This window comes from Trichoderma aggressivum (assembly GCF_033847375.1).
Source record: "Trichoderma aggressivum f. europaeum strain CBS 100526 chromosome Unknown scaffold_011, whole genome shotgun sequence".
In the NCBI taxonomy this organism is placed as follows: Eukaryota; Fungi; Ascomycota; class Sordariomycetes; order Hypocreales; family Hypocreaceae; genus Trichoderma; species Trichoderma aggressivum.
The window spans coordinates 494864-632548 of NW_026946377.1; the positions used below are offsets into that span (position 1 = coordinate 494864).

The 137685-nt window shown below is 52.1% G+C and overlaps 29 protein-coding genes across 29 annotated transcripts; 20 read left to right on the forward strand and 9 right to left on the reverse strand.

Annotated features, from left to right (window-relative positions):
* Nucleotides 1-15809: 15809 nt before the first annotated feature.
* Nucleotides 15810-18001, reverse strand: Triagg1_3784 (uncharacterized protein; the record flags this gene model as incomplete). The annotated part of the gene is made up of 5 exons (XM_062898114.1): nt 15810-15891; nt 16041-16274; nt 16428-16691; nt 17458-17752; nt 17971-18001. 5 exons carry the CDS (start codon nt 17999-18001, stop codon nt 15810-15812), a joined length of 906 nt encoding a protein of 301 aa, XP_062757287.1.
* Nucleotides 18002-18429: 428 nt separating this feature from the next.
* On the forward strand, nt 18430-18897 carry Triagg1_3785 (uncharacterized protein; the record flags this gene model as incomplete). The annotated part of the gene is made up of 1 exon (XM_062898115.1): nt 18430-18897. The coding sequence occupies one exon, from the start codon at nt 18430-18432 to the stop codon at nt 18895-18897; it is 468 nt and encodes a 155-aa protein (XP_062757288.1).
* A 107-nt stretch (nt 18898-19004) lies between these two features.
* Triagg1_3786 (uncharacterized protein) lies at nt 19005-19408 on the forward strand (the record flags this gene model as incomplete). Its single annotated transcript, XM_062898116.1, has 2 exons — nt 19005-19136; nt 19241-19408. 2 exons carry the CDS (start codon nt 19005-19007, stop codon nt 19406-19408), a joined length of 300 nt encoding a protein of 99 aa, XP_062757289.1.
* A 522-nt stretch (nt 19409-19930) lies between these two features.
* Nucleotides 19931-21755, reverse strand: Triagg1_3787 (uncharacterized protein; the record flags this gene model as incomplete). Its single annotated transcript, XM_062898117.1, has 2 exons — nt 19931-21600; nt 21740-21755. The coding sequence occupies 2 exons, from the start codon at nt 21753-21755 to the stop codon at nt 19931-19933; spliced, it is 1686 nt and encodes a 561-aa protein (XP_062757290.1).
* A 643-nt stretch (nt 21756-22398) lies between these two features.
* Nucleotides 22399-27060, forward strand: Triagg1_3788 (uncharacterized protein; the record flags this gene model as incomplete). Its single annotated transcript, XM_062898118.1, has 10 exons — nt 22399-22401; nt 22540-22866; nt 22995-23120; nt 23179-23223; nt 24319-24603; nt 24738-24953; nt 25008-25739; nt 25813-26229; nt 26355-26741; nt 26824-27060. The coding sequence occupies 10 exons, from the start codon at nt 22399-22401 to the stop codon at nt 27058-27060; spliced, it is 2775 nt and encodes a 924-aa protein (XP_062757291.1).
* Nucleotides 27061-29015: 1955 nt separating this feature from the next.
* On the forward strand, nt 29016-30352 carry Triagg1_3789 (uncharacterized protein; the record flags this gene model as incomplete). Its single annotated transcript, XM_062898120.1, has 2 exons — nt 29016-29455; nt 29530-30352. 2 exons carry the CDS (start codon nt 29016-29018, stop codon nt 30350-30352), a joined length of 1263 nt encoding a protein of 420 aa, XP_062757292.1.
* A 3864-nt stretch (nt 30353-34216) lies between these two features.
* On the forward strand, nt 34217-36628 carry Triagg1_3790 (uncharacterized protein; the record flags this gene model as incomplete). The annotated part of the gene is made up of 2 exons (XM_062898121.1): nt 34217-35782; nt 35987-36628. 2 exons carry the CDS (start codon nt 34217-34219, stop codon nt 36626-36628), a joined length of 2208 nt encoding a protein of 735 aa, XP_062757293.1.
* A 4020-nt stretch (nt 36629-40648) lies between these two features.
* Triagg1_3791 (fungal hydrophobin) lies at nt 40649-41119 on the forward strand (the record flags this gene model as incomplete). Its single annotated transcript, XM_062898122.1, has 3 exons — nt 40649-40865; nt 40936-41021; nt 41081-41119. The coding sequence occupies 3 exons, from the start codon at nt 40649-40651 to the stop codon at nt 41117-41119; spliced, it is 342 nt and encodes a 113-aa protein (XP_062757294.1).
* Nucleotides 41120-44725: 3606 nt separating this feature from the next.
* Triagg1_3792 (uncharacterized protein) lies at nt 44726-46426 on the forward strand (the record flags this gene model as incomplete). Its single annotated transcript, XM_062898123.1, has 4 exons — nt 44726-44781; nt 44901-45091; nt 45175-45615; nt 45741-46426. 4 exons carry the CDS (start codon nt 44726-44728, stop codon nt 46424-46426), a joined length of 1374 nt encoding a protein of 457 aa, XP_062757295.1.
* Nucleotides 46427-48105: 1679 nt separating this feature from the next.
* Triagg1_3793 (uncharacterized protein) lies at nt 48106-48423 on the forward strand (the record flags this gene model as incomplete). The annotated part of the gene is made up of 1 exon (XM_062898124.1): nt 48106-48423. One exon carries the CDS (start codon nt 48106-48108, stop codon nt 48421-48423), a length of 318 nt encoding a protein of 105 aa, XP_062757296.1.
* A 589-nt stretch (nt 48424-49012) lies between these two features.
* Triagg1_3794 (uncharacterized protein) lies at nt 49013-51043 on the forward strand (the record flags this gene model as incomplete). The annotated part of the gene is made up of 2 exons (XM_062898125.1): nt 49013-49227; nt 49297-51043. The coding sequence occupies 2 exons, from the start codon at nt 49013-49015 to the stop codon at nt 51041-51043; spliced, it is 1962 nt and encodes a 653-aa protein (XP_062757297.1).
* Nucleotides 51044-54977: 3934 nt separating this feature from the next.
* Nucleotides 54978-56342, forward strand: Triagg1_3795 (uncharacterized protein; the record flags this gene model as incomplete). Its single annotated transcript, XM_062898126.1, has 3 exons — nt 54978-55106; nt 55376-56078; nt 56146-56342. The coding sequence occupies 3 exons, from the start codon at nt 54978-54980 to the stop codon at nt 56340-56342; spliced, it is 1029 nt and encodes a 342-aa protein (XP_062757298.1).
* Nucleotides 56343-59779: 3437 nt separating this feature from the next.
* Triagg1_3796 (uncharacterized protein) lies at nt 59780-63764 on the forward strand (the record flags this gene model as incomplete). Its single annotated transcript, XM_062898127.1, has 8 exons — nt 59780-59869; nt 60088-60166; nt 60310-60776; nt 60884-61068; nt 61173-63034; nt 63107-63291; nt 63366-63489; nt 63586-63764. 8 exons carry the CDS (start codon nt 59780-59782, stop codon nt 63762-63764), a joined length of 3171 nt encoding a protein of 1056 aa, XP_062757299.1.
* Nucleotides 63765-64998: 1234 nt separating this feature from the next.
* Nucleotides 64999-66767, forward strand: Triagg1_3797 (uncharacterized protein; the record flags this gene model as incomplete). Its single annotated transcript, XM_062898128.1, has 5 exons — nt 64999-65023; nt 65120-65155; nt 65315-65470; nt 65545-65850; nt 65959-66767. The coding sequence occupies 5 exons, from the start codon at nt 64999-65001 to the stop codon at nt 66765-66767; spliced, it is 1332 nt and encodes a 443-aa protein (XP_062757300.1).
* A 2401-nt stretch (nt 66768-69168) lies between these two features.
* Triagg1_3798 (uncharacterized protein) lies at nt 69169-70724 on the forward strand (the record flags this gene model as incomplete). Its single annotated transcript, XM_062898129.1, has 6 exons — nt 69169-69351; nt 69404-69443; nt 69509-69732; nt 69798-70045; nt 70119-70249; nt 70339-70724. 6 exons carry the CDS (start codon nt 69169-69171, stop codon nt 70722-70724), a joined length of 1212 nt encoding a protein of 403 aa, XP_062757301.1.
* A 366-nt stretch (nt 70725-71090) lies between these two features.
* Triagg1_3799 (uncharacterized protein) lies at nt 71091-72188 on the reverse strand (the record flags this gene model as incomplete). Its single annotated transcript, XM_062898132.1, has 2 exons — nt 71091-71984; nt 72054-72188. The coding sequence occupies 2 exons, from the start codon at nt 72186-72188 to the stop codon at nt 71091-71093; spliced, it is 1029 nt and encodes a 342-aa protein (XP_062757302.1).
* Nucleotides 72189-80645: 8457 nt separating this feature from the next.
* Nucleotides 80646-83715, forward strand: Triagg1_3800 (uncharacterized protein; the record flags this gene model as incomplete). Its single annotated transcript, XM_062898133.1, has 3 exons — nt 80646-80688; nt 80767-80919; nt 81422-83715. 3 exons carry the CDS (start codon nt 80646-80648, stop codon nt 83713-83715), a joined length of 2490 nt encoding a protein of 829 aa, XP_062757303.1.
* Nucleotides 83716-88527: 4812 nt separating this feature from the next.
* On the forward strand, nt 88528-89103 carry Triagg1_3801 (uncharacterized protein; the record flags this gene model as incomplete). The annotated part of the gene is made up of 2 exons (XM_062898134.1): nt 88528-88594; nt 88676-89103. The coding sequence occupies 2 exons, from the start codon at nt 88528-88530 to the stop codon at nt 89101-89103; spliced, it is 495 nt and encodes a 164-aa protein (XP_062757304.1).
* A 5386-nt stretch (nt 89104-94489) lies between these two features.
* On the forward strand, nt 94490-95457 carry Triagg1_3802 (uncharacterized protein; the record flags this gene model as incomplete). Its single annotated transcript, XM_062898135.1, has 2 exons — nt 94490-94784; nt 94949-95457. The coding sequence occupies 2 exons, from the start codon at nt 94490-94492 to the stop codon at nt 95455-95457; spliced, it is 804 nt and encodes a 267-aa protein (XP_062757305.1).
* Nucleotides 95458-98432: 2975 nt separating this feature from the next.
* Nucleotides 98433-100735, forward strand: Triagg1_3803 (CAZyme family GH2; the record flags this gene model as incomplete). Its single annotated transcript, XM_062898136.1, has 7 exons — nt 98433-98953; nt 99058-99236; nt 99307-99701; nt 99782-99967; nt 100039-100182; nt 100257-100387; nt 100456-100735. 7 exons carry the CDS (start codon nt 98433-98435, stop codon nt 100733-100735), a joined length of 1836 nt encoding a protein of 611 aa, XP_062757306.1.
* A 1027-nt stretch (nt 100736-101762) lies between these two features.
* Nucleotides 101763-103259, forward strand: Triagg1_3804 (uncharacterized protein; the record flags this gene model as incomplete). The annotated part of the gene is made up of 1 exon (XM_062898137.1): nt 101763-103259. The coding sequence occupies one exon, from the start codon at nt 101763-101765 to the stop codon at nt 103257-103259; it is 1497 nt and encodes a 498-aa protein (XP_062757307.1).
* A 553-nt stretch (nt 103260-103812) lies between these two features.
* Nucleotides 103813-105222, reverse strand: Triagg1_3805 (CAZyme family GT2; the record flags this gene model as incomplete). Its single annotated transcript, XM_062898138.1, has 3 exons — nt 103813-104214; nt 104298-105044; nt 105103-105222. The coding sequence occupies 3 exons, from the start codon at nt 105220-105222 to the stop codon at nt 103813-103815; spliced, it is 1269 nt and encodes a 422-aa protein (XP_062757308.1).
* Nucleotides 105223-106422: 1200 nt separating this feature from the next.
* Nucleotides 106423-107797, reverse strand: Triagg1_3806 (uncharacterized protein; the record flags this gene model as incomplete). The annotated part of the gene is made up of 2 exons (XM_062898139.1): nt 106423-107204; nt 107290-107797. The coding sequence occupies 2 exons, from the start codon at nt 107795-107797 to the stop codon at nt 106423-106425; spliced, it is 1290 nt and encodes a 429-aa protein (XP_062757309.1).
* A 7951-nt stretch (nt 107798-115748) lies between these two features.
* Triagg1_3807 (uncharacterized protein) lies at nt 115749-120299 on the forward strand (the record flags this gene model as incomplete). The annotated part of the gene is made up of 8 exons (XM_062898140.1): nt 115749-115986; nt 116268-116577; nt 116631-116748; nt 116794-117081; nt 117421-117532; nt 117721-117805; nt 117959-118008; nt 118072-120299. 8 exons carry the CDS (start codon nt 115749-115751, stop codon nt 120297-120299), a joined length of 3429 nt encoding a protein of 1142 aa, XP_062757310.1.
* Nucleotides 120300-121148: 849 nt separating this feature from the next.
* On the reverse strand, nt 121149-123587 carry Triagg1_3808 (uncharacterized protein; the record flags this gene model as incomplete). The annotated part of the gene is made up of 2 exons (XM_062898141.1): nt 121149-121916; nt 122007-123587. The coding sequence occupies 2 exons, from the start codon at nt 123585-123587 to the stop codon at nt 121149-121151; spliced, it is 2349 nt and encodes a 782-aa protein (XP_062757311.1).
* Nucleotides 123588-124247: 660 nt separating this feature from the next.
* Nucleotides 124248-125823, forward strand: Triagg1_3809 (uncharacterized protein; the record flags this gene model as incomplete). Its single annotated transcript, XM_062898143.1, has 2 exons — nt 124248-124935; nt 125012-125823. 2 exons carry the CDS (start codon nt 124248-124250, stop codon nt 125821-125823), a joined length of 1500 nt encoding a protein of 499 aa, XP_062757312.1.
* A 751-nt stretch (nt 125824-126574) lies between these two features.
* Nucleotides 126575-127605, reverse strand: Triagg1_3810 (uncharacterized protein; the record flags this gene model as incomplete). The annotated part of the gene is made up of 3 exons (XM_062898144.1): nt 126575-126888; nt 127137-127404; nt 127567-127605. The coding sequence occupies 3 exons, from the start codon at nt 127603-127605 to the stop codon at nt 126575-126577; spliced, it is 621 nt and encodes a 206-aa protein (XP_062757313.1).
* Nucleotides 127606-129741: 2136 nt separating this feature from the next.
* On the reverse strand, nt 129742-132662 carry Triagg1_3811 (CAZyme family AA9; the record flags this gene model as incomplete). Its single annotated transcript, XM_062898145.1, has 8 exons — nt 129742-130667; nt 130727-130864; nt 131309-131484; nt 131722-131835; nt 132002-132022; nt 132079-132137; nt 132221-132445; nt 132660-132662. The coding sequence occupies 8 exons, from the start codon at nt 132660-132662 to the stop codon at nt 129742-129744; spliced, it is 1662 nt and encodes a 553-aa protein (XP_062757314.1).
* Nucleotides 132663-133635: 973 nt separating this feature from the next.
* On the reverse strand, nt 133636-136622 carry Triagg1_3812 (uncharacterized protein; the record flags this gene model as incomplete). Its single annotated transcript, XM_062898146.1, has 4 exons — nt 133636-134264; nt 134362-135688; nt 136052-136428; nt 136571-136622. 4 exons carry the CDS (start codon nt 136620-136622, stop codon nt 133636-133638), a joined length of 2385 nt encoding a protein of 794 aa, XP_062757315.1.
* Between the last annotated feature and the right edge of the window lie 1063 nt (nt 136623-137685).

The window sequence follows — 137685 nt, forward strand, 5'->3', positions numbered from 1 at the left end:
TTCAAACTGAGCTCGGGGGCAGAGCACCCCTTTGTTTCACTGCTTGGCAGGCTAGTATGCCGGCTCAATCTCCTCTCCCCCTTGTGTCACTGGCCCAAGTATACGAGTACTCGTACTTCACCATTGGCACATGCCTCTGCTTTACACGTATACTTGTAGACCGAGGTGGTCATTTCACCCCCCGACCGCCTCCTAGCAAGGTACCAGAGCCATGGGTGGGAAGAACAGCAGTTCAAAGCGGTCCCTGTAGATGCGACTATGCCCAGCCTGGTAGGTAGGAGCAGCACCCCGTAGTCGTGGACCGGAAGCAGCTCCGTGTGCGTTTGAACAATCTTGAATCTCCTCTGATCAAGGCACGCGAAGCAGCGGCTTCTGCGTTCTCTCCGGAGCCAATGCCCCACCGATTGCTTCCACAATCGAACAAGGGATTGAAAACCACTAGTCATAGTAGCCAGAGACTTTCAGCCGGTGCTTGTACGACGGGGGGTCCCTGGGGCCTTGGACTTTGTTCAGGTCAGAAATTGAGATATTTGCATCAATTGGTCGCCATCGCCCTCGAGGCACAGCCATCGTCTATTTTTCAGAGCAAATGACGTCGATGTTGCGCCCTCTCGTCCTTGTTGGCCGTGGCAATGGACTTTGCCCGTACCTCATCTCGATCCGGCCCGAACAAGCCGGCGCTGGATCTCGTTTCGGTCCGCCCTGCTTTCGCCCTGAGGGAAATCCTGACTTCGCCTGTTGACAAAGAGCATCCAACTCTCTAGCTTCCCTCTCCCTCGAGCCGCCCTGTCCATCAGTCGGCCGACGTGGAAGGCTCCACATCCAGCCCCAAGGCGAGCCACCTGATCCCTTTTATTCAGCCTTGTCCTCGGCTGTGGTGGTACAAGTAGGTACCCATACGAAAGCACAGCTCAGACCTGTTTCTGTTGGCCCAGGTGTCCGGGCTGGTCCCACTCCAGAGGCTTGATCCGCGTACCCAGCGGCACATCCAGACGAGCTACGTCAAGAATAAGATGAGTCAAACGCTGAACTAGAGTCTCTGGTGTTGTCTGAATGCCGAAAACACCATACCTCGCAGAGGGCTCAATAGTCAACCCCCATACTGTATACACCAGCTCGTGTACTGTATGTAGATATGGCGCGTGCTCTGTGAGAGCTTGCAAAGATGATCGGTGATTGAGCCTCGATTCAATCTAATTAAACAATTCCCCTAAATCGGCGGTTCGCTCCGCTTTGGCACTAGCCAGGAGGTTGGACTCTTCAGTCTTGCCCCCGGCTCGTGCCCGTTTCCATGATAGGCAGCACCTCGGCTCTCTGTCAATGCAGGGGCAGTACAGTAGTATTTGGTGTTGGCATTAGCATTCGCGACAGTGGGCTGACAAGACGAAGCGACGAGGACAGTTCGTACACATAATATTATGCGCGAAGCAAGCATCACCTTCGAGCAGCGTCGAGTAGAGACCGATCCATGACTTTAGCCACCAGAGTACCAAAGTGCTTCGTACGCATAAACCAACGCACCCCTTGTACTCTATTTGCAAAAGAGCTTGCGGCGAATACCCGTTCGTTGCACGGCTAGTTTCCGGTAGCTATACTGCCGCGTTTGCAACCTGTTTTAGTTTAATTAGATAAGTCTCTGGGCAATGAATACTATAAGAAAGGGAACGAAATACCTAAACAATGAAATAAGTGAAATAATGAAATATGAAGAGTGAACAATGATAGACTCACGCCCTTGTGCCAAGTCTATCAACGGGTGTGCAATCCAGCCGTAGCATCTGCTTAACAGACATAATCGAGGGCATGAGGGGGACAACGAGGGAAGGAGAGACATGCATTGTTCGATTGGCTCATATAGCATTGAACATTGGAGACGTCAACGCAAGGGAGAAATGTTCCACTTCAGCTGCTACGTACTGTGCTCTGTAAGTACGAGCAGAGGTTAGCAAGACGAGAACGAAGCACCGCGTAGTATCTGGTATTCCTCACAACCAGTGTACTAATATGTGCTACTTCTATTGCATTAGCAAAAGATCTTGTCGTTCTATGCCAAGAAGGCATGGCACATTGGTAAGAGTCTCAGCCGCGGCAGAGCACTTTCACGCGCAACAAAGCTAATAAGCGTGATCCTTGGGCGCGGGAGCGCCCTCTCTCCCGGCGGCCAGGCTTTCGGCATCGCTAAGGGTGACTGTGGTCTGAGCATAGAGATCTGCCTGGAATCTGGTAGATAAGCCGGGGGCGACTTGTCAGAAGCTCTTAGTCCAAGTTCGCTGGGCCGAGTACCGTATCATCGTGGCGTGAGCCCCTGCCTCTCTCCATAGAGCCTCATCTTCTCGCTCCGTCCATCTCTCCTTGTCACGATCCATAACTGGTAGTAGTAATGGTACTTCCGTGGATGCTATGCCCCATTTGTTCAGTAGCCTGTCATGCCGTGAACAAGCCACCAAATGCATCCCGGGATTTAGAGGGAGGCCAGCAAGCCACTTGACCCGTCCATGTAAGTCTCCAGACAGGCCCAGGCCGCTAACAAGAAAACGCCGTCGCATGGTTAGCCGACAACACGGCAGATATCCATTGCTAGGCGCCCCTCCCATTTCTCCCTCCAAGTCCTGGGAGTACTGTTCGTCTCAATTGTCATTGATCCCGGCCCGCAAATTGAGCTTGAGCGCCGAGTCCCTGCAAGAGACAGTCTCGAGACGCCTGCAAGGGTAACCCAATGTGGATAAGTTGCACCATCTGTAAATCGCCATAGGTCCTCCCGTGCATATGGGGTCGCAGTAGCACTCCGTCCAAGTACATCTTAGCCAGCCTGCATTGATGTGGTTTTGCTTTTTTTTTTCGCCTGGGCCGTTCTGGTTGCTATCCACAAGACTCCAACGATTGGTGCAAGTGTGTACTCGTACATATGGAGTCCGGGCGGATGGCCCACCTCCCCTCATTGTGGTTGCTCCATCGTGTGTGGCATGCTGGACCCTCCCTTTGGGTGGTATCCAAAAGACTGATGTCGAGGAGAACAGACAAAGACATGCCGCGTGCGACCCATACGCGGACCAGCCCAGAGGGTGTGGGAGCTGCTGCGAATCCGCCGATTCTCCCATCCTTCAGCCTTCATATCAGGCAGAAAGTTACACACGATGGTTTCTCTTCCACCAAAAGGGGAAATGAGGGGCTCTCTTTTGGACACCAAGTCCCGTATCCTTGCAGCCCCTTCATCCTGCTTGAGTAGTGTGCCTTCGGATGTCGCAGAACGCTGCCGTGATACTGTTTGCTTACCTCGCCTTACTACGCACAGCCTAAGGAACCCAAATCCGGCCGGAGATGCGTCTGCCTGCAGCCTCTTTGTCTGTGTAAACAGGTACATCGCAGCCAACTCCTTACAAGTACCCAGTAATAGCTGCAACACGTCGTCCGTACAGGTACATGCGTCCAATACCACCACACTTGTAGGTAGCCATGCATGCTAATAAGGCACTTGTCCGTGCGCCGGATGGCTATTCGCACATGCGAGCCGTCATGCACACCATAAGGAGCGGAAACGGTACCAAGGCTATTGTCGGTCTGCACTTGCTGGGATGGCGAACATGCGCTGGAAGGGGAAAGAAGCTCAAAGACACGGCGATGATCCCCTCAGTCCTCCTGTTTCCACAGGGGCCAATGAAGTATATCCGCCTTCTCTTTGCTTTCATGCGGCCACCATCATTGGCCTCGGTAAGAGTAGAATGTGCCATCAAAGAGGCGTGTCCAGCCTAACTCTGGGACAGGTCTGATGGCCCATCATTCTCATACACCCAATGACGACAGCTGGTTGTCACTTGAATCATGGCAGAAATGATGAAGAGCGGGCGTAGTGCGAGATCTGACATGTCAGCCAGTCTTGTGAGCAAAACCAACGGTGAGACTTGACAACTAGAGTTCGTAGGTAAAGTTCGATATGGCGCTGGCTACCCTGCAGTACGAGGCCGCCCTAGTAGACTTTTTTTTTTTTAGTCTTCGCCTCCTTTTGTTCCAGGATAGGAACAAACGAAGTGCTCTGTACTTTATGATATGGCATATTTTGCGTTGGTGGTATGGGTAAGCCCAGCAAGGGAGTGCGATGCTGCTAAAATGTAGCGCCTAGTAGTAGTCTGGAACGATCGCGATCCATTCCATGTCGTCCCGCACCACCCATCCATGGACCTGTCCAAAGTGACACAAGTCCAGCTGCCAACTAGTTAGACGCAAGTCCGCTGTTCAAACCAAATGACCGAATGCTTTCTCCCCAATGAAGCGGGTAGATATACTCCGCATTGGTCGTACATAATCTCATGTCACTGCGCAACACTTGGCAGTTTTGAGCGACACGCACGAGCTCAGACGACGAAGCGTACTCGTACTGCTATGCTCGTGCCACGCCATCATCCGAAAGAGAGCCTCATCAAAGAGAGCTCTTGGTAAATCTTGGTACTAACCAAGAGTAGCATTGGTCCGTATTATGCAGGAGAGGGCGGCACAAGACGAATCGTACGGGGGGCCGATGGGAATCTCAATGCTGCTGATGGACAACCTTGTCACAATGCAACCAGTCGATTCCCGTCTCAATTTAACGTTGCACAACTTCCCAGCAAGGCATCACCACACCCGTTTGCTGATGAACCTGGCAAATAAACAGTGTTCCAGGAGGTTTCTTTCTTGGAGAATTGGCCGCTTCTTCTCTTTCCCCCTTTGCCAGTGCTGTCGTGCAACCTCGGTGCCCGTCGCCACTCACCGCATGTGATGTGTTGTCGCTCAATGTCGCTGCACTCTTCCTTTGCTAGTGCACCCCCCTCCTCCGCCTCATCGCACCCACTCAACCTTGTCCAAACACATTTGATTGACTGCCTGCATTGTGACAGTGACAAGTCTGACCTGCAACCCGTGCTGTTGTACAAATCAAGGGAACACGGCCTTCCGCATGCCCCATACAATCAGCCCATCGGTAAAACATGTACCGTCTTAGAGTGCCTAATTTGGGGCCGGCAAATCGTGCATCAGTCAATGCTCACTTCACCACATGGCCGCGAAGCTCCACCGGCAGGTGTTCAACTCTGTATAAACTCAACCGACGGGGCCCGGCCATCCAGAAACTGAAGACACTGTTAAGGCGATGCCCTGCTATCCCATGATATAACTTCAGGCATTGTGTTCGCACGCGCAGGTTCGAATCCTGCAGGTGTCGATGTCCCCTTTTTGCTTCGTGTTCTCTCATGCATTGCTTCCTCTTTCCACTTATTCTGTCCTTTGTGTACAGGTTCTCCATAAATGCACGTACGACGAAAGTGATTCTGACTGCATCTCCGTCGTTCACATGCATTGAGTGAGCCTGAAACATCCGATCGTTAAATGTTGAGCGGGCCTTGGCACTGCGACTTTGCAAAAGCCCTGATGCTCCGGTTATTCTCAAGACCTTGATGACGTCCACTGAACAATGCATAAGAGGATCTCGCTGTCCATTGCGCAGAAAGTTGCAGAACTAGTGCCATGTATGTGGTGTTGTGGCAATGGCCAACCGTTCGACACATTGTCCGCTTGCCTCTTATCTTGGGTCTCGAACGAGCTTTGCAGATCCCTAGAGCCATTACCCCTCTTTCATTCATCCTTCGTTGCTGTGCCTTGGGTATGTATCAATCACCCTTCTTTCCACCTTGGGAGGAAAAAAGTCGGGCTAGACAACTTGGCCGACGAGCATGCTGCATCCATCATATATCCAGTCTGAACCCTGCTTGCTTCCGCACGCCGTCCTCGTGATAGCGATGTTTGGCTCAAACGTTGCACCATTCCATCGACCATCAGCGTCTGCGGCTAGGTTTAACCTGGTTCATCGAGGCCGAAATCCCTGGGGTCTTAACGCCTTCCAGCTGGTAGAAGCACCGCCAGTGTGGCCGGCCTAGCCATGTCTGGTCCTAACTACCACGTTCCCCCACCACACGCCGATGCAGGTGTCGTGGCATCGTCAACCATGCATAGCGGTTCAACCCGCAGCTCCCCCAGAGCGCTCCGTAGATAGCGTCAGCTTTCTGGAGGGCGCCACCCTTGGCCGTTGCCCCACCATGCCGCAAGCCTGCTCAAACAGACTTGGCTGAGGTTACGAGCCGCGCTGACTTTTTGTCTTGATAGGCCTGAGGAATTCCTTCATGCCGAATACCTGAGAAGTTCGCGGGCATTCGCTATGGTACTTGAGAGAAGCAGATGATATGTTTCAAGCACTTGCAGATAGAACATCAAATCACGTTTGGTGTACACGTCTTAGTTGGGTTTGCGGTGACTTTCCCGCAACGTCGAGGGCATTATCTGGCTGCAGTCGGTCCAGGCCCAATGACACAGATGTTGTGATAATCAATTAGTCACTCGGTCTCTGATGGCAGAACGTTAAAACGGTTGAGGAGATGAGCCGACATCCAGCGCTGGATGTTTATCCCAGTCAAGGCTGACTGCAAGTCATGGCCCCGAAGCGTTAAGATCTGCATCTTTACGATCATAACCGTGTTGGAGCTTCCGTGTGGTGGACATTTTGGGAGGCTTTCATGGCTTGTGTTGTGGTGCAAGTTGCAGGAGTCCGATGCATCGACATCTCCGCGGTTGCTGCTGGAATCTCCTATTGGACATCCAGCCATTAGAGCCCATTTCCAAGATACTATTTCCAAGATACAAGTGGCCGTTTCGTTCATCTTCGTCTAAAATGAGTGAGACGCCAGGTACAGTTCTTGCTCCGCGCTTTGCATCCTGGCAGTAGCCGGCCAAAGCAATACCCGATTTGGGTGTGCATGAGATTTCGGTAATTGCGAATGATCAACACCCTTCATATCCATTTATGTGATACTTGTTTGTCCTGGATAATCTTTTTTCCCCAGTGATGATTATACTCTTAAATTCGAGCACAGTGCTGAGATGACAAAGGAAGTAGCGAATCCCATTCGTAGCATGGCCGTCGTCGACATATTCGTACTTGCACGAGTAGAGCAGACTTGACCACAATAGTGGAGTAGGTCTCACGGTGGTGGCTCCCGAGTATCTGGAAACGCACCGAAGCTTGGCCGCTACAAGCGGCAAGCTATCTGCCTAATGAAATTGCGTTGTCCAATCAGTGGTTGACTTGGGCATAGGTTCGCTCGAGGTACCAAGAATGGAGTACGAGTTCCCATCCTAGTCGTCACTGAGGTGCAGGGGAGGGGTGCAAGTAGGGCGTACCAGCCACTCAATTACACCAGTGCTGGTATGAGTAGTACGAGTACATGTACTCGTAAGTGCGCATATGGAGTACCTGGACGTGCTCGTAGCTGCCAGTCGTATTGCAGGGACTTGTATGCATGACAACTCCTTGAGCGCGTACCAATGGTTTCTGTGCGGTATCCATCTGCAGTGGTCTCGGCATGGCAACGAGGATGAGTTAGATGAGCAAATAGAGATGCGGGCGGCCGGTTGACTGGACACCGCTGCCGTCTCGGAGACGACCGCTTTGGAAAGATATGTATTGAGTTGGCGGCCAAGTACCAGTAGTAGTACAACTGGGTAGCACAAGCAGATGGTACTCCGTGAAATGTTTGTTCGAGAAGAATCGAGCAACGCCGGCGACTAGCATCTGCTGAAGCAAGCCTTGTGTTCCTGTAATTGGGCAAAGGTAGCTTGGGATACGGAGTAATACTACCTCCCGTACTTCGTAGGGCTCGCAGCAGGAGGACGGATATGGCTCATGGCCTGGGCCGCCCGCCACAAGGCTCCTCCCGTCCTCGCCGGGTCTTTCGTAGTTGAGCTGCATGATTATATCCGCCCCCTAACCTGTGTACCCCCTTTCGGCCCGCAGAAATCCATGAATTGGCACACAATTCAGAGGCGAGTTGATGCGAGGTGATTGACACGCCGCCACGAATAGGCCGCCACGTAGTAGGAGCATGCAGCCATATGTATATTGATCCATATGGGTAGGTATTCAAGCAGCCGTTCGTTGGCCAATACCTCGAGCAAGTATGAGAGCACCTTTGCGTCCACGGGTGGATTTCCAGCTAACACCAGGTGGGATTAGGCCGGGACGAGACTGATGAACGGTCTTGGGCAGCGAGTAAATTCCACTGTTCGTTGATGACCATCGCTACAACCCAAGCTGTCGTTTACCCGCCCAACATTTTCTATGCATCTCGCTGTTTCAGTCCGCTCAAAAGGTCCATGGGATGCGGCTAGTATTCGGCTACTGTGAGTGTGTGAGGTCGCGCTTGCGTAGCACTGTTGAGGGATGGCGCCTGTTTGCCTGTACAGGGATCCTGGACGCGAGCATGTATACAAGAGCCCCACAGAAGCGCGGCGCCGTTGGAGTTACTTCGTACGTGCCAAGTGCGTACCAAGCATGAGTAGGGAAAAGGAGTGCAATCTCAATGAGAGGTCCAGAGAAGCTGAGCTATAGCGAAGCCTGCATTGGAATGCTGGTAGACGGTGAAAACCCTTGCTGAGGACTGCATCATGGCTCGGTTATCAAGACAAAAGTGTACTCGTATAGCCACCCCTAGCATTGGGTAGCAGCACGGCAAGCCGCTTTCAACGTGACGAGTCTAGATTCTTGTGGGAATTGGCTGTACCTTGCCTGTTCTTCTCTTTTTCTCGATTCGATGTTAGTATGTGCTAGCATTGCGTAGGTTGTTGGTTCCATCCCGTGCTTAGAACACCTGCCAAATTACAGATGCCTTACGGTCTCAGTGTTGCTTTTGTTGGGCTTGTTGTATATGAGGCTTTAGCCCGGGGTACTCAATTTTGAAACGTTGGTTTATCAGTCAATGTGTGAATTGATGCCCGGAATCTTTCAAATAGACGGAAGAAAAGGCGGGTGGGGAAGGATGCTGTCCAAAGCAGAGGTCGGAGGAGATGCAAATCTCAACTGCGTTCGGGACTCAAAAGTGAAAGACAAACACCAAGTACTACACTTGGTCGTCATGGGCACTTGGCGGGAGTTGCTTCCCTAGTATGACGATTGGATGAGTTAGTTGCTAGCCTGAGTGTGAATAGTTGTTGACAACAGAGGGGAGGGTATCAACCAAAGGGAAGGCTAACAAACCTGGCTCAATGCCTCAGCCACGATCTAAGGGTCGCCCCCTCTGCTCCGTAGGTGATCGAGTTTTGACGGGGTAAACTGGTACTTGGGACAAGCCGTTCAGCTTAGCGAGATGATACGTCGTGCTCTGTCTACCTGGGGCTTTGGGCAAAGCCCATGGGCACTTGGAGAGGCCGTAACTGTACAGGTACTCGTACCGGTCCCCTGGACTGGCTGACGCCCCTGGAGTTAGGTACCTGCTGTACGTACTCGGCCACTCACCGCGTTGCCCTTAATGCCGATCATCTCATGAGGCTGTCTGAGCTGCCTGGAGCGTAGTCGGTGATTACGGAAAGCTATACGAGGTTGCGGCCGAACGAATTCACTGCACCCTCGTTAGCTGCGATCGAATACACTGCTGTGTAGCTGGAATCAGGCCATCTCAATCCTGGAGGCCATGCAAGGGAGTGGGACAACTACTAAAACACCTACCGTAGTTAGGCGGTAGTAGCTCAACGGCGCCTCTGAGCGAATCGCCATGGTGCCTTCAACGCCCCCAGAAGAGCCGGTGGCGCCTCAGGGTTCAAGTCACGCTCGCCGCATCAATCATCGGTGGGCATCAAAATGGCGAGGCTGGCCATGCCGTGCACAATTGGCATCTGGGGATCATGATTGTAGGGTGGAAAGTCTGCCTGACGTTGATTTGGCGTTTGGGCTAGCTGCAGCCTTTGCGCGCCGCTCTTTCCTCAAGACTCAATTCACTCTAGGTACCAAAGTCACGAGTTTTAGCGACCGCCTTCCTCGCCACACAAAGCCTTCCTTTCCATCAATATTATGGAATGCAACATTCCCACGACTGTTTATCATCTCACCGTCTTTTGCACCAGCTCAACTACCTTAGTACCTGGTAGTAGAGACCGCTACGTATTTCGTATCCTCGCCTCTCTCGAACAAGGCCAGCTCCCCGCTCAAGAATTGCGATGTGAACTAGCGCTTCCTTCAGCTTCCTTTAGGTCGCTATCTAACCAATTCAACTCTTGGCTGGGCGTAGTATACCTTCGGTCTGCCTCTATCTACGACCTACAGGTACGGTGGTATGGCAGACGGTAAGGCAAATGTGATTTGTCGTTTGAAATCTGGACTGAAACTAGCTCCCCCCTCTAGGCCAGCCTATGGCTAACCTCACACAGGCGATTCCCTACAGAGGCAAGGAAACAACAGCGCCTGCAGATCTGACCGTCAGACATCCGGCGCCCTCCTACCTCCGCCGGCCCGGCCGGAAGACATCCGATAAGCGGCGACGCCAGTGGGCTCAGACCGGAATACTCGATTTCACTGGTCACCGGCGTACATGGCCTCCCATGGTCTCTGCTCGTTAGCTCTAGCAGGGCGTTTGGGTGTTGGGTTGTTGCGAGGATTCGTACACAACGTATGCCAATTACGAGCACGAAGAGTGTGCACTGCCACTAGGGTGAGAGAAGTGACGGTCAACTGCGCCGGAAAAAAAAACGATATCGACGTGTCACTACTCCGTGCATTCAAAAGTTGAATGGCCACCCAGAGGCAAATTTGGACGCGGTAAGTTTCGCACCATGAGATCCCGCCGACCTCAACTCGACTGAGCTAAGATAATGGTCCAGAATCAGCTCACCACACTCAGATTTTCTTCTTTGGCACATGACCTGTTTACAATGGCCGCATCAGCACACTGGATGGTTGCTGGATTCGTGTGGCATAAGAGGAGACGAGACACCTCTTTTTCGACCATCATGACTCTGTTCCGAGTGGTGGGAGGGGTGCACGGATTGGGTTTGTGTCAGCGGACCCGTGGCTAGCCGGAGGAATTTGGACGACTATGACAGCATTCTCCGTGCCATTAACCATACACCATCAATCAAGCACACAAACGTGATGCTAAAGATGGTGTGCAAAGCCGACTCAGCTGGGAGCTCCCTGATTGGTGTGTATCGAGCCACCCCAAGACATGGCCCGGTCCGCCCAATGGCACACGTCGCCCGGCCGTCACGTGAACAGGATCTCATGCATGCAACTCGGGTATGCTGCAGCTCTCCCGACGGAAGCCCCAGTTTTCGGCTACCAATTTACACCAGGCGGGCTGGAGACTTGGCCGTCCACAAGGGCCGACTCCGGGACGGACAGAGTCTCAAACAGCCTGGGGACTGGACACTGCAGACGCTGGGCACGTTTTTCTGTGTTGCCCATGTCTCACCGGGTACCAGGGACATGCCGCTTGCCATCCATTCTGCTGGTAGCATTGCACTCGATGATGGCTGCTCTCCATCGCAGACGTTAGCACCCGATCCAGTTGAACACTCGCTCAAGAAGAAGAAAAGGGGGCGCCGATGAACAGAATGGAGGCGCGAAAGGGGGAAAGCCGGCGAAGGCTTTGCTGCTGGGCGCTAGGTGCCGTCCTGTTGCTGTGGACTAGACAGCAGCTAGTCAAGGGACGAACGTGTGCCACGTCGCAATTTCATCACTGCGACATAGCGCCCTCTTGAGGGGCTGGCTGCATGTCAGGTTCTGCTCGAGGCCGCTAGCAAACAAGCTGTCGCCGAGTGACTTTGTCCCACAGTGCGAATAGCTGCCGAATCCTTCCCCTTCCATTCCTTCTGTCACTAGCTTGTCCACACGCCCCCCCCCCTGGCAAACCTACAGGCACTGGACGCAGATACAGGTAACTCTGAGAACAAAAGCCACAGATGGAGCCGCCCATAATTACGAGAGCGGGCGCAACGCACACCAAACACAAGGGGGGATTTCCAATGCCGATGAATGTTTGATTCTTGACCTGACCAGGGGGTGCTGAAAGTGAACTAAAGACAGAGATGGAGCCCCATGTTGGCGAAAGCCCGGCCACTTGCTCATGCTGCTGAATCCTTCGAGACGGAAGAGTGTCGCGTTTTCTGTTCCCACCTGATGTACGGAGTACAGGTACGCAGAACTTGTTCCTATATCTGCGAGTATCTCAGGATGTCTAAATATCCCGCTCTTCCCTGAAGACGATTCTTTGTCGTCTGCTGTGATGGCTGTCGCAGCCGCTGGCTTTCTCTTCTGGCCGGAGGTCTCGGTATTGATATGACCTCGGAGCCATCGCTGCCGCAACGAAATGGAGTACTCGTACATGTGTGCGCAGCCTCTTGTCCATGCGAGCGGCCATTTCGTCGACCTCTCAATGGTCACCGCGAGACCTATCATTTGAGATGCTGTCTCTCTTGCTGCATGTTGGCTGTACGAGACGAACGATATGACGGCTCCCTGTCTTTGATTTCTATGCAGCAGTATCCAAAAGAGAAAAGGTGTAATATGCAGCAAGTCCGCTATGTTGCCACCCCACGGGACCTCGACTGCATGCACGTCCAGCGATACGGCTCCACGAGGCCGCGCATGACCGCTGTGTCGAGTGGATGGGCTGCGGATACTTGTCTGCTTGCAACGGTTCAGCAAATTTGCCTGGGCCACCGTCTACGCAATTGGCACTCTCAATGCTCCTTTCCGCAGCCGCCTTGCCTTCAACACGCGTCCATAGGCGTTTGTACATGCATGGTCCTTGTCAGACCGTTGCGGTTGCCCGCGTACCACCGCCCACCAGCTGTGAGTGGAGAAGAAGCGTTCTCTTCTTGTCATTTTTCTTGTGCCTTTGGGGGTCCCACAGTCTGCCGCCAACCCTGTTCGCGTCTGTTGCGGTTTGTTTTGCGCCACTCCGTGAGACGTAACGAATCAGAGGCCTGTCCTCACCAAGTGCATGAGAAGAACCTGGCAAGGTCTCAGTCCTGTGGAACGTGAGCGGCACGGCGATAGCATTTGGCGCCCCTTGTCGCGCTACCGGCGTCAGAATGGGGAGACGCTGCACGAAGCGCATGGAGGTTTGTGGAGATGAAGCATCCGATAGTGACGGGGGGACGGAGTACTCCGGATGCACAAGAGCTCGCTCACTACGCGAGGCCTAGACGGTTCTCCACAGCATCCCGACTCTGCAGAGAACCAGCGGTGAACAGATGATCGAACGATCTATTCTTGGGGGGCACTGACTATGATACCCAGCAAGCTACGCCAAGGCGCGGAGTAGCAGCAAATGAGTCTTCGATGCACCTCGAATTTCGTCGTCAATGGCAAGGAAGGCGGAAACGCGGAGGAGCGCCTTCATGGGCCCAGAAGGGATCTCGCCGTTGTTGCCATTGTCTCATCAGATTCTTATTCCCTGGATTTACGCACTAGCTCAACCACATGCGGTTGCTGTGTGGCTGGACCTTTGGCAGGCTGAATTCCCTGTCCCAAGGACGAAGGAAAAGCCAACAAAGTAACTACTCCGTATCTCCTTGTGCATCATGTACGAGTACCTAGCGCCCAGCTACCTACCTATCAAGGCTTCCCCTGCAGTTGGCTCCTCTTATTCTGTGCCAGTCAAAAATAGTACTCAGCTTGAATCGAAGACTCGATGAGGAGCTTCTGATGCAAACCCCCTTCCCCCCCTTCAGCAATACATGTATCAGAAAGCCACACGCAACCAGCCATTGTCGGGCATTCGAAAACAAGCCCCTGCCGTGCTGTGCTCGCTTCCTCCACTTGGCATGCGATCAGCATCAGCGGATTGGGCAAGGTGCATATCACATCGACGTGCCATCCTTTCAGAAGATTTTTTTTTTCTTCCTGTGTTGTACAAGGGCAGAGCGAGCCAATGACGATGCAAAGTGCGGCGCTCGAACTTGCCATCCACAACCCACACATCGGCTTGTGTCGCCACTAAAGCCATTAGAAAGTGTCGCCCGCGGAACGGTGCGCTCTTGCAGGTGCATAGTCACCCGTGATCCGCTGACACCTCGGGGCCCCCCTGGACTAGGCTGCGGTGTCTCAGTATGACTGGTGAGTTCTCAATGAATTCCACGACGCAGCAAGCGGTACCAACAACGCACCTCGGCGGTGACAAGCAGCTTGACATGCGTATAGAATCTGGCCACGTTTCTCCACAGACGCCCACTGCTGCAGGCTTGCTGCGCCTCCATATTGCCAACCCTCCTTTGCCCACAGCTGTCACCAGCCCGAGCCGAGAGAAGAGGGGAAGGAGGAGGAGGGAAATTCGCCATGCTCGTTGCTAAGACTGAGGGGTCAATTCGAGCGTGACGCAAAGGGAGAATGACCAACGCAGCCCATTACGTCTGACAGGGAGGCGATTGCTTCGAAATTGAGCAACGGGAGATGATGATGAACAAGCTCATCAGCTCAGCACCTGGTCTTTCAAAGATGAGCTGGAAACACGGTTATGCCTAGCGCGGATTGTCCACGCAACCCTCCCAGATCAATCTCCAGCGGGCAAGCCACCGAACAGTTACCGACACAAAAAAGACACGGTTAGGTAGATGCTCCCGGCCGAAACCCACCAACTCCATAAATTCTTTCTCGAGGATCCAGAAAATGGCACGCCATTGCCATCTGCAGCAAAGCTGGTGGGTAAAAGCCAGCTGCTTGCAGGCAGCTGTACTCAGCGGCAAAGGCAGGGTCATCATGTATTTGCCTCACCGCCACGACATCTGACCCGACAACCGTTAACTCAAATCTTCGTACCTCGAGGTGAATTATGACAGCATGATTAATCCCGCTACCGTTGCGGTTCCACCCGTGCTCTCTGGGCACCGGGCTGCATGATCCTTGGGAGCGCGAGCGGGCTGCGGTGGAGGACGCTGACCCCCAGCCTCTCGGATCTGCGGGCTTATGAACCGGCCCGCCCATCCGGAAAGCTTTAGGCGGACGACCGATAGAGGTGCCCGGCTAACGCGGAGGTGCCGTGTCAGAATCACCTCCGATTTTGGAGACCAAGTTTCAAACAACCCCAAAATTTTGGTCTAAGGAGGCTGGAGCAAGGGAGTTGTCTTATATCTGGGGGGAGCGAGCTTGTGATGGCTTGTGATAGCTTTTGGCCTTTCTGTGTCTGTGGTTACAATTGACCGACTGACTATCTGTCTGCGGATCTGTTGGTAAGACCAAAGTCTGACTCGGAGCAACGGAGTAAACGGCGTGTCGTAGGAGAAGGGGTGATTGCTATGAACAGTGCCACTATCTCGCCAGCATTTCGAAGTGACGTAGTCATGAAGGCATGTTGATCTCGCAACTGGGATGTCGAGCTCAGCTCTCCCCTTGAAGGAAGACAAGACATTGATTCCTAGCTTCAACGGCTGAAATGATGAGCTGGTGTCTGACTGATACGTGGCATTTTGTCGGCGATGACGGATGGCTCGACTGTGGAATTCTATGAAAAATCTCGATCTTGATGTAACAACTCATCGGAGACGACACTTTACGTTCCCCGTGCCCATCTTTGTGGCCTTTGGGCGGCCGGAGTTGAATCAATAGACCTGAATCCGTCTATCCTGGTCCTTAGGTAAAAACACGGCTTCCACTCCTTTCTGAGGGACAAGGATGAAGAAAGAAGAACCAAAGGAACTATTGGCAAGCCGCCCAAGTAGGCTAGGCTTGTGAACAGAATGAAAGGGGATGGGGAACACTAAACGTAACATCATGCCGATGGAACATACTCGCGAAATTAAGAAGGTAGAGAGATAGGTAAAAGACCTTATGCGATGGGATAAGTACGATGAGAGGTGTACATCTCTATCCAATGAATGCATAAGGTAGGCAGGCAGCCTGGTGAACTCGTCTTGTGTTGCTTCAAGTGTGCAAACGCAAGCTGTGAAGATGATGGATAATTCTATGTGATGCAGAGCATCTCTCACGAAGAAGATGCTTGCGAAATTCAAACTCAAGATTACTGTCCTTTCTCTTCGAGATCAACAACAAAGGCTCCGCCCAGGAGAATTGCGGGTTCATCAATATTGTGATGCTCGTAGCTAGAATCAACATAAGCGTCATTAGTGAGCTTTGACATGGTAAATATATCAATCCATCTGGTCTGGGGGGAGGCAGATGACAAAGATGGAGGTGGGCGAGCGGCGCGATACGGGGAGAAGAAGGAAAAAGGAAAATCTTCATTGCTCACCTCAAAGTTCCCACTCCGCCGGCCTCGAGTAAGAATGCTGGACCATCCTGAAGAGTCTTGCCGGACCACCGCATAGCAAAGGCTCTCAGGATGTGTCCATGCGCAACAATGAGGATATCGCCCGACACCTTGTGTGGCTGTTTACCCCCAGGCGGATTTAGGACGGGCTCATGAAATCTTTTGCGAATGTCGGCGATGAGACGGTCAAGGCGGTCGGTGATATCTTGCGGGCTCCTATAACATGTCAGATATAAACTTGAAAGCGTATCGTGTATCGTATGATTCTGAGACAAGAGCCGCCCTAAGGTAGCATCGAAGGGGCTGTATGTCCCGGGGCGTGTGCGTTATTCTCATTGATATACGAGCCAAGGGAAGGGCGTGACTTACTCTCCTCCTGGACAGCCATCTTTCCAAATGTCCCAAGTTCCTTCGAGACCCTGCTCGGCTCTCATTCTGCGGATCTCTGGGCTTGTGACGCCCTCGTAGTCCCCATAGTCCCACTCCCGAATGTCTTCGGTAATCTCGACCTTGGCATTGCATTGAAGACTGCCTCCAAGGGAATTGCCATGCGGTTGCCATGGCAGCGGGCCGGATATGCCAAGATTGAGCAGTTCAAAGGTGCGCTGTGCTCGTTTTCGCGGGGAGACGTAACTGAGTAGGGGTAATTGCACCAACTGATTAGCTTCTGTCTGCAGCATATACCTTTTTTTCCCTGCATTCACGATTTGCTTGGGTACAGAAATGAAATCAGAGGCCAACGCGTGCCATACTTGTAGGAAATGGAACTAACAGCGGGAATTGGAACTGCTACATTGTACGAACAACAGAGGACGCCTAGCCTCTGGTGGGAGATTATGTGTGCAGCACGGAGAAGGTATAAGAAGCGTGAGGTGTCTGGTGAAGCAAGGCTATTCTGCACCTGTCACGTAGTTGGACTGGGCTGACAAGTGCAATGGATGTGGGAAACGACATTTCTAACCTCTCCCGGAAGAAAACTCCAAGAGGCAGCAGAGGGTAAGGAACTGATTTAATCAACAAGGGAGAGGAGGCAGGGAGAGGCATCTCATTTCTTAGCGGAGACTTCCAGAGTGACGTACAGACGCTTAGTAGTATCCTCAGCAAATCAATTGAAAGTGAGAGTTGACGTTTTACCATATTTGAAACATGGTACACGAATAAATGAAAGGGTAAGAGTTGGCAAAGAAATACCAAAAGAAAAAATTGCCCATCTTCTGCTCCTTCCTTGACTGAAAGGTGGCAGTGTATGAACAACACTGAATCAATGTGGCTGGGAGGCGGAACGAGTAGGATTTGACTTCAAAATCAACCTCTCAATGTGATGGCAGCATACAAACTTGACACTGCAAAACGAGGCCGGGTGCTCAAACGAATACCAGAGTAAAAGTGAGGGACTTACATATGGCACAGCTGGTGGGGAACAATCAACCGGTCATCGCCCACGAGGGCCCTGCCTGTTGCAATGACTCTCTTCTGGCCATTGGCCGTCAGGGGGATGTCGGTGCTGCCCGTGTGTCGGCCGTTGAGTGACCACTCGGTCTCGCCGTGGCGGACGATGAAGACGCGGGGTGCAGCCATGAGGCCGATACGAGTAACAGAGTTGGAGCTGTTTCGGGAGACGGGCGGGTTCTCGGTGTTGACGGAGAGAAAGAGGAAGAAAATGACGAGATTGTAGAAGGGCGACGCTGGCAAAGCTGGAGAGGCGATCAAACGTGATGAGAGTGCTCAATTCGACCTTATATAGACCATCTATTCGCCCGGGAATCAAGGAACGGATGTCGAATTCCCAAAGACGATGGCAGATTAGCGGGTTGCCGGAGGGGTCAGTTTAGCGGCTGCTGGTGATGTCAGGCGGCTCACATTGCCCCGGGCAGCGCTGCTTTATCCGGTTATTTGAGCCCCCCAAGCCCACCAAGCTTGGCGAAAAAGCCGGACTGTTGCATCTGAAGGACGGGGAAGAATTGGAGAGGAGCGTGTGCGTGCGTATGTGTGCGTGAAAAAGAAGAGCAAAAAAATAAGACGAACCTTGTTGATGCCATTGGAATTTTCAAACAGCAGAAAGGTGGAAGGAGCCTTCTGCTTTGTTAGCATCGCTGTGGCTGGTGATGGGATTAGTACGTTAGTACCTTATACTCGTAGATAACAAGGCGGTACTTTGGCGCACAGCCACTGGCCCAAGTTGGCGAGTGATGTCTTTTGTCTCGCATTTTCAGTAAAGCTTCCCAAAACTCTATAATCTCCCTGCTTAATCCCCCAAAATATCCCACAATCTTGACACATCACCGTCTCTCTCTCTCTCTCTCTCTCTCTCTCTCTCTCTGCCCAACCCCCCGCCAGTTGCAACGCCGAGAAATCCTCCAGACATGGCATCATGGTCCAATCCTCAGCCTCGTCAGCATCGGCCCTGCCCCGCTTCTTACTAAGTCTCTCAGCCTCCTCCACCTCATCACAGCAGCTTCACGGCCCCGCCAATGAAGCCGCCGCATGCTCACGCATTGCTCCCGCATCGCCGCCCGATTCTGCCTGCCGGAGCACTAGCCAAGACATTGAGCTGGTGACCCTCCATCCCTGGAACAGTCCCTCGGCCGCTGCGGCTCCTCGTATCGTCAAGCACAAGCGGGCGTCCCTGTCGCTGCCCGCCGTGTCGCCGCCGTCCGCCCTGCCGGAGAGAAAATCTGCATCTGCTTCGCCGGGCAAGGATCTTGTTCAACTTGTGAGCCGCCGCAGCTCGGCTAGCTTGGAGCTTTCGACCGCTTCGACTGCTGATTCGCCGAAGAGGGGCATGACCCCAATTGAGCGCCAGAACAAGGCCAATCAGATCTGGAAAGGCTGCTGGTGACATCGTGGCATCCTAGGCGACACACGGCACCATCACGTTTTCCCTGGGTAGCCCGGAAACAAGGAAACAAACAGACTAGGCAAAGGAAGGATAAACAAGACCCAAAGATGGCTTCACCAACTACCCTGACCAAGCAGCAAAAATTCAGAGGCGGCGTCTGGGCCGTGGCCTTTGCCGCCATCATCATGGTTGGCACCCTAACCGGCGCACAGCTCAAGTCGGACAAGCAAAAAGAGCAGGTCAGCGAATTCCCCAGCTCTTGCCAGTGCCCTTTTCCATCTTTGGAGATTTCATACGTGGAGTTGTTTCTTTTGTAGATGCTCTTCTAACATATCCTTTATAGTCCATCAAGGAGTTTCGCCAGATTACTCCCAGCGAACAAATCGCCATGCTCGAGAAGCAGCGAAGCACTCTTGTCGAGCAAAGGTCAGTTTTGCAGAAGAAGCTGGACGTCTTCAGGGAGCGTGTCCAAGAGAGGCAGCAAGAACAGGAGAATTCCAAGAAACGATAGGGCAATTTGTGGGCTCCTTTTATCACAAAAAAAGGGGGGAATCTGAGCCGTTTGACAATGAGCTACTGAAATCATGCAGCATTGCGTGCCCTCCAGTCTTGACAGCAGGGCCATTTGAACTCCTCTATTTCTGCTATGCTACATAGAGCAGCGGAACTTTTAACTTTTATTGTTATAATTCACTGGCGCAAGCAAAGGTTGAAGGAAAATCACGGAAGATGACTGGTCTTGGAAAAAGAGAAACACCACGATACCCATATAGACTTGTACAAAAACGTTTAATCCGATTGTGTTCAAATTGTCTTTTCTGGTCCATGGAGCATTCTGTTCTATACATTATGGCATGTGTCTTTGACCAGAAACTTGACCAGCTCTAGACAGAATCCGACCTTGGTTCGCCCCATCCCCGCCAAGTGGTAATAACTCATCCATGGTAACGCCCAATGCAAATCCCTTTTCTTCCTGCCCGTCTGTGACAAAACTAGAACGGGGGAAGAACGATGTACGGGAGGTTCAGCCGACCTACTCCTCTAGACCCTCGGAACTAGGCAGAGGGATCGCCTTGTAGAGGAGGATCAAGGCTGAGTGGGACTCGCCGCCGCCAGCCAAGGCTTCAACCTTGTCAACCGTCACCTCGGATACCTTGTCGTCATTGAACCACCACCAATTGCCGTCTTCCTTTTCCTTCTTGCCCGTCTTGGGGTCCACGGTTCCCGTCTTCTTGACGTATGCCGTGTAGTGGCCGCTGTCGGCACTGGCACCCTGATGGGTGACGACGCCACGGAGCTCGTAGAGACCTGACTGGTTGGCACCGTCGTCATCGCGCAGAGCGGGATTTATCAGGGCATTGAGCTCCTTCTTGGCGGAGAGAAGAGCAGCTTCGCTCTCCGCCTCGACTTGGGCGTCCGTCTTGAAAGTCTCACCCATGACAGTGTCGGCATCATCCGCCTGCTGCGGCTGACCTGGTTTGCTTGCCTCCTTCTCCTTCTGCTGCTTCAGTTCCCTCTCCGAGGGTAGACCCGAGCCGCCAGGGACGTCGCTCATGTCCTTGTCGTGGGTCTTCTTCCGGCGCTTGCGGGCACGTTCAATGTCTTCTTCATCTTTCCGAACCTCGCGGACCTTGTCTCGGACGGGTATCAGGGCCTCCTTGAGCTCGTCTGAGCAGAACTCGACAATGTCTAGTTCTTGAGGGAATGTGACCTTGCGCATGATTTTGGCCTTCTTCTTTGTTTCCTTTTTCCAGAAGAAGCGCACAAAGTGGACAGTGAGGTACTTGGGAGCTCGGGATATCTTGGACTTTTTGGTGTAAGTGGCGTCTCGGCCGAGTACCTCTGATCTCTTCTCCAGCTGCTCACTCAGTGCGGCCAAGATGCCATCCCTCAAGTGGTTTGTCTGACTATCGATGTGGCAGTCGAGCTTGTAAAAGGCATCTCTAGAGGCTATTGCTTGCTCGCCACCGTTTCGGGCCTCCTCCTCATCGCACTCAAGGACTGAGGAGAACTCTCCCGCCATGTACTTTTCGACGAAAGAAATGCTGGGTGTATCGGGGGTAGTCTTGATTGTGACTTTTTGGCCCAGTTGCTGAACGATCTGAGACCAGGCCTCTTCAGCATCTTGCTGGGCATATCCAGGGCCGCTCTTGGACTTTTCGGCAAACTGGGGGAACACGAGCCTCAATGCCGATAGGAAGCTCAAAGGCTGGATAGAGTCTTGCGTGTTACCCATGTCCTTGTATAGATTGGAGAGCTGGGCAGCCAAGTCGGCCCGCGCGGTGCCCCCCAGTGGGCTGTACGTTGTCAGGGCCGTCTGAAGTTCGGGAATCAAACGCAACGTTTGCAGAGTCGAGTTTAGATAGCATGTGTTTCCGAGATTGATAAGGCCGGCTGGGGTGGCGCCAGCTTGCTGGGCTTGCTCGGCCTCGGTCATGTCCTCGACAAACTTGATCTGCTCTGCCGGGCGGACCAGGTCTCCAGCGCCACCTCCTGGCGTGCCCATCATCATGATGCTTTGGCCAGCCTTGAGGTTCAACTTGCTCATATCAGCTTCATCTTTGAGCTGGACACCCTTGATGAGGATCTTCTGGCGTTCGGGTTCGACGTTGGTAAGGCTGAAGAGCTGGAGCTTGAAGTCCAAGCCTGTCGATTCGGGATCGACATCTACTTCATATTTCTTGCCCTGATGCTTCACGACAACTAAAACGGTTCAAATCTCGTGTCAGTTACCGTAAGTATTCATCGTGGGCCAGGCAGAAAGAGCGGAAAAGAAATGACTTCTGCCACGAGAGACTGGAGGCAGCAGAAGGCGATATGATGATGGTGGGGGATCACGGACCAGGGATGGAAGCCATTGTTGCAAAGGTGGCGGTCGATTCAGCAGTAGCTGAAGCTCGAGTCGACGACTTCTTTCTTCAGGGAACAGCCGAAAAAAAAAAGATGGCAGGCAAAGATGAATTCCCTGAGTAATACTCGTCCAACAAAGCAAGAATCAAGTGTCCAAAGTCAAACGGAAGACACTGAGAGATGTCGAGAGAAGGGAAGAGAAGCGCTGCGGAGCCCTCGCTGCGTCACGACAGTGGTACCTGATGGCGGGAGGTGTGGCGCATGCGGTGTGGCAGGTTCCGTCCGACGAAAGCTTGGGCCGCTGGGGGAGTTGATAAGCAGACACGTGACGCTTTGTTTGGAGAGGAGCTGTGGCTGGTGGCGCAAGCTTGGAGCCAGCTACGAGCGCCTAAGCCTCACAAGCTTACTCGCACTACAGGGAGAATCAACCGCCTGTAGCTGGGCCCCACCTTGCGCCTACAGACGTCAACCTCCTGCTAGTGACATGCGGAATCGAACCCCGCGGATTCCCCTACCACTGCGGTTACCAGTCCACGTAACAGTGAAAGTACTCCGTCGCCAGGAGCTTCCGGACCACAACCAACACCCGCGAATAGCTTCCTGCGCAACATTGGCCCAACCCAGGGCACGCAGCAGCAGCCTTTAGCAGTCATGGTATGCCCTGCACGTGCTCCTTTTTGCCTCTCGCTCAACCCCCTGGACTCGACTGGACTTGTTCCGGAAGACCGCCGTGGTGCGAGTTGTGAGAGGCCCGGGGAAAACTGACCGCTGACCTTGCCTTGCCCATGCCAGTCTCAATCACTGCGGCCGTACCTCCAATGCGTGCGAAGCAGCTTGACTGCCGCGCTGACCCTGTCCAACTTTGCCTCCCAGACCACCGAGCGCCACAACGTCCCCGAGATCGAGGCCCAGACCTCCCCCGAGGTCGTCCTGACGCCCCTCGTGATTGCGCGTAACGAGAACGAGCGGGTGCTGATCGAGCCGAGCATCAACTCGGTCCGCATCAGCATCAAGATCAAGCAGGCCGACGAGATCGAATCCATCCTCGTCCACAAGTTTGCCCGTTTCCTGACCCAGAGAGCCGAGGCCTTCTTCATTCTGCGAAGAAAACCGATTCCCGTAGGTGGCACACTGAGACGAGGGGGGATCCTTTGATCCTCGCGATGCCCCATCCATCCGAGCCCGAAGCTGTGTACTCGAACCCTTGGACGTGGAGCATTGTTCTAACGCGTTATTATCCGAAATAGGGCTATGATATTTCCTTTTTGATAACAAACTTCCACACGGAGGAGATGTTGAAGCACAAGCTGGTCGATTTCATCATTGAGTTCCAAGAGGAGGTCGATAAGGAGATCTCCGAGATGAAGCTCTTTGTATGTGCTCCCCGCCCGGCGGATACGATGGACTTGAACTGACGTGTAAATTTTACAGCTCAACGCCAGAGCACGATTCGTCGCCGAGTCATTCCTGACACCTGTGAGTGCACCACGCCACTACCCCCCTCCCCCCCTTTGTTTGCCCAAGAATTATACAGCTCATCATCTACATGTTAGTTTGATTAAACTGCGTTAGACATTATGTATCCATGAAATAGGACTCTCTCAACGACGTGGCCAAAGCGAAACTTTTGTACTCTAATCCCAGTTCAGTCAGACATCTGTCAAATACATTAGGCTCGAGTGGGATTCTCATGCTTCCGTAACAATGCTGGCTTCTTCGTCTCTCGTGACTGATGATGGCGGTGCAGGAATCTGGTAGTCTAAATAAAAAAAATCTTCTATTTTACTTAGCAGCGGCGTGTTATGTATGGGAACACTTTGGTCAAGGCTTCATGTTCACCCCCTCTTTGTTTGGCAGGCAAGTTGACATGTCTCCAATAGCCTCGTCTTCTCACAAAGGGCCCAGATCTGCGATATCCCCGTCCATTAGTATTTGCCTCTTAAAGTGACATCCATCTGTCCCCTTTACTCTTCTACAAATTTCTCATCATTCACAGGCTCTCAACCGCTGCCAGCAATGTGTCTTCGCTGCCGAGCAGCTGGGAGATCTGGCAGGCCACCTTGTCGGTCCGGCAGCAACGCTTTGCCTGCCAGCCTCAGCTTCAACAGCTGGCAAGGCGCGCCAAAGCAGCAGCCTTCGATTTTGTTCTTACTGTTGCCCCGCTAGCTCATTGTTTGGAGGGCCTCCTGTGACTCTTTCATCTCCCTCCCCCTCTCTCCCCCCCTCTTCTTCTGTTTCCTTCATCATCACCACCTCCTGATTTCTGAAGACCTTCGCGCAGCCTCTTTAACCAGCAACGTTGCAAGGAAGAAAAGGTGTGTTGCACCCCCAGCTGTTTTGTGCGTTGCAAGTTGGTAATCTGCCAATTTTTCTTCTTCTTCCGAGTAGCATATTGCTGCTGTTGTGCTCCTTTGTTGGTTTTGCGAATCTTCTGTACCGCCTTTGCAAAGTTCCCAATCACCGTCTTTTTGTTCTCGCCATTACCCTCGCACATGTGTCTTCTTTGAGCCTCACTCCCTACGTTGTTCATTTGCAACCCAACTCTTGGGTCTTTTGCTAATTTTTGAACAGACCGACGCTGTCAGGATGGCTTCGAGAGGCTCGAGAGCTGTTCAGGGTATACGCTTTAGCGAAGCGCCCTTCATTGAACCTGCGTCGGCGACGACTCATCCGTCGCCTTCTGCAGATGGAGAGAATGGTCAACTTGCCCCCAACACCTCTGACTGCAGTCCGTCTAACCGCAATGCTCAAAATGCAGCCAGTGGCAGCAACCTGGAGCCACGCCGTCAGGATGGTGTTCAGCGCAGCTCGTTCAATCCATCCGCCAGCATCTGGGTTCCATCTGCGTCGACACAGGTAAGTAAATCCCGCTCCCTCTGTTGCCTTTTGATTTCTCTTTCTTCTTTCTTCTTTTCTTCTTCTGTTGCCCTTCGTTTGCCTTTCGTTTGTTCCCTTGATTTTGATGTAGCCGTACTCACATATGTCACTAGCAGGCTAGACAGAGAGACGACACCCGTCCTCTTGTAGTTGGATACCCTCCTGGTTACCGCGTTCCCAACTTTCACCAGAATCGAAGCCAGGCTCAAGTCCAAAGTCAGGCTCAAAGCCAGGTTCAGCATCAGACTCCGCCGGGCCAGGCTCACAATCAGTTTGATATGGTTTCGTTTGCTTTGGCTCACACTCAGGCCCACGATGAGGATCCAAATGTGGGCATGCCTTAGGAAGGCGTCCCAGATAATGGAGATTTCGATGAAGCCCAGCAGTCGGTGCAATACCACGGCGGGTTCGAGTCTGTCTCGGTAGAGAACCCAGATATTCAATATCCAAACTTTCTCCAAGTTCAGACTCCACCCCATGCCTCGACTGCTGGCTTCTATCAAGAGGCGAGCAGTGACCATCGCACAAGCCTTCAGAGAATGGCTGAAACTGGGTTTGAGCAACACGGTCGCCCATCCTTCATTCCGCACAGCCAGTCTCTCAACTCTCTTCAGCCAGGCGACGTGTTTTCTAGCCCCTCGTCCGACATGACTCCGCCTCAGCGTCGCTCCGGTGCTCCTGTCCGAGGCTATTTCAGCCCGGGCATGTCGACGGTCGCCAGCGAGCCACGCAACTACGCTCCCCGGACAGCAGGATTGCCTGCTGCCATCAACCCCATCATGATGCAGCCTCCCCCGAGATTTGATCTTGGGCTTGCTGTTGCTGAAGCAGCTCCCGAGCATGATAGCGATCGCGAAGCCCGAATCGTCCGCCAGATTGTCAGACCTTTTGGCGTGCGTCTCAGTGAGACAACTGAGTTGTCCGAGATCCCGCCTGATTGCTCGACTCATGCCCCAATGATGCAGGCGCCGCCCTCGAACAAGCTTCTGCAGCTGACCAATACCACCACGGGGCTTCCAACTCTGGCCGATGCCATGGACCCGTCCAACTTCCCCTTTATCGAGTCGGCCAGATTGGCAAAGCCGATGAATTGGGGCATTATCAAGCTGAGAAACGTGAGTGACTACTCCCTCTTCCGCTGTTTGCAAACTCGTTGACAAAGGCTCTTTGCTAATCTTGCCGGCGTAGATTCCGTTTTCCTCTACTCGTGCCGAAGTGATTGCTTTCCTCGGTCGCAACTCCAAGGTTTTGAACGACACAGACGAAGGTGTGCACATAATCATGGACAAGGTGACGAGCAAGACCATGGACGCCTATGTCGAGTTTGTGTCTCTTGAGGATGCAATGAGAGCGGTCGAGAGACACCGAGCCAATGTCGTCGCCGGCCGATTCAGTCGCCTGGGCGATCGTCCCATCGAAGTGGAGGTGACTTCTCAGGCCAACCTCATGAGGGATCTCTTCCCCATCGCTCGCGGTGTCTTTTGGAACGGTGTCACCCCCGATATTATGCCTTTTAATCCCAGCCAGCCTTGGGACAACTTCAAGGGTTTCATCTCCGAGGAGGAGATGATTATGCTGGTCAAACACGTCGAGGTGCCTCATCGAGTACGTGGCCATAGTCTTGTACTGCCTCCTTTGCTTCTTCACCAGTTTCTTTCCTTGTTCCGTCCTGGACGGCCCTTTCCCCGCGTTTGAGAAAAGTCTGCTGACATATTTGAATGAACAAACAGTCTCCCTTTTCTAGGGATTGCCCGCAGCGCCCTTATGAGTGCTTGATCAGCACCATCAAGAAGTTTCCGTGGTTCATCACCGATTGCGTAACGATCAAAGAACGGGAGGCCATCTACCAGGCTACCCTTTCGCTTGTTCGCCAGCTTACTCGAAGCATTCTTTTCCAGGAAGATGCTGCGCACTTGACTCCCTTTTTGCTCCGGCGTCTTGTTCAAGCCGCCATGCTTTGCCCCGGCTTCACGCCATGCATGAAGGACGGCATCGCTTGGATCACCAACATGCAGGCGCTCGATCAAGAATACTACCAGCTGCCGCGTTTCGCGGACCGCTGGCGCCATCAGTACGCCATTGGCCCAAAGCCTGGCTTCCCTCTGGATATTGTTGAGGTACGTTTGCCATGTCCCGGCATGCTTTGAGCCTTGGATTTCATCGTGCAGACTAATGACGTGTTTGCGTCTTTCTTGACAGTGGTATGTCGCAATCATTCGTGAGCAAACTTACAAGGACATCCTCACCCTGCCTCTCCGAGATCGTACTGGACTTCAAGAGCGTGCCGAACAGACAGACATGTACTGGGGCTATTTCTGGGCCGAAGTAGGATACATTCTCGGGCCCCAGTTCGATAACATGACGCTCGCGCAGGCGGCTCACATGGAGTTTTCGGCTGTGGAGCGTATCCTCACCCGTGCCTTTACCCAAGTCTAACGCAGCACGGTTGCTGTGAAGAAGGAACGATGACCTTTCTCGAACGGGACCACATTTCGGCGTTTGATTGTCTTAAGGAGGATGAAGTAGGGCGGCAAGAAGACACCCTTGCTGAAGGCTATTGGCATTTCTTTCTTTTCTTTTCTTTTCTTTCTTAGCACTGGGTGCTTTTGCCTTTTGTCTTCACTGGGCACCGAGTTGGCCAATGGACGCTCTCCCGCGGTAGAAACTCGGTGGATAGCAGGAGACACAAGACGGTCGTGGGCAAAGCTGTGTTTTCCCAAAAGGGATGGCTGATGGCCGGAGAATCGATTCATTGGCGGCTTACACGGCTCGAATTATTGCGTTTGCTATGGGTTGAGGAAGCTAGTTGTCGGTTGGTAAACACGGTGGTGAATGATGTCGGTGGTACGCAGGCGAGATGATTTGCATTCATCTCGAGTCAACCCCGCGAAGCTGGGCCGTCGTCAGGCGAAATGGGAACACAGAAATCAGACAGTCCATAAATAGGAATCTGAACGGTATTTGACAAATCGCGCGTAATAAGGAGAATTATGCGGCGGGGAACGCCCGATGCTTGTAAGCGAAAAGACGGCGATGGTGAAGTGAAGAAGACAAGATTGTCGTCCAAGCCCAGAGTTGGTTACAGGTAGTACTAAGGTACCTGGTAGTCAGAGCTCTCTTGCCTTATACAGGTACCTGCGGTAATACCTGATACTGGGTGCTAGGTACTTTAGTACCTCTTCTATCTGTGTCAAGGTACAGTTACCTACCTCAGACAGACTTCCAGGGCTTGGGTGGTAGGTTAGTAATACTTGTTCCCTGTTATTGTTCGGGATACTTGGGTGCTGGCCTGTGCCGATATTAGTAGACTGCTCAACTTGCGCGTGGCATGATGTCGCCCAGACCTGGTCATGCAACCGAATGGGCACACCTTCCTCGTGCTTGAGCACTTAGAGGCGAGTACTGAGGAATGTACCTGGCTATACCTGAGACGGCTTCGGCAGTGGTTTATCCGCCTCCCAAGTGTCCGGTAGCTGTCCAATGCATGATGGTTATTTGGCGCCTGAAGACGAAATTAAACAACATCGATCTTAGTAGGTAGGTAGACGACCAACAGGGGGGCTTGCCTGTCAGGTACCCGGACTTTTTAGTGGGCTTTGACTGGCTCTGTGATCAGTGGTACAGAGTACCGGGCTGACCACCTCGCAATTTTATCAGTACTACCGCCGCGGTACCTTGCCGGGCAGGTATCTTGTCGTGTTAGTGAAATCAACGGAGGCATGTACCTCGTAGTCCGAGGTATGTACGAGGAAAATACCAGCTGATACTTGACATGAGGTACAGTAGCCGACGCCTTACAACCTACAAAGTACAAGGTACGCCGTGGTTTCGTCTAAATGACCGGGCAGCTCATGTTCACCTCTAAATATAGAGAGGGCCTGTTGACACATGCTGATCCGTTCTTTGCCGACCTCGAAAAGAGCAACACATACGTGAAGCGACTCCTTTTTTTAACCCCTCTCTGTACTTCATACATACAATGTCATCGTAACCAGTATATTTATTTACACTTGTTCCCTTGATTTCCGGTTCTCTTCCCATTTTATTTTCGTTGCTGTTGTGCAGTACCAACCGCTGCCTTATCATCTTGTAATACTTTGGTACACGCTTTGTACTGTACCACTCCGTTGCTCCCGTCGTCACTGCCCAGGCTGCTAATTGATAGCAAGCAATAGCCGAACCCCCAGCGGGCTTCTGAGTATCTTTTTTTTTTCTTTTTTTTTTCTTTTTTTTTTGGCTGCTGCCGTGCCCGTAGTGCCCTGGCCTGTGCTAAACAACAACACCCAACGTCAACTTTTTCCTCTCCCCTTGAGAATTTTTGACCTCTATTTTTCTTTGGCACTGCCAACCATCCATCCAACCCGTCATTCGTCGTCGATCCAGCCACCATCATGTCTACGGAAAACGTGTCCGCCGCCACCCCTGAAAAGGCTGAACAGGCCGAGGCGCCAGCCTTGACGCCGGAGACTCCCCTCGCCAAATTCACGGCGCGTCTGGCCGACATCACCAAGGAGTCGGCTCACAGCGAGATGTGGGGTGTCGAGCTTTCGAGCAATGCCAGCCATGCCCCGACTCAGGTCATTCTCCAGAAGTTCCTGCGCGCCAACAATGGCGATTTGGCCAGTGCTGAGAAGCAGCTTGCCGCCGCTCTGGCTTGGCGAGAGAAGTGGCAGCCGGCAAAGCTCGTGAGCGAGGCCTTCAACAAGGACAAGTTTGGCGGCCTCGGCTTCGTGACGAACCACAAGGATGAGGCCGGCAACAACACCGTCATTACTTGGAACATTTACGGCTCCGTCAAGGACAACAAGGCCACCTTTGGAGACGTCACCGAGTAAGTGCCTTGTCTGAGAGCAAGTAAAACACAGCAGTAGAGAAATTCTTTCTAATTCATATCGACGCTTGTAGGTTCATCAAGTGGCGCGCCGCTCTCATGGAATTGGGCGTGCAGCAGCTCCATCTCAACGACATCACGGAGCCCCTCCCAGAGGATGGCACCGACAAGCATCAGATGCTTCAGGTGCACGACTACAAATCAGTCAGCTTCTTCCGCATGGACCCCGCCGTCAAGGCCGCCAGCAAGGAGACTATCTCTGTCTTCTCCATGGCCTACCCAGAGCTGCTAGCGCACAAGTACTTTGTCAATGTGCCTGCCATTATGGGTTGGATGTTTGGAGCCATGAAGCTTTTCCTCGCGCCAGCCACTTTGAAGAAGTTCCACCCGATGACATCTGGCACTACTCTATCTACGGAGCTCAAGAGCATTGCCCCCTCATTGCCCAAGGAGTACGGAGGCAGCGGCTCTCCCGTTCAGGAAGGAATCACGGTGACGCTCGCCGAGTCTACCGAGGCAGCAAAGGCGGAGGCCGCTGTAGAGCCCAAGTCCGATGCCGTTGTCGCTCCTGTTGAGGCTCCCGTTGAGGCCACCGCACAAGCAAACGAGACTGCAGTCGCGGAACCTCAAACAGTGGATATTCCTATTAGGCCCAAGGAAGAGGAAGCTTCTGTGGAGGCCAAGAAAGAGGAAGCCCCTGCCCCTGCCCCTGTTGAGCCGGAGGCCAAGGCTGAGGAGGCCAAGTCTCCTGTCGAGGAGGAGACCAAGCAAGAGACCGAGGGAAAGAAGGAGACTGAGCAAGTACCCGTCGCTGCTGATGGTGCCCCAAAGGAGGCTGAGGCTGCGCCCAAGGAAATTGAGGCCGTTGAGGCCGCGCAGCCGGAGAAGTCGGCTTAAGGAAGCATTCAGGCCCATGTCTCGTTGAGTCGCGACGGTGACCCGCTATGAAATTGGGGGGAACCGGAAGTTTTTCTTATCTCTTTTTTTTTTTTTTGATGTTGTTGTCATTATGAGCGCGGGCCTCCGGTATGCCTTGCCGTTGCCACGCCTCATTCATACCCATAATACCCTATATCATGTGCAAAGAGTGCTGTGCATTAGATTCCCCCTAGATGTTTGCCCTTTTTGCAATTAATAGATGAAACGTCTACTAATCTACGACGGACGTTTTCTAAAACATATACAAGACTGTGTTTGATGTTTTGACACCTTTTTGTCGACTCTTGCTTGGATTATCCGGTACATTATCCCTTTACTGATGCCAACATAAGACCATGTGTTTATTAATCCTAGGTTTACTTTGGAAGTATTTCACCGATTGCTTGCCACGTTCATGTAGTCCATTTTGACAAGTGCTGGTTATCGTGTTCTCTCTTATTCGTGAATAGCCGGCCAGTGAGTCAACGTCCCGGATAGGTCAGGCTCATCATCCCCCGTCAATAGAGCTGGCGTTACCGGAGTAGGACATCAATGGATGCGTCTCTTGCTGAATCACATGGCGATATCCAAAAGGCGATTGTGATGGCAGCAAGTCCACTTTGCCACTGTACCCTAGTAGCCATGCTTATATCTTGGCTAAGTACTATACCCAGGACAGAGTCATTGTGCCTTTCCCACGGGAACTGAATCGGACCTGGCTGTCTGGTGAATGTGGTTTCCTTAATCACAGCATGGCGTTGCCCTTTTCCCTTGAACTTTCTGTTTCCCCTCCTTTACGACTTGAAGATGCAAACAAGAGGCATTTTGACCCGAACCCAAGTTGCAATCCTGGAGGCTAGTTCCACCGCCATGGTCATCCAGCTCGGCTCCATCTGCCAACTTGTTGGTGCATAACTCACACCCCCAGACATTATCAGGGTCCAAATGACGGACAGGTTGATAAACGACGTGCAACACAGACCGATGGGACGGGTGAAAGCCTGGTGAAGTTTTTTTCTTATCTAATTAACATGGGCTGATACCAGTGAGTTACTGCTTTTTCAACCCGATAATATATGTATGCCGCAGCGTATGTCTCACCGCAACACCGTTATGTATCTCACCACAACTGGGTCTGTAAGGAAGAAGGCACACGGGTAAATTTCACAAAAGGTCATGGGCATCGTCGAGGCCAATCTTTCATCATCTAGTTGGGCGAGTTTAGGCCTCTGATTTGGCACTTTCTCGTCCGAGCCAGCCGATGGTGGTGATTGCGCTAAAACACCATTGCGGTGATGGCAGTGGTACAAGCCATTTTAGAACCTAGGAGATTGGCATGAGAGACATTGACTCAGGCTGAGGCTGAGAACCCTGCACTTCCGAACCGGTGAGGCGCCGTATGAATACGCAGGGAAACACGTACGATTGGGAAAAAAGATGCGGTGCTTTGTGTTTTGTTGTTGTTGGCGAGAACATCTGACTGATGCTCCGAATGTGATGGAGGAGTGGCATGTTGCTCCCACGTAGCGGCGGAGGAGAAGAGCATCAAGATGAAATTCAACAACCACGAAACGAGCTGATCATGGATGATGGTGCAAGATGAATGGCGGCATGGGAAGAAGCTGATGGACAAGCACACCGTCAGGTATCAGCCAGTTATCTCAGACATTGGGGAGAATGGCGCCTACGGCGGTAGCATATCACAAATCATCAAACGATGCTCGCCGGCTGGTTTTGCTTTTTATAAGGTACTCGCTTGACCTTGCCAGGGTTTGCCAACTCTCACGCGCAATAGATACGTAATGTATGATACGGTGACCGTCGCATCGGCCTGCGTTGAGGCCCCTCGGGCGACTGGCATCAAGCAGGGAGAGACACAATATCACGGGCAACATCACCAGGTGCGGAGTAAGACAGACAGGGCCGGGCCAGGCCAGGCCAGGCCAGGACAGGGCCAAGACTTTGTCCAAAGAAGCAAAAGGGAGGATTCGGCAAGATTGGGCCCAAGCCCGTCTTCTTGGTGTTTCGGATAACGCACGCAATGCCTGCGCAATGAATTTTATTTAGCTCGGGCGCCTCACGCTCACTTCAGCCGCTGGTCAAGTTGCCAATTTATTTATTTTTTCACTTGCGCCTCTCTTTTTTTTTTGCTTTTTTTTTTTTAACTCGATTCTTCCATTCCCCCCCCAGGCTACCTGTTCCTTTTTTTTTTTTCTACTTTCCCCTCTCTTCCTCCTGTGGTAGTGTATGTATGTATCCTGAAATTTCTCAACGGCTTATCCCAACAACCCTTTCAGACATCCTGGGCGGCAAGGCAAGTAAAAGGAGAGCCGCAACCGGAGGGCAAAACCACAAAGGACGAAGCCTCTTTGGTTGGAAGCAAATTCGACTCGTCTGAAGAGACTGCGAGCGCGCGCCGGAACCAGCGAGAGCACAAGAGAGACGAAGGACGGACAAGGCGCAACATCACCAGGATCGGACATGGCCAGGGACATCCTCACATCCTCTTCACTTGTTTAGCCTCAATCCACTTTGTCAGTGACACCCTCATCTCAGTCAGCTCCGATCCTCCACTCTCCACCTTGTCGCCTCTCACCTCGTACCTCGTGCCTCTGACCTCTTACCTCTTACTTGTCGTCTCTTGCCACTCACTCACCCACCACTCACCACTCACTCACCCACTCACCCACTCACCATTCACCACTCAAACAACACTCTACTCTCGGCTGGGATCGTCTTGTCTCATTGCCTCTTTTTTTTTTCTCTTCTTCTTTTCTTTTTCCGCCCTCAGTTGTGGCTCCTCGTTTCCCAAACCGCCCCCTGATCTAAAAGCCCGGCGAAAAGGCCTCGGCTTGGCTACGGTATCTGACTGAGGAGAAAAAAAAGGCGGGTTGTCAATAAGTGGCTTCGCTGCTCACTTCACCTATCAGATCAAGTCGACGCCATCCCCGGTCTGGTCCTTGTCCAAGGGCGAGAGTTCTGGTGCCCATTTACGGAGCAAAAGGCACAAAAGCACGCACAATCGCATACTCCCTCCGTCCTCACAGTCACAATCACAATCACTGCCATTCTCCGGGATATACCGAGTACCAACCAATACATGCACAGACGCCATATAAGATAGCACCTCAACGCGCGCAACTTGTGGGCATCCAACACTCACTCGCATTCACGCTCGGCCAGCTCTCACACAACATACTAACCCCAACGTACCTATAGTACATAACCCTCAAGGTACCGTCTGTGTATATCTCAAGTTGTTATATACCTAACTCGTACAATACAACACAGCTCCAGCTCCATACCAGCGAGTGCGGACTGACCCGGCCTGACCAAAGCTTGTCTCTTAGCCGGGCGAGGCTCCTCTATTTACCTTATTTATACCGTGGCCGCCCTTGCTCGCCTCTTCCTCCTCTCACCCGCCTATCCGCCTTGCCTGCTTATCTGCGTCCAGTCCTGCTTAGTTGTTAGCTCACGCGTGCACCCGCGTTTTTGTCAACTTTGCCGACTCACGACGACTTGGCAGCAAACCTGCGACTTTTCCACCTTTTTCCCTTTTCCCTCTTGCTCTTTTGAACCTTTTCTCCCAGCCGGGCCGTGCAGGCTGGAATCTCGTTGTTATTACCATTTGAGCAGTGGACTTTTCCTGGCATCTTTCTTCCTTCTCTCTCTTCGGCTGTCTGTTTTGGCCCTTTATTATTCCCAGGGCTTCTTATTGTCTCTTCATAGGCTGTGCGTGTTTGTTTGTTTGTTTGTTTGTTTGCTTTGTCCTCTTTTCTTTTCTTCTTCTTTGGCTGCTTCATGACCGCACCCCCGTTGCCGCTATAAACGCAATTCGCAGCCATGCTGTCCCTGTTTGCTGCCACCGAAAGCGGCGACTCCATCTCCGCCTCGACCGACGACTCGTCCAACCTCGCGTCGTCGAGCTCGACTCCCCCCACGACCGTCACCGACAGCGACAGTCTACACTCGGACGCCTCGAAACACGATGTCATCACCGTGATTGACGACTCGACCGTCGTCGCGGTCGCTCCCGCCCTGCCCGCGTCCGACGTGCCATCGCCGCGCCGGCCTCAGAGGGCACGAGCAAGCCTGCCCGTCTACAACCTGGCCAAGCTCAGCGGCACCAGCGCGCATGGCAAACGCCGGGCCAAAGGCGACATCGTGGCCACTCGCAGGCGCCGGACCATTGCAGGCACCACTGTGACGCCTGGCGACGCCCATGTCGGTGCGCTGGGCCCGGCGTCGACCAACATTGACGCGTTGAATCTCGAGGCTTCTCCCAGCAAACGCAGCACGCCGCGCCCGCAACGCCTGGCGCGACCATCGCCACGCTCGCTGCGGTCCGTGGCGCGTCTCGCCGGCCCAAGCGGCGGCGCGAGTGCCGGTGCGACGCCGGTATCGTCCATCACGGCCAAGCTCTCTGCTGCCAAGCGCGGGCGCAATAACAAGGTTGTTGGTAAGCCGGTCAAACTGTCCCGCGAGCTGCGGCGCCTGCAGGACACAAAGGAGTTTAACCACATTGACGAAAAACCCGTCATCCACAGCGTCTGGTCCAATGGCAAATATGTCGACCCCAGCCAGGCCGTAGAGCGCCAGCCGCGCAAGAGGGCAAAGGTCGAGGTGGCGGCCGAGATCAAGGTCAAGGAGGAGTCGGAGGAGCCCGTCGCCCAGTCCAAGAAGCGGAGGGTCAAGAAATACCTCTCCAAGGGTCTCTATTCAGGACAAGAAGTGACACAGGACATCACTCGAGGACTGACAGCGAACGAGAAGAAGCAGCTGGCGCAACTGCCCGAGCTCATGCCCCGCAAGGAGAACAAGGTCATGCCCGCGCCCATCTTTACGGGCTTTCGAGTCTTGTTGACTGGCCGCGATTTCAAGCTGCCGTTTCACGTCTGCAACCCGCTGCCGCCCGGACAGCCCAAGCCAGATGAGTGGAAGAAGATGACCAAGAGTATGTGCTACATCTACAAACAAATCACGCCCACACGAGCCGCCCCTTTTGCTAACTGCCATGCGCCTCTAGACCGATTCATTGGCGAATCCAAAGAAGTCTGGAAAAAGATGCCACACATTCTCGATTATCAGTCCAAGTGTGTGTGCAAGCCAGAGGATGGCTGTGCCGAGACGTGCCAGAACCGAATCATGCTCTACGAATGCGACGACACAAACTGCAACATTGGCAAGGCCAAATGCACCAACCGTGCCTTTGCCGACTTGACAGCCCGGCGAGCCAAGGGCGGGAAATATCGCGTCGGCGTCGAGGTAATCAAGACGTCGGACCGCGGCTATGGCGTCCGCAGCAATCGCTGCTTCGAGCCTCACCAAATCATCATGGAGTACGCAGGCGAGATCATCACCGAAGAGGAATGCGAACGACGAATGAATGAAATTTATAAGAATAACGAGGTAAGCAGACACCGGAACCAAGCAACACTTGCTTCTCTGGGGCGTTTTGTATCACGGGGCTAACATACCTTCTTCTTTTTTTTCCCCCCTTGTCAGTGCTATTACTTAATGAGCTTTGATCAAAACATGATTATCGATGCCACCACGGGCAGTATTGCTCGATTTGTAAACCATAGCTGCAACCCCAACTGCCGAATGATCAAGTGGATTGTCTCAGGGCAGCCCAGAATGGCTCTCTTTGCTGGTGACAGGCCCATCATGACGGGCGAGGAGCTCACATATGACTACAACTTTGACCCTTTTTCGGCCAAAAACGTCCAAAAGTGTCTCTGTGGACAGCCCAACTGCCGAGGCGTGCTGGGACCCAAGCCCAAGGGAATCAAGCCCATCAAGGACAATATCAAGGTCGCCACCAAGGGCAGGGGCAGGGGCAAGGGCAAGGGAGGAAAGAGAAAGCTCAACGAGCTGGCTGGGAACGAGGAGAACGTGGAGCCCGGTTCCAAGAAGCGCAAGATGCAGCAGCCAAAGCCAAAGCCCATCCGAACTCTCAAGGCCGTCAAGGCATTGCACCCTATCAAGGCGCTCAAGCCCACCAAAACCTTGAAGCCCGTCAAGGGGCTGAAGCTCGCCAAAACTCTCAAACCCATCAAAGTGGCCAAGACCAAGACTGCCAAGGGTCCAAAGCCCAAAAAGGCTGTCCACTCAACAAAGACTGCCAAGAGGGCCTATTCAAAAGTCAGCATCAAGATCAAGAGCCCGGTCAAGGCCAAGCGTCAACAGAAGAAACAAGAAATCAGCGCATCAATCACCGTCAGCGCAGCCACCGAAATCACTGCCGTTGTCTGATCATGAACCAAGCCCCGCGTATGCACATCCCGTTGTCCCTGGGACGAACGACGCAATTCAACATGGCTTTCCGGGACCCCCTCTTGCGTACGTTGTAGACACTGCCTGCGGCTTTTCTTACTCGCCACAACTCTTCGCTCCGGACTCTTTTTTTTTTTTTTTTCCATATGACGGGACGTCCGATTGTCATCTCTCGGCAGGCAAACGACTTCAGTGCTTTGGGTCGACACTTTTGTTATCATTACTTTTGGAGGATAAGGCTATTTTGATAGATTTTACCTTGTTTTTCATATGCTTTCTCTGTACTTTTTTTTTTTACCGGTGAAGGATTTATTTTGTGGGCGAAGGCAGGGGGGGAATGAGTTGCAAAAACGGTTTGCTTACAAGTCTTTGATTTTGCTTTTGTTTTTTTGTAGTAAAGTTTTGGAGTTGGGGACGGCAAACATGTGGTTTAGGCGATAATGAGAGTTGATGATTCGGTTATTATCCTTGACATTCGTGAGCAAAACGTGACCGGTCAAGTTCTCGATGCTTGGATGACTGAGAAGATGAGTCTCATGTGCAGTCAAGCAGTGAGCTTGGCATGTTCAAGGAGTAGTATCCCTGCCTATATGGTAACCAGATCGTCATCATTCGCATTGGCCAGCATGGAACATACGTAAGAGTCCAGAGCCATGAGGCGGCCGAAGCAGGATACTGATCGTATTTGAGGTTCAGTTGGACGAGAGAGGTATTGAAATGGAGGGGAACTTGATTGGAATTTGCTTGTTTGCTGGTCGCGGGTAGTGTTGCGGCTGCCCAAACGCAGGTTCCAGATGATGGATGAGCCCATAGCTTCGCCCCTGTGAAAACGATTGACATGATAGCAGGCCTAAATCAGTTTCCGGGGATGACCGGGTGCCTTTCGGGTTACAGAGGACCGAGCGAGACAGATTTAGCCCCAGGCGTTGGACGTCCTTTCACTCGCTGTTGTTGAATCGTTGCGTGACTCGGCACTCATGATGACGGCACTTTAATCAAGGGAAAAGGCTATTGAGCATCGAAGTCCACACCAGATCGAAATATCAAGACGTCTCGTTCACATGTATACTACGCCAAGTTTGATATTGGAGTCAGTCTTTTTTCCTGACCGTTCAGTAGTCATGTCATCATACCTTGTGAAACGGTCGAGAATTCTCTGTGACATTGCTGTAACACATTCAAGCATTGACCGTAAATTCTAGGTAGACAGGCGGTACACATTCGGATATCACCACACCGGGGCACATTCTCCCACTTCTACGCATGTCTTTCAAGTAAATCCAGGTTTGCTCTACGTCACTGATTGGCCCGCCGGACGGCTGTGCCATTCGGAACTTTCATTCCGATACTATACGCGGTTCTCACAGTTGGATAGCACGGTAGGGCCGGCCCTGTTCGTAAAGTAATCATCATTCACAACGGCTCATTCGAAAACACAGTTCAAGTCTTTTGGTCTCAAGACGTCTGAAAACGCTGCCCACCTTTCGCAGCACCCACTTTGTGTATAGAGTCTATCGAGACGCTGGCGTTGAGTCGATAGTACAGATAGAGACGTGGGGCGCGGATCGGAGACAAATGGTGTCTCTCGGATTCTTGTCCTGCATGTAGTCGCTACTGTTAGTACCGACTGGGAGTGCTCGCAAGGATAGGGCTCCCTCCTCAATCATGTCTTTCAGCTCACATGTGCCGTCCTGCATAAGCAATCATAAATCCAGATGGAAAAGAAGAACAAGCCTCGCCAAGGAGAAACTCGCAGCCGTCACCGAGAGGAAAACACCATTCACTCGTGACAATCAATGGCAGTCAGAGACGGCAAATGGAATTCGGCGAAGAAGCAGACAAATTGCAAAGTCTGCCAAAGCCTCAACAGAAGAGGAAGAGGAAGAAGAAGGAATTCTGGTAGAAATCATGACAGTCTGCGATGAGAGAGGGAGAGTTGAAGTTACGAGCTGCAGTCTGGAGGAAGGAAGTTGCTGTGGGCACTCTAGAGCTCAGCTGCGGTCCAATTCCGCACCACCTTCCGCTCGACGCAACGTTCCTTTTTTTTTTCCCCGGTCAGCCGCTGCCTATGAGTTCGGTGACGCTCATCTTCGGTGTGCAATGGGAATCCATTCGGCCACCATTATCAAAAGAATTGGCGATGTACTAGGTAGGTACTAATGGTATATCCTGTATCTCAAGTAGGTACATGTTGTTGCAGCTTACTCCGTACACTGGTGGTTGGTTTTTGGTGAGGCTGTGGTTCCGCACTATTAGTAAGCGCATGCAAAAAGCAACATCCCATCTACAGGAATCAAGCCCACGACGATGTGCATTTTTTTTCGCTCAAAATAGGCCAGAATAATGAAAACAGGCGTCTGCTATGGTTTCAATTTGTTGAATTGCTTGAGAGGTTTCAGTTACAAGAAAAAAAATGGGCGCAAGAAAAGGTGAAAATGCAAAAAATGAAACTTCGTATGCCGTAACGAGGAATCGAACCTCGGTTTTCAGTGTTTCGCTAGGTCCACAAACTGATGTACTGTCCACTATACTATTACGGCTTGATGATTGGATGATCAGTGCGTTAGTATTACATTCTATACAGCTTTTGCCAAGAAACCGGCTCTCTTCATTCTCTTACCCGAGTTTCATGATTGACTCGTTTTGGTAGAAGCCCAGTGCTTAAAGTTGTGTATGGTTATGCCTGTGGGCAACCACTGAATCTCAATCGCAGCAGACAGTGAGAAAGAAAAGTAAGAAGATACATTACAGGAAAGAATTCATCCAAGAGAGTCGTATTTTCAACGTGCAATTCATCAGAGCCTGCGGATATTGCATTCTCCAGCCAATCTCACATCCTTGCAGGGTAGGTAAGTTGTGCTCATCGACAAATTGCCCTGCTCCGGCCACAATAGTGAGTGAGTGTGCGGTGACAACCATTGAAATAAATAAGTCTCAGTGATGCGACTGCCCGAGTTTCTTTTTTATTTTTTGTCCCGATCCATACGAAAGTGGCGCTGAATCTAGCCCTCTTGTCCCGATCATGTGGCTGTAAGAAACTCAGGCACAAGGCCCAACATTTGCAAGACCGTTTTACATATGCGCTCAACGTAACCCTGTGGATATAAATATACATCGTATTTTCTACATCTGAGGACGTAGAGCTAGTGGTTTACTGGAAGATACTCCAAGAAGAGGGGAATAAATTTCTCATTGGTATCATCTTGTAACTCTACTTAGCACTCGTATACAAAGTTCACATATACTAAGTTTATTGAGGAGGAGATAAGCATCTACCAAAAGTATCTGTGACGCCAAAATATACTATAAATACAACACACTTAAGTGGCATTAGGTATAGCATATAGTAAGTAGGTACCTCTTACCCCGGCGCCAAGAATGAAGATGTGGGGTATAGGTAGTCGTAGCACATGTATACATATCTGCTGGTGTTGACACTACACGATAGATGCTTACTCTATATATAAAGGCATCAAAGCCAAGCAGATAGCTAAGCTAATCTTTGCCAAGATCACGGCAGACGAGAGTTTGGAGCCGATCCTATGAGTCGGGATTTGATCACGCTCTTTTGTTTCTTATTCCAGATACGAAGAAAAGGAAGAAGCGATAAAACCTGGACGAAACAACATAGAGCATCATATTTATTCTTGCATAGTAGCTCAGACTGACGTTGGATATCCACAATACTGTTGAAAGTACGGCACTCAACCAACTCGATAGATGAAACACGACGTATCCGGGCCGTTGAGATGGGAGCGGGAGGGGTATACCCACTCTGCTTGTATTGCCGACTTCATCTGGCTGAATGGGAGGGAAGCACTGCATAAGAGTAGTAGAAAGATGAGACCTGTTGGCCAGTGGTTTTGAAGTCTTTGAAGTATAAGTAGACCATTCAGTTCTCTCACAAATTCCGTCGTCACTTTGGCTGGCTTTCTACCTCAATAATAAGACTCCTAGTATTTTACATTCTTACGTTGGAATCATTCGTTGAAACAATCCATGAAATCTGTGGAAATGAAGTCCTTCACCATCGTCACCTTCTTTGCCGCTTTTGCTGTTGCCGTTCCTCTCGAGGATGCCCTCAACGGCGGCAGCGGATGGTGGGGCGATCACCACAACGATCATCCCTCCCATATCTGCCCCCAAGGCCTCTACAACAGTCCCCAGTGCTGTAACTCTCACCTCCTCGGCATCTTCGGCCTCGACTGTCATACTCGTAAGTGAGACACTCAGCGAAAGGAGAAACAGCCTCGAGCGTTCATGTCTTGTCAACTAATTTTCTATAGCATGGGAAAAGTTTTACGACTCTGAGGATTTGCGCCAGGAATGCTCCAAGGCCAGTGAAACGGCTCTCTGCTGTGTTTCTCCTGTTGTAAGTAACCGCTACTTCAGGTGTTTACTCGTTGATTTCCATTCTGACGTTTTCTCTAGCGCGACCAGGCTATTCTGTGCCAACCTCCTCTAGCATAGGAAGCTACTTTCGATGAATGGTCCCCTGACCAAACTCGAATCGTCCCTACGAATGCCTATTATAGTATAGGGAGACTTACCAGAGATATTGGAAGAAGTGGGTGGGCATGAGAGGGTCATACGGATATTCTATTCGTACGCCATATTGTTGATAATATGACGAGTGCGTCAAAATAATGTCATGTGCATGCCATGGAGCTGTGGTGATATGGTGAAAAACAAATGATGTTGTCTGTCGTAACTGCTTCCCAGCCAAACCACCCCCCTTCCAACCCTAGAATGCAAGTTTCCACTCGTCGCCGCCAACAGTGACGGAGCCTTGAGAATAACGCATCACCATTTCGGTTATAAGAGTCGAATGAATGAGCCTCTTTCGCCTATTTTTTGCAATTTCCTGATATTTCTCATGGCTTCCATCCAATTGGAGTTCAGTACGGCGTAGCGTCGGACGGCAGAGTCCCTCCCCCCCCCTTGGCCGCAACGCTCTTATCAAGGGGTAATCTAGACCATCGGGCGCCATCGCGAGGATTTTACACTTTGTTGGGTTTCGAATTTATAGACTTTCTCTTCTTGGCAAGGTAAATGGCCGTTTGCCTACCGGGCCCGCCGTTGCTGCATATGACTTGGGTTATGACTCCATCTCAGCCACGCTTTCACAAGGCTAAGTTGGAGCGCCACGCCGGCTGAAACCCCAAAGTGTAAGAAGGCAGCCAAAACCAATGTTTCGTTTTGCCCACTTGCGCAAGGAGAAAAGTGAGAAAGATTCATCATTTTCATCCACTTTGCGACTAAATGGCCGATAGTGCCCGCTCGGTCATGTCCCACTTGCCATGAGTGAGGCGATCCAGCACTGCCCCCTGCAGGTACAGTTTAGTGAGCCTCATCTGTTGAGCCTCAACATGTGGAGGCTGGAGACCTCCTTTCGTGCAGGAGAATCAGGGCTTGCTTACGGAGCTTTGCAAGTGAGAACTCGATTATGGCTGTGGAAAGATGATTGCGTTGGTGAGATGGCATGTCGAGTCACGTCGCTCTGGGAGAGCTGCATTCACCAAGGCTCGCGGCAAAGGACGCCATATGTTGATATGAGCGAGCAAAAAAAGCTGCTCAACGTGGAGTTAAAATTTCCAAGGGCTAACTAAACGAAATCATCCAACCAAAAGTCCAGTCCAAATAACAAAAAACCCCCATCCTGTCCATCGAACATAGGAGAAGCCGGCATCCTCTCGCAATCGTGTGTGTGGCCCTCTCCAACCAGGCATAACAAGCTCCAAGCCTCGCTCCAAAATATTTTGTGGCCTTGCAGAAATCCCTGTCGTGGGAGTTTTGGGATGCTACTGCAGAGCTGTATGTAGACGGAGACCGATGCGAGGTATCGAGCTTGCAATTAATGTTGGCGGCTCCTCCCCCCTCTCCCCCAATAGCAAAAAGCAAAAAGCAAAGAAAAAAAATAGCATTAAAAAAGGGAGCCGGTGTGGACTTTTTTCAACATGAACGCCATGGCAATTTTCAGTTGTGGCCTCCAGGAGTCAAAGAATGAACGTTGAAGCAGGATCATTTTAAAGGCCTAGCAGGGCCGACCGAGTCTGTGTAGACAACGCAATCTTTGCAGCGGGCATGTTGACAGTTATGCTCGGTACACTGAGGGGTTGTTTCCTTGAGCATTCCACCCATTCCGCATTGGCAGCACTGCCAGGTATAGACAACAAGACCCATGGTTCCTGTCTTTGATGGCTAACTAAAAGCTTGGCTCGTTTCAACTGCGGTCCAAGAGGTGACTCGAGACCAGGGGGGTGAAATAAAAGATGATGCAAGAAAACTGGCCGTTGGATGAAGTGAAGATATTAGAAGTGAAAAGATGGCTTTTTTTTTTAGGTGTTCGATGTCCCGGACGTTGTGAGCTGATGAGCAGAGCATGGACAGGAGAGCTTCCCCCCTTCTTATACCTGAAAGCTTGCCTTAAACTTTCATTTTGACGCAAGAGCGCAAAGGCGCAAGAGCGCAGCGGCGTGATAAGGCAAGAAGGCAGGCGAAAGCTCGGAAACATGATGGCTGGCGTTGATAGCTTCGGTCTGCAAGCCCTCCAGTTGGTGAGCATCCGGTAGCTGGCCGGTGGGAAATGTATTAACGCTACCATCTTGACTGGCGAGGAACGTTCAGGATGGGGAATTCTGCGACCGAATCCTAAGAGGACGAAGAGCGAAATATGTAGCGGAGACGTAGTAGTCTTGTTTGGAGCCACTAAAACACTGAAACTCTCGAAAAGGCGGATGGCGCAGCTGCTCGCCTTGCCCTATATCCCAGGAAGCCTTGCAGGGAGGTAGCGTCAGGTGAAGAGACGATTATGCATTCCACTCCAATGATGCTTCTATTGGCTTGAGGAAAAGCAGGAAAGTCTTGTGTGTGGACTGGTTACTCTCGGCGAGACATTTGGTGCGCCCATTCGACTTCCAAGTTGTGACCGATGCTATCCCGAGCGAACACGGCTGCGTGAGCTCGGATCACTTGGAGTTTACCCCAGCAAGGCAGCTGAGTTGCTGCTCTTTGCCTTGTGAGGGATCGGAGTCTGTCTTTCTGCCCCTATGCTTTCTGTTTCTCTCTCTCTCTTCTTTTATTCCTTCATCTGCGTGATGTGTTTACACTTGAAAACGCTCTCTTTGTAGGAAGACAGCCATCTTGTCACCCCTGTATTGCGGCTCGTGAAGGAGAGATACCATCAACGTTTGAGAGAATTCGACAAGGAGGAGTTTTCTCTTTTGAGTCTCTGGAGGAGTATGAGCGATGCGTCTTATATGGGACTTGGTATCATACTCATCTACTGAAGACTTGCGCAAGCGTGACAACTCCAAGCTGACCCGTGTACTCACACAGAAGCAGGAGCTGCAGTCGCGAGAGAATACAAAATCAAAAATAAAAAATAGAAAATGAGCGACTCTATGCAGACGTAGGTGGGTATTTATATAGCAAGCAGATTGCGAGCAGCTCTTCAGCTACAACTGTCACGAGAGGTGGGAGAGCCTCATGATGCAACCTCAGCAGGAAGCCTCAGTTTTGAAGCCTGCCTGCGTGGCAACATGGGCTGGATTGAATGGATTGTTGCATTCTTAGGCGGGATGAAAAAAAAAAAAGAAGAAGAAAAGAAATTAACTCCCAAATAGTACGTGGCTGCATCCGGCTGAGTGAAGGAGGAATTCGAGGGTGTTGGCATGCTGTCTGGTTGGGGCATTTCCCGGCCGAAAACAGCCTTGAAGCCTTGTGCAGAGCCGCATTTTCCATCGAATGGGCTGCAGAGTGTGTGGGGGTGGGGATGGAATAAATTGATAGGACAAGCAAGGCTGCAAGGGCAAAGAGGTGGGATGATGTAGAGAAAAAAAAGAAAGAGGTATCGCGACATTGCAATTCTTGTAGCACGAGTATCGCGATATCGTTTGATGAAGTTGAGGACAGAGCATGTACAAGTATCGTATAAGACGGGAGCTAGCTTAGTTAGCTGGAGTGTTGGTAAGAGGCAGAATCTTGGTGGTTTGTGCCAGGATTTCCCACTGCAGGCCTTTCTTTTAGCGCTGCAAGTTTAAATGAGCTGCCCCGAGCTTAGCGAGGAAGGCAGGCATGGGTGACGACATGACGTCAACCGCTAGCACTGTGCACCGCCACCCACCAACCACGTAAGTGTACAGTGCGATTAGCCATCGATTGGCCATCTCCCGTTACCAGGATCATGGCCAAGTAAGATTGCAAACAATCATCCCATCTTTCTTTGCCAGTTTCATACCCGAAACACCAGCCAAAGCAGAGCCAAAGCAGAGCAGAAGCAGTGCAGAGAAGGGCAGAAGAAGGGCTGCGGTCACGATGCCGCCATGTCGCGTTCGCATCACAGCAGTCGCTCGGAAACGCGATGGGCAGTGCGCATCATTCCCTTGTTCATCGTCGGCATTCTAGCCGTTGCGACTTACGCCGTCGTCGCTCGCCTCTGCAGTAAACTCGGCCCTCTCCCTCTCCCTCTCCTAAACGATGTCTGCATCATTCCTCGTCTAACCTGAAATTCTCGTTCCATCTAGTCAGCTTCCTCTACAAAAAGAAACACCAAGATGGCGTTGTCACGACGTTCCTCGTCCTCTACTTCCTCTTCTTCATGTTGATGGCCGTCGCCTATCTACGAACCTTCTTTACAGTCCAACTAAACCCGGGCGTCGTCCCTCTGGCCCCCGAGGACCAGGGCGAGCGCGAAGCGGCCGAAAAAGTACGAAAGCGACACAAACGCAACCGAGACGTCGAGGAGAGGGCATACGTACCTCCGGACCCAAACCCGGACAGTCCCGGGCTCGAGGCCTTCTACAGCAAGGATGTCTTCATATGCGAGGTCGACGGCCGGCCTAAGTGGTGCTCAGAGTGTCAGCAGTGGAAGCCAGATCGTTCGCATCACTCGAGCGACCTAGGCCGCTGCGTCAGGAAGATGGACCATTTCTGCCCCTGGGTTGGTGGCATGGTCTCTGAGACTTGTAAGTGATATATATATATATATATATACATTTCCCCTTGGACAGCAACAAGTTCTTGTTCTGTGTGCATGGTTATGACAAGATTCAGAGAGTTGACAGCGTTCCGTCCTTTGTGGGAAATGTAGCCTTCAACTTCTTTACGCAGTTTTGCTTCTACTGCGGCCTGTTTTGCGCCGTGGGCCTCGCCGTCGGAGCATATTCCTTCCAGCAACACCACAAAGACGGAGACCCCCTTGATGGATGGGCCCTCGCAACAATCGTTTTGGCCTGCGTCTTCGGCACCTTTACCTTTGGCATGGCGCTCACTTCGTTTCGCTACATTTTCGCAAACACCACCAACATCGATATGCTTAAGAGGTCGCATACGCTCACCCTGGCTGTCCGCATCCCCCAGTCCACCCCGCCCTCGGACAAGTATCCCGTCATTGTATACCCTCTTCGTGGACCACCGCGGCGGCCGGGATCCGAAGGCCAGCAGCCGCATAATAGCCATGGGCCCATCTCGGCTAGAGATCAGCTGGCGGAGCGCAAGTTTGCCATCCTCCGCACGAAGCCGCACGAAAACCCCTGGGATCTGGGAGCCATGGAAAACTGGAAGTCCGTCATGGGAGACAACTTTGTCGAGTGGATGCTTCCTATCCGACACTCGCCATGCTGTACTCATGAAAGCATGGAGAGCGACTACAGGTTCGGCCCTCTCATCTCAAAACTAAGAAAGCGCTACGGAATTCCCGAGCTCGAAGCCTCCTCTTCCCGCGGCGGGCATGGCATCGAATTACAGGAGAGAGGCGGTCGACGGGCCAGTGATTGATTCATTGATTGATTGATCCACTGGTTGATAAGCCGAGTAATAACTCTTCACCATTCATTCTCATACTACTCTACACCACCATTCATCCCCCCCGGGCTACTGTTTCTATTTTGTCTTGTATCTATTCCTTGGGCGCTGTTTAAATTCTCTTTTTGGCACGCGCATTTTGCCCCTCCTCCTTCTCCCTCTCTCCTTATCCTTTTTTTTTTTTTTTTTTTGTTTTCTTGTTTTCACATATTGGTGTTGTTACTATGACGGGCATAGACATGGGGCCCTTTTGTGCAAACCGGCCCTCTTTCGTACAAATACATGTACATAATTTATGAAGACATTCGGGCAAGGGCATCGCGGGGATTCTTTACTTACTAGAACATATCTAATTGGCTGGGCTGGATGGGAAAACGCATGTAAATGTTTGTATGCGGAGCAGGAAACACACTGTAAACGGGTGACGCGATGCAGCCAACAGCGATGTGTGCTCAACAGCGATGTATGCTCAATAGCAGAATAATTCCTTGGTACAATATCGCTTTACGAGCGGTCAATCTCTTACGCTGGTCATGCTTCCTCCAAAGAGAAGCAGACACATCTTTGGCGTGCATGCTGCTGCTGCTACTGCTGCTACTACCGCCCTGCATAGGTACAATCACATGCGTGTTGGGGTCTGGTAATTGTGACGTTCCGTTCTGTTGTAAGAAAGAAGAAGAAGAAGAAGTGCGATTTGCACCTGGGCAGTTCAGCCCATTCATGATGCCCAAACCGCCGAGCAGTTTTAAATTGCAGCCTTCAACGTTTCTCCCTCCTGGGCCGCTGTGACTCTCCCACGTCAATCCAGGGAGGAATAGACTAACCGTCGCCCTTGAACAAGCATCGTCTGCAGAGGCCAATGACGGTTCAGCCTAGACAAGGCCCTTTCATGATATCGCCTCATAGCTGCGCCGGGCTTGCTAATATGTCTCTCATGCATTGCTGTAAACGACCCTTCTCTGATTCGTCCTCTCCCCCCAGCATCCCTGTCCATCGTGCATGCACGCCGTGGCAAGGGAGGGGTTTGGCGTTTTTCACTGAAAGATGCGATGGTAGGCAAAGTACTGGCAGTTATCATTGCAGCTGAGAGAATATGGCGGACGCCTCTTCATTGCGTTACGCCCTTAACAGCGAATACCTCCTTGGCCTTTCTTTTCTTTTCTTTTTTTTTTTTCGCGTCGCCACCAGCCAATTAAGCATTAGGATGGCGAGGGCGCAGCTGGCGAGGCGTGAGACGTGTCAGTCGGATAGTGATTCTCAGATCAACGCTTCGGCAAGGGGGTAGAAAGCGAGCACTCCTCTCTTCCCATCCGCCATATAAGAAAAAAAAAACCACACCCAAAACGCAGTCACCTTCCTTTCTGGATTGGGTTCCCGCAAAGACGATCCTTGTGTACCCCAACAGCTTGGGGGCGGAAGCAGACCGTTGTTTGAAAGAGCACTGGTGTTTTTGGCAGCCTGTTCTTTGGCCCGAGCTTGCTCTAGATTGGCACAAGATCTTGTGAGTTGTTGATTGACTCAGAATGTGTTCAACGGCTATGGCTAACCTGGCGGTCTGAGCAAAGCAAAGCCGAATCTGAGATAGAAGCATCTTGTCTAATAGCGTCTGCCGTTCGAAAAAGAAAAAAAAAAAAAGAGTCATGTACGAGCACATGATGCACCTCCGTGTCGGTTCCAGAGAAAAGCTGGTAAGAGCCATCGAGCGGACCGAGGAACAGCTTCAGATCATACACGAGCAGATCGACACACTAAGGAACCAGCGGTTGGAAATCGACAGGCAAATCATCACATATGAGAAGAGGCTGCGCCTAAGAGCAGAGCTGCAAGATCACGTTGCTGCCAAGGAGAACGAGGCCGAAGAGTTGAGGGAGCAGCTCGCCACTGCGGTGCATCAGCTTGAGGACTATGACGAGACGATGCAGATAAAGGGCAAGGATTCGTCATCCGCCGCCTCTGATGAGGATTATTAACGGTTGAAAACAGTTTCGGAATACAACTCGGCTTCCCGTAGCCAATTTATGCCTGGTTATGCAGCATCGTGAGAGAGAGATGGAGAAGCCAAGGACGGGAAGGATGTGAATTGGTGTGGCTTTTGTGTAGCTTTAATTGTTGACAGGATTCGTGGATGGAATCTCAAAGATCCAGTGCCCAACTAGTTGATCCAACAGAGTATTAGTATTGCGCATTTGATGATTGATTCCAGCAGAGTATTCGAGTAGTACGTGTATCCGGCTCTGCTGTCTGCTCTGTTCCAGTGTACCCCGTAAGTGGTGCCGAGCTTAGGCAGATGAGATGTCTTGCATAACAGTCTTTATTGTGGGCCGCTCCGCAATCCCGATTCAAGGGGACTGGAAACTCCGACTTTGACATCGCGTATGAGCATCGGCTTGGGTAGATGAAACCACCACCATCCACGTGTTGATGCATCTCGGCCCCAATTCCACACTTCAATGAATCCATCCCATCAATCTTCTTCTTCTTCTTCTTCTTCTTCTTCTTCTTCTTCTTCTTCTTCTTCTTCTTCTTCTTCAGCATCGCCGCTCTCTTGGTCGCTGCCCCATGCCATCGTCATCGCCCGGCAGCGGCGCATCTTCGCCGTTGCGTCATGCCCGCCGTTCACGCTTCACATATCGGCAGCTTGCCCAGATGGCGACTTATAGCACATCCACTCCTCTGCGTGTTGTTGCCCACATAGACCTCGACGCGTTCTATGCACAGTGCGAGATGATTCGACTCGGTGTCCCGGAGGACAAGCCCCTCGCCGTGCAGCAGTGGTAAACATGTCCTCCAACTCACTCACTGGACACGTCAAGTATCTGACAAGTGTATGAATCTCCACCTAGGCAAGGTCTCATTGCCGTCAACTATCCCGCAAGGAAGTGGGAGATTGGACGCCACTGCAACATCGCCGAGGCCAAGAAACTGTGCCCGGAATTGATTGCCCAGCACGTCGCCACCTGGAGAGAAGGCGATGACAAGTGGGCGTATCGAGACGATGCAGCTGCAAATATTGCTACCGACAAGGTGTCTCTCGACCCCTATCGCTTGCAATCCAGGAAAATTCTCGCCCTCATCAAGGACTCCCTGCCAACAGACCTTCAAAGAGTTGAAAAGGCAAGCATCGACGAAGTTTTCCTGGACCTCTCGGCTCACATCCACTCGGAACTGCTGCGCCGCTTTCCAGAGCTTTCAAATCCGCCTCCATCCGGCGATGCGGCTGAAAGTCTCCCTTTTCCGTCTGCTGCTGCGCTCGACTGGCGGGACGACAACCTCGTTACTCTTGAGGAGGACCAAGAAGCCCTCGATCCAGACTGGGATGACGTAGTCGTACTGATGGGCTCTGAGATTATTCGCCATGTTCGCGCACAAATACGTGGAAAGCTGGGATATACCTGTTCTGCAGGCATAGCGAATAACAAGCTGATCAGCAAGCTAGGCTCGGCCTTCAAGAAGCCCAACGCTCAAACAGTTGTACGCAGCCGAGCGGTGCTGCCATTCCTGACGGCCATCAAAGTCACCAAGATGCGGAACCTCGGCGGCAAGCTAGGGGATCAAGTTGTTTCTACGTTTGGCACGGAAAGCGTCAAGGAGCTGCGCGATATCCCGTTGGGCCAGTTCAAGGCGAGACTCGGCGAAGAAACCGCCGTTTGGCTCTACAACACCATCAGGGGAACCGACCACAGCGAGGTGAACTCGCGGACTCAAATCAAATCTATGCTCTCGGCCAAGTCATTCCGGCCCTCCATCAAGGCTCCCGAACAGGCAACCAAGTGGCTCAGGATTTTTGCGGGCGACATCTATTCCCGCCTGGTTGAAGAAGGCATACTGGAGCACAAGCGGTGGCCGCGCACAATCAATCTTCACCATCGCCACGCCGGCCAGACGCGAAGCAAGTCAAGCTCCATCTCATCAGGCAAGGCTCTGGATGAGCAAGCCCTCTTCGCCCTTGCCGAGGAGCTGCTACACCAGATCATCGCCGAAGGAGACGTCTGGCCCTGTTCCAACTTGAGCCTGAGTGTTGGCGGATTCGAGGAAGGCGTCAAAAACAACATGGGCATTGGTGCCTTTTTCAAGAAGAGGGATGAAACGCCTCCGCTGCGTTCTTTTGATACCGTGCCTGAAAGTTCGTCTACGGAACAACAGAGCAAGAAGCCCCGGCTTGATAAACCTAGCATCCAGCGATTTTTCCATAAGCGACCTGCTGGTGACCGAGATTCGTTCCATGTCAAGGAGAGCCTCGACGCCAACCGGCCACAGCCCAACGGCGCCAGCTTTCCCCAGCTCGATCAAGAAACGAATGGCTCGGAGATATTCAGTCACGAGACACCAGGGTCAGGGGATTCAGTCCATTTCACAGGCCTAACCTGCCCTAGATGCAGAGCTAGCTTTGGCGACGACATGTCATTCCAAAGCCACCAAGACTGGCATTTCGCCAAAGACATCCAGGACGGTGAACGTCTCAAGCCCACATTTGCTGGGCAGCCAGCCGCTTCCCGAGGCCATACACCAAAGAGCTCTGGCCCTGCTTCTAAACGCGGGCGGGGAGGCTCAAAGCTTGAGCAAGGGCAAAGTAGGCTCACGTTTGGGTGAAAAACCACATGGGTAGCAGACGGAGCCCAGAGGCTTCATCCGCGGCACGATGGTTTTCTTAGGCAGAGCTTTCGGGGAGCAAGGGGCCGGCTCGACACCGATCAAACTATACCGGTTTTCTCGCATGATCAACAAGTCACGACGCCAAACGAAAAAAGAAAGGGAAAGAAAAACCACTCCACTGCAGCCCTGGCTTTCTTCCTTCATCCGCTGGGCTTGGATAGTCGGGCACCGCTCCGCTCGTCTTGAGCTCCGCACCATCTTTACCAAGGCTTGACAACACTCAGGTTCAATGTCTATTGATCGCACATTGGTGCGTATCGCGGCGAGTCATCATATTAGTCCGGCTGGATTAGGCTGGATGCCTCAAGCGGGAGTGAGCAAACGGAGGTACATAGGCGTTGGATGCTGATGAAGCAATCTTTCAGCCTCATTTCTTTTTCCCTCCCCTGATGGGGGTTTCCCGTGTGTGGTCGCCTGTTCCCCTACTCTTTTGGGCAGACACGATCCCAAGTGAGCTCCTTTGAGCGAGCTCAGTCATCACTGTTTTACCTCATACTGTAGCCCAACATACTCGTCATAATACAAGTACAAGCGGCACAGTGCACAAGATGATGACAGCAGCATACTCGTAGGCAAAGGTGGGGAGAGCGACGGGTGCCGGGCCGGTAGAGTCGGCTGCATCACGCAGTCACAATATTGAAAAGCACATTCCAATATCGCATAACATTGTCCCAATAGCATCAGTGGCAATGATGTGTGATGATGCCAACGATTGGCTCGAGTGGACTGGTGACGCTAGTTGCATTAACCTGTTGTCGACAGTTGGGCTCCAATTAACCATAAGCATTGATACCCGACTAGGCAGACCTTTGCGCCCCTCATCTCGCTGAGGTAATAATCAATACCGGTATGTACGAGTACAGTCGAGTTTTTCGTGAATCGCCGGTGCGTGCGTGTATTTACGAGTACGATGTACCGCGGTTGGAGCCGACACAGGTGTTGCCTCATAAACTGGCTCATCCAAACCTCAAAGATGGATGAAGGCAACCACCACGCCTTGATGGATCCGAGGGAGAGCTTCGGCCTGCATTCGGAACTACCTGCGTAAGAGTGAGTATGTGCAACGGACAACGCTAAATTTCTAAGCGAAGTTGGTTGGCTGGCAAAGTCAAGACCGACATTGAATGAATGCTCTTCACGTAGGTAATCCAATGGAAGGCGTTCTTAAGCCAAAAGGCTGCGCGTGGTGCATCTCATTCCTAATCGGGATGAGAGAAATGTCGGGTGTCTGCTCTTCCTCCTTTGTCTCTCCGCGCACTGTCCGGCTCTTAAACCTGCTTTTGTTCGATCCACGGATATCTGCCTGATCGTAAGATCACTCATCATGAGGTCGCCGCCGTGACCCAAAGCTAAGAGTGGCAAGAAGACATGCACTGATGTGTTTTCCGTTCCCTTAGAGCATCGGCTCTGGTTGTCAGGGATCGACCGAATCCATACGTTGGACAGCTTGATCGCCACAGCTCCAACTCGGGCTCCGACGCGGGAAAAAAAAGATAACCGCATAGTGTCATCACCAATGGCATCTATGGGGTCAATATCCCCGCTCGATCTTGTCCTGCAGCGCCCCATGATTGTCTGAGAGAGAAAGAAAAGGAAAAAAAAGCTCCGTCTGCTGTAGGAACAAGTCGCTCTGCCAATCCGTGTCGAGCTGCAATCTGACCCTCTCCAACGTGGTCTAGTTATATACGCATCTTCATACGGCATGCGCCGTACTTACATGCACATTCGGACGCAGGCTTGCAGACACGCAGGCACGCACGCAATATCGCAGAGCGCTTCGATAGGAACTGCTCTCACGCACTGCAACATGACTATACGCAGATGGCGAATCAACAAGCACGAAGCCGAATCGCGAGAGAATAAGGTCCGAGACCAGACCGTACTGTACTCGTAGACCTCTCAAAACAAGCACGAGCAGAGATAACGCAGTTCATGCCCATGCATCAGGAACCATCGGCTAGGGTCGACGTTGGCGCGAGAAAAGAAAGGCGAGCCTTGCCGTCGGTTCGGTTGTTAGTCATTTCTGCTAGTCGGTATCGGGAAATCACCGAAAAGGGAAAGGAGCAAGAAGAGAAGAGAGTCTGGAAGGGAAGACGCGAGACAAAAAAAAAAACGTCCCGACAAAAAGTGAGACATTGTGGGTACGGAGGGGAGGCAGAGGCGGCAGATGAGAAAAGAAAAGAAAAAAAAAAGGCAAAAATGAAGAAGATAAAATAAAAAAGGAAAAAGAAAAAGAGATGCGCGACTGTGCATATCTCACGGCGGATAGCATGTGCTAAAGTACGGAGTACCTGAACCGGTACGACGGCGTACATAGCATCATCAGCACTTCGGTGTCAGAAACCGCTTCGCCCAAACACAAGCTCCAATGGGCGGCCCATTCCCAGGCCCGTCAGGCCATTCGGCGGCGTTTGACGCGCCCCCCTCCATGCCCGTTGCAGCGACGTGCAGCGAAGCCCAACGTCGACGTCCCGGCGAGGCGAAGCGAGGCGAAGTTTGGGCTCGGGACTGGCTCATCCTCGTCTCCATCAAATCACCTTGACAAGCCGCCAATAAGTCCCCAAGCTTGCATGCTTGTGTGGACTCGGATAGGCACCACTTAAGCAAGGTCCCTTTCCACTCCGTAGGTGCCCTTTTAGCTGTGCCGCTACTGCTAGTACATACGAGTAGTAGTTTGTACTCGTACTCGTGGCAGCAAGAGGTAATACTCGTAGGTAGTCATAGCAATAACAAGGTATGTAGAGTGGCCGGCTTATTCTTGGGGAGTGAGGCGAGCCCAACTAACACTGGCGGCTGGTATCCTGGAAGCGTGTGAGACAGGTCGAAGCAGTATGTACTGATACTCGTACTCCGTAGCTGGTGCCGAGGAAGCAGAGCAGAGCGTCGTGAGGAGGGCGTTGCGTTGCGTCCTGTCCTGTCCTGTCCTGTCCTGTCCTGTCCTGTACTCCGTGCATTTGCCTTGCCGTGACTCTCTCTCTCTCCAGTCAGCAGGATGCTCCATCTCCATTCCACCTCATATCCTGTCCTATCCTATTCTCTGGTCTGTCAACCCATCCAATCCATCCAATTGCCCCCTCCATCTCACGGAGGTGGCCACAGGTCAGGTCAGGCCAGCCTAGGCCATCCCATCCCATCCCATCCCATCCCATCCAGGCAGCCCATCACAATCCGCCATCCACCATCCACTGCTCGTCCGTCAAATCAATCAGCACTGCACCTGCGCTGCTGCACTGCTGCGGTGGTCGCATTCGCTGTCGCCACAGCCACTGAAACCGTCTGACTGACTGAACAGGGTGCCGGAGTGCAGACAAGCAGGAGTGCAGCAAGCAGGGAAGCAGGGGTGTAGAAAAAGAGAGAGAGAGAGAAAAAAAGGGCCAGCGGATCTGGAGCCAAGCTCTGCAGCCAACGAAGACCTTGCAACAGTCGGCAGCATTCTGGGAGGTCACCAGTGTCTCGATGCTCCTCATTGCCCCACCCCACCATTCACACCAGATCATCCGCCTTTTTTCTCTTCAAGTCCAGTCGAGCTGGTGCTGTCGCTTTTTTTCCATTTCTCTCCTCTTCCCTCACGGCAATACGACTCTTTTCTGCTTGGCTGCAGCCTGCCCCTTGCCCACACTTTCTCTGCGGCTTCCATTCCTCCATCTGTCGTCCTTGGATTTGCTGTTTTCCCGCCTCTTCATTTAGCAGCCAGTTCTGCCTTGGGGGTTCCCTCTTTTCTCTTTCCCTCTTCCTCCCTCCCTCTCTCGCTCCTCTCCTCTCCTCTCCTCTCTCCGTCTCTCCGTCTCTCCGTCTCTCCCTGGCGTCTCTCGTTGCATTGCATCTGTATTCCGTTGCTTCCCCAAGTCAATTCCGTTCGCTGTTGCCCATCATGTCGCGACCCACGACTCGCATGAATGAGTATTTCGTGCCCCGTGATGGCATCGATCGTGAAGTCATCTCTGCTGATATCTGCCGCTACCTGGGCAATGATGCTTTGGTGCGACCTGGCCATTATGAGGTATGCCATTTTCAGCAACGCCGACTCTGACAAACAGTCAACTCGAGCAAATGCATCTCGACTTGACTGGTCGCTAACGATTGTTCCCCCCTTTCAGAACCCACAGACTGGTCAACCCGTCCAAGGTTATTATATTACGGCTTATCGTAACCTGACGACCGTGAGTTTTGCATCTTTCTTTTGCCGCTCCCCTCTCGGCCATATCGACGACTTTTTATTGTCTGTGTTTCCGGGCCCCGTTACTAAACTTGATACCCCCTAATTCGCAGGCCATGATCGAGGATCTCAAGGCCGACTCGGCTCGATGGGATAGGGAACGCCGCGCGCAGACCGCGCGCAACAGCAGCGGAGGTATCATCGCCTCGAGAGATGCCACTTACGGTGCCCCTAGACCGAGATCTAACTCGCCTACAGTCCAATATCGCTACTCTGAGACGCACCAGTCTCGGCAGCACCATGGCCCAACTGAACCACCTTTCCGAGATGATTCCTATCCTCGTGATGGTCTTTATGACGCCCCAAGGTATCCAGGAACTGGTGCCCAAGGATATAATGGTGCCTCCGGCCCGTATCAGCCTCAACAGCAGCAGCAGGGCTACGCTCCTCCCAGTGGCGGTGCGTACGGCGGCAACGGCAACGCCGGCTTTCAGCAGCCTCAGCAATCCCCTGGACCCTCTGACACCAGATACGTCGGAAATCCTCAAGGCGGCCCCATGATGAACCAGGGATACCAGAATCCGGATGGCCCGTATGTTTCAACCGGAGCCAACATGCCTCCCAGGAACTATCCCAATGATCCTTATGCCGGTGGCCACCCTGGACCGTCTGTCCCAGCACCTCAACAGCCCGTATATGCCTCAAACCAGCCTGTCCAGCCAGGATATCCCGCCCCAAGCTACCCATATCCCAACCAGGCTCCTTCGGGCGCTCCAGTCTATGCTGCGCAACCCCAGGACCCCTTCTTCGGCCGAGGTGCGTCTCCCAACAAAAACCACCCCAAGCCTACATCCAATATGAATGCGCTCGTCTGATTTTGTAGCTTCCCCAGCAGGCCAAACCTCTCAGCAGCCGCAAGCGTATGCCGCACAGGGACATGCATATGATGAAACCCCCCCTCCAACTCGCACCTCCGTTCCCCCCGCAGAAACACAGACACCACCTCGGGAATCAAGTACTCGTCTGAGTGACCGGGAAGGCGGCGACAGGAACCACCGACCACCACCACCTCGCCGATAAGGGAGAGGGAAATGCTTGTGACACGCCACTGCGAGGCGTGGGCTGACTCTTCTGATATAATTCCATCGTCAGAGCTCAACCCGGCCCCCCATGGATTTGAATGTCCTTGCTCTCCCCTTTCTATCATTTAGATGAAAACTCCCAGGCAGGCACCGGTAGGGCTCTCATGGACTTTGCACAGAAGAAGATCGAAGACCACAGGACAAAATTCTAGACTGGATGGCCCTTCTTTTCTTTTCTCTCTCTCTCTCTCTCAGCCTTTCCGGACCTTGGACCGATAATTACCAGGAGATGCGCCAAGTTTGATGTTTTTTATGCGCGCCATCTTCACGTCTTCTTCTCTTTTCTTTTATTCGGAACCCCTGAATTTGCACTTCACAAGTCATGCCTTTTTTTTTTTCCGAAGCTTTTGACAAAATGCATTTGTTTCTGTGTGGGACGGGTCAAATAACTGAGCTTGTTGCCGGCTACAATGATAGCCTTGGATGAATAACGCCTGCATATGTTTGATAGCACTCGCTCCTGGCGCAAGGTGGGAAAAGAGAAGCGGAACTACGAATGCTTCTTGGGTGGTGGACTGTCTTGAAATCTTGCTGCCCCGGACTGGCCATGGGCGGAGTTATTTGTGTTTGTCTGGACTCGGTTTTCATTGGCGATCGCTGAGCATTCTTAGCCAAAGCTGGTTGTCTCGATCATGCCATTTAATAGAGTAGCAAAGCCGGACTCCAGGGCAGCAAGGTGAGCCTCATGGTTTGTATATATTAGCCATAACCTGTTGAAAGGATCATCATTGCCACTCTTCTCGTTTTTTTGTTTTGTCGCGTTGCTTCATTTTTGACTGCTGCTTGTTTCACTTCGAGACATGAAAATGACCACATGGAGCCGTCTGGGACTTTATCACCTCAGGGACTGACGGAGCCGGGAACGCCTTGCATGCAAAGTGCAAGAAAACGCACTTGTCAATCTCTGACCGAGACCAATGAACGCCGGAGCGTATTTGCCTTTTCTTTCGTTCCATGTCCGGACTCCCATGGTGCCTCACAAAGCAAATAGCCCAATCCTTTGAGCCTCATATAAGCGTAAATTGGTCAAGTAGTGCACCCTGAGGCGATCGTCGCGAGTATATTGTTTGCCGGTTTCCTACATTCACCGTTAGCCATGTCCATTTGGTGCTCCAAACACTTGATGGCCTTTGCAGATTCTTTGTTTGCTTTGCCATCGCCTGTGGACTTGTCGTTTTTGTGATTCACCATCATCACGGGATGACGAAACTTGTTGGAGGAGATGCTGCAAGTTGAACACTTTTCAGATGCTGTCTGATCTCGCCGATACCTTCTTATCTCACTCCCGAGAGCAACATTTTACACGAGCTGTCAAGGTGTATACCAGTGACATACCATCACATTTGCCGACATGCTGAGTACCAGTGGTTAGACATCTGTCCCTTGACCAGAATGTAGGGTCGGTAATGGGATCCTAATGACAGCCGCGCGGAATTATCTATTCCTGCTAGTTAGCAAGAGTTTACGTTTCGCATCATCTACTGCGAGCAATGGAGAGAGCATTCCACTTTTAACCTAGAGCAAATTTGCTGGTGCCAGCAGGCAGCTGTGGCATGACAGACTGTTGCGAGAATCACACAGTGGACCCCGTAAGGCGTACTGGCCGTGAAGAGTGGATGGATAGTCGCGTTAACTGCAGGTTGGGAAATCACAGAGTTGAGTGAAGCTTGTCGAGTTCAGCCCACAGTTGTCTCGCGACAGCGCTTCTCAACGGCAACGAAGGCATCGTGACGGACATGGCATTTGGAGATTTGGAGCTTTGTTTGCTTGGAACACGATCAGAGATGCGCGTTTGGATATTCATGCACGTTGCCGCGGCATCGGCACGTCGAGATTATGTTCCACTGCAGAAGCGCACAGGGAAAAGGGCCCATGGTAGCGAATAACGAGGCTAGAGGACATCTTGAAGCAATGCTAGAAAGGCGACGAATGCACAAAAAGGGCTCATAGGAAGAGAAAGATGTGAGAGCCTCGTTTGAAAAAGCTACGTGATAAATTCCCAGCAGGCACCTGCTCATAGAATGGCAGGTTGAAGCGGTGACCTCCTAACCGACACCGCGATCATCCGGCTGTTCCTGCCTCATTCAGCTTCAAACGAGGTTCTCGCCAAAGTGCGCCAATAAGCTACAAACACTGCGGCCGGGAATTTCACCGGCATTTTGCCAGCTCGTCTCATTGGGCCAAAAATATCCCCTGTCATCGCTCATTGGGGACTAGACCTTGCTGATAAACCTTGTTAGGCTCTTGGTAGTGATAACGAATGGGCGATATCTTGCTTTTATAGTCGTTTGGATGTACATGCGCAGCCCTACGTCACTAGTAGCTGGTACACTGCATATCGTAATGACCGCCAGCGTTTAGCCAGGTACGGGGTACGGAGTGTCAGCGTGGGATGCCAGTACCTGAGCACCCGAAATGCAGGGCAAGGGAGCAAGAGATTTGATGGAATACAAAACGCTTTTTTGCACTGCATTTGCCGTGAGAAAGATCCACAAACATGTAAGGCCAGTAAAACAGGCGCCAGATGAGAGTCATAGGTACCTAGTAGGTACTGCAAATTTGGAGAGACGGGTCGTTGTATCTGTACAGTAACAAATACCGTACTGTGCTTACATGCTGTACCAACCTTGATACCTACAGTAGGTAGCTAATGGAAGTATCTGTATCTGATAGGCAGGAAGAGGTACTGAGGTGTGAATTCCCATAAGCAAGGGGAAAGCTCTGGCTGGCGGCAAGAGAGGAAAAAGCCATCGTCTCCAACTGAACTCATCTACATCAATCCCTCCCACTCCTCGCACTTGGTAGCAACGTCCTCCTCGGTCTATCCTGGAACTGGCGACCCTGAACTTCAATTTTTTTTTAGCGCCTGCTAGCCCCCTAACCGGCTGCATCTAGCACGCCCAATCGCCTCAAAGGCCTCTGAAAAAAAAAAACGTTCCGGCCGCCTGCTGCTGCTTCGTACCTAATACCTGTGGCACGGTGCTAAATTCCCGTCATTGTGAAAAGGCTCAAACAAACAATCTTTCATCACCGCTTTGTGCCGCCACTTTCTGCCTGGCCAAATTCTTTCTCCCGTCTCGTTGCGCCAGCCTCCGACGGCCTGTGTGTGCTTGAACCCGAAATTCCAGATCGTTGCTCGTCATCGTCGCTGCGGATCGCCACGACGGTTATTTCTGATCTAATTTTTTTTTTTTTTGCATTTTCATTTTTACTATTGGGTGGGCAGCTGGTGCTGGATAGATGCCCCGCCATCGGGTCCTCCCAACCTAACACCAAAAGTTGTTCTGCTGAGCCCGCCTTTCTTCTACTCTCCTCCGCGCCAACGACAACAACACCCCTCTGTGTTGTCGTCCGCTCCTCCTGATACCCTCGAATATGGAATTTGCAACTGTCAGGGCCTTGCTGGCGGCCAGCTTGGACACAAACGCCGATAGTAGGCGACGTGCTGAGCTGCAGCTGAAGCAGGTGAGTTTTCCAGAACCATCTTTTGTGTCCCTCCACAGCCACCGCCCGCCATCCGGAGCGTGAATACAGCGGCGGAAAAAAAAAAGAAGGCAGCGAGGGGCGAAGGCTTCCCTCGTTCAAGTACTGGCTGGATAGACACAAGGTTTTTTTTTTGGGTCGCTTTTACGCTCTAGTTGAGTCTCTGATGCTAATGCGCTTTTCTGTTTCGTTGCCTTTAGGTCGAGGATCATGCGGGTTTCCTCATCTGCCTGCTCGATGTCTTGGAAGCAGAGCAGGACGCCAGTGTCCGCCTTGCCAGTACGTCGTCGCTGCCCCTCCTTTGTGCCCTTTCCGAAGACAAGACATCACGGCGAATCGAAGAGAAGAAGAGAAGAAACAGGGGAACAGGGGAAACATGGGGAGACGAAAGTAAAACTGAGGACTAACAATTGTCTCTTCAGCCGTCATCTACATCAAGAACCGAGTAAACCGCTCTTGGTACCAAGCCGAAGGCATTCCCTCCGAAAGCTCAATAGCCGAAGATGAGAAAGTCCGGATCCGAGACCGTCTGGTGCCCATCCTGGCTTCCTCCGAGGGGCTCGTACGCCAGCAGCTTATTCCCGTTCTGCAGCGCATTCTGCAGTGTGATTTCCCCAGCCGGTGGCCGCGATTCCTGGAATTCACCTTGGAGCTGTTAAACACCAATAATGCAAACTCTGCGCTGGCTGGTCTGCAGTGTCTCCTCGCCATCTGCCGTGCTTTCCGATATAAGTCCAACGAAAGCCAGGACCGACAGCACTTTGACAACATTGTTGAAGCCAGTTTTCCGCGACTCTTGGCCATCTGCAATGAGCTGGTGAACCAAGAAAGCGACGAGGCTAGCGAGATGCTGCACCTGGCTCTCAAAGCGTACAAACATGCCACCTGGGTATGAATCCCCCCCGTCTGCTATCTCTCTCTTCCCTCCCCATTCCTAGAGAGCGGACCCATGTTCAAACCCAAGTTCCGGAGCTGACAATATACTTGCACGTCTAGCTCGAGCTCTCTCCGTACTTGCGACAGGACCAGGTCAACATCGCTTGGTGCACCGTCTTCCTCCAAACCGTTTCAAAGGCTCTTCCTGCCGCCGTTGTGATGAGCGATGTCAACGACCGAGAAAAACACCACTGGTGGAAGGCCAAGAAGTGGGCTTATTTCAACCTGAACCGTCTTTTCATTAGGTATTTGACGCTCACAAAACCCTTCCCCTTTGATCTCTCCAGTTGGTAGTGGAGGGACGAAGCAAATATATGAACAACAATCAGGCTGACAGCTACCATTCTAGACATGGAAACCCCACGAGCCCGGGTAAACAAGATGGAGCTGTTCAGTTCGCGAAAAACTTCACCAACACCATTGCCCCTGAAATCTTGAAGCATTATCTACAGGAGATCGAGAAATGGGTGGCCAAGACCTCTTGGCTTAGCCGACCTTGTCTGTCCTACATCCTAGTGTTCCTTGATGAGACGGTACGGCCCAAGGAGATGTGGGTGCACTTGAAGCCGCACCTGACTAACCTCGTTACGCACTTCGTATTCCCGGTTCTCTGCCTGTCGCCGGAAGACGTCGAACAGTTCGAAGAGGAGCCAGAGGAGTACCTTCACCGAAAACTGAACTACTTTGAGGAGGCGTCCGCTCCTGATGTTGCAGCGACAAATTTCCTGGTCAACCTTACAAAGAACCGCCGAAAGGAGGTTTTCGAGATTCTCAAATTCGTCAACGCTGTCGTCAACGAGTATGAGCAATCTGCCGATGACAAGAAGAACCACATTGCAAAGGAGGGTGCTCTTCGGATGATTGGAACCCTGGCTCCCGTCATTCTGGGGAAGAAGAGCCCCATTGCCGACCAGGTCGAGTACTTCCTCGTCCGATACGTCTTCCCAGACTTCACCAGTCCCTTGGGCTACCTCCGAGCCCGAGCTTGCGATACCATCGAGAAGTTTGAACAGCTCAACTTCCAGGACCAGAATAACCTGCTCACCATCTATCGCAACATTCTGGACTGCATGGCAGACCCGGCACTCCCCGTTCGTGTCACTGCCGCCCTGGCGCTGCAGCCATTGATCCGACACGAAATTATCCGAACAAGCATGCAGCAGAGCATTCCCACGATCATGCAACAGCTGCTGAAGCTGGCCAACGAAGCCGATATCGATGCCTTGGCCAACGTGATGGAAGATTTCGTCGAGGTATTCGCTACCGAGCTCACTCCCTTCGCCGTCGCCTTGTGCGAGCAACTTCGCGATACCTATCTTCGCATTGTGCGCGAGCTGCTTGAGAAGGAGAGCAAGGCCGGGGACGATGGTGAACTGTACAATGATTATGACGATAAGAGCATAACTGCTCTCGGTGTGCTGCAGACCATTGGAACTTTGATCCTCACGCTGGAGAGCACCCCAGATGTCCTCCTTCACATTGAAGCGGTCCTCATGCCTGTGATTCAAATTACACTAGAGAACAAGCTGTACGACCTCTACAACGAAGCATTTGAAATCATTGACAGCTGCACCTTTGCCGCCAAGGGCATCTCTCCCAACATGTGGAAGGCATTTGAGCTCATCCATACCACCTTCAAGGCTGGAGCCGAATACTATCTCGAGGATATGCTCCCAGCGCTGGACAACTTCGTCCAGTACGGCGCGCCTGCCTTGGTCCAGAACCCGGAATACGTCCAGGCGCTCTACTCCATGGTGGCCGATATGTTCAGCGACACTGTAGAAGGAGGTGTTGAGCGAATTTGCGCCTGCAAGTTGGCTGAGGCCATGATGCTGAGCCTTCGGGGCAGCATAGACAGCTGTGTCGAGGGCTTCATCAACATGGCCATGAACATTCTGGCTGGCCAAGAGGTCAAGGTGAAGAGCTACAAAATTCATCTGATGGAAATGGTCATCAACGCTGTGCACTACAACCCCATGCTCACCCTGCAGGTTCTGGAGACCAACGGCTGGACGAATAGGTTTTTCAGCCTCTGGTTTGGCAGCATGTCGTCCTTCAGCAGGGTTCATGACAAGAAGCTCTGCATTGTGGCCATCTCCGCCCTTCTCGGCCTCAACCATGATCAAGTCCCCGCCAGCATCTCTGTCGGATGGCCACGGCTGCTCCAGGGCATCACGGAACTCTTCCGAACATTGCCTAGCGCCATGAGAAGTATGTCCTCCTGCTCCCCCCCCTTTTTTTTGCTCCAATCCGTACGTTCTAACGCTAACCATTGGAAACTAGACCGTGAGGATGCCCTGCGCGATGATTTCACTCTAGACGCCGGGTATGACTACGTCGACGAAGATGAGTGGGACGAGAGAGATGTGGCTTGGAATGGAGACGAGGAAGTTGGCTCTGCTGGTGACGACGAGTCTCCAGAGACCAAGGACGAGAGTGCTGCCTATCTTGAGTTCCTCAATGAGGAGGTTAGTTTCCAACCCCCACTTGAGCAGAACCGCTCCCCGAGTACTGCACCAGCTAACGCTAAGCTTTCGTCCAGGCACAAAAGTTCAGCCGCGTGATTGACGACGACGAGGAAGAGGAGCTCGGAGAAGACAGCGTTCTTCTCGAGTCGCCGCTGGACAAGATTGAGCCATACCAGCTCTTCAGGGCAACACTGCTGAGTGAGTAGACTGTCACGACCTGCCACCCCTGTGGTTATGATGCATTAGCGCATGCACTCCTTTTCCTGTTGCTAACCAATGATGCCCAATTCATAGAGATGCAACAAGACCAACCCCAATTTTACGCGAACCTCGCCAGCCACCTCTCTGGTGAGGAGCAAGGCCTCATCCAGGACATTATTGTCAAGGCAGAAGAGGTGGCCCAGGCGCAACTCCAAGCACAGCAGGCTGAGATGATTGCTCCGCATGCCGCTGCTAATGGCGGCGTCAACTGAAAGCGGGCGATTTGTGATTGATAGGACGGGAAACATTGGATGAAGGAACATCTTGTATGGATGCTGCTTTGTGGGGACTCATGCAATTACAACACAGTGTCTCGGGCAAGCAAGCGTTGCTGTTTATGAGGAGATGAACTTGATGATATTCCCCTGGCATGAACTGATACGAGAGTGGAAGAAGGTGGGAAATGAAAAAAAAAGAAGAAAGAAAAAAAAAGAAAAGAAAACACAAGAAAACTGGCAGCAGAGGCAAACGAGGAAAAAAAAGAACCCTAGACAATGCAAAAGCGGCTGATGAAAGGGGAGGACTATCGAAGATGGAGGAATGAAAGGATGACAGCCGAAACCCCCCAGGCGTAATGAAAGGTAAGTCTTGCAGAAGGAAGGCAACATGGCTGCTGTGATTTGCACGGTAGCGCAAGAGGAAAGATTATTTGGATGGGGAATTTATTTTTTACTTTTATCATTATTCCGTGACTCAGGCGCAGGCTGGTGATTTGCGGCCGTTTCGAAAGAGCACATAAGGCATTGGCAGACGGGTGTTGATGTGCTGCTGATTGATTATACAGAGAGGAGGGCACAATCAAGTATGTAGTAGGTAGCTCGCTCGGTATTCCGTTCTGGTACTGGGTACTATTAGGTTAGTGCAAACACATAGGTACACAGATGTATGCCTCGCGCGCATCGCATGTGCAAATTAGTATTTATATTCATATTCATGCTCAGATTCACATTCACATTCACATCCATCAAGAGGACTGGACTGGGTGTTGAAGTTGGTTATTTGAGGTCGAGTCTGTTATCGGCACCCGACTGATAAGCCATCCACAGCAGCTGCTTCGGCGGGCTCCGACCGCAAGAGCCACTGTTCACCGGGCTCATCCCCCGCCGTAGGCCACTAGAAGCGCGGATAAGCTCCAGGGCGGCTTCTAATTGGTACGATAGCGCATCCACGCCCCTCTCAGCGGCCGGTTTAGGCTTAGGATGCTATCCATTCCATTACCTAAAGCACAGAGCATCGTAGGTACCCAACTGTTCCATCTGTACGACTCACCACATGTCATGTGCCGTCGAGCTCCCTTCAGTCACTCAACTCACCTTTGCATCTCTTCTTCTGCTTCATCTTCTGATATTGCTCCATTCTCCCCGATTCCCTCTCATTCTGCTGAACCGAGCCCGACTGTCCGCCCCCTAAATAGAGCCCAATTGGCAACATCGAACCGAGTAAACGATGACGACCCGGTACCGTGTTGAGTGTAAGTCTGCCCAATTCACCCCCTCAATGCCCTCTGTTACACCAAGCTGGAGAGGGGAAGGGAGGATATAGAGAGACTGACTGACAAAAACTTTAGACGCCCTCAAGACCCATAGACGGGATCAGTTCATTGGTATGTTGCTTATCGAATGACAATGGCTGTGGTTACCGGTCTTTTGGTACTGAGGCTTTGACATGCGAGATCGTGTCATAGCAAACATTCCAGGGGCCCATTCTGGAGGGTTTTGGGTCAATTCAATAAACTAATACATTGCTTCCGGTGCTGTGCTAGAATGGATAAAGGGCCTCTTGGCTGTGCCATTTGTGCTGTACTCCCAGCCGACGGGAGTGTTTGGCGATGATACCAACGTGGCCAAGATGGCCGAGGAGGCCCACAGACGCTACGCAGAGATTATGAGAGATGTCGAGCTGATGATTGATGACCACAGTTAGTATTACAGACCCCCATCCTTTTTCTTTTCCTCTCTGGATCTTCCATGCTGATTCAATAACATGAAATAGTCGCCCGCCAAAACCAGGACCGCGTGCTCCCTTCCAAACTTGGAATGCTGGTGCCAACTGCAGGTCCCTTCTTCACACGGCTACCCCTAGAGGCGGCGTTCAAATACCAGGACCGGAAGCGATACATGTCGTCAAGACGATATGTAGCCCCTTCTTTCAACGATGTGCGCCTGGTCCTCAACTCTGCCCAGATAATGGCCGTGACGAATGGCGCTCTTCAGCTAGCCACTTTTGATGGTGATGTCACGCTGTATGACGATGGACAGAGCTTGGAGCCATCAAGTCCCATCATTCCACGCCTGTTGGGTATGGCATTCTCTTCTTCCAACGTACCAATCGTTGCTTTTGCCACTTCATCCCGTTTATGGATATGTAAAGAATAATGATGAGCGAGATTGCTTACGTGTTTTATAGACCTCTTGCGCAAAAACATCAAAATCGGCATTGTGACAGCCGCCGGCTATACCACCGCAGACCGGTACTACGGTCGCCTCCATGGCTTACTTGATGCCATTGCCACCTCCGCAGACCTTGACCCTATACAGAAGCAGAACATTGTCATCATGGGTGGCGAGGCCAACTATCTCTTCGAATACGAGCCATCTTCACCATACCGGCTGGCGCCCGTTCCGCGGCCAGAGTGGTTGACCCCGGACATGGCGGCCTGGTCCGAGGCGGAAATCACGGCCCTTCTAGATGTTGCCGAGTCAGCGCTTCGGGACTGTGTCCGCACGATGAACCTACCAGCCATCATAGTTCGAAAGGATCGCGCCGTGGGAATCGTTCCCAACCCTCCCGAGGTGCGCATTGCACGAGAGAGCCTGGAAGAGACGGTGTTGGTGGTACAGCGTATCCTGGAACTGACCGCCCTTGGTGCTCCTTCGCAACAAGCCGGCCAGGGCCCTCAGGGCCGCCGCGGAGTTCCCTTTTGCGCCTTCAACGGTGGCCGTGATGTCTTTGTTGACATTGGTGACAAGAGCTGGGGCGTGACTGTCTGCCAGCAGTGGTTCGGAAGACGCAATGGGGCAACCACCGGAGCCGATGCAGCTCTGACGGCCATCAAGGGCGAAAACACACTACACGTGGGAGATCAGTTTCTGAGTGCCGGATCAAACGACTTCAAGGCGCGGAGCGTGGGAACCACAGCATGGATCGCAAGCCCGGCAGAGACTGTGGAGTTACTGGATGAGCTGGCGGATCTGATGCAGAAGAAGCTGTCATGAGGTTGCGATATTTCTCAGACGATCATGGAATGGCCCTATTCCTGTATGGAAAACGGCGTAATGCATTTTTTTCCCAAGGGACCATCTATTTAGCCATGTTCTGGATACTACCATTTTGATGGAGCATTGACAGAGGCGCCTTGGATATCAAGTTTTGATGAGTTAAGGGGTTTATTATAGCCATATCTGCTTGGACTATGCATGGCATGAGCTTTGAAATTTCGATATAAATTTGTAATTGCGCATTCTAATGGTCATAACCATGCTGTCATCTATTCGTACTGGTGATGAGCAGTCTGTCCAAGTCAAGAGAGTCTCCGGGGAGTCCGGTTTGATGGCGTCTCTGGTATGGTATACAGCCATCCGGGCTCTCCATGTAGACGAGTTCTTGCATCAATCCTCAGATAGCTACAAAAGCCGGGTTAATCGACATCAATAACGGCCATATTGTTGTGTCGTCACATCGATTTCCCATTGATACGGCATGACCGCAGATCTCACTTGACAAATAGCGTCCTTCTCCATGTCGAATCCCACCCATCCGGGGAATTTCATCTGATCGGCAGTAGGGCTCTGAGCTGCCAGCATGCGCATATCGGCCGATTGATGAAGGTCCACCGGGGCATGATTTCACCAAAACCCTTGTCCGGTCAATGAAGGCCGTAAATGTGAGCCCATGTGGCAGCATCGGGAAAGTCATTGCCGGGTTCATCGCTGATTTAATGTACTGCCGTTGTTGCGGAGCGATCCAAAAGCCCGAATGGATCAGATCGACAAATCTGATTGCCAACAATGGAGGTGATGGCCGGCACTGTTGCTAGCCCAACGGTTGAGCTTGGCCATCACCGCTCCAAATATCTGTCTCTCATTACTCGCGGGCGATGATGCACCAAGCATTCATTCGCCCACCTGATATGAACCACCGCAAGCTCATCTTGTCGGATATTGACTAGACTCTCGTCCGCATCGTCGGCCGCACGAATCGGTCATTGCACGCGGCTCTTTTTGTCCCCACGGAACCAGAGTCATTCTGCCTTGTGGAGTAGTTCCTCGGTACGGCAGTGAAGACGCACAAAAAAAACAGGGAGCTGTTGATCAGCAGTGGACACGAGGACGGAGCACATGAGTCGGGTCCGCATGCTAACCTTGCGGCAAAGTTGATTTTTTTTCGGATTACCATCACAGTTTTCAGTGGCGTTGGCTATTGTTTGACTATTCTGCTTGCTCACCTCCAAGTGGCTCGACATGGAGACGTATTTGCTAATACCAAGAAGTAGCAATCCCCGAAAGAGCCCGCCTCGGTGATATGCCAAGAACACCGTCGTCTTGGTAGGCAGTCAAATAAATGTAGTCGGTGGTCAGCTTATATCAACATGTACGATATACCTGTATCGAAGTTGTTGTATAGGTACATTGTAGATTTCCATGTTGTCCATGAAGAATCACGTGAAGCTTTGTTGACAAGGAGGAGGAAGGACGTGCTCGTAGATTCCAACCATCGCCAACATTTCTCCAACAAGCACCAACAAAACTACAATGAGCCCGTTCATTTCATCAAAACTCCCAATCATCGTACGCATCCGCATTCCCACATCTTCGCCCCCTAGACAGCTGAACTGACAGGCCAAGCATCTTCCCTGCTAGCCATGCCAATAGCCCCAGTGGCCCTCTGCCGATGTCAATTCCACCTAGGCCCGACCTAATCCTTAGTGCATGGCTGTCAGGCATCTCGAGCAGCTAGATCGTCTCCCACATGTGCTTCACCTTACTCGAGATCGGCAAACTAGCCACTGGCTTCACCTGCCGCCCTGGACTCGCTCAGGGCCATGTTGATCAGCCCAAAGACAGTCACTGCAGGATTTGACATATGGCACTTGTGAGTGGGGAGATGTGATGAATTCGGGCATGGCGCAGGCCGGCGTCAGCAATGGCGAGACCGACGACGGCTCTAATCCTCTTAACTACCGAACTATACTCATGGTGGGCTTTTTCTCTCTCTTCATGGTGGCGGCGAGCTTTTAGGGTCTCGGACCCGCGGAGAGGAATCGTTATAGGCTGGACGGGAGACGGCCCATCGTGAGGTGTCCATTTGCGCCTCGTTTTATGCCCTTTCGTTTCGTGGGCTCGGCTCTGACCTAGTCAAAACGTTCAACATTGGGCTCTAGGGGTTTGAGCACATCACGAGGACTATTTCGATCGAAGACAGCCCAGTCAAAATCAGTTCTTTCAAGGCCATCCGTTTCACTGTATCAAAGGGTATGGAAGAAGGGCGCTCGTCTTTGAACCGATTATCCTTTCTTTCTCTCCCAGTCACGGCCCCCGAGCCGTCACCCTTATAGTCTCTCCTTTCTCGATCAAGCACGAAAACCAACAGAGACTACGCCGCTGCATTCCACCGACCATGGCCACAGTTCCTCCGCCTCCCGCTGGGATCAATCTCGACGAGAGCAGGAGGGCTTCCATCATGGTGACCTCGATAGTCACTTGGATTCTAGCAGTAATCGTCGTTGGGTTACGCATTCTAGCCCGTCGCATGAAGAACATTAGCCTATGGATAGACGACTGGCTCATTATTGCGGCCTTGGTACATATATCTGATCTCCGATTAGCTGGAGGTGATGCTGATGGTTACTTAGGTTCCCTCCTGCGCTCATGTCTTTGGGATGGGTGTATACGGTCGGTACATTCCAGGAGTCAATACTTCTCCCTGTCTCTTGTTCACAGCACTAATGATTCCCTAGCTGTCAGTCGTGGCCTCGGTAAACATGTCTGGGCAGACCCCCCAGATGCGCAATACGCGTGGGCAATTGGACTGTTCATCGCTGAACTGGGATATTTCGTGACCATTGCGTGCGTTAAATGGTCCATCCTTGCCTTCTATTGGCGTTCATTCAAGATCAGAAGCTCCGTCAAGATCCCCATCTACATCCTAGCCGTCATAGTCCTGTTGTGGGCTACTGCTGTCGTGAGTCTTTGAGCCCGGAATGCAAGTAGAAGCCACCAAGAAATTTTGCTAACCAACATCCATAGATTCTTGTGACTATTTTTCAATGCCAACCTACCAGTGCTTGGTGGAACCGCTTCAATCCGACGCATCCTTTACGGCCAGACCAATACGGATGTACCGTGGATTCGGTCAAATTCTTCTACGGAAATGCAATCCCAACCATAGTCACCGACGTTTTGATGCTCGCCTTGCCTCTTCCCTATATCACGAAACTGCAGCTTCCCAGGGGGCAAAAATGGGCTCTTGCCGGGATATTCCTCGTGGGACTCTTGTAAGTGGCCAAAATCCCTCTCCCTACCTTGATCTTCGCTCCCTGATCGCCAGATGATCTAACCAATGAACAGTGTCACGATCGTCTCCATTGTGCGTCTTCACTACCTCCTCCAAGGCAACTTGACCAGTCCAGACATCACCTGGAACTTTGTCGATATTGCTCTCTGGTCTGTTCTTGAAGGAAACGTGGCCATTTTCTGCGGTAAGCAGGCACTAATACATGCAACATCACTATCGATATCATCGAAAATCACTATTCAGCTATTTGGCTAATCCTTCGTCCTCTTATAGCTTGTCTTCCCTTCTTGCGGCCAGTACTAAGCAGATTCACTTTTGGCATCTTCAGCCTCTCGTCGCTCCCTTCAAAGAAGCAGCAGCCGTCGAGCGGTACATTAAGGATGAGCCTCCACCATAGGGATGCTCCCCGAACTTGGCAAAGGGATAGCCGATTCGTAACCGCAACTTCTCATTCCCGAGCGTACAGCACCACCAACGAGACGGACGAGCACCCATTTGCGCATCTCACAGACGATGGCTCAGAGCATAGCGTGCCTGTCAAGGAGAGGTCAGATTGCCCACGCATTGAGCTCGCAAATGTCTCTGTAGGAGGAGACGTTGTTCAGCCCAGCGGCATAGTCATTACGCGCGAGTTCCATCTACAGCACCAAGACGTATAAACGAATTTCCATGGCCCATTATATCATTCACATGCACATATTGCATACGGGGTACTTACGGCAGTAGGTACTCTACGATTACATCTATTGATGCTCTTTGTATATAGTTTTCTTGTGACCTTCTGTGGGGACATCTACTGTTAGCATATGCTGGCGACCCCTTTTCTCAAGGCTTTCCAAATTGTCACGACATGGAATGCCAACGTGTCCAAGTACTCAGTTAGGACCTTGGATACTCGAACATCTAATATTAATACCACTCAACATCAATTTCTGAGGCTTCCTCTCTACTGAAGACAATCATGAATCAATCACTCCGTCATTTTGCTGAGATACATGTTGCTTTTGTCTTGTTACGCCTTGCAATCAACCAAATACCTTGCGGGTGTTCTTCAAGTTGTCGACTGCCTCTTCCTCCTTGACCAGCTCCCAAAGCTCGTCGATGCGCTGGACAATCCATGGCTCCAAGGGACCGCCCTCGAGCTCTTTCATTGTGTCGGCCAGTTGGTCCGAGGTTGACGCACCAATAATCATCTCATCGCCCGAGTCGCTCTTGAGACCAGAGTGATGTCTCACCCATCTATATGCCAGGCCAGCCCGGCTAATGCCCGATTTCTCAGACAATGTCCCAAACTCCCCAAGCATCTTCATGTACGACGGCTTATAGAAGAGGCCACGTGAAAATTGGCCGGTCCGCGTGTCGGGATTCCAGCTCCCCAGGCCCTGTTCGATGTACTCTGGAGTCTTGGCCAGGAATCCACCTGCCATGGGGGAATATGCCTGGATGGAAAACCCGAGCTTCCGAAGCATTGGAAACAGCTCAGTTTCATGGTGGCGGGCAGCAAGGCTATAACTGGTTTGGAAGACACTCGGCAACACATAGCCCTTTGACTTGGCAATGTTGTAGATGCTGAGGATCTGCTCGCGACTAAAGTTGGAGATGCCGAACCTCTCAAAGCTCCCCTTTTCATAGAGCTTCTGAATGGCTTCCATTTGCTTCTCAAACGAGACAGTTTCATCAGCTCCGTGAAGGAGGTACGTTCGCACCTGGGAAGAGATGTCAGAAACCCAGAAGCCAGAAGCAAGTACCGGAGAGGTTGGCCATACTCTTTGAGTCTGCAGTGCCGCCAAACTCTGTTCAGCCGACTCTTCAATCTTGTCCGCAAAGCCACTTGCAAAGCCTGTTGGCGCCTTGGTATCGACAGAAAACTCGGGACCCAAGTGTAAGCTCCCAATAGCCAACTCTGATGCTCCACCTCCCTGTCCAGATGTATTAGTGCTTCATCCTAACAAATCGACAAGTAGATGAGCCCCAAGATTGGTTCTTACATATAATCTAGCCGTGTCTAGAATTGAAATGCTGTGAGTACGCATAATGGAAATGATGCTCTGTAACTTGGTTTCATCGCTTGGGAACCAGGTGTGAGTCCCCACAGACAAGGTGATGGGTGATTCTCCAGACATGTTGAATCAACAGCAGGTGGTTTGTAGAAAGGGAGGGCGCTATATATTCGATCCTTGAGACAAGATGGTGAACGGTGGTGGTAACAATTGCAACGCAGGCGCTATTGGCAATATAAATAGTGAATCAGGATAAGAGAGCGACATTTTGGTTGGAAATCAAGAATCAAATCGTCACGGTTTGCGAGCAGCGTCAGGACGAGGCTAACCATCACAAATCCTTTCCTTCTGAGAGCTGCGGGAGTTTTCCCACCAGCCGTGGCTTAGACACGAAAGGCACTCAAGGCGGGAAAAGTACCGTCGGCGGCCCCACGCCGCCGCTCTCCACCGTACGGCGGGCTTATAAATGCAGTCCGCAATCAAGGCAAAGGCGCAGCTCCGTGTTACCAGAATGGAGTGGAGAGCAAGGCCGGGGAAGAGTGCCGATATACATAAATGGCAATATTACCAAGCAGATTTCCCGAAAGGTGTCACTATCGTTTCCATCTCATGCTTCGTAGTTGACGAGATCCATCGTTTGCATCTTCTTTTTGCCATGTAGAGACGCTCGTGGTCGAGGATTCACCGTTCGCTGACTCAACTTCACACTTCATCTGGTGGCAGGCGGATGCGTACGATAGCTCGCATTGTTTGTCTTGTTTCATTTAGGGAAACAGGTGGACGATTTGATATCGAGTGTTCGGAACCACTCGTAGCACAAGTCTCTTTCCTTGCGTCTGTTTGCACCCAAATGTGGTTGATTGCCTCACACGGCATGATGATTACGGGTAACATCAGCTGCTGCTACAAGGGAACGAGTCTGCTCCAAGCGAGCCAGCAATCGAGGCCCGGTAATTCTTGAATCTCCCGCGCGCAGACGATTTGCGTGAAACACTATGACAAGGAGCTCAGGTGAGAAGTCGACGGGGGCGGGTTTGTCGGAAAAGAAGAGTGATAATTGGACGCATCATTGTCTTCGCTTGCTAGCGCCAAGTTCTTGGATCAGGATGCCAAGATCTGTACCCTGCGCAACTCACAGGCTGGCATTCGAGTTACTCGAGCCGTGTTTGAAAGTGCTGGGCCAAATGCTTATTGCGAGGGTGCGAGCCCAATAATCAGACGTCCAATAATGAACAGCCTGATGGGGATATGATATATCGCTTATCATTAAAAGCCCAGCGACAAGATGTACATCCGGATATTGCGATGCCAATCGACGGTGGAGAGCCGTCATGCTATACATCGTCTTGGTTGCGGAATGTTTGTCTAGACATAGCACCACTATCAGATGGCCTCGGTACGACATGCCAAGGTGCTCCATGACACTTGGCGAAACAAGCAATCCGACGCGGGAGCAAATCGAATGGAGGTCCGTTTTCATGTCGCAGTCCTCAAGTCAGACTTGAATAGCTCGGCAGACGCCAATCTCCGTTAATCGATCGAAGGAGCGCCGTTGGATCACCTAAGTCGCCAACTAACATCTTTGTGCCACGTATGGTGTACAAATGCGCAACTTGAAGTTTTTTGGAAAAAAGAGAGAATAGAGGGAGAAGGGTTCTCCGATGTGAGGGTGTGCCGGTGAACACCAAGGGCACGTTGCTAACCTCTCAGAGAAACTAGAATGCGCTTTCGTAGACGCGTCAGGCGATGGGTTTCTATCCGACCACGAGAGTCTCCAGGCGAGACAGACTTGGCTGAAAGACTGCCCCCTTACTCCGTACAATGTGTGCTTATCTGCCGTTCCATCATGTTGCATCACGGGAATGGCGTGGCTTGGCGTGCCTCTTCCCTCTCGCAGGATGGGAGACACATCCGCGGCGCTGCAGTCTCGCCAATTTTATCACGAATCAAATACCGATACACTCGAACCAATGAACCAAGCCGGCCTCTTGGGTAGCAAGGCGGAGAATCCATCAGATGACAAAATGGACATCTGGTGTATCCACCGAACTGTTAGTTTCTTGAGCACGGCGCATCTCAAAACTGTGATACCTGTCTTTAGATGATGGTGTGGATCGAATCTATGTCGATCAAGCAGGTTCCAGAATGCCAGCCGTATGCAAAAAGGGCACAGGTACTGAGGTGCTATCTTCAACCGGAGGATGTTCATCTCATAGCCCATCCCTAGTGTGCTTGGCGGTCGTCTTGGCGATGCTACTTGCCGACTGGATGTCTTACATTCGTAAGTCTGCCAAGAAAGAAGTCGAGTCGCCCTTTTCAGGAGTCGTAGGATGAAGGATTGTACGGAGTACTCGTACAAGAAATCCATGATTCAATCCTCTGAGACAAGAGTCAATGCCCACAGGATGTCTTGGAGCTAAGCCGGCCATTTAAGCATACTTTTGAATGCCGCGAATGGGAACCTACACAAACAGTACCACGCGTATTAGTGGGAACACTACAACTGGATGGAGGCAACGGCAGCAGTTATTAGTTAGATGGCTGTGGCAATCCTTCATGATGCTCCATGCAGGGACAAAACTGGTCGAGCCTCATCCTTGTCCCCTTCAACGTAAGTCGGCAGCAGATGAGATAATCTCGCCCTCAAACGATGAGTGGAGAGTGATAATCCCCGGTCCAAAGAGGAACCAAGTGCCCAGTTTACTGGCCATTCCTGAGCGCCGATATCGCGATGTCGGGTCGCTTTTGATGAGATGTGAAAGGGGAAAACGGCTACGGAAGATTTGCGTCTCCACCAAGCAAACGGTACCTGAAATGGGAGCCCCCCCTGGGCGCACATCGTTATAGAAGCAGGCATGCTTCCGAATTGATGTGGAGTCCTCAGCATCTTCTCCATCTCCTCCGTATTGCGCACTTGAAATTAATTGCGCAAACATTGGAGCTCTCCGGTCTTGTTCGCAATTCGAAATGTATCGCATATCAATAAGAAGAGAAAAGCATCAGGAAATGCTGTACTCAACAGTCGCCGCTTGAAGCCGTGCTTAGCATCCAATAAGAAGAAAGGAGAAAGGAAAACGTCAAAATACAAGACCCGTCGTCTGGCGAGATGCTCCCGTGTCCCAGAATGATACCTGTTTCTCTGTACAATGTACAGAGTCTTGGGTACATGTTGGTCTCAGCCACGATGCGCGATAAGCAGAGTACATACATACTCGTACTGGTGGACGCCGAATCTTGGATAGACGCCAGGGTAGCCTAACGTCTGTCTAAGACTTGTCGTCCTTAATCCAAACAACTCTAAATCCGGTGGCACCCAAAAGCCAATTGGGGGTGGAACAGGAGGATCAAGAGGCCCCTCTCCGCTGCATTCCAAGGAATCATTGCCTTGCACTTCTGACGGAGCATCTGGAGCTGTTTCAGACAGAGAAGAGCTTCATGGTTGCGCACGCCCTGCCCATGGTCAGGTAGATAATGCCAGTCCTTCAACTTGGCTTGGTCGATGATCGTAGGGATATGCCAACGTAATTGACTTTTCCTCTTATTCGTACTGCTCTGCTTCATCCCGTCGTGGCTTGCACTATCGCCGATCCGTTCAACGGATGAATCTGGGAGAGCATGAACCATGACGCCGCTGCCCGTGCGGCCGAACGTAGCGCCTGCATTTCGTAACAACGCATCATGAAAACCCAAGGCAGCCTGGCTCGTCCCTTGGCCTATGAGTACTCGTATACCTGATTCTCTCTTCGTACTCCGTATTGATGCAGATATCAGTATTGGCACGTCAACAAGAGCCTGGCCGAATGCTGAAGACTGCGCGAAAAATGAAATAAATCCAGAGAGGCGCGAAAAGCGCGGGCTTGGCCCATTCGCTTCCCAACCGAATGAACGCCTGGCATAATCAAGGCTAGCTTGGGGATGCTTCCTTGCCTACTTCGCTGGAGGCGCTTTTTGATGCCGATTGAGCCGGCCAGATCCAATAGAGAGATGTACAGAGCTTGGGCTTCACGTCGACGGCCCGAACTTGGACAAGCACATGCGTCAATGGTCGGCAAGTGAAAGAGCTTAAGGAATAGCGTTGGCTGCCGTTGGTGGAGGCAAAGGTACCGCTTTATTGCAGACGATGAAATGATATGAAGCAGGTTGAAGGAAACCGGGCGGCCTAAACTTGGCGAGCTGGCCGGCTAGCTGCTGGCCTGCTGCACTTTGATCCATTCTCGGTGATCCGCCTGTGATCCATTGCCGCTCCCACGGGGGCGTCAATTGAAGCGGAGCATCATCGCTGCTCCTGGGACCCTGTACATTGTCTGGACGGGCGTGTTCCGTTGCCGGTAGTTTTGCTCCGTACTCGGTACACGCATCGAGCAAGCGGAAGTACAGCAATCAATGCATAGACCCAAGTATGCTGTACGAGTACCTTGCAGTGCTAAGAAACCGATGGCGAGCGTCATTTTCGCTTCTTGCCGACGAGTCCCCCCCATTACGGGACATGGATATCTACAGGTCAAATATGATGATGCTCGTGACTCGTTGCTGCTTGAACCAAGATGCTATAATTAAATCCTCTCATCCTTGGCCGTTCTGAGACCCTGCGTTGGGTACGATGCCCATTCGTCGAGCGTCTTATTACTGGATCCCTTGTCAATCCTGCTTGGCCTGGGGTTGCAATTTTGCTGCTTCGGCTTTTGCTCCCCTACGATGGTTTCCAGCGACCAGATAGGCTCTGCGGCCGACTGGATCGGAGAAGGGGAAAGGGGGTCCGACCAGGGGTGATGAGCAGGTCGTGGTTAGCTGCTGGCATTACCTGCAGCCGTACTGGACTGTACTGTACTTTGTACAAGCAAATGCTGCTGCCATAGAAGCGCCCCATGCGCCTCTTTTTTTTCTTCTTTCTCATTCTACTTGGCATGCGGTGGCATGTGAGGCGCACCGTGCTCCTGCAGCAGTCAAAGCATGAAACGGCGGTTGGCCGGCTTCAAGATGATCACAGAGAAACAGGAGCTTGATTTGGTTCCAGCGCCGAATACCTTGCCTTGTGGTGAATTGGCCGAGAAAAATGACTGTTTCGAGGTGCACATGTGTGATGAGAGACGCGAATTCTCTTGCGGCAGGGGAAGCCCAGTGGCTTCAAGCAGCGTCAGCTTGTTATACGAGCACCAAGGGATTGATTGAACGTCAGCTCAGTAGCAAGGTAACGGTGATGCTACCGTGTGTTCCTCGTTGCTTTAGTAATACATATAATGGCCATATCCAGCCTGGTGGCTTGCCGTTGGTACCCATCTTCGGAAGGGTGCAAGATGATTGATGAATCACCTGGACGGCATCCGGAGGAGCATAAAAAGCGAGGCCGATGGCGGGCGAGCTGACACTGGACACGGGGACGGTGTGCCGGCACCGAAAGGGGGTCCAGCGCATGTTAAGCATGATGTGCCTGCACTTCTTACCTGCACAGTACAACCAAGCTAGAGTGGCTGCAAATCAAAGGTACCGATGGCGCTTGCAAAGACACGTACAGAATGTACGAGTAGGTAGGTACTTCGTACTTATGTTCGTATGCTGTCTGATACTACTCGTAGCTTGAAATCGAGCTATGAGCCCTGGCTCGCCTGGGCTGGCACTGGGGAGAATCGAAGCGTTATATGTCGATCCCTTGGCTGATGCCGTCAGAAGGGGCAATGGACGGCGATCGGTGAAATTCCACCCGATTGCCAGTGCTGAAGAATCAATCATAAGAGCGGCTCATTCCACGATTGTGCCGGTTTGATGTGCCAAGGAGGGCATCACTACAAACCATGGTGAGCAAATGTTCCTGTAGGCCATACGGAGTCCTGGATTCTATGCGTACATTTGCCGGAGCCGTGATGTTGGGGACACACAAGGATATTCAACGTACCGTGCCGTACGGAGTACAGGTACCAGCAACACCTGCATCAGACAGATCAGCACCAACAAACAATCAATACGGAGTACAGTGCGCTACTTCGTATCCAGAACTCCATTCATAACGCCAAGCGGCGATCAAATATGCCTTCTTTGGGCCGGGCTCGAAGAACCTGTTGCTGGGGGTTCACTGGGAGTAGTAGCAGGTGTTAGTACGGAATAGCCAGCACTTGGAAATATGTGCCAAGGCTTGATAACCCAAGCGAAAGATGGTGGTTGGGGAAAAGGACATTGGAGCGAGACAGAGCAGAGAATTAGAAGCCCTACCGTACTTTGGATAGCGCAGCGATATGCGCGCCCTCCCAGCAGGGGAATACGTGTAGAGAGAGAGCATCGCCGTCATAGGCTAGGCGGGCGAATAGAGATGCGGATATGAGGTCAGGTCGGTCGCCCAGTTTGGATCCGTGGTCGCATTGGTGTGCAGATGATGAAGTCTGGAAGAGGAGAAAAGTCTGGAGAGCGCATCTGTTTGGTTACCTACGGGCATGTACCTTTGTATTCTGCAGCTGCAGCTTCCATGATTCTTCAGCTTCTTGAAACAGAGCAGGTGCATTTGCGAGCACCTGCACATGTCTTCTAAGCACTTGGCCGCATACAGGTGGGTTAGTACCTACCTAGGTACCTAGTACCTTCAGTGAATCGAATTGATTGATCAGATACCTTGGTAGGTACCCATCGCAAGATACCTAGGTACATCTACCTGTACGTGATAGAATATCCTCATGTAGCTGGGTTTGCACATACCCTGAGTGAGTTTTTTTCTCTCTTTCTATTGAACTTTGATCGTGAGGGTTTAGTTCTAAAATAAACCAAGACATGGCCGCACAGTGGCGTGGCTGCATTAAACTACCTACTGCGGCTAGAATTGCATTTTTTGTTGATATTTGGAGGTGCGCAGGTCTTACCTCTGTCCTCAGGGAGCAAAGAGCGAAGCGAAGCGAAACTTGGCGCCGATGACGGTACTGTACGTACCGAGTACACATAGTGCAGGGCTCCGCGTCTCCCACGTTATGCCAGGGCATGCTGCATGATCAAGCTTCACAACTTCATGTTGTTGGGCTCGTTGGAGCTTGCAGTTCTCGGCGTTGTCCAAAGCCACGTACATTTACCCGGCCTCTTCAACTGGAACCTTAAGGTAGTACCTACTCCGTACACTCCATACCTATCTACCCAAGGTCGTACGTACCTCTAGTAGAGGTAGGGACTGATAAGATGGGACGAACCCCAATCGTCCACGCTGCTCTGTAACTATAGTACTTGTACAGCACACTGAATCAGGTGCCTTGCCTGGCCCTTGTGGCACAACGCTGGGCTCTGTGCACGCAAATGATTGCCCTCACCTCGGTGCCAACTTGAGGAACTTGTATGGAGGTCATTCAAGCGTACATGTAGCGCCTACCAAGGCCAGCCAGATTGCCATGGTGCTAATGGCCTTGGCATCGAACACAAGGGACGACGAGCTGGGAGGTACTTAGGTACCTTGTGCCCGTTGTACCCCGTACTGGGGGTGAGTCCTCTAGATTGTACCTCATGTACCGTGTACCTCGACACACTCTCTCTGCACACTCCGCGGATGCTCCCCTTCACCCCCTCTAGATTTGCTTCTAGAGTCGCCTCGATTTGGACATGTCCATTGTTTTTTATTAAATGCCTCCACCTCCCACGCTTTTGACCACTTCTCTCTCTTCTTGTCTTGGCTAAAGAAGAGAGACGAAGAGTGAGGGAAAGCTCTCCACATTTTAGTTTCCTCTACATCTTGTTTCTCTGCTCAAGCTTTCTTCCTTTTTTTTTTTTTTAATTCTCCTTATCTTTCTTGATTCACCAGTTTTACTACACGCCTACATATATCTTACTCACTTATACTTTCATGACCGACATATAACGCCTTTGCCTGTCCGCTCCTTTTCTGTCGACGCCGAGAACCTGACTTGGCATCTCATCACCTTCACCGACTTGATTCACGCAACATCTAGCTCTCTAAGCATCGGCTTACAGCCCACCTCGAAGTGATTTAAAAGCCTCGGTGGGGACACTTTGCCGCTGCGAGAAAAAAAAAAAGCCCGCTATTCGACCGCCGCATCAACGCGACAAGGCCAAAGAGGAAACGAGCACATTCAATTAGCAATTAACGAAACAAACAGGAGAGAGAAGAAGAAGAAGAAGAGAGGGAGAAAAAGAGTGAATTGGAATGGGAATGGGAAAAGGAACAGGGCCTGAGATTCGACGCTCCGATACCATCAAACTCCACACATCACCGCCACCGGCGTGAAACGAAACCTTGACGTCGCCATCTCCAACCTAGTAGTAGGTTTTGCTCTCTTCAGAGGCATATCTACCACGGCCAACCCCCTCGTCCAACTCAACCTCTTTCCCCCCCTTTGGTGCTCAAAACCAACAAAACATTGCCCCGTGGGAAATCAAAGCACCGTTTCGGCAACACCGCGGACTTGAAATCTTTTCGTCATCACACCCCGAGCCTGTTTGCTGCTGAGTGGTCAACTCGGCAGCCCAATTACGTCGCAGGGCCCGCCCCAGAGATCCCTCCCAGCAGGATCGGCCCCGAATCGAACGCTTCTAGAGAAGCACCAGCAGCATCCTGATTCGACTCCCAAGACAGCGCCTAGACGCTAGCCAAGCCCAAGCATGCCAGACGCAGAGGCACAAGCGGCGCCTTACGTACATACGAGTACGTGTACTTGTACAGTAGGTACTCGTACAGCCCACACAACAGACAGGCGCTGTACCACCGCTCGCTCGCTTCCAGAACAGTGGAGCTCCAAGGCATCCTGGGCCCCTCCAGCCGCCAAACCAACCGCCAGAGCTATGGCGCTTTCAGCAGGTCCGGGGATGCTGGTTCCTACAGCTTCAGCGCCAGTAGCGCCGCCAGCAGCACCCCAGCCAGTTCCGGCTGCAGACAGTGAGTGACTTTTTATTATGTCCCGTCGCCTTTTGTTACTAAGATAAGCCCGGCCTGGATCAATGCATTGCTTGATTGATCCATCCATTTCAATGGCGATTTCTGCTATTTCCGCTCCAGTGCTTTTTTTTTTTTTGTTTCCCCCCTCCTCCCCCCCCATTCAAAAAGAGGCTTCTGCACTGCTTCTTTGGCAACCCGCATACGCCTCTTTTCTGCGCTGCAGGTTTTTTTGCTTGGCGCGCATCGTCTCTTCAACACCACCATTTGCGCCTCCTGCTGAATAATTCGCTCTACATTCCGCAATACCTTTGTTTTGTTTACCTCTTGATACACTCTTATACCTACTGTACCTATCGATCTTATACTCTTGCCTTGCCTATTCCATGCTTCCCATGAGCAAGCCGGCTTGATTTTTACTCTTTTTTTTTAATCTTTTTTTTTATCTTTTTTATCTCTTCTTCTTCTTGTTTCTTGCTAACCCCAAATCTCCAACTGCTCCCAGACGGCAAATGCGCGCAATCCCTTCAATACTCGTCTGATACCACCAGCTACTCCAACGCCGGCTCGCCTCCCCGCCAAGCGCCAATCGATCTCCCAGATCCAATCCTCGAGGGTGACGAGACGGAAAGCGAGGGTCCCATTGAGCCAGTTACACCCACCAGCGGCCGCCAATCGCAAGATTTTACCTCGCTGAGGAATGCGCATGACCAGGATCAGGACGACCGCAGCAGTTTCAACACGCAGTCAGACCAAGGTGCAAATCTGCATCAGCAGCACCCTGCCGCCGCCGTCACATCTGCAACCAAGGCCGCCATCCTCTCTTCGTCTTCGCGCAAAACAGCCTCAGTCGCAGCCCTGAACCCGATTTCAACCCTGAGACCAACCTCGAGACCAACCTCGAGACCAACCTCCAGCAGTCTCCTCTCCCCTACAACCGTACCACCCGTCTCAGTCTCAAAGCCAGGCACGGCTTCTTCTTCTTCTGAGCTTGCACGAAGCATCAGCAACAGCAACAAATCTATAGATCTGACCCCCACGTCGAGCCGACCTTCTTTCCAAGAACTCCCCCCACCAGCGCAACGCTCGGGTCGACTTTCGACTGCCAGTATCAAGAGCACAATGACCAACTTCTTTCGCCGCCCCGGCGCCCAAGACGCCCCGGTCTTTGAATCCGGATCGCCTACGCCCTCGGAGTCTTCCTATCTGCAACGACCCCCTACGGGCGGCGCCCGCCCAACTACCCGCTCAAGTCGCTTCTCTTTTACAAGACCGTCCAACATGACTATCCGGTCTAGTTCACCTCCGTCTCCAGGGGCTCCGCCTCTCGAAATGGTGCAGGCAGACAAGGTGTCTCTTGATGAGGCCGATCTCAAGAAGAAGAATCGTGCATCAACCGGATTCAGCCTGCGGGGGCGAGCCGTCAACTTTGTCGGCACAACCGTCGGCCGCACTACCGAGCGCCCCCCTAACAAGGCGTCGCGCCGTGCCAACAGCTTTGACGCTGGAAACCGCGGGCCGGTTCCTCATCAGCACGCCAAGATGAATGCCGGTGACCAGACGTACCCCCCCGAGCGACAGCCCTGGGCGATGCCCCCCGATGCCGGAACCGGCGCCAAGGCACGTCGCATGAGCTTGAGCCTGCCGGACGACTTCAACGTGGATGTCGCGGTGCTGCAGGATGAGTTTGAGTACCAGAGCAAGCTTCTGGGCCGGCATGGGAAGCATCTTGGAAAGGGCGCCGCTTCCAAAGTCTCTCTCATGGTGCGCAAGGGCTTCCCCACCGAAATGTACGCCGTCAAGGAGTTCCGAGGCAAGTCGGGCCGGGAGAGCAAGGAGGACTACGACAAGAAGATCAAGTCGGAATTCAGCATCGGAAAGAGCCTGCACCATCCCAACATTGTCGAGACCGTCCGGCTCTGCTCAGATCACGGACGCTGGAACCACGTCATGGAATACTGCTCCGAGGGTGACCTGTTTAGCCTTGTGCAAAAGGGCCATCTGAAGGGTGAGGCCAAGCTTAAGGACCGCCTATGCCTCTTCAAGCAGCTCATCCAGGGCGTCAACTACCTGCACGCCAACGGCATCGCCCATCGTGACATCAAGCTCGAGAATCTGCTCATCACAAAGGACAGCAAGTTGAAAATCACCGACTTTGGCGTTTCCGAAGTCTTTTGCGGCACCCACCCCGGCCTTCGCGAATCCGGCGGCCAATGTGGTAAGAACATGGGCGAGATCCGGCTCTGCCGCCCGGGCATCTGTGGCAGCGAGCCCTATATTGCGCCCGAAGTGCTGTTGAAGAACGCAGACTACGACCCGCGAGCCTTGGACGTGTGGAGCGCAGCCATTGTCATGATTTACATGACCTTTGGCGGTGCCATTTGGTCCAGGGCCGAGGCCGGCAACCTGCACTACGACAAGCTAGTCACGGGCTGGATCAAGTGGAACAAGAAGCACGAGCAAGAAGAGGACGCTGGCATTACGGATACCGACTATCCCAACTGTTACGCTCTCGATGTCGGTGTGAATCCTCCGGCCCTGCGACGCATTCTGCTACAGATGCTCAACCCTAACCCCAACAGCCGGATCAGCGTCTACGAAGTCATCACCAATCGTTGGGTCAAGAATATCGAGTGTTGCCAACTCGAGTCGTACGATGATCCCAAGGTTGTGATCGATGTGACCAAGAAGGATTACGGCGGCAAGGGCGGAAGCAAGATCTTCTGCCATAACCATCTTCCACCAAAGTCCCATGGCTCTCACTCGCTGGGTAAGATGCCTGGTCAACCTGGCTACTAAGCCCCCCTTCGTTGGTGTTTGCCAGCAATCCACCATATATCAATCATCATCTTATTCCCGAACCTCCTCTGTTTTCTTCAAATTTTTAATTCATAGATTCAGTCATCGACAAGGAGTGGGGCGAAGTGGTCTCCTTTTCTTTTCCTCCTCGTCATCTTCGCGTCTATTTGAACTCAAAATAGACACACTCTGTTGTCTTTTCACACATCGCGGTCTACTCTTGATTCTTTTTTTCTTCTTTCTTTTTCTTTTCGGGGTTGTTTTCTATGGGTCGGTGCACTGTCCAGGTGGAGATATAAGAGTTGTCACCACACGCATTGGAGTTGGAGCAAAGAGTCGGATGACCCAAGAGGAAGAGTCAGCCCGGCAGGCGTTCTATTGGAGGTTGAATATCGTCCTTTTTTCTTTCCCTCAGTATTTTACGAGGCTCACCGCGAGGCCTTGGGTGGCTGGTTGGTGTTGTTCGCAAATACGGCATTTCATTACAGAGCATATATGGGATATGACATCGTCAGTCGATCCAGCCCTTTTCTTCTTCCCTTTGTTCTGGGTTTGTTGCATACATCAAGACGGGGAGATGAGACCACGCGAGTGTCATGATATCCTTCGCCCAGTATTAGAGTGGGCAGCCAATAGTGTTTCATGCATGCATGGAGGATTCCATGCCATTTTCTTATTTTTATTTCTTTCCCTTTGTGCGTGCTTCTACAGGGGAGGCGTGTAAATTCGTTGAAAAAAAAAAGAAAGGTTGGCAAGTTTGTCTTTTGAGAGCTTTCCTCCTCTTCATGGGAATGAGATGGGTAAAGGCTACGATATCTGAAAGGGTCGATAATGAGCGCCCTGTCAAGCAGCGCGCCTTGGGAGGAATCACACATTCCCTTTTCTAATAGAACTACTGAAGATGTACCTTAATCTTGCCAATAAATTCAAAAGAGTAAAATCTGGCATTGCTAAAAAAGACTGCCCGCTCCCTTTGTGACGTCGTGTACCATGGAAGGGGCCCAAATTTTTTACAGCATCATGATCCATTATTAACATGGCAAGAAGGAGGGGAGTGTGGCTGTGGTGAGACATGCAGAGCTTCACGTGGGAGGCTTGATTGAACGACACGAATTCGGAGAAGGCCGCGGGACTTGGCTGGCCTTGTCAAAAAGGAACAAGAACTAGGCTAGTGACAACCAGCGTGGTGAGAATGTGGCAATGGAGAGGGACCTTGTGACAATCAGGAGCTGCCAAGGGCGGCCGTCAGAATGTTACAGCTGATATTTTGTAAATTCTCCGAGCCAGAAGAAGGGCTGTACGGAGTTGTTAGGCGAGCCCGGTCAGAGCTGAAACCTGCTTACTTGCAAGCCAGTGAATGGCATCACAAGGCAGATGGATACCTTAGTAGTTAGTCGGAAACAGTGTAAGGCACCGTTAGCACCGCTAATGCCTCACGGTTTTGGCTGCATGACGATGGGGTGGGGGGGTGAGCCATGCAAGCATCTGCAAAGAAGGATTCTGGAGAAGCTATTCGTCGACGACAAGAGCTGTGTATCCCTCGTAAAATTTGGCATGTGAAGCCATTTAGCCAGGGAGTAGATTCTCACAAGTTCAAGTAAAGACAGGTTTTTTTTCTCGCTCTCTTTGAAATTCGAGGCACGAGGGCTCGGACGTTGGCCAATGTTGAAGCACTGACGAGGTCCACGTCGCCTTGACTCCTTTCCTACTCGTATGCGTGAAGCACGGGCTTTGGCTTCGAGCAGCCCCTCTCTGTTGAGACCGGCGCACAGATGGTGAGAAAGAGAATTTTGCCGGTGCCTGGCTACGGAGGCGTCGCCGTTGATGCCATCTATTTCCATCATCAACCAGCTGCATCGCATGGGTTGGACTGATCCCCGATATGCGTCCGTTGCCGTTGTCGGGCGATGGCTGCCGGCTTGGCTGCAGATCAGCCGCAGGGTGTGCATGGCCAAGGGTATTCAACGCACAGCCGTCTGTTTTTTTGACAGGAGATGCGACTGCCATGCTTGGATCAGCAGCTTCAATCGGTGCGTCTTGCGATATCGGCTGCATGCAACGGGAGATTTCCATCCGGTCGGATTTCGACGTACGGGTGGCCATGATTAATTGTACAAGCACCGAGGCCGATGGTCACTTGTTTTCTCATCCCATCACCGACTGACTTGGGTGCCCAGCACTGTAGGTCGAATGACAGCTTGGTCAGTTGTTAGATAGCCGCTTTACGCGGTTCAGAGGCCATGCTGGTACGCGAAAGCACGAGGTGTCGGACTGTACTATAGTACAGTTCGACACCTCGGTAGGTACCTAGCCAGGGTGAGTGTTAGTAAACCTCTAGACTTGGCTGGATCTCCCTCGCATATCGAATCCCTCAGCCATGGCCCCCAAGTCGTTGCCGGTGTGCCGTAGATGGTGTGAAGATTGCATGTGAGGCTGTTCCTTGGGGCGTTGTTGCAGGGCCCTCGGCAGATGTAGAGAGTACTTGACGGGGTCTCGAGGGTATTTTATGAAAGTATCGTGTACTTGCACAGCTTCTTGGATCTCCAACTCTGACCGCTCCCGTCTTGAAAGGGGGCGTGTGCAGATCTGCACAGGCAGACCGCTGATTTGGCACCTTGAGGATCGACCTGCTAGTACCATGCCGGTTTCAGAGGTTTGGGGGCCAACAATGCCGTGAGCTCAGATGTAGACGGGATATGCCTATGCGCACCTAACACCGGCAATGAGAGCCAAACAGTGCCTCGAGTGCGGAGTATGAGCAAAGATGCATTTCCTCGGAGATGGCGGCTGGATGACGTTCGACAAGGACGAGTTGGGGTCTGCCACGACAGCTTACACGTAAACCGATATGTAAGGAGAATTCCCAAGAGCGCCTCTGAAGGTTCGATCACGGGGCCTTAAGCTTGTCCAGCTTCTTTTGCCTTGGGGTGATATCGTCATGGCAAGTGGCTTCGTCTGACAACCGATTCTCGTCTTTGATAAAGCTCTGTCAAGATGGGTCATAGTGTAGCGCAGATACAACAATCTCGTAAAAGTAGATTGGGTTTAGGCATGGACTTAACTCGAGATCGCCAACCGCACATCAGGCGTTAAAGGCAAGTCCAAATAATGTACGTAGAGGTATGACCAATAGTGTTTGTCGTCAAGTTCAGCCAATATCATTTTCCTGGAGGCAGGTTTCTATATGCTGGCAGTAGCAGCGATATTCATCACATTCTAGTTTTGTGAAAGAGAAAAATAGAGGCGTAATGCTAGAATTGGACGGAAGAATCTTGAGAATGTGATCGAGAGACATGATGTCACATGATTTCAAGTTGTTTCCTCTATCAAAGCCGCAGAGTGGCAGAAAAAAAAAGAAGGAAAGAGGCAGAAAGAAATTCCCTCCACCGCCTTCGATCTTTCTCATACTACCTCCTTGGTACCCAGTACCGCATCTGCTGTCCTACATTTTTGTGATGTCTCTATTCATTCCTATTCCCATTTTATTTTTTGCCATGCTTGGAATATTACGGCACATGCTTTTCCGGTGAATTCGAGTTTCGTATCATATTTCACCTTGGCAAAGGAGAGGAACCATGGAAGTCAGAGGTTGAAAGATGTTTGATACTAATTAACCAGAGAAATGGGCGCTGTCAAACATGGTGGGTTGCCATTATGATGTCTTTCCGTTTGTTGTTTCGCCTCCTAGAATGTGACTTGACAAGGCTGAACAGCATTTCTAGATGAGAAACCTTGACAAGCCAACGGCGATAGTATACGACTCTTCAATTTCTTGCACCAGTCTGGATGTACCAGCACGTTTCAATAATTACGGACCCTCGAACAGCGCAAAGTAGACGTGAGCCTGTCTTGAACGGGGAGAGACACATAGTTGTATTGGCTCTTGCCCATATTCTGCATGCAACGAATATGGGCCAGCGCCTTCGTACGAGCCATACTCTTTTCACTATTCATTGGAGCCTTTGACACAAAGATTCGCTCCGTAGTGCAAGTGCTGGTATCGACGCCAACTGAGATTGCCATAGAGCACCTTCTGTATGATGGAATGGTGGGAACTTGGCTGTGTCGGTGCGGCGAAACTCCAAAGCTCTGTATAATCCAGACCAACATCAGAGCGTATAGTATGTCCACCAAAGTCGACCCTTTGCGTTATAACATGTTGTTGTGCCTTCTAATAAACGAGCAGGACACACGAAGAAAAGACCCGCGGCGCCGAGGCAGATTCTTGACCGGACGCAGCTATGGTCAGGGTTCATCACAACGGGTTACCCATTTGCTTCCAAGTTCTACCTATATCTTGGGCATTTTAACTGCAACGACCTGCTATATCAACCCCGACCATTACCTACCAATCTGATAACGGCCAAACATCTTGCAGTTGATTTTTCCGGGGCAACACTTGAACCAGGCATAAAGAAGCCTACTTGGTAGTCTCTTCGATTACCCCCGTCATTGACCCTCCACCAAGTCGTCTCACAGAATCGCTTCCGTCTCCAGCATTGAACGCAGCGTTCAACACCCACGGACCACTCCAAACCCGTGGTCGTCCTGGTTAGCATCATAGGTCGATTTTCGTTATCGCCCCTGGCATTGGGACGCCGGCTTGGAGGTTGGAGGCTACGTCATGCAGGATTCAGAAACATGCCACCACTCCACTAAAATCTCGTAGCCTTCGGCAGCCTGGCTTTTGCAAAAGAATTCTCAAACTCTCATCATCCCCCGCTTTCTCTTTACAAGGCATCGCCAACTTTATCGAATAAAAACCATTCTCGATTCTGCCATATAGCGCATTGCTCAAATATCATTGCAGAAATGCCTCTCTCCGGGCCACCCCTCATCTTGGTCGCCACGGGCATCGTTGGCTCATCATGGCTCTCGGGTAAACCCCAAAACCCAAAACCCAAATCTTTACATCAAGCTTCTCATGACAGAAATTCATTCTCATTCATCTCTTGAATAGGAGCTATCATGTCTTTTTCAATTGGTGGAGCGCCGGCTGCTGCCGCGGTGAAGCAATCGTCCGCCAAAATCTGGGCCGAGTTGTATAAGCGAGGAGCAGCTTCGATGCCAAAGGTAGCCATCGGCACGTCTCTAGCTTACCTAGTCGCAGCATACGACTCTTACCACAACGAAGGACCATGGGGGAGCTACTTGGGAGCCGTTGGCTGCGTTCTGTCCATTATACCCTTCACATTGACAATTATGAAGGACGTCAATGGGCAATTACATGAAGAGGCCCGTAGTGATATCGGCGAGGTGACACACGCGAACACACTGCGAGTCGATGACCTCTTGGACCGATGGACTACGCTGAATTTTATTAGAAGCCTCTTGCCGCTGGCAGGAACCGCCTTGGGCTGTCTTGCATTCTACCGTGGTGGACTCTAATGTACTCATACAGTTTTTATGAGAAGCATTCTTAATCAATCAACATGTGAGGATATCCAAGACATTGCTTTGCCACATAGTCCATCCAAATCAGCATGTCCGTGTGGTTCAGTCCATGCATGAATTATGAATGGCATGGCCATGAGTGTGATGGCACATTTTTATTGTTTACCTGCTGCGTTTCATTATCATAATCCATCGGTAATTATACGTGGTGCACCGGTTACACTGCTCATGCGTCAGGTAATTTACTTCAGTCACACGGCCAGAATGACAGATTGATCACCCAACAAGAAAACCTCCAAACTAGAGGAGATGAGACACTTGGTATCACAAGATGCCCATTCATTTACTACGAACGGCCAATGGGGGAAAAGCAAGAGACATGGCGGCCGCCAAGTATGTCCATGTTCCCGAAGTAGGCAACCGAAACATATGCCCAAAAGGCATGATAACTGTCAATCTTACCTATCACGCCGGATATTGCTGCAAAAATAGCTAGCTGCTCGTCGAGGTCTTACCTGCGCCTACCTACCAAGCCCTCCCATATCACACGAGCGGCACCCTGAGCACACCCGGCAGGTTACTAACCAAACGTCTTGGCCTCACTCAGCAGTCTGCCCTATGAGGCTTCATGAAAAAAGAGCGAGAGCCACAATCTACCTGCTATTCTGCTCTGATCTGCCCTTTCTTTGTTGGTCAGGCGATACATTGCGGTGTGAGATTGTTTGTCTAATGTGAAACAACAAAAGCAATAACTTCCAGGGATTTTCATCCTTCTCGGGAAGCTGAGCAGGGCGGTGCCATTGTACGGCCGACATCCAAGCGGATAAGCAAGGCATTCCGCGGCAAAGACGGACTATCGTCGCTGGAAAACCTGGAAGAGAGCTTTGATAACTAATGACGTGCAAGTTTGTGTTTGCTGATAAAGTAAGGCTCTCAACGGAGCGGGACGATGCCGAAATTAATCGGAGCTTGACACCCATTGATCACCATTAACAGGGGTAGGAATAGCATGTGCTAACACCTGAATTAGGTTGTTCCGATCTGGATCGGGGCTTGGCTTTGCGGCCATCGAGCGCTCCCCCAAGCCCCGAGTTCTAGACCAGCCAAGAGCTGTTTGCCGCGGAGTCGCCTGGCTTGTTATCACCAGAAAGAGGCGGTAGGCAATAAAGGCGCAGAAACAATAGATGGGTCCGCAGGTGACGGGTGGACATGCTTATCCCAGCCCAAAGACATGATCAGATTGTGAGCACAAAGTCGTCATTTGCAAGAGAATAACATGGTGAGCGGGCAGCCCACTGGGCCTCCAATCAACGAGGGATAATGGCATATTCCAAGTGCATCATCGAAGCAAATGAGAAGTTTTGCCTTGAGTGGAGAGACAGACGGTAGGGTCCCTGAAATAAGCCTAATCCATGCTGATGAAAAGGATTGTATCCCGGATTGCAATAAGAGGTGTCGTATGCTTTCGAAATAATTGGCCAGCGTATCTCGACATGTTGGCCAAGTATTGATTCTGGCACAACTTTGCATATTTTACATGCCGGCATGAATTCTACGTTCAAGGGACGTTTTAGGCACTGATGAAAGAGCCCAATCAAACGGAGTATGTCCATATGAGTGGCTGATCCAAAGCGTGATGGCAACCCCCGACTCCCTTGGGGAGATTGAGAATGAAGCATGTGAAACCTCTCGATACACTAATGAATGTCTACCCATGTAAGTCTGGTTGCCTTTTCTGACTCTGCTCTCTTGATTCAGTGATGAGAGCCTCCTAACTTGGCGGAAACAGGATATCCCCCTTCCACTTGAAAGACGGAACTGGGAAGCGGCCAAGCAATAATGGTCATCACAACGACGGCCAGGTTTTATGAAAGTCGCATTTGTACATGTATCTCTAGGTGAGGAGGTTTTCTTCCGGAGTGTTGCAGTAGCTTTTATCGAGCATGAAGCTATCGCGGCCTAGCCTTCACGGGGGTTCAGCAGGTAGGGTGCGGACAGTGGGAGACAGATATGGTCAAGAGTGATTCAATGACCCTTTCTTATCATCGCCATTAATAAGACCCGTACTAACCAAGAGCTTATTGTCCCTAGCTTGAGGCAGCAGCCCAATCACGTCCTTGGGCATAATATCCTGGCGGTCAGATGTGATGGATGAAAGGCTCGATTCCTATACGACGCCACAAGCGCGAAGAGCGAGGCAGACCCATGTATGCCTGCACGCCTATATGCTGTGTGAGCTAGGTGATGAGGGTACGCCGACAAGGTAGGAGCAGTAAGTAGCCGGGCTCGCTCGAATAACCATGTTTCTCTGATTTGGTACGTCCGAGTAGATCGTGAGCATTTCCGACAAGAGTTCTTGGCACAAACCACAGGTGACTGGCTATGTGAAAGCATGTCTCAGCTGAGGTCTCACACTCGATCCAGATTCGGCTCTCCGGAGGTAGATCCCATGCTCTCAGGTACGAGTAGTAGTACCTAGTATACCACCGCACATATGGAGGATACGAGTACACTGGTAAGATGAGAGAGTCCAGGAGCGATCAATATGCAGTGCTCGAAGCTGGCCTGCAGCCCTGGTGATATTGGGTCCGTGAATGCGTGGTGGAAGCATACGAGTACGGAATACTGGCAGTGGCATCCAGCTGAACCAAGGACAGCCCCTTTGGGTCTCTTCCTTGCCTTGTCTCGCGCCATCTTGCGGTGTTTATCTCGCTCTGCCGTCTTCGTAGCGTCTCTTTGCTTTTGTCCATCCTCCCGCCTTGCCTGATTCTCCCGTCTCTGTCAGTCTCTCTCTTCTCCCCTGCTAGATTCCCCTTTAGCCTCTTGGCGAAGTATCCAGCTCACCGGATTCTGGGTTACGAGCTGCAGTCGTCCCCGGTTTCCAGTGCACCCACTTCGACCATCATTTCCGAAGACGTCAGATCGGAGGGTCAAGGCTGCGGGGAGGGCGGCACAGACAGTGGCATGATTTTCTTGCAAAGCCCGATTTCATTTGATCTCTCTTTGTTTTTTTGTTTTCCCTATTTTCCCTCTTTTTTTGAGATGATTGTAATTTTCATTGCTTTTTCCCCCCCTTTCCCTTACAGGCAAGTGTTTCTAAAAGGAGGCTCGTGATTTGAGTGATGTGCGCAATCCTGCCCAAGCAAGAGCCCGAGGCTTTCGTACTCGCACCAATCCGAGGGTCTTGAAGCCGCCTTCCCCCCCAGTGCACCTTCCTCTTCATCCAGCGTATGATGCAATGAAAATTGAATGGGAAACCGCGTGAGCCACACCGTATTCATCACGTGATGATTTAATTTAGTAGGTAGTACTTTGTACCGACTTGCAAGCTTCATGCTCAACAACAGAACATTGGAAATGCAATGCCAACTCGCCTTTGCGATGCCCTCACCCCCTTTCATGGCCATCCGCACTCTCCCTCGCTACGAGATCAAAAGCGCTCTGTAATGTACTGTACTGTACCTACTGTACGAGTACAGGCATGGCCATCTCAGTGCTTAACCGATCAAGCCCAGGCCCGCAGAGGGCGAATCAGGCCGCAGTGTGTGTAACAGACGCTCGAGACAGCAAGGATTACAGCCTCCCTTCTGACTCAAATGTTTGCTTCTCTGCATGATTTTGGCGCCGCCATCCAGCCTCAGGCTGCGTTTTACTTGGTCGCTATTGGCATGCCCGGATGCTAATGCATGCAGCTCACGCCAGAATATTGATTGAATCGCAAGTCCTACTCTACCTTCTCTCTCTCACCTCTCACCTCTTGTACCTTCGCCTCCATCTCCCCCCTTTAACGCCTGTTCCTTTCGAAATGTTTTCCAGCTCTTTTGGCAGAAGAAGCGCGTACGCGGACTCACAAATACTCGGATCAGGAAACTCTCCCCAGTCGAGCCCAGGCACCACGCTTTGGCATGAGGGAACTAAAATAATGACGGGAACTAGCCCCGGGAGCCCGGAGTCTTGCACCCATCACAGGCGGGACACAAGCCACGAAATTGCCAAGTCGAGCCGGTGAAGCCACTAGCGTCCGCGAAGGGGGTGTTTGCATTTAGCCCATACAGCTGAAGCGCTCCCAGACATGGCTTCCGTGGCGTGGGGGAGTGATGTGATGCCGCAGTAAACGCCGATGAGCCTGAGAGCACGGGTGTGTTCCTCGTCGTCAATCATCTCTGCATTTTCTGTCGCACAAGAGATAGGTCCATGATCCCATTCGCCGCCGGACCGCCACAGGAGGGGCTCTCTTACTACAAGATCTGTGCTCTGCTGATGCCAATATTGATACACGCTGTATCCTTGAGCAAGACGACGAATGAAATCGTAGCAGGCGCAAAAGCAAAGCAAGAGCAAGCATCATGCATAAGGATGGAGCATCTCGGGGGCCAGGCCACCGTGACGTGGTTTCCGGGTTCATTGACAGCCCAGCCCAGGGCAATCTAATTTCGATGCATCTGCTTGCCATCTAGCCCCAGGGCATGCAGGTGCTCATCTGCGTACTCGTGCCTGGGTATCTCGCCCGGTATCCGATGCTGCTGAGTGAGACACGGCACCCGCATTATCAATAAGGCCGCCTTGCGGGCTTATTACTATTACTTATTGTTGTCGCAGAGAGATCTCTCATAATCACAGTTGATGTGAGTTGTGGCTGAGACAACGTCTTGCTGGCTTGCCGTGCTCAGCTCCTCGTTGTACATTGCTGTACACGTGTGTATATCGCACTCTCGCGCAAGTTAGCCACCTGAGTCAAACACTACCTATCATTCAGGCAGCAGGTATATAAACGGGATCATCTCTTCATCATTTGCCGAGCAGCAACCATCTTCAGGTCAGATATTCATGACGGACTCGCGGTCATACTCTTTGTTTATACCCAAATTCCTCACAAATTTCGCAACGTCACCATCCACTCCTGCGTTTTGAACTAGAATCGGCAATGCCAATTACCACAATCCTCCAGCACCAGAGAGATAGAGAGAAGCTAAATCAGCCCGACTTAGGCACTCATATCGCGGAAGACGACCACAATATCAGAAATAAGGACACCATCAAAGAGGTAAGAGTTTCTTAGGCCCTCGCTGTGGAATGATACATTGGAATATCTCTACTAACCAAAGAGGAACAGGCAGTGGCAGTATCTGGGCAATGTGTTGCCCCTGATTCGACTCATCAATCAAAAGTGCTCAATCGTTCAAAGCCTAGCTGCCTGAAGGTCGCCACATCGTCTACAAGGAAAAATTCCCCTAGGAGTCGCAAGACAAAGCAGACAAACTCAAGTCATCTCATTACAAGTGGAAAGACAACCGCTCAGCCACGGGCGACGCCCTTCGATACGCACAGTCCCACGCAGGTGCCTACTGTAAATTGTGACTCTGGGCGAGCATCTTGTACCATGCCACAAAACACACAGCCGTCTTGTACAAGTAATGAGCCTCGACAGAATTCTCTCTCGGAGCACCATGGGGGCCCGCTGTCCCCCACCGACTCGGTGTACGAGGTCGCACGGCGTGCCGTCGACTTTCTTGATGTTCACAAGACTCAGGATACAGCGCCTGGTATCAACGGTCCTCAACTGGTGGCTGCTACTACTCATCTCGGGGAGCTGAGGGCTCGGGAAAGATGTAACATTATGCGGACACCTCCTGCAAGCCATAGCAGTGCACAAACATCTCCTTCAAGCAACGGCAGTGAGAAGGCGCCTCAAATTCGTTGGAGCACTATACAGACATATCCCAGTTGTCGAGATGCTATTGTAAGCGGTTTAGAACCATCGCCTGTCTGCGGTCACCACTAATCTGAGTTACAGGTGTTTAGTGATAAGAAACGAGAACGTGAGATGGCTTCTGGACAGCAGCGCACGAGCTCGCAACGACCACGCCCGAGCTCGCAACCCTTCAATGGGCCACGCCCAAAGTCAAAGTCAGCGGCAGCTCGACGACGGGCGATGCTCAAGCATTCAGTGACATATACGCTGCCGGCTGCGAATCCACAAACCCCCGCCGCTCCAGAGCAACCGGCGGTTTACAATCCAGTAACGACTCCAAATCAAGTACACCCTCCACGCCCAGAAGTGGTTTCCCAATCGGCCAGGACTTTACGACAAGAGACACCTCTACACTCCGTGATGGCTCTACGTCCGGGGCCTCCTTCACGGTCATCCATGGCACCACAGAGCATGGCAAATGCACGGCCGCCAGCGAGATGGCAGCCTATATATCCGAAACCCACCCATCCACAATCTACGTCACAGCCGCCAGCGACTTCACAGCAGGCGATCCCAGAGACAAACAGAGAGCGTGGTCGCCGTCTCAGAAGAGAAGCGCAGCTCAGAAAAGAAGCTTCCCTTCGGCGCCGACATAGTCCTCCGTTGGATGACCCCCAAGAGCCCGCTATAGTAGAGTTTGCGCCGAGCGTTGGAAACAGAGTGGTCCAACATCTCATAAAGCATAAACCTGACGCTGTTGCAGCTTCCAAGCTATCCCATACAATTCCCAAGGAGACTGCTGTGCATTATAACAGTGTGTTAACTTGGCAGGCTGAAAACGCTCAAGTCACTGGAGGTCCTTCACCTCACGGGCACCCATCGCATTCCAACGACGTCGAATCAAGGCCCGCACCGTCTGACGTAGTACCAGCCTCTCAAGAAGCACAGGGTCTGGCACCAATCGTTGTGCCCATTAGAAGCATGCCAGTCTCTCAACAACTTGTGGGCACTGAAAATCATCCTCGCCCTGGCCATCCGAATACCTTGGCCCCGCAACGTGGTGTTCCATCACATCCATATTCCAGAGTCCCTTCCGGGGAGTCGGAAAATGCTCCGAATGGATATGGTATCTATCCCCCAGCACCAACACAGCAGAGCATATATGAACAGAGAGAGAGGAGAGTAATGGGCGATTGCGACAATGACGTCCAAGAAATTTCTCGACAGGATTGGCAGGCAGCTAACAAACACAGCCCAAGATATCGGGCTGGGCAAAGAGCCCAATCTGTTGTGGCCTCGGCTCCATATGAAAGAGCTATGGCACCCCCGGCCACTGCTTCTTCAGTAAACCCACAGAGCATCCCTGAGCCATTTTTTGACGAGGATGAGGGTATGGTGTTACCAATGAGCCCCGAGCTCCCCATCCATCAAAACCCAGTGTCCATTTCAGCTCAGGCTCAAGCTCAGACAGTCAAGAGGCCATCTAGCCAAGCGAATCCCATGTATGGTGGCATTCACAAACGAAAATTCAGCCGAGCCGGTCGAACTTCGCCGCCGCAAGCTACGGCGTCTCGAATCGCCATATCTCAGCTTGTGCATTCTCCAGCTAAGGTACCGAAAACAAGGGTGCCTCAGACTGCGGTGCGTCGAATTGCCGTATCTCAACTTGTGCTGCCTTCAACGGTGCCTCGAATTGCCATATCTCAACTTGTGCATTCTTCGACGGTGCCCCGAATCGCTATATCTCAACTTGTACATTCTTCAACTGAAGTACCAAAAACAGTGGTGCCTCGAGTTGCTATATCTCAACTCGTACATTCTTCAACCGAGGTACCAAAAACAGTGGCGCCTCGAGTCGCTATTTCTCAACTTGTGCATTCTTCAACTGAGGTACCGAGAACAGAGGCGCCGCCTCAAACTGCAGTGCCTCAGGCCACGATGCCTCGGGCTTCACGTCGAACTCCTTTGCCATCTGCCAGACCAGACAAGCAGCGGCGTGTTCGCCTTTCGCGTGCAGGAATGTGGCTATCTCAGGACGACCTCGACCGTTGGCAGGAAGAAAGAAGAGATCCCTATCGCCTCCCGTCATTCGATGACTCATTCAGCAATGTAACTATGACTGATGTTCAAACCAGTCATGAGAAACAGGCTTCCTCTGAACCGGCAGGAGGGGTGTTCAGTCTCGATGCTTATCGTATAAACCCTGCAACTTCTTGCGCACGCAATTGGCTTGGAATGGTAAATAACTAGGAATTTTCAGATAGTAACAGATGAGCTGAGACTCGATTGATAACATATCATGAAGGATGGCCTTTCAAATTGCCGCTCAACCGCCTTATCGAGCTCAGTGGTGATGGTGACGGGAATATCGGTACAGTGAGCATGGGTGTTAGCTTATATGAAATTGAAGTATTTTGTTTTTGGAATTGACCTTTCTTGCATCCCCGAACACCAGTAGACACACCGATTGTAGATAACGATTCATGGAGACCAGAAGAAGAGAAGATGGAAATATTCTTCTTCGTGAGCATGAGGCGAATGGTTGAAGTCAAAGTTTAGAATCGGCATGGTAACCGCCCAGCAACATTTACAATGTCCGCAGAATCGATCCTAGAAACAATCGCAACCAGTCCGGGCAAACACTTCCATAAACAAGCGATCCGACCTAGGGATAAAGCCTGAACCGAGAAATCCGTCGATGATGCTCCTAGTCTGTTGATCTACGGCTCACATGGCCCCGGCACTTTTATGCGACCCAATGGGGACCATCGGCTAAAATGCGACGCTGGACCAACATCTTGTTCCATGGATTGTGTTCGCATCTCGGATTCCCCCTCACGGCATTTGTACAATGGCGTCAGATGATCAACAGTTGCACGATGTAACCTGAAGACAAAGCTCTGCCGTAGCATGGAACCTCTAGCCTCTCCATTGCGGTGTACAGCCGCAATTTCCAGTACCAATGTAATGTCGTGGCATAGTCCCGCTGAGGAGAAAAGCGTATTCAAGAGGCGTACAAGACGTAGCAAGCAATTAAGCTTAATGAAATTATATGGAGCCCCGTGGATTGGCCGAAGAATCCGTGAGAGTCAGGGGAACATGGATTGTTGTCTTTCTCCGCATTGATCGGCCTCGGTTCCGCTCCTTCCACACCAACGTACTCTTTCAAGACCGATCCAACGGGTTGGGAAGATGAAAGACGCCTATCCAGTAAGCCGACGGTACATACCATGGGATGGATCCATTCTGTCCACCGCTCGTTGTGCGTATACTTGTTGAACCTTGTCGTATCTGCATCTCCACATCACCCCTCATTATGAGGTATAGAAAAAGTATCCATGCGTAGGACAACAGGCCATTGCTCGCATGCAGCGTATCATTGGGTTAGGCAGAAGGCAAGAAAAGAGGGGAAGTGAGCTCGATGCAAGGGATCCTCCTTGAGAATGTAGCAGTATTTATAGATACAGTTCTCCTCTGGTTCTGGAGAGAGGTAAGACCTCAGATAAAAAGGGTTGCCCCCTCCCTTGAATTGAGCTTCTCCTTTCTGTAAACAAAACAATTGGGTATCCTCCATGCGGTAGGTCCATGCTGTAGGACCATCCGAATAAGAAGAGCTCTGAATACGCCGAATATGATTTCGGCACGTCTGCTTGTGCTTGCCTGTTCTCTGGCGGCTGCCGTCGCGCAGAGCAGCAGTCCGACACCCTACAAGGTTCAGACACCGCCCTTGGACACTGATTGGACGTACAGTGTTGGTACCAATCCATGGCCAGAGCATCCCCGGCCACAGCTTCATCGCGACGCCTGGAAGAGCCTCAATGGCATTTGGACGTTTCAGCCTGCTGGTCCTGGGGATGGCGACTCCGATAGCCCTCCGGATGGCCCACTTCAGAGCGAGGTTCTGGTGCCGTCCTGTATCGAGAGTGGGCTCTCGGGACTTCAGCTTATGAACATCACAGACATGTGGTTCGCGACCAGCTTCAAGATACCGCATGCCTGGCATGGGCAAAATGTGATCTTGAACTTTGAGGCAGTTGACTACCAGGCGGTGGTGTTTGTGAACGGAGCCAGGGCCGGGACCCACACCGGAGGATATTTTCGGTTCGGGGTGGATATAACCCAGTTTGTCAAGTTTGGCGATGACAACAGCGTGTAAGTCATGTTCCCCCCCTTGGTGGCCGCGACAATGTGATCATTCGCTGTGGCAGGAGTGAGCGTGTGAATGGTGATGATGCTGCATACTGATCTCGGAACAGAACCGTGTTTGTTCACGATCCAACAGACTTGGATGTCATTCCAGTTGGAAAACAGACCCGAAATCCTAGCCACATATTCTATCGATCGTGCTCCGGAATATGGCAATCTGTGTGGCTGGAAAGTGTGCCCTCAAACCATATAACCCAGCTGGACGTTGCTGCGGGAATGGACGGCACAGGTACGAAACTACCAGAATCCCCCCTCTGCAGTGGCCTGCGATCCAAACTCACGTCTAACGCCATTTATAGTCTCTGTGACGGTCCACAGCTCGAACAAGCAAGGCACCTCCGCCAAAGTGTCCGTCGTCGGACTCGACGGTCGCGTCATTGCTTCGCAGAAGGGCCCTTCCGATGAGGAGTTCAAGTTCCAGGTCAAGCAGCCAAAGCTGTGGTCTCCAAACTCTCCAACTTTGTATAACTTGACGGTGACTCTTGGTGAGGATGAAGTATCCAGCTACACTGGATTTCGCACCATTTCCAGTGGGAAAGTCAAGGGGGTCCAAAGACCACTCCTAAACGGACAATTCACATTCATCTTCGGCACGCTCGATCAGGGATTTTGGCCTGATGGGCTGTATGTGCCGCCAAACAGAGAAGCCATGATATATGATCTGAAGATGCTTAAAGGGTTGGGCTTCAACACGGTCAGAAAACATGCAAGTAACCCGTTTATCCGTCACCAGCTTCTTGTCGATTGGGTACTAAATCAAGTCGTATGCCGCAGATCAAAGTTGAGCCAGATTTGTTTTACCGAGCTTGCGATGAAATTGGTCTGATGGTCATCCAAGACATGCCTAGCCTGACTAACGACGGGAGTCGGCCTCCGAATCCTGACCAACAGGCAGAGTTTCAACGTCAGCTCGAAATCTTGGTCAATGAGCATAAGAGCTATCCATCGATTATTACTTGGGTTTGTTCTCCCATGGCTGCCCATAATTGATCTCCACAATGATTCAAGCTGACTCCAAATCCACGATGCAGGTCATTTATAACGAAGGATGGGGGCAGCTCAGGGGTCCACCCTATCCTGAACTGCAACTCGTGGAAGTTGTTCGTGAAATCGACTCAACAAGGCTAATTGATGCAACAACCGGGTGGAATGATCATGGCGCCGGAGATTATTCGGTGAGTCGACTGTCATGTTCCATACATGATTTGCTCGAGAAGAGAACGCGGGCTGATGAATGCGTCATGATAAGGACAACCATCACTACGCCAATCCGCAATGCGGAACACCGTTTTATTCCACTCCTTCTTCTCCGTATGACCCCAACCGTATCGGGTTCCAGGGCGAATTTGGCGGCATCGGCCACAATGTATCAATCGAACAGTTGGTCTCCCTTCTCTACTCTGCATCTCTCAACTGTTGGGAGAGTTCAGTAGCTGACAAACTGTTAGTCTTTGGAACGTTCAAGAGGCCATCAACACCATCAACCAAACTTACGAAGTCAATGACGACCTGGTTTCATACAACTATCGCGCGAGTCTCTTGTTCCGCGAATTTTATGACCAGGTTGAGCGCTATGCTTGCAGCGGCGGCATCTGGACGCAGACGACCGATGTCGAGGGTGAAGTTAATGGTCTATACACGTATGACCGCCGTCTTTTGAGGCCAGATCCGAGGCAGTGGAAGAGCGCTATCAACAAGTTATACGCGGCTGCGGCAGGGAGGCGATGATTGTGTAGGCCATATATGCGAGCCAGTATAGTGCAGGGTAGTGGTAGATGATGGCAGCTACTCCATGATATCTGAACCCTGATTGAGGTTTGATGCATGTAATGAAATTGCTTCTTTGAATTCGTTGTAGAAGCATCATCTTGTCCTACCGGTTAATCGACTCCATTGAAACAGCCTTCGTATTGTTGTTGCTGCTGTTGTTGTTATTGTTGCTGGCGAAATAGTGCAAGATTTCCACCATTGAGGTGCTCTGTCCAATCCGCAACCCGAAGAATCCATTGCATGATAAAGCTCTGGGGGAGCTAGGCTGATGTCCTGGTGTCAAGAACTGGAGGAATGTTTGTTGAAAAGTGTCTGATTCTGCCAAGGTACTCGTACTCCAATGCCCTGTTGATGTTGGAGTGCTGCCTCAGACATCAATTCTCGTTGATGCCTTCCGCAACTTGCAACTGCCTCTTCGCAAAACCTCACCCCCCACCTGCCACATGCAAACCGCCACCAAACAAAGCTACATTGAGTACTCCGTATGTACCGCCCGTTCCCCAAAAGGGCTAGATCAGGTCCAGAACATCTCCCTCGTTTCCCCACCATCCCGCAATCGTATTCGGACCTTTGACCGCTAGGCAGTTTCCGAGAAAGTTTGCAGCCAAAAGACTCAAAAGCCACTTCATCGTCCCACAATCATGTGATAGAGCTCCTTTTCAGCATATTCGTCATGTCATGAACAGGGACCCAATGCGATTATCAAGTTGATTCGACTCTCGCGGATTGGTCAATTGCGCAGCGTTTGCTTTGGCTTGTGACAGTCTGTTGGACCGCCCAAGAACAAGGACAATAAATACCTAGACGACGATACCGTTTCCCCGGCCGCCCTCACTGCAAGTTGCAACAACATTGGCTCTCCCCGAGGGCCTTGCTATCCCTTCAATTACATCGATAGATTTTGATTCTCGACTCGACCGTCCCGAACGAGCATTTACAAGATCATTCTTCTCTTTCCACCGGGTACATCTACAATTGCAGTTCAATGTCGGAAACAATGATTTCGGAGGTCCATACACGTGAGCGGCGTGACGTCTACCATGAGGCCGATGTCGTCGTTGTCGGTGCCGGTGTCTTTGGCTGCGCGGCTGCCTTCGCTCTGGCAAACCAGGGACGCTCGGTGCTTCTTCTCGAGAGATGGATGCATGAGCCCGACCGGATTGTGGGCGAGCTGCTGCAGCCAGGAGGTTTGACGGCCCTGAGGAAGCTGGGCCTGGGCCACTGCATCGAGGCCATCGACGCAATCCCTTGCTACGGCTACAACGTCATCTACCACGGAGAGCCATGCGCTATTCCCTACCCCGGACTCAACGAAAAGGGCGAAGTGACCCATGCGTGGGGAGGAAGAGGGACGGGCGGAACGAAGCAAGAGGGGTGCGGATTCCATCACGGCAAATTCATCTCGCAGTTGCGCAAGGCGTGCCTGGGCCACAAGAACATCACAGTCGTCGAGACAGAGGTTGTCAAGACGATTCGAGGAGAGCACACAGACCAGGTCCTGGGCGTGGAGTCACGGACCACAGTCAACAAGGAGACGGGAGAGAAGAAGAGCGACTACTTCTTTGGCCAGCTCACCATTGTTGCCGACGGATACGACTCCAAGTTCCGAAAGCAAGTCCTAGAGACCAAGCCCGTCGTCAAAAGCAAGTTTTATGCCCTGGAGCTGGTCGACACGAAGCTACCGCTGCCCTTCCACGGCCACGTCATCATCGGCAACGCCTTCCCCATCCTCCTCTACCAGATCGGCACCCACGAGACCAGAGCGCTCTTCGACGTGCCCGCAAACATCCCCCAGGCCTCTCCCGAAGCCGGCGGCGTCCGCGGCTACATCAAGAACTGCGCCATCCCCGTGCTCCCCGAGGCCATCCGCCCGGCTGCCGAAAAGGCCCTCGCCGACGGCAAGATCCCCCGCAGCATGCCCAACAGCTGGCTCCCCGCCGTTCCCCAGACCCCGAGCGGCCTCGTCGTCCTCGGCGACGCCCTGAACATGCGGCACCCCCTTACCGGCGGCGGCATGACCGTCGCCTTCAACGACGCGCTGCTGCTCTCCGAGCTGCTGCATCCCGACCTCGTCCCCAACCTCGAAGACAAGGCGGCCATTCGCGACGCCATGAACAAGCTCTACTGGCGCCGCAAGAACTTCACCAGCATCATCAACACCCTCGCCCAGGCCCTCTACTCCCTATTCGCCGCCAACGACCGCCAGCTGCGCGCCCTCCAGCTGGGCTGCTTCGAGTACTTTCGCCGCGGCTGGACCGACGGGCCGGCCGGCCTGCTCGGCGGCATCATCCAGCGACCCCTCGTGCTTGCGTACCATTTCTTCTACGTCGCCTTTGTGGCCATCTGGATGAACGGGGCCAACGTCATTGGCGGGCCGCTGGGCTTCTGGAAACTGCCCCTCGCGCTGCTCGATGCCGTTCTCATCCTGTGGAAGGCCTGCGTGGTCTTTTTGCCAGTTATCTGGAGAGAAGGCTTCCAATGAAGAAAAATATGAGCAAAGCAAAATCCAACACAATTTCTTTTTAATACCTTGTTTCTTATATATATACATGCTTCTTCTCTTGTATGAAAATATCAACGTTGGATTTTCTTTTGGCATTTACCACAGGCGAGGCGCGGAGTTATACGAGGCTAATATACCTTGGAGAGAAAGAAGAAGAAGAAGAAGAAGAAGAAAATGGCAAGGCTAGGCTCTGGATGAGAAAAATGTAGTTACGCAATTATGGCTAGAAAAGATGCTAGAGACGTTAAATAATCGTAATACTAACCTCATTTCATATGACTCTTTTTATTTTTCTTATTTTCCATGCTGTAGCTATCTGGCCCTTCGATGCCATGTAGGTGTGAGTGCGGATTCTATGCCGCTTGCCTGCTAGATGTGTTAAAACGAGTACAAGTTGCTGGCCAATGCTTAAATCGAGGCCCTGCTGCGCTGACTAGATTAGTCCTACTCTGCTTGATATCATCCATGATAAACATGTGCCAGTTTTCCCAAATTTCATTCTTCTCTCCATCATTTTGCATGTAGTCAAGTCTCAGGTGAGGCGTCTCCTATATACGCCCATCATCCAACTCGCCCTCAAGACGGCCAGTCCAATGGCCATTTTGATACTGTCCTGGATAACATTCAGCTTACTTCCACCGACCTCGTGCCACTCAATCGGCACCTCGGCGACCTTGATACCGGGGCTAGTGCCGATAACACTGCCATCGCTGCCCAAGACGGGAGTGGCCGGGGCGGACTCGGCGAGCATCAGCATCTCAATGTCGAAGATCCAGCCTTCGGCATGCATGTAGGGGACGATGTGTGGCAGAGAGGCGCGGGTGAAGAGCTTGAAGCCGCATTGGGTGTCGCGGATGCGAGATGTGGCGGGAGGCGTGAGGATGGTGAGGACCAGGTGGAATGACCGCATGAGAAAGTTTCGAAGAGCAGAGCGCTGAGAGAGTGAGAGAGAGAGAAGAGGTTAACAGAAATACAGAGGTGTGATATGTCGTTCATATGAGACGGATTTTGACATACCTTGACAACGGCCTCGCTGCCAACGAGATGGGCACGGCTGCCAATGGCAACACCACGGCGTGAGCCATCCACAACGTCTTCAACGCCTTCAATCAATCTCGCCACGTCGCTAAACCGCGATGCGCCATCTGCATCAGCAAACAAGGCATACTCGCCGCGCACATGACGAAGGCCATGAGTGACGCCGCCGCCCTTGCCCCGGTTCTTAGCCAGAGACACCACCCTCAGGACGTCGTGCAGGCCATTCTTTTGCGCAAACTCCAGAACCACATCGACCGTCTTGTCGCGGCTCCCGTCATTGACAATGATGATTTCATAGCCGCTGAGGCCCAGCTCCTTGGGATCGGCAGCACCAGGCGCATGCCGCTTCTTTGCCGGCGTAGTAGGGTTCTTGGCGCCGGCGCCGCGTCCAAAGTGCGTGTCCAGATACTCCACGGCCTCCTCCAGCGTGGGGATGACACGGTCTTGCTCGTTGTACGCGGGGAAGACGACGCTGAGGAGAAGCTCGGCGGGCTCGATGGAGCCGACGTCAGGAGTCGGGTATGCCTCGTCCGGGCGAACTCGCCGCTCGCTGAGGCGGCGTTCTGCGAGCCACCGATCGTACCAACAGGGAAGAGGGCGCGGCGTCGTCTTGCCAGAGGGGCTGCTGGTGATGTATGTCTTTTCAGAAGACAGGGCGGGGCGAGGCTTCGGGGCGACGAGGTGGAGGAGGATGAAGAGCTGCGCATCACCGGTTAGCTTCGCGGGCTTGAAAGGGGGGAGGGAGCAATTGAAAGAAATTAAGAGGCGGGAGATGGCCGCATACGCTGACAAGGCCAAGCAGGACCAGCACCAAGAAGAGGGCGAGGAGGATATAGACTGGAGTTGCTTTGGCCCAGGCCCAGAGCGGCGCGGGAAGCTCCAACAAGGCTGTCGCAAAGTCCATTTTTGGGTGTTGGCGCTGGCCTGAAGCCAAAGACGGGGGAGAAGAATGGATCAGTCAGATGCTGTGCATGTGTAGGAATGGAAAGACGAAAAGAGAGTGGGGGGAAAGAAGAGGCAAAAGAAGAAGAAAAAGACGATGAATAAATGTTAAGCGAAACCAAACAATTGAGGAAAAAAAAAAGGACAAATGAAAAGGAATGCGAGATGTCGAAATGCCAGATGCCGCAAGTTTCACTGACACCTGGCGGATAAGCTGTCCATCGTACAGTACCTAGTATGACGCGCCTGCCCGAATCTGCGGTTGCCAGCAGTGAGGCCACAGTTTCGGGGTGCGGGGGGCAGATGGTCTCCACACGGCAAGGCTAGCCAATCACGGGCAGCGGGTTTCGGGTCCGTAGCGGTGCCCGCTTATAGTGGCGGCGCTGCTTGAGGTGGCGGTACAAGTGCAGTAGTGAAGAGCGCTGTGGCTTATTACTACTAGGTACTACTAGGTAGGTACCTATCTCGTATCAACTGTATCAGTATCACTGCCATTGATCTCAATTTCACAACGGGCACACGGTATTATCGACGACGAGATTTTCACGCAGAAAAGGCCAAGTGCACTCAAGTAATGTCATTTCTAATTGAAGTTGAAAAGAAAAAAGAAAAGGATAGAAAAGAAAAAGAAAGGAAAAATAATGGCAGAGACAAATATGGAAACAACACACAACTCGCCCGTTGTAATCCCAGTGTATCAATCAAAGCGCCCATTAAATAAATCAATATCCAAAAAGTAAAAGAAAGAAAAAAGCCCCCTGTTTATAATGAGAGCGCGCGTATGTGCGTGTGTGTGCCAACTCTTTCTATTCCATCAAACAAATTTTCATTCCGTCATAAATGAATGGCCTGCTCTCTTTATGCCGCCAAAGATTCTCATCGGTGCTGGTAAGCTTGCAAAGCATGCTCCACGCCCGGAGTATGCCATAGTATAGTCGCTGTGCGCAGAACATGTCAAAGCATCAAAACAAAGGAGAAAAACCAAGTAAACTCCGGATTCCATATATTCTTTCCCTTTCACCCAAAGTAAATGGCCCATCAGTGGGCAAGAATAGCAAGCAGTCATGGTATGGTGCCATATCCAAAATGCAAGCAATGCAATAGACTGAAACAACAACAAAAAAAGGGAAGTACAAGGGCTGATATCAATTAGATTGCCCAGCTAAACAGTGACAGCAGGCGCTTTTGAGCTAGCCCAACGGGATTTCTTGGCAAGCTTGCTGCTGCTCTTGGAAAATCTCTTTGACTTTTTGGTGGCCTCGGGCTCTGGCACCGAATCTTCTTCTGGGAAGACGTTGATGATGATGGACTGCTTGACAACGGGAGTAAGGACTGGGTCGGGCGTTGGGACAGCTTTGGGGGTAGGAGTAACAGCAACAGGAGCAGGAGCAGTGACAGGTTGACGTTCGCTCTCAGACTTTGCAGCCGCCAACGCTTCAGCACCAGACTCGATCCGTTCCAGCTCTGTGAATCGAGTCACCTTGGCAGCTTTGCGCTCCTTGGAAGCCCTGCTGTTATGTTCCGGAGAGGGGTTGCGGTCCGTCGATGCAAGAGCGGAAGTAGAAACAAGAGTGGTAGCCGAGGTGTTGAGGCTGGCATTGAGGGAGCTGGCAAGAGACGTTTCGGGCAAATCAACCTGCGGAAGGGTGTAATTGCGCAGGATTGGGGTGGGTGCGTTGACAATGGGCGCAATGGACGCAATGGAGCCGAAGCCTCTCATGGACGTGGGAGGGCGGGAATCTCGGGCGGCTCCCTTTGCCGAGTTTGCCATGGCAATTCGCTCAATGGATGAGTCGGACGTGCGGCGATGGCCCGGCCGCGGTCGACGACTGGCCCTCTCGGCCGCCGTGGGAGGCGGGGGAGGCCGCACCACGGGAGGGCGGGCAAGTCTCATCTCGAGGTCATCTTGAGAACTCGTAGAGCCGCTGGAGCTCTCTGATTCTTCTGGGTGTCGGGAGCGGCTGGTTAGCATCTTGCGGGTCAAGGTGGCGCACAGAAGCAGCAGCAGACGACAGCGACGACGACGAACCTTGAGAGGAAGTTGGGCTGGTCCTCGATGTGTTGTAGCCAGACACGGACACTCTGACGACCTCTTTGCCCTTGGCCGAGGCGGCGTAGGCCGTAAACTGCGAACCAACATCGGGCATTGAGTGGGCAATGTCCCGGCTGTAGCCTGCCGAGTAGGGTGAGACACCCGTGTAGCTGTACGCTCGGGGCAGGCGGACCATGGGGGTGACGCTCTTGTCCGTGGGGTACGAGACATGGGACAGGCTGCTGCCAACGCGAGGGGCGCCGGGCATGTTCATGTGGTGGCCGGACGCAGCCATGGCACTCCTCCGGCGGTTCTGCTCCTGTATCTTCTGTCGGTCGTCCTCTCGCCAGCTGGGCGGCGCGCTGGCGATGGCATCCGTGGCGGCGTGTGTGGGGACGTGCCTGTAGGGAGTCTTTTCAATTTCCTTCTTCTCTTGCTCAGCGAGCTTCGCATTGTGCTCCTTGGCCTGCTGGCGGCTCTTTCTCATGCGCGAGAAGATGGACATTTTGACCCTTTGTTTTCCCTGCGCGGCAGTTCCTTGTTTTGTCACCGGCCAGGCTGTGGTGTTGCAACCGAGGCGAACCCAGGTCCAGCTTCACTTCAAGGTTCAGAAGCCCCAGATATATATATGCGTGCCAAGCAGACGGATGGGTGGTGTAATGGGAACCGGGGTATAGTAGAATAAGCTAACGGGGTAATGCAAGCACAGAGCGGCTCCGCTCCGTAAGCTTCGGAAGGGCAAAGAGGAATGATGCGGCAGCGATGTGCCGAAGATTGTTGCAGATCTGATGGATTGGCGTTTCAGGGGAGCGATGACGGGGATGTTGTTGGTACTGCTGTTGCGCCGTCGACAGTGAGCGAGAGAAAAGTGTGAAGAGCGGGACTTGGACTCGGCGTGACGGAGAAAGTATAAGCAGTAGTGGTATAGTATCTGTACTCAGGCCGAGTTGGTGGTTTGGCAAGTTGAGGTGCACTCGTAGCTTGCTCTTGGCGAAGGACCACTCTCTTATACTAGTAGTATCTAGAAAGTTTGTTGAGTGTTTGATATGGATGGAGAGGTGGATGGGCCGCTTATAAGTGAGTGGGTGGATCGGATCAGATGCGAGGGATGAGATGGACTGGGTCTCTGCTGCTGGGCGGGTTCAAGGCAAGACAGCAGGGCCTTGCTCACCTTGGAGCCAAGCGCCGGAGCCGGGTTTAGATGACGATCTAGCCCGTGGCGGTTGGTTGGCTCAGCTTCACCAAGCCCTGGTCATGGGAGTTGGGGAACCAGAGGTGACAGCTAACGATAATAGGGGGTGCTGAAGAAGAGGAGGGAGAGGAAGAGGCCGTAATCAAGCGAGGGGAAGGGAGAAGAGACGAGCAAAAGTTGGGCTCCAGCCCTATGTCAGAGAAGGCCTGGGGAGCTGAATAATGACTCTATGCTGCGGATCACCGGGAATGGCGGACCAGGAGAACGAGCGAGGAGAAAACAGAGGGCAAGAGAGAGAGAGAGAGCAGGAGATGGAGAACAAGGAAAAGAGGGAGGGTACAACTACCTGGTTGCGGTTAAGGCACGCAAAGGCAAGGAACAGAAGAGAAGAGCAATGGAGATTTTGGAGAATCGGGGGGTTTGCCGATGCAGATGGGAGAATAGTGTGCTTTTTTGCGCCTAGGCGTCGAGCGCTGGGCACAGCTGAAGGTGATGGACAAGCCGCTGAGGTACTCGTACATTCACCTGTGCTGGCACGTACCCTGTCGGCTACTACCTCTGCTAGGTAGACAAGAGGCAGATGAGATGGCTTGCAACGGGGGCGCAAATGGTTGGCTCGGGACATGGAGGTTTTTGCAATGGGACGATGCAAAAGCGGCTGACTCGAGGGATTGGCGTCGTAAGACGTGTGCAGGACGGTGGCACACGTGGTTGCAGGAGGCTGTACCAAGTACTTGGCCTGGGCCGGGTACCGGTACATGCAGCGTATCGGGCTTTGGGAATCGTGATGTGGGCTTATCAGGGATGCTCATGCTCATGCTCATGCTCAGGGCATGTCTGTCTCCATGGATGTTGTTCAGATTGTACTCGTCCTGTACTCGTATGTACCCGTCCCTCGTACTGCACTCGAATGGATGACTTCATGTTTTCAATGGATGCTCGTTGAGTGATCCAATGCCATTGGCGCCACTGCTGCTCCTCTTCCTCCCAGCACTACTAAAGTAGCCCAGTTTATTTTCGATTGATCAGTCATGTCTCACCCAACAATGGGATCATTGTCCGGGCACTGGTGAAACCTTGTGTCAGAAGACGAACGAGCAGCAGCTCAAATCGATGCATCTTATCAGCAAAAAAAAAAAAAGAATAAAAACAAAATAAAAATAAAAAGCCAATGGCACGGCCTTAGCAGCTGAGGCGAGAACGGGCCCTAGCACGCTTGGACACGGCCTGAAGCCCCTCCGGCGGCCCATCAAGGATCCATGCCCTAATGCCGTTACTGCCACCGTTCGGGGCGGCGGCAGCCCGCTGGGCTAGGCACTAAACAACAAGTAGTGCGCTAAATACTTTCCGCGCAAAGCGTAAAAACTGGCGATGCGATCCCACTAGCAGTTGATGGCAACCAGGTACCTGATAGATAGCGGTGGGACCCCCCAAGCCGCAATTTGATGCTTGCATCCATCTGATCCATGCAATCAACTCCATCCATTGATTTGATTTGATTTGATCCAAGACGTTGCCTGGAATTGAAGTCGAGGTCAAGCAACGGAAGGGGCAGATAACGCACTCGCCCGTGTAGAAATGAATCCCGTCCCGTACAGGTACTTCTCACCACGTTACAGCGCAAATTGATGGGTTGTCGAAATGACCGAGGCACGGGACTCTTTCTTGTCAAACACCACCAGAACAAATCAATATTTCCATGCACAAAAGCATCGCCACCACCACTGCTACCACCTCTCTGTACAGTGCACACACAATGCTACCTCCGCAGTTCGCCTGACCACGTTGCAGTGAGGCGAGTTAGATCCCGCCGTAGGTATCTTCTCCGTCTTGGAGTTGTTGTGAGCTCGACTTCACCCACCATCTCCTCCTCCTTACACGAAACATGGCGATCAAGGAACCGGAAACTCTGTTTGGACCGTCGACGCCATTGAGCATAAGCTCCGTACATGCCTCTCCCCCCTCACTTTGGCAACCACCATCTGGCATTGCCCGCCAGCCACCTCTGTTCGTCGAGTTCCACCGCTCTCAGCAAATCAACGCCTGCAGCAGATATGGTGACGCCGAAAAGCTGCTCCCTCTGGCTCCAAAAGCAAGGTAGGCCCCAGAACCGCCTGCAGCAAACCCTCCTCGCCATCTCGTATTCTGCTCACGGACCCCATCCAAAGGGCTACCAAGTACGGAGTACGAGGACTTGCGCGCTGGCCACCAACCAATTCTCCTGCGGCCTGGTGCCTGGGGGAAAAAAAAAAAAAAAAAGAATGGCCGTCATGCTGGCGGCTTGCTAGTGCTGCTCCGGTGCTACTCACCATGGAGCCCAGGAGCATTAGGCGCTTACTGGGAGCTCCATGGAGGCTTGCTTGGCTGAGATCCCACTGCAACTGCAGAGCGGCTCGGTGGAGAAGAGAGGCATCAAACTTTGGAGTGCCTGAACTCAAGACGGCCAGCGAACGTGCTTGATCCCTGTCAACGTTGGGTGGGCGGGTATGGCGCCGCCAAAGTCCAGCCGCACGCACGCTAAAATAGAACGCATATCGTACAGAGTGTCCGGACAAGTCAGAAAGCAGAGAGAGCTTGCCGCGACCTCCGTGGCTCAAGCCATCTCGTACGGTTTGCATGCAGAATACGGTGTACGGGGAGGGAGCGTGTATTATCCTGAAGCTCTACTCCGCAGGGCGGCTCTGGTTTCGACCAAGACAGCATGAAAGCCTCTGATCTCGGTCAATGTTGGACAATCCAGAACGCTGATACGTAGCCGCTCTCTCGGCTACTACACATGAGTAGTAGTTCGCCGGCCTTTACTTGCCCTTCCTATCGGAAGCCGCTGCTCAATGCGTGCGCAGTGGACTCGGCCAGCAAAAACCGGGTCTTTCAATGCCAGGAGCAAACGGGCTGAGAAGCCAAGGGGGGCCAGGAAAGGGAAGGGAAGTGCCCGCCATGCCGCTTCGTTTGTGATAAGGCAGAGCATCATGGTGAGATCATTGGACGTCGAGATTAGGAGACTCCCGGCAGCAGCCTCTACCATAACGCCACCAGGAACGTGGCAATTCCTCTGGTCGAAAGCCGAAATGATTGACCTGTCAATGCTGTCAACCACCACCATGGCTATCTGCCTAGCCGGAAGCCATTGCCGAAGCGAGACATTCGTCAGACCGAAGTGAGCCTCTCCGCCTCTCGCCGGGCTTTGAGGTACAAGTATATCATGTACGAGTACGGAGTGTGTAGTTATACTACTCCCATGTACTTTCGCATCCCACATGTTGCAGACCGACTTTGCTCCGTAGCAGGTTACGGGACGGTAGCTACCGTACCGCTGGGAGCCAAGCCATCATGGTGGATAGTATTAATAGCAAGTCGTCGCTAGCCAAGACAATTGTCGAGGCTAGCACGAGAATGCTCGAGCAGCGGCCATCTTGAAAGATTGGCTGCCGCACAAATGCAATTTGACTCCCGCAGGAAGCCGAGTAGTAGTCGGAAATTTTCTCAGTCTTTTGTGCGTTCCCAATTCGACAGGAGCCATTAGTTTCCAATCAACTCGATGCGGATGCCAAGTCGATAATCATACAATGGCCGAATCCCGAATGCTACCAAGTAAGCAGGGCACTCGATAGCTGTTGGTACTATTCGTACTCGTACCAATAGGGCAGCTTCTCATCCCGTCTTGCCTGCTGGGCGTTCCGGTACACATAGAGCTTGGGAAACGACGTGGGGGTAAGTGTCCGGATTTTCAACACTGCCAATGTTTCCGTCATGCATGTATTATGCATATGCCGGTGTTGAGCGGCTATCCGGGTCAAGCTGTTGCACAAGCTCGAGGATGTTATCTTGGGAAACCTGTACGTGCAAGGAATGAGAGATAAGACCGGCAAGATAGCGTGAACCTACACGCATTGACCTGATATCAGCAACACAGCATACATCTTGCACGGCAAGGCTCTTACAAGATAAGCCAGGACCCGTAGGACCCATGAAATTTCCTGTCGTCCCTCGTTTCCAGCCCCGAGTCTGTGATGCTACAGTAGAGACGTACTGTAGTGCCAGCGGTAGTACTACTCGTATTAGCTGGATGCAGTCCAATGCCGGAACCATTCCCCCTTCCCTCAAGGGTTTGCATGTACCGGGAAGATGCTATGCCTCCTTTGGTGGCACACAGCTCTCCATCTGGTACTCAGGGTCCGCATCGACCACGATTGCGGGCCAGGGTCTCGGTCCAGCGCACAAGGCGAACGCCTCCAAATTACCGCTTTGGTTTCAACAACACTCAACTGCATAGACTAACGACTCAGTACGGACTCGAAGCGATGCATGTATGGTACTTCGACCCACGGCTATGCGCGTTGAGCATGACCCCCTTGGGCATGCCGTCACCGGTCATAGTCGAGAACCTGAAGACGTGGCCACGCTAAGGTGCTGGCCCTATGTAAACGATGCCGGGGTCTTTCACACCGGTTGATGCTACCGCATAGCTCTCTACGCTGATCAGGGATCAGTCAAGAGCATGACGAGAAGCCCCTCGGCCCCCTCCTATCCCGCTAATGGAGCATACGTCTATGCCTTGAGCGTAGTATGAGCATGGCTGCATGGTGGCTCAAGTCTATTTGCGTCGAGTGGTGAAGGGTCCTCCCATTCCTCGCGGAAGACACGCTTGGAGTAACCCGACCAACTGCTTGACTGGCGGGCACCACCGAGAGGCAAAAGGCGTGTCGACTGGTCGACAAGATATGGCGACATGACAGTCAGGCGGTCCAAATGGCAGTGCTCCATACTTGGGCAGGCCTAACCTTCTCTCCCAGCCTAATGGCTTATGCTATCAGAGACATGCATGATGGCGCACTCTGCTAAAATTGTTGTTCCATACTTGTGGTCTGCCGCAACACAGCTAGATAAGACCAAAACGGTGAGAATGAGCGCCCTCGCCTTATTGGTTGGCCAGCACAAATCAAGGCAAGGCAGCCAGGCTAAGGGGTCGGAGCTGAATAAGGCAGATTGATAAGGCCTCACGGATACACTCTAGCTATTCCTTTGGCGTCTAGCCCATCCTGGTTTCGGAGTTGTTCGAGCAGGCAGACTCATGAGCAACACTGGTATATAGGATGAAATAAGAGATATCGGGTGGTCTACTCGAATTTGGCAAAGAGAGTAAATCGAGGCCACCACTCGGTGTTATTCTCCTTGCTCAGGCACTTCTCCGTGGTATATCACAAGCTGTACTTTGTCTTGCATTCATCTACCCTGTATTGTTCGGGTTGGATCGAGAGTTGTAGTTATCCCTGGGTTACCAGAAGGGATGACACACAAAGGTCCCTTCGTGGTTGATTTGGGTTGGCTATTGCACTACCGTAATGTAGTCCGAGTCTCGCCATAAAATGTTCACAGGATGGGACGGGAGGCGACGGTGTGGTAGCGACTGCAGGGCAGGGCAGGGCAGGGCTGTACCATTGCCTAGACACAGGAAGAAGCGAGAAAAGAAGTTTGATCACTTTGCCGATATCAACCTAGAACTGAGACATGCGAGTACTGCCTGACAATCCACCATCTCTTGAAAAGGCGGTCATGAGCGTAGCGCGCTTGACTCGAGGCTGAAGGCTGCAAGGGAGGCTCAAATTAGCACAAAGGAAACAGCGCCAATGACATGCCGTCATGTAAGGAGTCATTGGGCAGGACGTTTGGGGAGCGTGGAAGCTGCCAGTTGACGGAATAACCGGCTGGATAATGACCTGTCCTGCGCAGTGCCCAGGCTCTTTGCGTAGTTGACCTTGGTAAAGGGATGACAGACAGTGGCATCTCATCAAAGCAGCGTAACTTTTAGGCGATTTGGCCGAGCTGAGTTGATTAAACAGTCCGCTCTAACGCGTTAGTGTACCGGAGCCCTGGAAAAAAGAACGAACGGAAGAGGCGTTCCAAAGAAAGGGACCAGGGGGGCCCGTGATTCAAAAAGTGGCGGCTGAGGTGCCATCGGCTGTGGCGAATCAGGCCCCCGTTGCTGCTAACGCTTCGCCCCAACGTCAAGACCGGCGACTGGGCTTCGAGAATGCCAATGCTCTAAGCATATTTTTTAATTTAACTGGCGACGAATTAGTGGCTGCGGTACAAGCAAGGTTGGTCAAAGATGGATTGATGGCACCCTGGTTGCCTGGGCAAGACTTTCGATGTGACGCTTCGAGAGAGCAATTATACATGGGCATGCATGGTGAACATGCACCCAGGGCGCCATTTCATGCATTATTGAATCATGACAGCCGGAGATTAATATATAAAAGAGAGAGAAAAGTGACTGATCAGCGGGAAAAGAATCGATAGACTTACATGAATACAGTAGTTTGCGGGATGCGAGATGATGGGTGGCGGGATGGATGAAAAGAAGAAAAAGAATCAGACTGGACCGGGTGCAGCATCTTGCTAGCCTTCCCCGATCGGCTCTTGTACTTTCTCATTTTGTAGCCATCGGTAACTGCGAGTCGCGATGCGAAAATCGAATCGGCACGTCCCATCAGCGTTGATCGTGCAACACGAGGCGCGCAGCCGAGGATCGGGCGATGCGATGTGGGAATATGTGGGAATGGGGAATTATAGATTTGGTGTTGGGGAAGCCGGCGGTTTGGTCTGTGCGCTGTGTGGGCGGCCTGACGAAATGTCACGTGCCGCAGTGGCGTGCTTGGGCTTCGAAAAATGTTAGCACGTAATGCTACGGCGATACTATTGAGGCCTTAGGCTTCCAGGAGGCGAAAAGGTGAGGGAAAAAAAGGGGGACAGATAGGTAGAGAGGCAAGAGGGAAGCGAAAAGGGAATTCCGGATCGAATGAATTGATGCGTCCGTCATACACGGCTTGTGAACTGACATGGGAGGGTAGATACCTTAGGTATTTATGTAAAGTAGGATGAAAATGAGAGGAGGTACGATAACGAGCTTAGACACAGAGAGAAGGAGAGCCCAGACGAAAATAAGGTACGAGAGTACAAGCACATACATGCATGACCCTGGTCGATGCGTTAGCAGCAGGTCTTAGCCGTCTGTTTTACCTTGGGTAGCATCCAATGCCGCAAAGTAAAACGGCTTTCTAGTGCTCTTCTTTTTACTTTCCGTCACTTGGATATCTCAACGGCCCAAGAGGCTGCAGCAGCGAGATGCACGACGGGCTCATCATGCTAGTACGCTGCATGCGCTGTCGAGGAGCTGCTCCATCAGCACGACTGCTAGGGTACATGGCTGTTCTGTTGGCGGTACATGCGGGCACATACAATGCCGATGCCCAAAACAAGGTACATGTGCTCCACGCATCATGTACCCGTACCCGTACCCGTAGTCCCATTGGAGCGAGGCCAAACCGCTGGGTCAACACCTCAGTCCAATTTGATCAATGTTAATGTTGTCTCAACCCAACAACTGAACCCCCCGGCAGAGGCACACAGGAAAATTCCGCTCGGCAAGGCGCTAAAGCCAGCGGGCGGCAAAGGCCCACGAGTACGAGTACAGTTGCAGCATAGCACAGGCACAGGCGTCCGTCAGTCGCCCAGGCGGCAGCTCTAGGCAGTGGCACAGCAGGGCCTCTCCCCAAAGCAGAAGCTGGGACGGCCGCCATGCGCTAAAAGCAGCAGAGACCCCCCGATTGATCCATCCATTCAATCGCCAGTTGAGACCAGAGGCAGCACTAGAGGCTCAGTGCCTTTTTCTTGCTCCACCGCCGCCAACAAAGACGCCGCCCGTGGTCACGCGCTTTTCCCGCTTCCAACTATCCCCGAATTTCTCACGACTCCAGATGTCGGCGAGCATCCAGCCTTCAAGTCACCGTCTCCGACCATCAGAATAAAGGCTCCCGTCCGCTGCGCCGCGCGCGCACTTTCGCTTCCCTCCAGACTCGCTGCGTCTCTGGTCGCGCGTGCCCGCCTCCCGAGATATTCCGTCACCGAGGCCTTGGTCTGACGCTTCTTGTGCCCGCCTGCCCCGGTCGCGCAGAACCGTTTCGCTGGTTCCTTCTGTGCGGTGGTGCCCATCCGCATCGCCCGCCCGACGAGAAAAAAAAGAAGCCCAAGAAGCAACAGACAAAGTTGCTACAAGCACGCAGGGCGAACAAGAACCCCCGAGCGCAGCGTCTGTGTGTCGCGCCTTGTCGTGTTTGCATGCGCACTGAGCAAAACGCAAAAAAAGTCGTCCGCCCGATATCGAAACGCCACATCGCTCCCGCCCGCATCTCCCCCCAAACTATCCACCCAAGTCACATCCACGACAGGCCCAACGACCCCCATCGCCCTCGATCCCGAACCTCGTCCCTTGTCGGAACCGCGAACGGCCGGCCTGCCATTCCGAATAGCTTCGCGCGCGCCCTTCTTTGCGGGGCGCAGTTACGCAAGGCACCGTGGCGGCGCTTACCATCCTCGACCAGCCCGAGACGCCGGAGCTGTCCCTGCAGCAGCATCTCGACCTCGCGCCCGATCTGGTGGGCTACGGTAGCCAACTCGTCACGGGGGACGATCCCCAGTCCTTGATGATGGCACAGCCGGTGCCTCATCAGGACAAGAAGCGCGTCAAGGTCTATGAGCTGCGCAACAATGACTGGTTTGATCGCGGAACGGGCTTCTGCACCGCCAAGTTTGCGACGGTATGTTTGCGTCTTTCTTTGCGTCTCCCCTCGGCCTATCCTTGTCTCGCCTCGCGCGCTTCCCCACTCCCACCTCTCTTCTCGTCTTTCTTCTTTCTTTCCCTTCCGGCGACTTTCCTTTCCACGCATTGTTTAGCAGGATGGGATGGATCAGCTGGGCTTGATTGGGCCGAGTTTACCTGGCCTGACCTGGTCTTGCTTTGGCTCTCGCTCTCGCTCTCCTTCTTGATTCACCTTGGCACTGCAAGCGAGTGGTCCGTCCAAGGGATACGCGTATTCACACCCCCGTCGTTGTCGCTCTGATTGCTAATTGTGTCATGCGTTTGACGTCCAACGTAGACCGAAGATGGCAACAAAGATCCAAAAGTCATTGTAGAGTCCGAAGACCGACCCGAGCGCCTTCTCCTGGAGACGACAATCCAGAAACAAGATGGATTTCAAAAGCAACAAGGTAAGCTCTCACCGACCCCTCATACCCTTTCTCTTTCCCTTTTCCCAAGTATCTTGCGTCATCTGTACCGTTCCCGGTACCTTTCATTTATACTTTCTTCCCCTCTTCGTCTTTCTCAATCTTTTATACACAAAAGTCCCTCCGTCTCTCTTGGTTTTTGGTGACGTTTGGCTAATGAGGCGCAATAGAAACGCTCATCGTATGGCAGGAGCCAGGAAGCGGTGTTGATATGGCCTTGAGTTTCCAAGAGGCCGAGGGATGTGCCATGATCTGGTTTGTCTCAACCTCTTCCTCCTTCCCCCCTCCTCCTTCCCCCCCTTCGCCCTTGTCGATCCTTATCCATTGCGCCTCTCGAAGCATCCAAGACCGTCTCTCTTAGTATAGCATCGATTGAGCATTGGCTAATGATATCATGCGGTGGTTAAGGCGCTTTGTCAATTCCGTCCAGCAGCAGTTCCAGCAGAATGCTGGTGTAGGTAAGGATTGATCGTCACCGCCGTTAATGGCATCTATAAAACCAGAAGCTGACGCTTTATCAGACGACAATTTGTCCGATGATCTCGCTATTGAAACCATTGCTCCCGTTAACCTTCCCACTGCCGAGCTGGGCAACCTGGTGGAAATCGAGACTAGCATTAGGGTTATGAGCGCTACTGCTACCGGCCGCGAAGCTGTCACCAAGTTCATCGTGGCCGATGACTATATCAGCAAGCTTATCCCTCTGGTAGAGATTGCCGAAGATTTGGAGAGCCTTCCCGACCTGCATCGCTTGTGCAACATCATGAAGAGCATCCTGCTCCTCAATGACACGTCCATCATTGAGCACGCCGTATCCGACGAGTGCCTCCTGGGGGTCGTCGGTGCTCTGGAATACGACCCCGACTTCCCCAGCCACAAGGCCAACCATCGACACTGGCTCAGCAACCAAGGACATTACAAAGAAGTTGTCCCCATCAATGACGATGCGGTCCGCCGCAAGATCCACCAGACATATCGCCTTCAATATCTCAAGGACGTTGTTCTGGCCAGAATCCTTGATGACCCCACCTTCTCCGTGCTCAGCTCCCTCATATTCTTCAACCAGGTTGAAATCGTCCAGCACCTGCAGACAAACCCAACGTTCCTCATGAATCTCTTTGGCATCTTCTCTGCCCACTACCCCGACACAAGGAAGCGGAAGGAGGCCGTCCTGTTTATCCAGCAATGCTGCTCAATTGCCAAGACCATCCAAGCCCCGGCGCGCCAGTCCCTGTATATCAACTTCCTCAACCATGGCCTGCTCCGTGTCATCTACTATGGGCTGAGACACGTTGATGTTGCCGTGCGTGTTGGGGCCACGGACATTCTGATATCCATCATTGACCACGACCCGACGCTTATCCGCCAAACCATTTTTCGACAGATGCACGAAGGGACCTCATCGCTATTGGATTCTCTTATCGATCTTCTTCTGGTCGAAGTGGACTTGGGAGTCAAGACACAAATATCAGATGCTCTCAGAGTCATTTTGGACCAGGGAGGAGGCCCAGCTGCTATGAATGAAGCAGCGGCTAATAACAATGCCAACGGCGGCGGCAACAAGCAGCAAGCCGCCGAATTGGCTGCCAGGGCAAGGATGCAAATGCCTATTGATCCTCAGCATGAGCACTTCCTAACCCGCTTCTACGAGTCCTCCGCTCTCAAGCTGTTCAGGCCTCTTATCGAGCTAGACACCCGTTCCCATCTGGACTTTTCTGTTCAGGAGGCCGCCATGTTCTCATGCTTGGTGGAAGTGCTTGGCTTCTTTATCCGCCAGCACCATCGGTTCAGCAGATACTTTTTCATTGTGCACAACCTTGCCGCGCGCATCGTCCAGCTTCTCAAGTGTCGAGACAAATACCTGCAGCTGGTTTCGATTCGATTCTTCCGACTAATCGTTGGCCTCCAGGAGGAGCTGTATGTCAAGAATCTAATCGAAAACGACGTTTTGGGTCCTATTCTCGAGGTTCTGGTGGAGACTGTGCCGCGAGACAATCTTGTCAGCGCAGCTTGCACCGAACTCTTTGACTTTGTCAAGAAGGAGTACCTGAGGGACATGGTCAAGCAGCTTGTGGCTGACCATCGGGAGAACTTGCTTCTCGTTAGCCACATACCGCCTTGTCAAGACTTGATCACGCGCTATGACCAGACTGAAGGCTACACGACCAACATGGACTACTTCGCCGATACAGACGACGATGTGACGAGGAGAGCCCCCAACGTCAGAATGATGGAGCATCTACCCATTGATCTGCGTGAAGAGGAGTACTGGGACGCTTCTGACCCTGAAGACGAAGGGGAAGATCACGGCTCAGGAGATAGGCTGTCCGAGAACGGCGGGTCATCTTCTGCAAAGCCTCTGGTTGACTATGCCTCGGATGAGGACGATGGCGACGATGGTTTAGACAATGATACCGATGACCAGTCCAGAGACGATGGCGATGAGAATGCTGATTTCAGCCCACGGTCGAATCTCTCGACCAACGTGCCGCCGCCCGAACGTCTCTCTGAAAAACGCAGACGAGAGGAAGACGAGGAAGACGACGACGAGCTAGGCAAGCTGATGCATAGCAAGCGACGCAACAGTAGCTCTACGGAATCCAACTCGTCAATTACACCGGGCCTTACCCGGAGACGCAAGGCGAGCTTCACCAACGGAGGCAGTAATGTCACACCCAGGAAGATTGCAATTAGCCTGTCACCAGCTCTGAGGTCAGGCGGTCCCTCTCGATCCGACGATGACTCGTAAATGATGGGACTCTGTTTTTGGTCGCAGTGGTGTGTGCGGTATTATATACCCTCTCTTCATTTCTCTTCACTTGAACCCTGTTCTTATTGCATCATAATTTTTCTTTCGGCCATGACAGTGTTAAGAGCAGATGATATCTCTGTGTCCAAGGGTTGGTCCTCGTAAAAACGGGGAAGATGGCGGCGGGTAGGCAACAAGGCGGCGTTAGGATTTTATTCCCTTTATTTCATTCCTGGGTTGGTCATTGGCCACACCGTATTGTTTTTTTGTTTTTTTTTCTTGTTATCTTTGGGATGATGATACGGCTCACTATGCCCGTCACTGTTGGAGATCACGATGGCGGCGGCGGCAAACACCCTTTTTCAGAAATAGAATCGACATGGTGGAGGGAGGGCAAGATCGGAAAGACATGCGAAAGAAGAAAGATAAAAAAACGTCCCAAGGACACAAGTTTGACTCTGAGATCCAGGAGTGCAGGAGGCGGAGTTTCAAGCTTCGCGCTTGATTTGTATCATATCTAACATACTTGAACAATATAATGGACTCCTTCTCAGCCAGAAGAGGGAACATGAAACAAAGCGAGTTACACCAAAAACCGGCATAAAAAGAAGACGTAGACAGTAGAATGCCGTTAAATAAATCAAACCAGCCGTGAAAATGTGTGAACTTCGGGTGCAGTGTACTGACTGCCATGAGAAATTTTGCCTTTGACGCGATGCTTTTGATGTTGGAAACTGGTAGGTGATGTCTTGAAAAGTGTCTCCATGTCCGTTGTACCCCTTACCCCCTTTTCACCCTTGAATTGGAGGGTTTTCCTCTCGAGTCTATTAGTGTTCCGGTTGCTTATCATCATAGTCTTTTGAATTGCCTTGACCACATTTCGTAGCCCGAGATCATCATGGCCGTAATGTTTCTCGGAGTCTTCTCTACCGCAGCCACCAAATCCGCCATGGTAATCTCCATCTTCTCGGTACCTGTTTCGTCTTCGTCGCACCTGTCAAGCACAGCCAAGCCAGCCTCGTTGCAGATGGCCTTGATCTCGGCTCCTGAATAGCCATCCGTGACGCGGGCCAGTTCCGGGACATCCACGTCTGGTGAAAGGGCCAGGCCCCGAAGATGCACGCCGAAGACGGCTTCTCGAGCAGAGAGGTCGGGGGGTCCCACGTAGAGAATCTGGTCGAAGCGGCCTGGGCGGAGGAGGGCTGGATCCATAGCCTCAGGACGGTTAGTGGCGGCGAGGACGAGAACGCCGGTGAGGGATTCGAAGCCGTCCATCTCAGTAAGGAGAGTGGTAAGCATATTCACGGAGCCTGTGCTCCTGGCGGCGGCGGCGGCGCCGTTGCCTCCAGTCCGAGAACCGCCGATGGAATCGATTTCGTCAAAAAAGATGATGGAAGGGGCGGCAGCGCGCGCGCGTTCGAAGAGCGTTCGCACGGCACGCTCAGACTCACCAACGTACATGTTGAGAAGCTCAGCACCCTTGACAGCGAAGAAGTTGAAGGAAGACTCAGTAGCCATGGCCTGGGCAGACAGAGTCTTGGAGCAGCCAGGAGGGCCATACAGAAGCAGGCCCTTGGGAGGCTGACGCAGGACGTGACGAGAAGTGGGATTGGTATCCTAACCAAGCCATTAGCAACAATACTTTCCTTTATACTTGTATACTTGTGAAAATGGGATGATGAATCGGTATAGAATGGCGCTACACACCTTTGTGTTTTTGATCATACGAGATAGAACCTTTTTGAGGGATTCTTGGCCACCAACATCTTGCCAGTGAATGGTGGGTGGCTTCAAGTTTATGTCGTGCATAGCTGTGGGACGAGTGATGCGCAGAGCTTGTTCCATGTCTTGAGAAGTAAGATAATGTTCTTTTGGTTGCGGTGTTCCTTGAGAAATCTCTTCCGCAGCACCAACGTCGACATTGTGAGCAGCAGCAGTCTCCTCGTCGAGCCTGTTGCCGAGAATCTTCTTGGCATTTAGAACCAAATTTGCGAGATCGTCTCCATTGTATGCGTGAGTTTTGGATGCCAGGCTGACGAGACAAGATTCCTTTTCTTCAGCTTGTAGAGGAGGGTTGAAGAAGCGCAAGATCTCGAGGCGCTCCGTCGCGCGAGGGATAGGCAAAGCAACATTCTCGCGGAAACGTGAGCGTTTTTGGAGTTTGGCTGGGACGTCGGCCAAATAATCTAGACATGTAGCAACAACGACAACCCGGGGCAGAGCATTGGCAGCAGAGGCTGCCGCAGAGAGATTGTCAAGCTCATCGCCAAGGGCCTCAATGACAGTGTCACGATTGGAGCGATCTTTGGCGAGAATATCCTCGAGACCATCGATGAAGAGAAGGCTCGGCTGCTGAGACTGAGCCTGTTTGAACGTCTCCCTGATGGACGACAATTTGTCTGAAGGCCTGATCCAATGAACCCGACCCCAATTGGTGGCTGCGATACGCTGCAGAATAAATGTCTTGCCAGTGCCGTGGCCACCATGAATGACGAAGCCGCAAGATTCTCGCTCATTCTGTATCCAGAAAGGTCGGCCAAAGCCCCTGAGAAACTGGTTAATGGTGTTGACTTGAGAAGATAAACCGGGGACTCCTGTGACAGCTAATGGACTAGATGTAGTAGCTACTTGGGCATCTTCAGGGGTATCCTTGTCACCTCCGGGCTGGAGAATCCGTACTGTTGACGAGGAGAGCTTGAAGCGGGCTAGGTTATTGGTCTGTCCATTGACAGATATGACTTTGAACGTTCGGCGCAGCTTGTTGATGTTGACACCCTCGAGCACCATGCCTGGAAACACTTGTTCCGCACGGTCGAGGGAGACGCTGACGGAAAACTCCCAGGACGGGGGGTGTCTTGAATCCGCGGCGGCATCCTTTTGCTGATCCGCCTCACTGGCGACATCTTGAACCACGACTTCTTCTGCATCTGGAATCACAGCAGGCTCTGCTAGAGTAATCCGGACCACGTCTCCGAGCTTGAACCCCGTGGCCTCTTGAAAGGCCCTTGTCATCATGACAACATTGGGGCTAATGTTCTTTTCGGGGAGAACCCATAGCGAGGCTCCCCTTCGTTTGGAAGTCTCTGCATCCGCTGCAGATGCATCGCCAGAGGTGTCGTCTGTTTGGAGGCTCTCAACGGTGCATGGGCGGCCGCTCTCGAGGCCGCTAGTAAGTGAGATGAGCGAGTCTTTGCTGACGTAGATGCGAGCAGCGCCGAGGAGACTTGCTCTTTCAAGACTGACATTGGCGAGAGGGCGAACTTTGGCGTCGATGCTTTTTTTCAGCATCTTTTCATCGAGTGTGCGTTGATGAAGAGAAAAGAAAATGAAAGAAAGGGAAGAAGAAAAAAACCTTTTTAAAATCTAACCGAGCTGGTGGGTAAGAGAAAGGTTCTAGTAATTACATGTGCATGAGATTTAGAAGGTGCGATTGAGAAGTGAATGTGGGATGCTTGAAAGGTCGAGGAAGGACCCTCCAAGAATTTTCCTCTTTAGTACCTATAGTATAGTGTACTTGCAATTGTGGGAATCAAGTGTACTTGTACACCTTCCAAGAGATTCAGGTTGTGTAGGTACTAAGGTACCCTGTGGTTTTTATCAATATGACAGTCTTGGTAAGTGTGTATGAAACAAGAATAAGGCCTAGCAAATCTATATAATTTCATGTCAAAACCAACTTTGCATATCATGATAATAGGTAAATCTTGCTTCAGTCGCATCTTGATCAATTTCCATGCGGCAAGATCTGGTGCACGGAGTGTACCCGCTACCTATCTCGCACTAGCAAAAGGTATTCCGTACCTTGCCCGACGTCATTGCAGAGAAAAGCCGTAAACTCCAAAACTCCAAATCGTCCGTCCACACGATTCCTCTCGACTTAGCATCCCGCCTCTTGTCTTTCTCTGTTCGGAGCAGCTCAATGCGCCCTCTCTCTGGCAATCTGCCTGGATGATCTGCCCTCGATGGACACCTCGAGCGACAGCGACTCTCGCTAATCTCGGCGACTGCTCGAGGCAATGCTCCTCTCGCCATGCTCTTCGTCCAAGCAAAGAAGCGGGTTCGAGGCCGAGACGCGGGTTCAGCACAATTGGAGGGAGCAGTGGAGATGGTAGCTCGGACTCACCACCTCGCGAAACATTGCAATTCTTGAAAAACGCTCAACGAACTCCTCCTCGTCACACAGCGGCGTCCACATCGGCATCTACCTCCAATCCGCTGCCGAGACGGCGGACATGGACACCAGCGGCATCTTTAGCTGATGCTGCCGGTCTGGATCGGCGGCCGCGCAATCAACCAAAAACTGGCGAAGCTCGACGACCTCGTGTGGGCGGAAGAGATCAAGGCGGCAGCAGCGGCGGCGTGGAAGACGAGCCTCAGGATACACCTCGCCTGGAGTGGCCACAGCTGCAGAGAAGAGCAAGAGGAGGGAAACAATACGGGCATGCATGGGATTCCGGCGTCACCACTCCAAAGAACCCCTTCTCTCGACGACAAAGCATACAAAACCCACGAGGCACCAAGGAATCGTCACTTGTCATGCTCGTAATAGACGGCATGTCGCCCAACCTAAACGCTGCGGACTTTTACCGCATAACGCCAAACGACCTCTCCGATTGGCAGAGCGTCATCAAGAAAGGTTATTATTTTTCATCCTTTCATCTTCTCTTACCTTTGATGATGCAAACCATCTAACTCGCTCTTCTACCCTCTAGTCCAGCAGCAACGCAAGGTAGACACCCTCGAGCCCCTCGGCCGCTACTGGGTCACCTTTAGCTCAGGCGAGGCCGCCGCCTCCTACCGCGATAGACTTGTTCGCCTGCACAAGCTCAACGGCTTCAAGCTCCGGTCCGCCAGTGGTTTATGGGAAAGCAGCGTCCCGTCCTCCCTCAAAGTTTCTCTCGCAGCGCCATCGGCGGCAGCAGCAGCGGCCGAAACTAGCGATGCCCTGACCTCCGACACACGGAGCACAGAAACCCTAGTGGACCTTGTCAACACGTTTACCATTGCGCCAGGCTCTCAAGCCTTACTGCCGATACAGCGCAGAAAGGTTTCTCTTTTGCGGCCGTGGACGAATCGCCTGGCAGGGCTAGTCGAAAACCTCGGGTACGGGGAGCGGCCCCCGACGCTGATGGTGGACATTTATCCACCCACTTTGAGTGCCCAGGAGCTGCACCAGTTCATCCGTCAAGATGGGCAAAACCGAGGCCTCCGGTGGCAAGTCTCTCTGCCTCAGCATCTCAAGACGAGCGGCTCGCAGCGAGGATGGGCCAAGACGAATAGGACGAGAGAGGGTAGTTGGAATGACGAGGTGGATGAGCTGGAGGGGGAAGACAAGCGGCGAAATCCATTCTTTTGGCGCAACGATCGCGAGACATTGGAAAAGCTCAAGGGTCGGTTCATACTCGCGTGCGCCGATGAGACAGAGGCACGGCGGTTTCAGCAGAGCTGGAATCGTAGAACGCTCACAACACTGCAGCCGGAGCCGGCAAGGTACTTGGTTCATGCATCAATAATAAAGTGGTAGTTATCTCCTCCGTCTATTATCACACATCCTATCTCATCTCATCGCCATCGCCTCGCGCCTCATACTGCTAACTATCGTGATTTGCTACCGCATGCTTCCCCATCATTTGTTCTTCGTGACTGCATCTCAAATTATAAATACTCCATTGTTGTGGACGGCTTTCTCACCTCCCGCTTGCTAGACCTTCTTTCTGCTCCGCTCTATTGCGACACTTGTCACTTGTCTTCAATCAACTCTTTTTTATCTTTGCCACATGCCAGACTCCAAAGCAGAAACAACAGCACGGCCCCTCTCCTTGGCCGCTACAGGAATAGTCAATGACACAGTAGCAGTAATAGTTTTTTTTTTGTATTAAAACCCAAATTAATAGAAAAATGAAACGAGAGAGAAAAGGACAATGAAAGGGGGAAAGGGAAAGGGGGAAAACAGAAAGGGGAAAAGAAGACCGCAAAAACTCCGAACCATAATTGCTCTCTCTAAGGTGGGTAGGTTAGGGGGGTGTGGATTGAAGGTCTCTCCGAGTGAGACTGTGGGCAATATCTTTCTTTTTCAAGTCAAGGAACTCTCATGACCCTCATGTCCGAAATGTCATTACTGGCACAAAGCTGATAAAACTGCAGGCCTCATAAACAGCTCCGTATGTCTTGATCGCGTTGCGCCGCCGTCTCCATTATATCATAGGTCAAATACACTGTCAAATCAACGTCGTGCCTCGCGTTTGCTCGTGCGGCATACAACTGTTGGACCCATTTTAGCAGCACTTGCCACTGGCAGCCTCGCTCTTCTCGCCAACATTGATACCTGATGAGCCACCGACGTCGGTCTTCTGGTTGTCGATGAGACGCTTCTTGATGTCGGCAGCCAGGCTGTAAAAGGCCTGGTCAATGTTGATGTTGCTCTTGGCAGAGACTTCGAGGAAAGGAATGCCGAGCTCGTCAGCCAGCGCCTGGCCCTGCTCCGTAGATACAACGCGCTTATCCTCCCAGTCGCACTTGTTGCCGATTAGGATCTTGTTGACGCCTTCGGTGGCGTGCTGCTCCACGTTCTGGAACCAGGTACGAATGTCTGTTGAGAAAAAAAGGAACATGTTAGCCGTGGCCTAATTAACTCCACTTTTGTTTCCTCTTGCTATTTCTCGAGCACTGCAGCAAACAATTGCTCCAAGGCGGGCACCCGCTTGAACGTGTCCACAGAACAAATGAGGTAGTTTGGCAGGCCCAGCATCAAGAAACGGAGAGACGGGTAGACGGAGAGCAGGAGACACGATTCAAGGCGGTGAGCAGAGTGGGGAGGGGGGGGGGGGGTTGACATACTCTGGAATGATCGCTCGTCGGTGACATCGTATACCAGCAGGATGCCCATGGCACCGCGGTAGTAGGCAGTGGTGATGGTGCGGAATCGCTCCTGGCCGGCGGTATCCCAGATCTGCAGCTTGACTCGCTTGCCATCCAGCTCAATCGTCCTGATCTTGAAGTCGATGCCAATGGTGGTGATGAAGGACGGGGTGAAGGAGTCTTCACTGAATCGCAACAGACAGCATGACTTTCCAACACCGGAATCACCAATCAGAAGAAGCTTGATCTAATGAGGACATGGTCGGTTAGCATCTCGTTCGTCCTCGTTCTGGATTGCAGCATGATTGCCTCGTCGTCGACGATGCCATGTGATTGGAGCCGCGCTTAGTGGCCGGAGGGTGGGGGGGGGGAGCGAAAGGGGGGGAGGGGAGGATGAATCAAGTCGTACCAGAAAGTCGTAGTTGCGATTGCTAGGCATGGCGGGCATTTTGGGCAGAATACAGTCCTGATTAAGGGGGCTCGAGGTGGTGCAAAGGTCGACTCGAGAACGACGGTCGAGCGCTGGGGCTGCGAGACGAAGTGGCGGAGAGGCGGGAAAGGCAGAGGCGGAAGACTAAAGAGGCGTCCGGGCCGTGAGAAGCAATGACAAGCCCAAGAAAAACCTCGTCGAGATGACTTGTGTATATGTACCGAGCACAGTTGCTACACGGGTTGTGTTGGCGGCAGATCCGGAGAAAGGCTCAGCACCAGAGGTATTGCAGCGAGGCGGGAGTCAGGTTTGGTGATGCCGGAGCAACAAGAGAGGCTCTCTGGACTGAAGAGGACGCGGGCAGGACGTCAAGACGGAGACGAGGAGCGGTGCGCTGGCAGAAGGGCGGGCGCAATTGAGCGAAGCTGGCGATGCAGGTGGCAGAGGCCGGAGAGAGAAGGTTTCAAGGCCCGTCGGTGAAGGTTGCAGAATCGAGGTTCTGGCATCTGGACAGCTGGAAGCGGTCGGGACACTTGGCCGAGATGCACGTCCAGCGTGGTGCATACGTAAACTTGGCTAGCGCATGTACCTTTTGCGCCGAGCGGCGCTGGCAAGCTACTCGTACCGACGGGGTCGAGGGGGCGCCTCTTGGGGGGGCCAGCTGCTGGACTGGGCTGATGTTTTAGTGGAATGGCCACCTAAAACCCGCTGGGCCCCTTCTGAAGCCTCAATCAATCAACCTGAATCGATAAAAGGTTGCATGCATGGATGGTTGATTATGCGGTCGGGTGTCCAAGTCATGCATCAAGCTTCAATGAATGGTTACTGTAGATACCTAGGAGATACCTGGGCACCCAATGCATTTACATGTGCACGCAAGTATATCATCCATATCTATACTAGGTACCTAGTAGTATGCAGGCACCTCTATCCATTGCGAGATAATTATCGCAGCACTTTAACAACCTACAACCCAAGGTACCTCTACTACTACTAAGTATAGCCAAGGCAGGGCAGTAGCCAAACCCTCGGCAATCTACGCACGATGCTTGGACCAGGCATCGAGATAATCGCTGCTAGCAGGTACTACCTTAGTACCTCTGCCTAGCACAGGTACCGTATGATCCCGTTGCAGCCGTCGTCCAAATACCAGCACCGCCGAGCCCAGCGAGTCGCAGACGCACATGGTCCTGGCCATGAACTAATAGCACATCAGCCCTCTGTATCCTTTTATGGGACTCTCGTCTTCCTTGTAATCGTTGCAGCTTGGAATCCCCGCCGCTATAAGTTCAATGCTTGCTAGAGGCTTAGTACCTTAGTACCTACTGGTAGTACCTTTAGTACCTGTAGTAGTGGGACAAGTTGCATACTCGTGCTTGGACATGCAGAGTCCAGTCTCCAATGCCTTGCCCCTTACATGTACGAGTAGCTGTTGAAACAACCTCCTTGGCTCGTACATGACAAGTACCTCGTACTCCCCATTCTCGGTAACTGGTCCCTGCATTCGCATGAGGGGCCGCTGACATTCATCGCGAGTGGCTGATTTTTTTTTTCTTTTTTCTTTTTTTTTTTTTCAAACCAGGCGGACGAGGGAAATGTGACTGTGGCACGAGACTTTTCTTGTTTCTTGTTTCTCGTTTCTTGTTTCTGCTTGGTCCAATGGTTTCGAGTGGAAGACGTCATCGGTCGGCGTTTGGATAGAAGCGTCGTCCCGAATTGATGCCATGGAACGGGTACGAGTACGGCAAGGTATAGTACGTGTATCCGGCGGCTTGGTTAATCCAGCCCCGCCACATCATCACAGGGTTGTAAGGTGGGCATGTGAAAGATCAAGGGAGTACAGTAGGGGTGCAAACAAACAGTTGGACTTGATAATCACGTAATATTCTGCTTGGCATATAATCACAAGAATACAGTCTGTTAGAATATGCCTCAGGTACTGACCAATGCCAACGCGACATGGTCCGTTGGCTGAGATTGTGGTTACATGTATCTAGGAGCGCTCACCAGCACCAGCCTCCCAAACTCATCCAAAACACATAGCAACATTGAAGTAGATACCTGAATCCAGCAGGAAGTGAGAAGTCATCAAACCGCCACGCCAATGTCAAGAAAGAAAGAAAGAAAAAAGATCCTGGCAAGCTCATCAACCCTCTACCCCTTGTGCTCAAACACATCGTTCCACATCGCCGGAACCTCTCCTGGTACCGGCACCACAATCTCCGTCTCAGTAAACGCTGGTGGCCCAACGAACTGGCCCTGATCGCACAGCGTGTTCAGCGTCTCGCAGTATAGACTCCATCGGTCGCAATTGGCCTGCCCAATCGTCTGCGAGCTCAGCCTGCACTTCTTGCTCTGCTCAAAGCATCCCTTGACGCCACCCCAGCATCCTTGCTCGGTCGAGTACGGCGGGATGGCTTTGCCGCACCAGTTTGCGCTCTTGAGGAGGCAATCTTTGGGGATGACGCCTGCGGTCTGAAGCGTTGGCCCCGGTGTGGAAATCCCCACGGCGCTGTTCGCGTCGAGTTTGGGCATGTACACCTTTGGGCCGGGAATTGGATACGGCGGCAGATTGTTCTGATAAATATCATATTTGAGGCCTGGCGTGGAGGTTTCGACATACCCGGGGATGCTCGCGAGATGCTCCTGGGGCACGTCGAGAGGGCCCTGGACATCGCTGCTGAGGAAGATTTGCGCACAGCCCACAAAGTACTGCGGATCGTCGCGATGGACGGCCCAGTGCAAGGCCAAGATCTCGGGCCTTACAATGTAGTACCCTGAAGGCAGCCCCCGGGGAAGGTTGACGGAGAGCAGGCCGTTGTTCTCGACGAGTCGGTCAACGCACCATTTCTGCGTCACCGGGTTGTAGCCGTCCTCCCAGATTTTGAACCACCCGCCGCCAGCGGCGCTTTCTGTGAACATGTCGCTGACCTTTTTGACGTATACGGCACAAGGACCAAGATGGCCCGGGTCGATACTGCCGGGCGCCTGACCGTCTGGCCAGAGACGGAACTCAAACGTGAGGAGAGATCCTTTGTTCGCAGGGCAGATGAATGGCACCGCTTGATTGCCGTTGCGACCTTGTTGGGCAATATTAGCATCATGATCAACGGCTGAATAGGAGAGGAGCATTACTGACCACAAACCATGTCCTCCGAGGTGACGACATGGATTGGAAATGTGGCAGTCTCGCCATCATAGGGCATGCGAACGCAAGTACCATCTCCCTGATTCTTTTTGTCAATGAGAAGGGTTGTAAAAGAGGTATGAGCACTTGCTACAGAGGCAAGGCTTAGCAATAAGAGGCTAGCAATGGAATGCTTCATGATGATGGTGATGACGATGATGATGCAAATTGCATGTTTTGGAATAGACTTGATGAGCCCAAGAAGAGCGTCACAGAGGGCACAGCATACTAATATGAATGAAAAGATGATGGCAGTAAACAAAAGGCTGCAAAGAACAATGAAAGATAGTCTCCGGAAAGGGGCAATCGCCGCCCATCTTGTAACGATAGTTTGTTGGTCTCGGCTCAAAGTTTCTCTCCCCCTTGATGGCTCGTGCAGCCACCCGCCGAGGCTTGGAGAGTTTATATGCTGCCCTGATAATGCAAACACGTCTCACCAGTCGTTTAGATTGGCTGTCCTTGGCCCGATGCTCATGAAAGAAATCATGTCTTGGCAGGCTGGCGCCCAGCAGTCATGAAACCAACATCTCATACTGAAACCAGATGAATTGCCTACAGCCAGGCTCCCATTGGACTGCACGGTTTGGTCGGCGCTTGTCCATGTCACTGTGCGACTCGACTCGGTTGGCTCCTCGAGCGAGATAAACTTCAAGGCAAAGTATCCGACGAAGCTTGCGGCAGATTCAGGGAACAGCACCGTTGGATAAGGACTGCAGATCCGATGGGTTAGTTAGTAGTTTCACCAACAAATGAAGGGCTCGTATCTTTGCTCGTGGAGGACCTAGACGCAGACACCAAGCCCCTCGTTCACCTTCATATCGCAATCACGCCGCAGCCAGAGCCAAAAAGAAACTGTAAAAAAAAGCATAACTACCTACCATGAGTGGAGATTTCGTATTAAAAAAAAAACACCGACAGCCTCCGCGATAATCACTCATAGGACGCACATCACACCACTCATGGTATAGATCGCTTTCAGTCTATGCCAAATGTCCCTCATCTTCTTTCCCCCCATCTTCCCTTCTCCAAGGGAAGCCTCCGCGTCAGAGCACATGATGCCGCTATATTGTCAAGATTTTGTAATGTAAAGATTTTTGGGTTTGTTTTTGGAATTGTTCATTGTCTTTTTATAATTTCCTTTTCATTCGTATGGTACACAGTATAGTACACTCGTCATGACGTCGGGTATGATTGCTTTTCCTTTTTTCTTCATCTCTTTGTTTTTACTCGTTGATCTTGGCGAGAATCCTGCGTCGTATTAGCAACTATGACCATGACGATTGATATTCGTAAGCAAGACTCACTCGCTGTCACGGAACAGCTGGTATTCGTCCTCGCCGGCCTTGACATGTGCGCCACCATGCTAAGATACCCAGGTCAGCCCAAGAGTTCCTTTTCATCCCCATCTCCCTCTGTCCTAGAGTAGCTGATCAAGCTCATCCATACCTGAGGAATCAGAACACGGTCACCGACGGTCACGCCCATGGGGATGCGCTTGCCATCGCGGTCCAGACCGCCGGGTCCGACGGCGAGCACCTTTGCCTCGTTGAGCTTCTCGACGCTCGACTCGGGCAGGAAGATGCCGCTGGCGGTCTTGGTCTCGGCCTTGACGCGCTGGACAAGCACGCGGTCCAGGAGGGGGGCCAGGTTGCGGATGGATCGGATGGCAGACTGTGTGTTGGTTGCTGTGCGTTAGCGAATTGCTTCTTCTCCTTTGCTATTATTCCCCAATGACAACAGTGGCAGCTCCCAAAACGTTATGCGTTGATGCACATATAGCCATGTAAGTCATCTAGCAGCAGGGTGGGGTGTTTTGGTGGTGATTACAACCACAGCAAGAAGAAAGTAGACTTTTCGGGAGGGGGGACACAAGAAAGTGGCATACCATTGTGAATGGATGAGCAGTCGAAAGTGAGGTCGTGAAGCCTGCAATTGGTGTTACCGGTGGACGGAGAAGAAGAAGAAGAAGAAGAAGAAGAAGAAGAAGAAGAAGAAGAAGAAGAAGAAGAAGAAGAAAAAGGCGGATGAGCTGGAGGAGCGGTTCGGATCGGCAACAAATGCTCTTTCTCTTCGAACGGCTTCCAGAATCGAAGCAGCTGCTTAGCCGGCAATTTTTTTTTTCTCTCTCCCGCCAACGCTCGGTTCGGGATTTCCCCTCTTCCGAAGGCCTCTGCTCCGCGCTCCGCGATAGCTTCAGGTAGCTTCTAAGCGCCAACCCCGCCATTCTATGCCGAATCCGGAGCTCCAGCGCTCTCGGGCCGAGTCGACGAGCTGATCTGATGGGACGGCGCAGTTTGAGGCGAGAGAATCAAAAGAATCAAGGTACTTTGGTGACATCTTGTTCCATTGAAAACTATTTGGATGCAGACTATGTCCTAATATGTACCAACATGAAGTTACGAAAAAAAGAAAAAAAAAGCAGACGCCGTCTATCCCCCCTTTGGCCCTCAACCGCCAAAACCCCCCATCACCTGTAAATGGTATGCCACTATGTAAAGTTATATAACCCTGAGGTCGGAATTGATCTGCTATTAAAGACATTGCACACCCCCGCACGCACCTGATTGAGAATCCAACACTGTATCGCATCTTTCTGTCACGGGCCCCTCTTGAAAACTACATGGTATTGTGCAATTTCATCCTGTGTAAATCCAAAACGCCAAATCAAATGATGGAATGAATAGAACCAAAAAAGAAGAAAAGATGAAAAAAAGAAAAAGAGGGGGAGAAAGACAGAAAGAATGACGGGTTGTCAAAGTGAGAGAGTAATGTGTTTGTAATGTGTTTGAGTGAAAATGAAAAAGAAGGATGAAAAAAAAAAAAAGAATCAAAGAATCAAAGCCGCCACAAGGTTTCGCAGTTTATGCCTTCTTCGGCGCAGGTGGCTGAGAGTTTGGCGGCTCCAGAATATGCTTGTGGTCAGGAGCGGGAATCACGTCTCCGTTATCCACTTGCTGGCAGATGACCGTGTCTGCCACCCACGGCTCTTCCAGAATCTCACCCATCCTAGCACGAGATTTGGGGTTGATGTCCAGCATGCGATGAATGATGTGACGGCTTTCTCGGGGGAGCAGACGAAGAATTCTCCAGGGACCTCGGATGACCTCTTTTTTGTCGGTGGTGACGTTGACCCCGGGAATGGGGAGCTTTTCCTGCTCGGGTGGGGGTGTATCAGAAGAGTCTTGCCTCCTGTGTGCGTGGTTGATGGGAGGCTTCGAATCATCGTCGGCTAGGAATTCTCGAGCAGCCACAGACGACAGGTCGTTGGTAGACTTGGGTCGCAGCAGTTTGCCAGGGTCGTGTCCAGGGGTTGGGCTGGCTGCGAAGAGCTTGTACGAGTTGTCCGTCATGCGGGGAATCTTCCAAGGGAAACGGCGCAAGGTCATGCAGCAGAAGATGATGGCGAGAGACCAGATGTCGACCTCCTCGGCATTGTACTCTTTGGAGTCGTACACCTCGGGAGCGAGGTACGGGTCGGAGCCAACAATGCCTGTATGAATTCTGTTAGTACTGGAAAGTAAGGGGGGAAGAGGAGATGCATATATATATGGATAGATATATATGAAATGGGGGAAAAATTGACTCACCCTTTGCTGGGACAGAACCGCTCTCAAAGGGATACTTGAAAACATGAGCACTACCAAAATCAATAATCTTCATGATGCCCTTGTCGCTGACAACCACGTTGTCGAGCTTCAAGTCCCGATGCGCAAGACCCATGCTGTGCAGGTAGGTGACGCCGTTGAGGATCTGCAAGAAGCTGCACCGAATCTCTTCGCGCGACATCTTGCCAGTCATGACAATGGCGAAAAGGTCAAAGGGGGCATACTCCATCACCTCGAACCAGCGGCCCTTTTCCTGCAGGATATCCAGCGTCTCGATAACGTTGCCATGGTGGAGAGTCGATCCAACGCAGAATTCGGCAGTCACCTTTTTGTTGTACTCCCTCTCCGTCTCATACGTGTGGCGTGCTCTAAACTCCTTGACGGCAAAGACGGTGCCATCTTCCGTTCGACGCATGAGCCTGACGGATCCACCGGCGCCAGACCCCAATACCTTGCCGAGTTTGCCGTACTTTGACGTCAGGCCGTGGTCGTCGCCAAAGGGCAGCTGTTGGGTGGAGCGGCTGGCCTGACTGGACTTGGACGATGACTTGATGGATGACGGCGATACGTCCCGCTTCTTGTGGTGGCCCGATTTTCGGAAGAATCGCTTTAGATCAGACATGGAACCCGTTGCCGCATGGCCATGTGCACCGTCGTTGGATCCGGAATCGTCGCTTTGCTTGGATTGCTGCGTGTACATTCCCAGGCTCGTTTTGGACGACGTGGGAGACGTTCCGTGCTTCTTCTTCCTGGAGAAGACAAACCGCGGGTCGACTGAATGGCGGGTGGGGTGCTGCATCTGAGGGGGTCGGCGGCCTTTGGCGTAGGGATCGTTGGCGTCGCCTCCAGGTGCCATTGGCTTGGAGTAGTAGAACGATGCCGCGCTTCTAGAGGGGCTTGATTCCCGAGATACCGGGACAGAGCTTGGCCCAACAGAAAACATGTCCTGCCGATGCGGCGCCCTAGACCCTCCGCGCTGTTCATCAGTAGACGAGGCCCTGGACATGACGTGGTCCGAGGACGCTGGTCGATGAGTGAGAACCTTGCGATCGGCAGTGCGAGTAAGAGTCTTATCGGTGGAGGTGGACGGCTGCGGAGTAATGAGGTGAGAATCATTGACGGCCGAGGTGGGAGCGCTGGTTACGGCGCCTTCTTTATTTAACCTCTTTTCGGGATCTGATCCAGCAGGCGTCAAAGGGGGAGAGGCCAAGGCCGAAAGCCGGGGGCTCCCATGGGGAGACTGCCAGCCCGATGAGTTTGGCGTTGGGAGTCTCGTGGAGTCATTTGAGGCATCTTCACGGGAATTGACCTGATGGAAGGCGTCGCGGTTAGCCACTGAATGGAGCAGGGTTGGCAGGAAGAGAAACGCAGGCGATGATGACGAGTAGATGCTGAGCCTCGGGGTGGCCGGGGACCCGGGGAAATGAGTCGGGATTGCAAACATTCGGGGCGCTGATTAGATGCATGCACGCATCCGCGTTTACTTGACGGACGCAAACCGATGCTTATATCAAAAACAGCGAGAACAAAACAAACGGGCAAGGGGGAGGGGGAGGGCAAAGAGGGTAGAAGAAGGGAAACAAAACAAACGAGCAAACAAAATAGCTTGTCAAAGACGAAAGTGACCATTCATAATCACGAGATGGAGCAAAAAAAACAATGGAGCTCTTACCCTTGACGCAGGCAGAGAAAAGGCCTCGAAACCAAAAGTGCTCATCCGGCGCTCCTGCAGGGGCAATCCATGATTCATGGATTTCTGGAACGCCTTGATCTGGTCGGCGGCAACCTCGTTGAAGGTATCGAAGCGGTCTGAGGTGTTTGTCGTCGTCTTCAGGGAAGCCGGGGCGGCGGGCTGCGCAACGGGAGCCGTGGGCTCAATCTCCTCCACGGCGGAGGAGAAGCGGACAGAGGCCGGACCATCGTGAGGTTTGCTGCCGGAGCTCTCCTTGGACGGCGATCGAGAGACTTGATGGGACGAAGCAGCTCCAGAATCAGCAGCAGCAGTGGTACCAGCAGCGGTACCAGTACCAGCGGCAGAAGAAGTATCGTCTATTCAAGGGCAGAATTGAGTTAAGGTTAGCAAAAAAAGACAAGCTGCTTCGTTATCGCCAAATTCAATCGATGCAATCGGTGGGGGGGAGGGCGTTTGAGGCGTCTCAGCGGATGCACCGGACACGCAGAGGAAACTTACAGGCAGCGGCTTCCTGCTGGAAGGGCGCCTTCTGAGGCTCTGACGACGCCATGGAGCAGGTCGAAAACACAAAGCCTTTGTTTGCCCGCAGAGTGAAGCAGCGCACGAAGATCCCAGAGGCACCGAAGCAGGAACCTTGTGGGAGTCAAGTTTTGAGGGCCGGGGGGCGGGTAGCGCAGCGCAAGCCCGTGGCCTAGCGATACGCCTTTTTTTCTTCCCTTGGACTCGATTTCGGTTGCGCGATGATGGAAAAGAATGGCCGATGGTGGGGCTGGCTTGGCTTTGGGGATTCCGGGCCACTTGCCCAATGCACAGGTACTGGTACAGCGCGGAGTCCGTACCCTCGGAGGTAGCGCCGCCAAACGGCCTGTACCTGCGAAATACGGGGGGGCCTGCAGGGAGGCGCGGTGACGACGGTACAGTACGTGAGAGCTGGGCGACGTACAGGTACCTTAGGTGAGTACCTTGGCCGGACGGGGCGCGATACCTGACAGAGGCGCTGCGTCACCGGTACAGGTACTGCGCTCGGGTGCTGCAGGCGGCCACATGCTTTTCACAGGATGTAAAGGACCTATCAGCCGCAGGAGGCGGTCACGGGAGAAATGTACTGCCAAGTACCCAAGCTGGTTGCTGTTTACCAACGGCTGTATCTTCGCAAGGCAAATATTCCCAAAAAGGGCAATGTTGTCGTTTGGTGTTTGTCATTACTATTACCCAGTATATCGTGGAACATGTCCGTCTTTCAACGTTTGTAAGCCGTCCATGCACGAGTACAGTCACTTGCTGTACAGCCTCCCCCTTTGACAATCCCCCCTCGTCTTGTTGTTTATTATAGGCACCAAGTACAGGTACAGGAGGTACTGACTGTCCAACTGAGGCAACAAGGGGTCCTCCCCCCCAAGCACATTGAAATTTGCAGTGGGCAGCGGCTTTTTCGACACTCCGTCAAGGAACCCCGAGCAGCCGTACCTTTTCCCCTCTTTTGAGGTACCGCCGCGCTGGCCTCAGCTGGAACTTTAGACCCGCGAGGAGCGCCCCAATACAGATGGCTGGGCCCCACGATACATCCCGCGGCGGTACCTCTCTGACGGGCAGCACGGCAAAGGTACCTGGGG